The 141,338-nt window shown below is 36.7% G+C and overlaps 14 protein-coding genes, 1 non-coding gene and 1 pseudogene across 21 annotated transcripts; 7 read left to right on the forward strand and 9 right to left on the reverse strand.

Moving 5' to 3' along the window:
* The first annotated feature begins 40,654 nt into the window (after positions 1–40,654).
* LOC130993040 (uncharacterized) lies at positions 40,655–42,076 on the forward strand. The gene has a single exon (XM_057917761.1). It carries the CDS (start codon positions 40,655–40,657, stop codon positions 42,074–42,076), a length of 1,422 nt encoding a protein of 473 aa, XP_057773744.1.
* An 8,509-nt stretch (positions 42,077–50,585) lies between these two features.
* LOC130991591 (probable 1-deoxy-D-xylulose-5-phosphate synthase, chloroplastic) lies at positions 50,586–54,368 on the reverse strand. The gene is made up of 10 exons (XM_057915881.1): positions 53,852–54,368; positions 53,382–53,510; positions 53,103–53,267; positions 52,866–53,016; positions 52,437–52,708; positions 52,069–52,342; positions 51,680–51,987; positions 51,309–51,590; positions 50,934–51,218; positions 50,586–50,796 (listed from the first exon to the last, which is right to left on the reverse strand). Exons 1-10 carry the CDS (start codon positions 53,978–53,980, stop codon positions 50,647–50,649), a joined length of 2,145 nt encoding a protein of 714 aa, XP_057771864.1. The 5' UTR covers positions 53,981–54,368; the 3' UTR covers positions 50,586–50,646.
* A 5,552-nt stretch (positions 54,369–59,920) lies between these two features.
* Positions 59,921–60,927, reverse strand: LOC130991592 (uncharacterized). 3 transcript variants are annotated; one of them, XM_057915882.1, is made up of 2 exons: positions 60,778–60,927; positions 59,921–60,283 (listed from the first exon to the last, which is right to left on the reverse strand). In XM_057915882.1, exon 2 carries the CDS (start codon positions 60,261–60,263, stop codon positions 60,081–60,083), a length of 183 nt encoding a protein of 60 aa, XP_057771865.1. In that variant the 5' UTR covers positions 60,264–60,283; positions 60,778–60,927; the 3' UTR covers positions 59,921–60,080. The 3 variants fall into 3 exon arrangements, with proteins under 3 accessions (XP_057771865.1, XP_057771867.1, XP_057771866.1); XM_057915884.1 differs by having other exon boundaries at positions 60,465–60,795; XM_057915883.1 differs by having other exon boundaries at positions 60,648–60,779.
* Positions 60,928–64,990: 4,063 nt separating this feature from the next.
* On the forward strand, positions 64,991–70,671 carry LOC130991594 (squamosa promoter-binding-like protein 7). Its single transcript, XM_057915887.1, has 10 exons — positions 64,991–65,814; positions 66,715–66,887; positions 67,170–67,384; positions 67,470–67,544; positions 67,652–67,759; positions 68,160–68,277; positions 68,809–68,944; positions 69,128–69,284; positions 69,449–69,976; positions 70,146–70,671. Exons 1-10 carry the CDS (start codon positions 65,303–65,305, stop codon positions 70,446–70,448), a joined length of 2,325 nt encoding a protein of 774 aa, XP_057771870.1. The 5' UTR covers positions 64,991–65,302; the 3' UTR covers positions 70,449–70,671.
* A 1,131-nt stretch (positions 70,672–71,802) lies between these two features.
* On the reverse strand, positions 71,803–72,774 carry LOC130991595 (UDP-rhamnose/UDP-galactose transporter 5-like; annotated as a pseudogene).
* A 1,254-nt stretch (positions 72,775–74,028) lies between these two features.
* On the reverse strand, positions 74,029–79,414 carry LOC130991593 (callose synthase 11-like). The gene has a single exon (XM_057915885.1). It carries the CDS (start codon positions 79,336–79,338, stop codon positions 74,029–74,031), a length of 5,310 nt encoding a protein of 1,769 aa, XP_057771868.1. The 5' UTR covers positions 79,339–79,414.
* LOC130996365 (small nucleolar RNA J33) lies at positions 76,304–76,382 on the reverse strand. The gene has a single exon (XR_009092547.1). It is a non-coding gene; the product is annotated as a small nucleolar RNA J33 (small nucleolar RNA).
* A 6,611-nt stretch (positions 79,415–86,025) lies between the features above and the next one.
* Positions 86,026–89,719, forward strand: LOC130991597 (sugar transporter ERD6-like 16). 2 transcript variants are annotated; one of them, XM_057915891.1, is made up of 17 exons: positions 86,026–86,417; positions 86,656–86,718; positions 86,805–86,894; positions 86,990–87,049; positions 87,136–87,201; positions 87,283–87,348; positions 87,443–87,518; positions 87,602–87,666; positions 87,773–87,865; positions 87,962–88,042; positions 88,119–88,250; positions 88,332–88,394; positions 88,503–88,562; positions 88,651–88,704; positions 88,797–88,856; positions 88,948–89,062; positions 89,172–89,719. In XM_057915891.1, the coding sequence occupies exons 1-17, from the start codon at positions 86,259–86,261 to the stop codon at positions 89,285–89,287; spliced, it is 1,419 nt and encodes a 472-aa protein (XP_057771874.1). In that variant the 5' UTR covers positions 86,026–86,258; the 3' UTR covers positions 89,288–89,719. The 2 variants fall into 2 exon arrangements, with proteins under 2 accessions (XP_057771874.1, XP_057771875.1); XM_057915892.1 differs by having other exon boundaries at positions 86,278–86,417; positions 86,564–86,718.
* A 737-nt stretch (positions 89,720–90,456) lies between these two features.
* On the forward strand, positions 90,457–96,346 carry LOC130991596 (LEC14B homolog). 3 transcript variants are annotated; one of them, XM_057915888.1, is made up of 10 exons: positions 90,457–90,910; positions 91,363–91,885; positions 91,974–92,093; positions 93,129–93,206; positions 93,490–93,672; positions 93,791–93,868; positions 94,338–94,513; positions 94,792–94,950; positions 95,425–95,485; positions 95,962–96,346. In XM_057915888.1, the coding sequence occupies exons 2-10, from the start codon at positions 91,511–91,513 to the stop codon at positions 96,151–96,153; spliced, it is 1,422 nt and encodes a 473-aa protein (XP_057771871.1). In that variant the 5' UTR covers positions 90,457–90,910; positions 91,363–91,510; the 3' UTR covers positions 96,154–96,346. The 3 variants fall into 3 exon arrangements, with proteins under 3 accessions (XP_057771871.1, XP_057771873.1, XP_057771872.1); XM_057915890.1 differs by having other exon boundaries at positions 90,461–90,910; positions 91,483–91,885; XM_057915889.1 differs by having other exon boundaries at positions 90,501–90,910; positions 91,348–91,885.
* A 719-nt stretch (positions 96,347–97,065) lies between these two features.
* On the forward strand, positions 97,066–98,311 carry LOC130991598 (uncharacterized). The gene is made up of 2 exons (XM_057915893.1): positions 97,066–97,364; positions 97,871–98,311. The coding sequence occupies exons 1-2, from the start codon at positions 97,217–97,219 to the stop codon at positions 97,996–97,998; spliced, it is 276 nt and encodes a 91-aa protein (XP_057771876.1). The 5' UTR covers positions 97,066–97,216; the 3' UTR covers positions 97,999–98,311.
* Positions 98,312–113,589: 15,278 nt separating this feature from the next.
* LOC130991599 (nucleoside hydrolase 3-like) lies at positions 113,590–118,323 on the forward strand. Of its 2 annotated transcripts, XM_057915895.1 has the most exons (13): positions 113,598–113,910; positions 114,059–114,253; positions 114,806–114,985; positions 115,063–115,173; positions 115,248–115,583; positions 115,662–115,838; positions 115,932–116,216; positions 116,330–116,452; positions 116,545–116,742; positions 116,836–117,089; positions 117,176–117,380; positions 117,492–117,797; positions 117,881–118,323. In XM_057915895.1, exons 2-13 carry the CDS (start codon positions 114,068–114,070, stop codon positions 118,169–118,171), a joined length of 2,652 nt encoding a protein of 883 aa, XP_057771878.1. In that variant the 5' UTR covers positions 113,598–113,910; positions 114,059–114,067; the 3' UTR covers positions 118,172–118,323. The 2 variants fall into 2 exon arrangements, with proteins under 2 accessions (XP_057771879.1, XP_057771878.1); XM_057915896.1 differs by lacking the exons at positions 116,836–117,089; positions 117,176–117,380; positions 117,492–117,797; positions 117,881–118,323 and having other exon boundaries at positions 113,590–113,910; positions 116,531–116,667.
* An 843-nt stretch (positions 118,324–119,166) lies between these two features.
* Positions 119,167–123,366, forward strand: LOC130991600 (nucleoside hydrolase 3-like). The gene is made up of 12 exons (XM_057915897.1): positions 119,167–119,465; positions 119,551–119,730; positions 119,811–119,921; positions 120,003–120,311; positions 120,409–120,585; positions 120,674–120,958; positions 121,052–121,174; positions 121,274–121,471; positions 121,578–121,831; positions 121,931–122,135; positions 122,236–122,541; positions 122,628–123,366. The coding sequence occupies exons 1-12, from the start codon at positions 119,268–119,270 to the stop codon at positions 122,919–122,921; spliced, it is 2,640 nt and encodes an 879-aa protein (XP_057771880.1). The 5' UTR covers positions 119,167–119,267; the 3' UTR covers positions 122,922–123,366.
* Positions 123,010–124,926, reverse strand: LOC130991601 (histidine-containing phosphotransfer protein 1-like). Its single transcript, XM_057915898.1, has 6 exons — positions 124,467–124,926; positions 124,233–124,363; positions 124,048–124,116; positions 123,667–123,738; positions 123,474–123,546; positions 123,010–123,366 (listed from the first exon to the last, which is right to left on the reverse strand). Exons 1-6 carry the CDS (start codon positions 124,521–124,523, stop codon positions 123,307–123,309), a joined length of 462 nt encoding a protein of 153 aa, XP_057771881.1. The 5' UTR covers positions 124,524–124,926; the 3' UTR covers positions 123,010–123,306.
* A 3,621-nt stretch (positions 124,927–128,547) lies between these two features.
* On the reverse strand, positions 128,548–132,200 carry LOC130991603 (probable prolyl 4-hydroxylase 4). Its single transcript, XM_057915900.1, has 7 exons — positions 131,798–132,200; positions 131,615–131,672; positions 131,421–131,525; positions 130,713–130,770; positions 129,913–130,088; positions 129,151–129,220; positions 128,548–129,068 (listed from the first exon to the last, which is right to left on the reverse strand). Exons 1-7 carry the CDS (start codon positions 131,917–131,919, stop codon positions 128,779–128,781), a joined length of 879 nt encoding a protein of 292 aa, XP_057771883.1. The 5' UTR covers positions 131,920–132,200; the 3' UTR covers positions 128,548–128,778.
* Positions 132,201–133,066: 866 nt separating this feature from the next.
* Positions 133,067–136,360, reverse strand: LOC130991602 (receptor-like cytosolic serine/threonine-protein kinase RBK2). The gene is made up of 9 exons (XM_057915899.1): positions 136,082–136,360; positions 135,652–135,761; positions 135,171–135,554; positions 134,811–135,062; positions 134,579–134,733; positions 134,273–134,352; positions 134,047–134,182; positions 133,817–133,966; positions 133,067–133,631 (listed from the first exon to the last, which is right to left on the reverse strand). The coding sequence occupies exons 1-9, from the start codon at positions 136,117–136,119 to the stop codon at positions 133,443–133,445; spliced, it is 1,494 nt and encodes a 497-aa protein (XP_057771882.1). The 5' UTR covers positions 136,120–136,360; the 3' UTR covers positions 133,067–133,442.
* Positions 136,361–136,937: 577 nt separating this feature from the next.
* On the reverse strand, positions 136,938–140,314 carry LOC130991604 (uncharacterized protein At4g15545). Its single transcript, XM_057915901.1, has 9 exons — positions 139,832–140,314; positions 139,293–139,361; positions 138,713–138,769; positions 138,577–138,622; positions 138,344–138,439; positions 137,997–138,260; positions 137,790–137,832; positions 137,491–137,569; positions 136,938–137,218 (listed from the first exon to the last, which is right to left on the reverse strand). Exons 1-9 carry the CDS (start codon positions 140,102–140,104, stop codon positions 137,126–137,128), a joined length of 1,020 nt encoding a protein of 339 aa, XP_057771884.1. The 5' UTR covers positions 140,105–140,314; the 3' UTR covers positions 136,938–137,125.
* Between the last annotated feature and the right edge of the window lie 1,024 nt (positions 140,315–141,338).

The following is a 141,338-nucleotide window of genomic DNA, read 5'->3' on the forward strand; positions in this document are numbered from 1 at the left end:
TCAAGTCGACACTATAAGAAAGTATCAAAATAAAACAATCCTATTCTTATCAAGTCGACACTATAAGAACACGATCCCGATCGAAAAAATAATAATATTAATACACATCGTTTGCAAACAAAAGTGGCTATATTAAAAAAAAAGATTAAGAAAACATTAATTATTAGAGTCCAAAATAAAGTGACCAAATAATTGTTAAATAAAATAAATAAAAAATACTAACAATTAATACATATAAATTGCCGAAAAAAGTGGTCATATTAAAAGAAAAAAGAAAAAGAAAAAAATTACTAGTTAAAGTCCATAATAAGTGGATCGAATAATATGTTAGATAAAATAAAGAAAAAATTAATAATATTGTTCCATATCATTTCCAAAAAAAAACAGTGGCCATATTTTGGGAAATAAATCAATAACTTTCCAAAATTATTAAAGTTAAAAAAAAGAAAATAATTTTTTTAGAAACTTTACAATATAAAGAAAAAATTAATTATTAAAGTCCAAAATAAAGTGACCAAATAATTGTTAAATAAAATAAATAAAAAATAACAATTAATACATATCAATTGCTGAATCAATATATTTAAAAGATACACTGAATCTAAAAAAAGATACTCCTATGGAAGATAAGTTATTTACCCATGGAGAGGCACAACATAAAAAGTGGTGAAGACGGCACCAACTCAAATCATGCTATCGATAGGGTACCTCTGAATTATATATATATAGCTCTAGTTTTCCTATTTCTCTTCCAACGCCTCTCTCTTCCGGCACTACCCTCTATTTTCCTCTCAACATACATAGCTGTTGCAACATTGCAAGGATGTTATGAAGATTTTGATGCTTGATTAATAAGAGCAAATCTATAGATTGAACGCTTGGTTGGATTCGGATAATTATTCTGTATTCTCGAAAAGGTCAGTTATTTGACCCCAAATATTTATTTTGTTTATTTTTGCATTCTACTTGTAATCAGCTTAAAGGATTTGCTTCTTATAGCACCATTGACTGATTGATTTTTTCATATATATAATTTGCTATTGAATACCATGGTCCTTTCCTGTCTATATATGTTTGAAGTTGATAGATTTATTTCTTGTATTTGTGGTTGATTTTGATCAATACTTGCAGTCCTCTCTTGATATGGAAAAGTGCAAGCGAATCGAAACCCAATTGCCGGAAGCCATAATCCACTTCATACAGTCTTTCTTGAGTGAAGAAGAAGCTGCTCGAACCACTCTTATCTCCAAATCATGGTACAACGCTTGGCTAACTCGTCCGGTGCTCGTGCTCAGATCATCGGCGGCCGAGCTCTCGGAACTTGCAGTGAAGACCATGCGAAGGTATCAAGACTCCAACTTGAAGATCGAGGGTTTGAGGCTAAAAATTGAGGGATGCACAAGTAGCGTTGAACCTGTTGCCCGCAGATTGATCGTGGATGCCATGAAAATGGGAGCTACTGATCTCAATCTCGAATTCATCCCTCCCAAATTCGTTCCTACCCCATTCGTTCTGCCGGCGGAGGTCCTCGGATCCGAAACCCTCCTCCGATTATCTGTAAGTGGGTGTGTAATTGATGGAAACGTCGTCAACTGCTCGATGCTCAAATCACTCAGCTTGGACAATGTTGTTTTGAAAAGTGCTGATATGCTTAAAAGTATAACTTCCTGCTGCAATTCCATCGAGGAGCTGTCACTTTCAAAGTCTTATATTATTTCTATTTATAAAACACAATTGAGGTGGGAGAATATACACGAGCTTCATAAGCTTAAGCGATTGTATCTTGAGATGGTGGCTGTTAGTAACCACTTCTTCTACTACTTGGAATCTCGGTTCCCTTGCTTGGAGGATCTGAGCCTTGTTCGCTGCTACTGTCCCTCCAGATTTGTCGCGAGCTCTTCACTCAAACGGATAAGCATTGTGCAGTGCCATGAATTGAGACTCGTGTTTGAAGTTCCGAATCTTGCTGTATTTAGCTATTCAGACGAGCGCGCACCGTCGTCGTCCATTTCTATCAAGGCAAGGGATGAATGGGAGTCTCATATATCGATGGAGCGCGATCCCTTTGAGACCTCGTCATGGTACCTAGATTTGCACAAGTTTCAGACCTCGCCATGGTACCGAGATTTGCACAAGCTGTTGACTCAGCTGAGTTCATCGAGAATCAATCTCGTTATAAATATTGGGTCACGGTCTCGTGGCGTGAATGATGTTCGTCTTAAAGCCATACCTGTAGCCGTGGAGAATTTGAGGGTTGAGGCAGAATACGATGTAGGCCGTATTCTGCGTTGTCTATTTCGTATATGTCGCCCCAAGTTGGTAACTCTTTGCTGGCTTAATAGTGAGGGTCGGAACTCAGACCACGAGCACTCCCTTCAAAGTCTCTGCGAGAAACTGATGGGTTCGAAGAGGCGTCGGAATATGTTTAAGGTGTTTGATCTCAAGGAAGGGAAAGTGGAAGTATACGAGGAGGATGCAGCAGAATGGCGGCCTCTTCTTCTGCAAGATGCACTAAGAGCTCCACCGTTGGGACGTAAGGTTCGTTTCCACTTGAAGTGGTGATCACCAATGGCGGATCCAGGGGCTAGGGGGCTGAAGCCCTTCCAATTTTTGAGTTTTCTTTTTAATAATTTAGATTAATTTAATTTTAAATAAATAAATATAGTAATAATGAAAATTATAATACAAAGTTTTAATAACTATAGTAATTATTGTTAATTGCTTCATATTTTACATGGATTTGTTATATTTATCCTAGTATTTCTTTTCTTAAGTTAGTTTTTAATGTTGAATCTCAGTCAATCTTCAAGTAAAAGTAAAATTATAAATTATTAATAATGAAAATTAGTTTATTCTTTTTAATAGATAAAACAATGTTTTTAAATTTTTTTATAGTTGTCTTTATAAGTATGTTTTATACTTCCTGTTGAATTAATTGAATTGCAACAAATATTTATTATATTAAGTGACTATTTAAAAATGCATGAAAATGAACTGTACGGAATGTCCAAAAAAATTTGGCCCCAATGTAAATATATTCATACGTCATAATTCGACAAATTTAACCCCTCCTAAACATAATTCTTGGAATGGAAAAGAGAAAGAGCAAACGAATCGATTGCGGGAAGTTATGATTCAGATACAGTCTTTATTGAGTGAAGAAGAAGTTGCTCGAACTACTCTTATCTCCAAGGCTAAGAAATCTCCATTGGAGATTATCGGCCGTCGAGTTCTCGAAATCTGCAGTGAACAGAAATCTCCATTGGAGATCATCGGCCGCCGAGTTCTCGAAATCTGCAGTGAAGACCATGCGAAGCTATCAAAATAAAACTATCATATTCTTATCAAGTCGACACAATAAGAACACGACCTCGATATATCGAACTTGACACTAATCCATTAATTTTATGCAATTTCATATCATGATTTTTGTTTGGATGTGTTTGCTAGCTATATATACAAATAATTGATGGAGGTTGATTAAATAAATGTATTTTATCATTTTCTTTTGTATTATTGATAAAATTTGACAAATAAAAAATTGTTAAGTGTATTAATAATAAAAAGAAATACATAAATATATTATTGAGGTTATTATGAATAATTAATTGTAAATTATTAAAATTAAATAGTCTAAATTATATGTGAAATTCTTTAAAACTAAAAAAATACATATATTTGAAGAGGCGAAACCTTTTACGAGGTTGTTATGAAGATTTTGATGCTTGAAGAGGGGGCACCTAATGCACCCTAATATATTGTTCAGTTACAAAAGTGTAAGTAGCTGTTTTCATAATCGAATCGAGAATTTTCTTATTTGGTTCTTTTAGTACAGTAGTATTCATAAAAACTACTCTATAATTCAAGAATTGTACGTACCTTTAGGTTGCCATCAAGGAGGCCATCCAAGGCCATGATGAGATCCAAAACCACCAAGTTTAAGTAAAAGAATGGAAAGGAAATAGAATCAAATAAAAAGAATGAATAGTAACAATAATTATTATTTTTATTAAATATTTGATTTAACAATGGAAAGAAATCACTGTAGATTAGTTCAAATTTTTATAAATTGATGTGTTTGATAGGATAAGAATAGGAAAAAAAAAAACGTAATAAATAGAAAAAGGGTCCGCGTAGATTGAGTAGTTGTTTGAAACCCTAGCTTGAAACCCTAGCTAGAACAAATCTTCAAATTTGGAGGTGAAGCCATGGAGAAGAATCACGAAATAGTTGCGGCTGTTGGCGGATTAGAATTTCATGAAGAAATTATTCACCAAATTCAATCTTTTATTGCTTTCAAGATCTTATATTGTCGTGTTCTTGTGATTAATTTTTCTCAAGTTGAGTTGGAATTCAAGCTTCTCTGCAAGAAGTTTATGGACCTATAAAGTTGTAATTGCTGCAATTGGAATGAAAATGAAGTTAATGGACCTATAAAGTGACCTAATGATATGTTAAATAAAATGAAGAAAAAATAATAATATTAATACACATCGTTCACAAACAAAAGTGGCTAAATTAACAAAATAATAATAATAAATAAAGAAAAAATTAATTATTAGACTCCAAAATAAAGTGACCAATTGTTAAATAAAATAAATAAAAAATAGTAATAATTAATACATATAAATTGCCGAAAAAGGTGGTCATATTAAAAGAAAAAAGAAAAAGAAAAAAATTACTAGTTAAAGTCCAAAATAAGTGGATATAATATGTTAGATAAAATAAAGAAAAAATTAATAATATTGTTCCATATCATTTCCAAAAAAAACAGTGGCCATATTTTGGGAAATAAATCAATAACTTTAAAAAATTATTAAAGTTAAAAAAAGAAAATAAATTTTTTAGAAACTTTACAATATAAAGAAAAAATTAATTATTAAAGTCCAAAATAAAGTGACCAAATAATTGTTAAATAAAATAAATAAAAAATAACAATTAATACATATCAATTGCTGAATCTATATATTTAAAAGATACACTGAATCTAAAAAAAGATACTCCTATGGAAGATATGTTACTTACCCATGGAGAGCCACAACATAAAAAGTGGTGCAGACGGCACCAACTCCAAATTATATATATATAGCTCTAGTTTTCCTATTTCTCTTCCAACGCCTCTTTCTCTTCTACTACGGCACTACCCTCTATTTCCTCTCAACATATATAGCTGTTGCAAAAACATATATAGCTGTTGCAACTTTGCAAGGATGTTATGAAGATTTTGATGCTTGATTAATAAGAGCAAATCTATAGATTGAACGCTTGGTTGGATTCGGACAATTATTCTGTATTCTCGAAAAGGTCAGTTATTTGACCCCAAATATTTATTTTGTTTATTTATGCATTCTACTTGTAATTCTACTTGTAATCACCTTAAAAGATTTGCTTCTTAGCACCATTGACTGATTGATTTTCTTCATATATATATATATATATATATATATATATATATATATATATATAAATTTTGCTAATTGACTACTATGGTCTTTTCCTGCCTATATATGTTTGAAAGTTGATAGATTTATTTCTTGTATTTGCGCTTGATTTTGGTTATGTTGCTACTGCTTTGTATTTCTTAGTTAAGATCAGTGCTTGCAGTCGCGTCTCTTGATATGGAAAAGTGCAAGCGAATCGAAACCCGATTGCCGGAAGCCATAACCCGATTGCCGGAAGCCATAATTCACCTGATACAGTCTTTCTTGAGTGAAGAAGAAGTTGCTCGAACCACTCTTATCTCCAAATCATGGTACAAAGCTTGGCTAACTCGTCCAGTGCTCGTGCTCAAATCATCGGCGGCCGAGTTCTCCGAACTTGCAGCGAAGACCATGCGAAGGTATCAAGACTCCAACTTGAAGATCGAGGGTTTGAGCCTAAAAATTGAGGGAGCTACAAGTAGCGTCGAACCTGTTGCCCGCAGATTGATCGTGGATGCCATGAAAATGGGAGCTACTGCTCTCAATATCGAATTCATCCTTCCCAAATCCGTTCCTACCACATTCGTTCTGCCGGCGGAGGTGCTCGGATCTGAAACCCTCCTCCGATTATCTGTAACCGGGTGTGTAATTGACGGAAACGTCGTCAACTGCTCGATGCTCAAATCACTCAGCTTGGATAATGTTGTTTTGAGACGTAGTGACATGCTTAGAATTATGACTTCCTACTGCAATTCCATGGAGGAGCTGTCACTTTCAAAGTCTTGTACTACTTCTAATTATCAAATAATATTGAGTGGGTGGGGTATGCACCGGCTTCATAAGCTTAAGCGATTGTATCTTGAGATGGTGACTGTTGGTGACCCCTTCTTCGACAACTTGAAATTTCTGCTCCCTTGCTTGGAGGATATGAGCCTTGTTCGCTGCTGCTGCCCCTCCAAGCTTGTCACAAGCTCTTCACTCAAACGGATAAGCATTGTGCAGTGCCCTGAATTGAGAATCATGTTTGAAGTTCCGAATCTTGCTGTGTTTAGCTATTCAGGCGAGCACGTGCCGTGGTCCATTTCTATCAAAGCAAGGGATGGATGGGAGTCTCATATATCTATGGAGGTCCGTCACTTTCAGACCTCGTCATGGTACCAAGATTTGCACAAGCTCATGACCTCGTTGTGGTACCGAGATTTGCACAAGCTGTTGACTCAGCTGAGTTCATCAAGAATCAATCTCTCTATAAATATAAATATTAGGTCATGGTCTGGTAACGTGAGTGATATAAGCGTGAGTGATATACTTCGTGTTGTGGCCAAACCTGTAGCAGTGGAGAATTTGAGGGTTGAGGCAGAAAATGATGTAGGTCGTATTATGCGTTGTCTATTTCGTATATGTCGCCCCAAGTTGGTAACTCTTTGCTGGCTTGATAGTGAGGTTTGGATCTCAGACGACGAGCACTCTCTTAGAAATCTCTGCGAGAAACTGATGCCTTCGAAGAAGAGGAGTCGGAATATGTTTAAGGTGTTTGATCTCAAGGAAGGGAAAGTGGAAGTATACGAGGAAGATGAAGCAGAATGGCGGCCTCTTCTATTGCAAGATGCACTAACAACTCCTCCAACGGGACGTAAAGTTCGTTTCCACTTGAAGTGGTGATCACTGATCATCAGCTCCTCTTTTTGGTTTGAACTATATATTTTGTTATATGCAGTTAGTTTGATAGTTATATTGGGGATTGGAACTCAATATTTGACACTTTCATATTTAAAAATAAAAATTTCAGTCATTTTTTTGTAATTTTAGGTTGTATTGACTTTAATTTGGCCAATCTCCGTATAAGAGCATGATCCAATGGCTAACAGAAACGAGCTTCGGCTATTGTCAACTGTAAACCGCGGGTTTCTACCAACGCAGCTGCAGCCAAACAGCTCTGAACTGCTAAAGAACATATTCAAACTCACCTTAGCTGGGTTTATTCATATGGTGTGGACTAAAAGAGGAGGAGAAGGGTGATTAGAGAAGTAGCGTTGCCTTCGTTACACTGGTTGTTCGTCTCCACATCAAATAGTTGTTTCGTCCATATCAAATTTTTTAGATGTTATGTCAATTACAATTGGGTATAATTTGAAACGGTCACTCCCATAGTTGCATTCCATATGATGTAGTTCATGATCTCAAGGGTGGTTTCTAAGGTGTTTTGGCTGCAGGATTTGTGTTCTTATATGTTTTAAAGATTTTCCTTTTACCATATTGTCTCATTAGATTTGTGCTCTTTTTCCTTTGCTTTTGGGATGAACAACGATGGCAAACAAGTCTATTTTATGAACTATTATTGATTAGAGAAGTAATTAGGCACTATTGCTTTTGTAAACTACTCAAACAAGTTTAAGTGCCGTTTGGTTCAAGTAAAAGAATGGAAAGGAAATAGAATCAAATAAAAAGAATGTCATGATCCTTCCCACATCGGTTAAGTATGGATTGATTGGTGTGGTTTGTAACACCTTAGACACCCTCTCCTTGATAGCCTGACTTTTGAGGATGAGTTCTACCTAGAATGTCGTAACAAATGGTATCAGAGTCAATCTCATGCTCTGGTCCACCCGGGGCGTTATGGGCCGCCACGGGTCATCTGGTATGGGCCGCCATGGGCGGCAGATCGGAAGCGTGGTGGTTTGTCATGGTCCGTCCCACATCGGTTAAGTATGGGGCTCTGGTCCACCCGGGGCGTTATGGGCCGCCACGGGTCATCTGGTATGGGCCGCCATGGGCGGCAGATCGGAAGCGTGGTGGTTTGTCATGGTCCGTCCCACATCGGTTAAGTATGGGCTGATTGGTTTGGTTTATAACACCTTAAGCACTCTCTCTTTAATAGCCTGACTTTTGAGGATAGGGTGTTGTAACAAAGAATGAATGATAACAATAATTATTATTTTTATTAAATATTTGATTTAACAATGAAAAGAAATCACGTAGATTAGCTCATATATTTTAACTAATAAGATCATATTTTTAACGTAAGTTGTAGATTAGCTCATATAATAATATATAATAATGTAATAATATTTTTGTGACAATTATTTTTATAAATTGATATGTTTGATTAGGACAAGAATAGGAAAAAAAAAAAAACGTAATAAATAGGAAGTAGTTGTTTGAAACCCTAGCTAGAACAAATCTTCAAATTTGGAGGTGAAGCCATGGAGGAGAAGCATCCCCAAACAACTGCGGCTGTGGGCGAATTTGAATTTTCTGAAGAAATTATTCACCAAGTTCAATCTTTTATGGATGAAAGGGAAGCTGCTGGAACGACTCTCGTCTCCAAGTCCTGGTACGGCGCGTGGTCCACGCGCCCCAACCTCAGTTTTGATCAATACGAGTTGGGAGAAAGGTTGCGGGAATACGCGAGGAAGACGTTGCAGAGGTATGAACATCTCAACCTAAACATCCAAACTTTACTTGTACGGATATATGAATACGATTCTGATCTGGCTAGAGAATTGATTTTGAAAGCAATCAAATTGGGGGCTATTGATCTCACAATTTCAGTTCCGATCCCGTGGTTTATACTGCCAGATGAGGTGCTTGAATCCCAAACCCTAGCTAGATTATCTGTTCTACGTGGCACGGTTGATCTGGAGAGAAGGAATAAACCGATAATCTCTTCCAACCTTAAATCACTCACTCTATACTTCACTGTAACTAAGGGTGATTTTAGTTATTTGAGTCGGAGATTCCCATTGCTTGAGGAATTAACAGTGGAAGACCACTTCAATACCTGTCGTCCCTTTTATGGTTGTACGACCAAACTGAATAAGCTCAAGTTTTTGCGATTAGTGGGTTTAAATACCAAAGACTGCTTTTCCAAATCTGAGTTGTGGCTTCAATTTCCTTGCCTCAAGACATTGGTGATTTGGAATTGCCACTTTAAGGGGAAGGATGTTATTAGAATTTGTAGCCCATCACTTGAGTGCTTAACCATTAGCTTTCGCTCGTCTACAAATGCTAACTTGGAGTTTGATGTTCCAAATATTCGGAAATTCAGGTTCGAGGGTATTGATGTGCCGCGCCTTGAGTTGAAAACAAATAGTAGGGAATGGGTGTCGGATATACGCATAATTTGCGTATCTTGCAGTGTATTCTGTCTGCGTTTGTTGAAGCAGTTTGTGGAACAGCTGAGCCCATCCCGAGTCTCTCTGGCTCTACTCATGTTCCAGCCGCGAGGTGGTGATGAAAATGGATATGTTGGAGACGGTTTAGCTATACCTACAGTGGAGAGTTTGACGATAATGGCTTTAGGACTACTGTCACCTGCATTTCTGAATGCTTTATTTTGGAGTTGTCGTCCCAACTTCGTCAACATTAAAAGAACATGTTTGAGAGGTACAGAGAAAGAGAATGTGGAACAGTTTCAATACTTGAGCTCTCTGCCATGGAATACGTTGTTAGATGATTCAACGAATCATTCGGAAGAAGAACTCGTTCGATTCCAACTCACACAGGGACCCAGATCGTTTCCTAGTGTTGAAGATTCGTTTCCTAGTGTTGAAGATTTTTCTGCTTTTTTGAGGATGAGTTGTTTCACCAATGGGACTTAAGGTTTGTTTCCACTTGAAGTGGTGATCACTGATCATAAATGAGTTCCTCTTTGCTTTCAACTATTTTGTAGTCCGTTTGTTGTTTTTCAAGTATTTTGTTATTTTCAAGTATCTTGTTTTTCACTGATCATAATTTACTAGACTTGCACTCTAACCAGCTCAAAGGTGAGTTGCACCTGCCCATTCCACTAGCGTCTCGACTCATGATCTTATCTCTTGCTAATAACAGTTTAAATGGATCGATTCCAGAATCAGAAGAAGGAGAAGAAGAAGACATACAAGAAAAGTAGTGAGGAATCAAGTGAGGAGACATTAGTGTTGGCATTGCTATTTATATATAGACTAATATAGTTCTTTATATAATTATTGCAACCCTTATAATTTTTAAAGTGTGTAGTATAGCTTCGTGGTAAAGTTCTTAATTTTGCTTAATCCGGGTCTGACTCCTTCTAACCTCACTTTATCTTCTCAACTTATCACACAATCCTAAGATCACTGGGTGCCCTGACGGTGCTCGAATCCCTCGACATCTTCGCTAACCAGCTCAGAGGAAGAATACCACACGAGCTCGGACGGCTCACATTCCTTTCATTCTTGAATCTGTCCTACAATGAGCTGGTTGGAACGATCCCAAATGGCAGTCAATTCCTAACATTTTCCGCAGATTCCTTTGAAGGGAATAAAGCGTTAAGCGGCTTCCCACTCAACAGAAGTTGCAGCAACACTACTCATGGAACTGGTACAACAGATGCAAAGCATATAATTAGTTTATACTATTTATGCAATTACACAAGAAATAATGATGCGTGCAATGATATCTAACAAAAAAAAAAAAAAAACACCCATGAAAACACATATGAACGTGATTGAGTTTCAAGACCTGATCAATAGGTGTTCGACGAATAGACTGATTCAACTGCCAAGGGAAAAATTGAACAGAAGATGTTCTATTAATTGTCTGAACCAATACTAGAGGAATTTATCGTATCAATGCAATTCTTCAAGTAATTTTCGAAATTAAGATAAATCTATATTTTGTAAATTCCACAAGTAGGCGTGCATGATTGGGATTGGAAGAAAATGTTAGAACATTATCTTGTACTATTATAGTAGCGAATGTTGCGAATTTGATGATCTATATGATAATTTCAGTTAGAACTTTTCTCGAACACCTGGTGGAGTAGTTATATATTGCAGTGAACTCTACAATTTGCTTTGGTCGTCTACCCAAAAATCAACACGCAGTACATAGATTTTCTAACAATTTGAAAACGAAATTCATGGCCTCGTGGAATCCAATGTCTTCTTCTGATAAGATAAAGCTAGGTAGACTACTTAGAGTGAGCCAAACTCCAACTAAAAGAGGAAGGAGAGAGATAGGGAACAGATATCTTCATTCATTAATTCATTCTTGGTACAATATCTGCTATTTATTCTCTACAAGCCAATAGCATCTTCCTGTTGCTACTGCAAAAAACTCACAGAAAGGTGGGGACCTAGGGTTTTAAGAACCAGGTGCTCAACGTCTACTTCATGACAAAATCCTCAAAGTGGGCTGGCAATTTTCTCATGCGTGTGGGCTTCGGGTCTTTCTTCAGCTGGGCTTCCTCTTCCTCATTTGTGGTATTGGGCTCTTCTAAGTTTAGCCCAACTGATGTATCACTCCCATCTCCATCGAAAATAACCTTGTCCTCAAGGTTAAAGTCAGGAAACCATCGTTGGAGTTGATCTCGGACTTCCCACGTCGAACATTCCGGTGGTTCCCCTTTCCACTGCACCAGTACCTGTTGTTGCGGCCCCTCCGCGGTGATTACGTTCCGTTCGCCGCAGATGACTAGAGGTTGTGGCATAGGCTCGGAGTCTTTGGCTGTCACGGGTAACTTGCAGATCGGTACTGAGCTATCACCTTTGTATGGCCGGAGCTTGGATATGTGAAACACGGGGTGAATGCGACTCTCAGGTGGAAGTGCTAAACGGTAAGCAACACGACCAACTCTCTCCGTGACAGTAAACGGCCCATAGTACCGTTGTGCAATCTTAGGCGAACGGCGGCCTTGAACAGAGGTTTGTCGATACGGTTGGAGGCGAACTAACACCTTGTCCCCCACTTGTAATTCCAAATCACGCCGGTGGCGATTAGCCTGTTGCGCCATGCGGACTTGGGACTGTCGAAGCATCTCTCTCAGTTGGCCAAGTAGTATGTCGCGCTCCTGCAGAAGGTCATCTAAGGCTTCAATCGAAGTGGCGCCAGCAGAGTAATGTGGGATCATCTATGGGCGTCGGTCAAACAGAGCCTCAAAAGGGGTTCTTCGAATGCTGCTGCAATATGAAGTGTTATGGGAAAACTCTGCCCAGCCTAAATAAGAATACCATGTCGCTGGTCGTGCGAGAGAAAATGCGCGCAGGTACTGCTCCAAAGTCCGATTAACGACCTCTGTTTGGCCGTCGGTTTGAGGATGGTAGGCCGTGCTGTGATGAAGAGTAGTGCCACTGAGCTTAAATAGGTGTTGCCAGAATGAGCTGAGAAAAATGGGATCTCTATCAGAAATGATAGAGGCCGGAAATCCATGAAGTTTCACAACCATCTCGGCAAAGAGCGCAGCTGTGGCAGTAGCTGTGAATGCAGTAGGTAGTACGCCGAAATGAGCAAACTTAGTCAGCCGATCCACCACAACTAGGATCACCGTAAAATCGCGACTAGGGGGAAGACCAGTGATGAAATCCATCGTCACGTCCGTCCAAACATGGGCCGGCACCGGCAGCGGCTGTAGTAGGCCCGTGGGTGGCTGTGTGGAATATTTAGTTTGTTGGCAAATGAGACACTTGGCCACAAACTCCTTCACTGCTAGATGCATACTAGGCCAATAAAATGTGGAGGCAAGCCGAACTAAAGTCCTCTTGACTCCTCCATGTCCTGCCATTGGAGTAGCGTGAGCTTCTTGCAATAAACGAGGGATGAGAGGCGATGATCTGCTCATGTAAAATCGATGCTTGAAGGTTAGAATGCCTTTCACCACCGCAAAGTTCGAGTTTTTGCAATTAAAGTATTTAAAGTTTTTGCAATTAAAGTATTATAAATTATTAATAATGAAAATTAGTTTATTCTTTTTAATAGATAAAACAATGTTTTTAAATTTTTTTAGAGCTGTCTTTATATGTTTTATACTTCCTGTTGAATTAATTGGATTGCAACAAATATTTATTATATTAAGTGACTATTAAAAAATGCATGAAAATGAACTGTACGGAATGTCCAAAAAAATTTGGCCCCAATGTAAATATATTCATACGTCATAATTCGACAAATTTAACCCCTCCTAAACATAATTCTTGGAATGGAAAAGAGAAAGAGCAACGAATCAAAACCCGATAAAAACAGTGGCCATATTTTGGGAAATAAATCAATAACTTTTCAAAATTATTAAATTTAAAAAAAGAAGATAAAATTTTTAGAAACTTTACAATATAAATTAAGGATAATTTAGTCATGATAATAATTTAAATTTGGTAATAAAATTTCAAGGACATTATGTATGTACATACTATATGTGCATTTAGCATTATTCTTAATAAAATATTATTAAGTGTACCCATAATAAAAAAAAAGTTTTATATTAAAAATATTATTAAGGGTTATTATGAATAAATAATTGTAAATTATAAAAATTAAATAGTCTAAATATATTTAAAAGATACATTGAATCTAAAAAAGATACTCCTATGGATGATAAAGTGACCTAATGATATGTAAAATAAAATGAAGAAAAAAATAATAATATTAATACATATAGTTTGCCAACAAAAGTGGCTATATTTAAAAAAAATATAAAGAAAAAATTAATTATTAAAGTCCAAAATAAAGTGACCAAATAATTGTTAAATAAAATAAATAAAAATAACAATTAATACATATCAATTGCTGAATCTATATATGTAAAAGATACAATGAATCTAAAAAAAGATACTCCTATATATGGAAGATATGTTACTTACCCATGGAGAGCCACAACATAAAAAGTGGTGAAGACGGCACCAACTCAATTAATCATGCTATCCATAGGGTACCTCTATATATAGCTCTAGTTTTCCTATTTCTCTTCTACTACGGCACTACCCTCTATTTTCCTCTCAACATATATAGCTGTTGCAACTTTGCAAGGATGTTATGAAGATTTTGATGCAAGATTTTGATGCTTGATTAATAAGAGCAAATCTATAGATTGAACGCTTGGTTGGATTCGGACAATTATTCTATATTCTCGAAAAGGTAAGTTATTTGACCCCAAATATTTATTTTGTTTATTTATGCATTCTAGTTGTAATCACCTTAAAGGATTTGCTTCTTAGCACCATTGACTGATTGATTTTCTTCATATATATATAAATTTTGCTAATTGAATACCATGGTCTTTTCCTGCCTATACATGTTTGAAACTTGATAGATTTATTTCTTGTATTTGTGCTTGATTTTGGTTATGTTGCTACTGCTTTGTGTTTCTTAGTTAAGATCAATACTGGCAGTCGTCGTCTCTTGATATGGGAAAGTGCAAGCGAATCGAAACCCGAATATTGCCGGAAGCCATAATTCACCTGATACAGTCTTTCTTGAGTGAAGAAGAAGCTGCTCGAACCACTCTTATCTCCAAATCATGGTACAACGCTTGGCTAACTCGTCCAGTGCTCGTACTCAGATCATCGGCGGCCAAGTTCTCGAAACTTGCAGTGAAGACCATGCGAAGGTATCAAGACTCCAACTTGAAGATCGAGGGCTTGAGCCTAAAAATTGAGGGATGCACAAGTAGCGTTGAACCTGTTGCCCGCAGATTGATCGTGGATGCCATGAAAATGGGAGCTACTGATCTCAATATCGAATTCATCCTTCCCAAATCCGTTCCTACCACATTCGTTCTGCCGGCGGAGGTGCTCGGATCCGAAACCCTCCTCCGATTATCTGTAAGTGGGTGTGTAATTGATGGAAACGTCGTCAACTGCTCGATGCTCAAATCACTCAGCTTGGACAATGTCGTTTTGAAAAGTGCTGCTATGCTTAGAATTATGACTTCCTACTGCAATTCCATCGAGGAGCTGTCACTTTCAAAGTCTTATATTATTTCTTATAATTATAAAACACATTTGAGTGGGGAGAATATACACCGGCTTCATAAGCTTAAGCGATTGTATCTTGAGATGGTGACTGTTGGTAACCCCTTCTTCGACAACTTGGAATCTCTGCTCCCTTGCTTGGAGGATATGAGCCTTGTTCGCTGCTGCTGTCCCCCCAGACTTGTCACGAGCTCTTCACTCAAACGGATAAGCATAGTGCAGTGCCCTGAATTGAGAATCGCGTTTGAAGTTCCGAATCTTGCTGTATTTAGCTATTCAGGCGAGCGAGCACCGTGGTCCATTTCTATCAAAGCAAGGGGTGAATGGGAGTCTCATATATCTATGGAGGTCCATCACTTTCAGACCCCGTCATGGTACCAAGATTTGCAGAAGCTCACCCCGTCGTGGTACGTAGATTTGCACAAGCTGTTGATTCAGCTGAGTTCATCGAGAATCAATCTCGCTATAAATATTGGGCCACGGTCTGGTAGCGTGAGTGATACAAGCGTGAGTGATATACTTCGTGTTGTGGCCAAACCTGTAGCAGTAGAGAATTTGAGGGTTGAGGCAGAATACGATGTAGGTCGTATTATGCGTTGTCTATTTGGTATATGTCGCCCCAAGTTGGTAACTCTTTGCTGGCTTGATAGTGAAGGTTGGATCTCAGACAACGAGCACTCCCTTAAAAATCTCTGCGAGAAACTGATGCGGCCGAAGAGGCGTCGGAATATGTTTAAGCTGTTTGATCTCAAGGAAGGGAAAGTGGAAGTATACGAGGAGGATGCAGCAGAATGGCGGCCTCTTCTTCTGCAAGATGCAGTAAGAGCTCCACCATTGGGACGTAAAGTTCGTTTCCACTTGAAGTGGTGATCACCAATGGCGGATCCAGGGGCTAGGGGGCTGAAGCCCTTCCAATTTTTGAGTTTTCTTTTTAATAATTTAATTTAGGAAAATTGCACCTAAATACACAAAATTTGTCGAAAATCCATATTTAACATGAACTTAGAAAGTTACATTTTAGTACATGGATTTAATAAGTTGTTCAATTTTAATGAAAATTTCATCTCCGGTGACCGGCATTTATGATGTGGCACTTACGTGTCTTACGACTTATCCACGTGGAATAGAAACGACACCGTTTTGGCTGGCGTGTAACAACTGAATAAAAAAAGGGTTAAATTTAAATAAAACGACGCCGTTTAGACTCTTTCGTCCCCCTTCTAAAACTCTGCCTGACTCCCTCTCTCTCTCACCTATCACCAGCCGACGCTGCCTCCTCCACCTTCAAAACGGCGAAGAATCCGCCCAACAAACCACCTGTGTCTCACTCGCATCGCCTCCTCTCCCTCTATCATCGCCTAAACCCTACATCCCCAATCTCAGAACCCATCAGGCGACCACCCCGGCCGGAAAAGACAAGGCTGTCGCTAACAGCGGCGAGCCACTGCCATCACCAACCCCCAATTCTCCCTTTCAGTCTTCGGCGAACTCGCTTCCACGTCGTCTCCAGTCGATGAAAGGCGCCACCTTGACCGCTCCCTCACAACCCCGCCGCCATCTGGCTCCGAAGTCTGGCGGCCGCAGCACCTAGCTGGGCTAACCACCACCGTTTAGACTCATTGGGGATGGAAGTAGGGTTCATAATTTCTATTTGGGGGAGGATGATTTTGAATTAGGTTGGGATTAAATACAATCACCTATGAAACGACGTAGTTTTGCACATGAAAAAACGATGCCGTTCTTTCTTTAGTCCGGAGAACAGAATGGCATGTGCCGGGTACACACGTAGGATCCACGTTGGATATCAAAAATTGGGGGAGGTGAAAATTTCGTCAAAATTGAACAACTTATGGATTTTCGGCAAACTTTGTGTATTTAGGTGCAATTTTTCCTTTAATTTAATATAATTTTAAATAAATAAATATAGTAATAATGTAAATTATAATACAAAGTTTTAATAACTATAGTATTTATTGTTAGTTGCTTCATAATATTTTACATTGATTTGTTATATTTATCCTATTTCTTTTCTTAAGTTAATTTTTAATGTTGAATTTGAGTCAATCTTCAAGTAAAAGTAAAATTATAAATTATTAATAATGAATATTGGTTATTCTTTTTTGAAGATAAAACAATGTTTTTAAATTTTTTTATAGTTGTCTTTATATATATGTTTTATACTTCCTGTTGAATTAATTGAATTGCAACAAATATTTATTATATTAAATGACTATTAAAAAATGCATGAAAATGAACTATAAATATATTCATACGTCATAATTCGACAAATTCCCCCCTAAACATAATTCTTGGAATGGAAAAGAGAAAGAGCAAACGAACCGAAACCCGATTGCCGAAAGTTATGATTCAGCTGATATAGTCTTTATTGAGTGAAGAAGAAGCTGATCGAACTACTCTTATCTCCAAGGCTAACTCGTCATGTGCTCGTGCTCAGAAATCTCCATTGAGATCATCGGCCACCGAGTTCTAGAATTCTTCAGTGAAGACCATGTGAAAGTATCAAAATAAAACGATCGTATTCTTATCAAGTCGACACTATAAGAAAGTATCAAAATAAAACAATCCTATTCTTATCAAGTCGACACTATAAGAACACGATCCCGATCGAAAAAATAATAATATTAATACACATCGTTTGCAAACAAAAGTGGCTATATTAAAAAAAAAGATTAAGAAAACATTAATTATTAGAGTCCAAAATAAAGTGACCAAATAATTGTTAAATAAAATAAATAAAAAATAACAATTAATACATATCAATTGCTGAATCAATATATTTAAAAGATACACTGAATCTAAAAAAAGATACTCCTATGGAAGATAAGTTATTTACCCATGGAGAGGCACAACATAAAAAGTGGTGAAGACGGCACCAACTCAAATCATGCTATCGATAGGGTACCTCTGAATTATATATATAGCTCTAGTTTTCCTATTTCTCTTCCAACGCCTCTCTCTTCCGGCACTACCCTCTATTTTCCTCTCAACATACATAGCTGTTGCAACATTGCAAGGATGTTATGAAGATTTTGATGCTTGATTAATAAGAGGAAATCTATAGATTGAACGCTTGGTTGGATTCGGATAGTTATTCTGTATTCTCGAAAAGGTCAGTTATTTGACCCCAAATATTTATTTTGTTTATTTATGCATTCTACTTGTAATCACCTTAAAGAATTTGCTTCTTAGCACCATTGACTGATTGATAGATTTATTTCTTGTATTTGTGCTTGATTTTGGTTATGTTGCTACTGCTTTGTATTTCTTAGTTAAGATCAATACTTGCAGTCGTCTCTTGATATGGAAAAGTGCAAGCGAATCGAAACCCAATTGCCGGAAGCCATAATCCACTTCATACAGTCTTTCTTGAGTGAAGAAGAAGCTGCTCGAACGACTCTTATCTCCAAATCATGGTACAACGCTTGGCTAACTCGTCCGGTGCTCGTGCTCAGATCATCGGCGGCCGAGCTCTCGGAACTTGCAGTGAAGACCATGCGAAGGTATCAAGACTCCAACTTGAAGATCGAGGGTTTGAGGCTAAAAATTGAGGGATGCACAAGTAGCGTTGAACCTGTTGCCCGCAGATTGATCGTGGATGCCATGAAAATGGGAGCTACTGATCTCAATCTCGAATTCATCCCTCCCAAATTCGTTCCTACCCCATTCGTTCTGCCGGCGGAGGTCCTCGGATCCGAAACCCTCCTCCGATTATCTGTAAGTGGGTGTGTAATTGATGGAAACGTCGTCAACTGCTCGATGCTCAAATCACTCAGCTTGGACAATGTTGTTTTGAAAAGTGCTGATATGCTTAAAAGTATAACTTCCTGCTGCAATTCCATCGAGGAGCTGTCACTTTCAAAGTCTTATATTATTTCTATTTATAAAACACAATTGAGGTGGGAGAATATACACGAGCTTCATAAGCTTAAGCGATTGTATCTTGAGATGGTGGCTGTTAGTAACCACTTCTTCTACTACTTGGAATCTCGGTTCCCTTGCTTGGAGGATCTGAGCCTTGTTCGCTGCTACTGTCCCTCCAGATTTGTCGCGAGCTCTTCACTCAAACGGATAAGCATTGTGCAGTGCCATGAATTGAGACTCGTGTTTGAAGTTCCGAATCTTGCTGTATTTAGCTATTCAGACGAGCGCGCACCGTCGTCGTCCATTTCTATCAAGGCAAGGGATGAATGGGAGTCTCATATATCGATGGAGCGCGATCCCTTTGAGACCTCGTCATGGTACCTAGATTTGCACAAGTTTCAGACCTCGCCATGGTACCGAGATTTGCACAAGCTGTTGACTCAGCTGAGTTCATCGAGAATCAATCTCGTTATAAATATTGGGTCACGGTCTCGTGGCGTGAATGATGTTCGTCTTAAAGCCATACCTGTAGCCGTGGAGAATTTGAGGGTTGAGGCAGAATACGATGTAGGCCGTATTCTGCGTTGTCTATTTCGTATATGTCGCCCCAAGTTGGTAACTCTTTGCTGGCTTAATAGTGAGGGTCGGAACTCAGACCACGAGCACTCCCTTCAAAGTCTCTGCGAGAAACTGATGGGTTCGAAGAGGCGTCGGAATATGTTTAAGGTGTTTGATCTCAAGGAAGGGAAAGTGGAAGTATACGAGGAGGATGCAGCAGAATGGCGGCCTCTTCTTCTGCAAGATGCACTAAGAGCTCCACCGTTGGGACGTAAGGTTCGTTTCCACTTGAAGTGGTGATCACCAATGGCGGATCCAGGGGCTAGGGGGCTGAAGCCCTTCCAATTTTTGAGTTTTCTTTTTAATAATTTAGATTAATTTAATTTTAAATAAATAAATATAGTAATAATGAAAATTATAATACAAAGTTTTAATAACTATAGTAATTATTGTTAATTGCTTCATATTTTACATGGATTTGTTATATTTATCCTAGTATTTCTTTTCTTAAGTTAGTTTTTAATGTTGAATCTCAGTCAATCTTCAAGTAAAAGTAAAATTATAAATTATTAATAATGAAAATTAGTTTATTCTTTTTAATAGATAAAACAATGTTTTTAAATTTTTTTATAGTTGTCTTTATAAGTATGTTTTATACTTCCTGTTGAATTAATTGAATTGCAACAAATATTTATTATATTAAGTGACTATTTAAAAATGCATGAAAATGAACTGTACGGAATGTCCAAAAAAATTTGGCCCCAATGTAAATATATTCATACGTCATAATTCGACAAATTTAACCCCTCCTAAACATAATTCTTGGAATGGAAAAGAGAAAGAGCAAACGAATCGATTGCGGGAAGTTATGATTCAGATACAGTCTTTATTGAGTGAAGAAGAAGTTGCTCGAACTACTCTTATCTCCAAGGCTAAGAAATCTCCATTGGAGATTATCGGCCGTCGAGTTCTCGAAATCTGCAGTGAACAGAAATCTCCATTGGAGATCATCGGCCGCCGAGTTCTCGAAATCTGCAGTGAAGACCATGCGAAGCTATCAAAATAAAACTATCATATTCTTATCAAGTCGACACAATAAGAACACGACCTCGATATATCGAACTTGACACTAATCCATTAATTTTATGCAATTTCATATCATGATTTTTGTTTGGATGTGTTTGCTAGCTATATATACAAATAATTGATGGAGGTTGATTAAATAAATGTATTTTATCATTTTCTTTTGTATTATTGATAAAATTTGACAAATAAAAAATTGTTAAGTGTATTAATAATAAAAAGAAATACATAAATATATTATTGAGGTTATTATGAATAATTAATTGTAAATTATTAAAATTAAATAGTCTAAATTATATGTGAAATTCTTTAAAACTAAAAAAATACATATATTTGAAGAGGCGAAACCTTTTACGAGGTTGTTATGAAGATTTTGATGCTTGAAGAGGGGGCACCTAATGCACCCTAATATATTGTTCAGTTACAAAAGTGTAAGTAGCTGTTTTCATAATCGAATCGAGAATTTTCTTATTTGGTTCTTTTAGTACAGTAGTATTCATAAAAACTACTCTATAATTCAAGAATTGTACGTACCTTTAGGTTGCCATCAAGGAGGCCATCCAAGGCCATGATGAGATCCAAAACCACCAAGTTTAAGTAAAAGAATGGAAAGGAAATAGAATCAAATAAAAAGAATGAATAGTAACAATAATTATTATTTTTATTAAATATTTGATTTAACAATGGAAAGAAATCACTGTAGATTAGTTCAAATTTTTATAAATTGATGTGTTTGATAGGATAAGAATAGGAAAAAAAAAAACGTAATAAATAGAAAAAGGGTCCGCGTAGATTGAGTAGTTGTTTGAAACCCTAGCTTGAAACCCTAGCTAGAACAAATCTTCAAATTTGGAGGTGAAGCCATGGAGAAGAATCACGAAATAGTTGCGGCTGTTGGCGGATTAGAATTTCATGAAGAAATTATTCACCAAATTCAATCTTTTATTGCTTTCAAGATCTTATATTGTCGTGTTCTTGTGATTAATTTTTCTCAAGTTGAGTTGGAATTCAAGCTTCTCTGCAAGAAGTTTATGGACCTATAAAGTTGTAATTGCTGCAATTGGAATGAAAATGAAGTTAATGGACCTATAAAGTGACCTAATGATATGTTAAATAAAATGAAGAAAAAATAATAATATTAATACACATCGTTCACAAACAAAAGTGGCTAAATTAACAAAATAATAATAATAAATAAAGAAAAAATTAATTATTAGACTCCAAAATAAAGTGACCAATTGTTAAATAAAATAAATAAAAAATAGTAATAATTAATACATATAAATTGCCGAAAAAGGTGGTCATATTAAAAGAAAAAAGAAAAAGAAAAAAATTACTAGTTAAAGTCCAAAATAAGTGGATATAATATGTTAGATAAAATAAAGAAAAAATTAATAATATTGTTCCATATCATTTCCAAAAAAAACAGTGGCCATATTTTGGGAAATAAATCAATAACTTTAAAAAATTATTAAAGTTAAAAAAAGAAAATAAATTTTTTAGAAACTTTACAATATAAAGAAAAAATTAATTATTAAAGTCCAAAATAAAGTGACCAAATAATTGTTAAATAAAATAAATAAAAAATAACAATTAATACATATCAATTGCTGAATCTATATATTTAAAAGATACACTGAATCTAAAAAAAGATACTCCTATGGAAGATATGTTACTTACCCATGGAGAGCCACAACATAAAAAGTGGTGCAGACGGCACCAACTCCAAATTATATATATATAGCTCTAGTTTTCCTATTTCTCTTCCAACGCCTCTTTCTCTTCTACTACGGCACTACCCTCTATTTCCTCTCAACATATATAGCTGTTGCAAAAACATATATAGCTGTTGCAACTTTGCAAGGATGTTATGAAGATTTTGATGCTTGATTAATAAGAGCAAATCTATAGATTGAACGCTTGGTTGGATTCGGACAATTATTCTGTATTCTCGAAAAGGTCAGTTATTTGACCCCAAATATTTATTTTGTTTATTTATGCATTCTACTTGTTATTCTACTTGTAATCACCTTAAAAGATTTGCTTCTTAGCACCATTGACTGATTGATTTTCTTCATATATATATATATATATATATATATATATATATATATATAAATTTTGCTAATTGACTACTATGGTCTTTTCCTGCCTATATATGTTTGAAAGTTGATAGATTTATTTCTTGTATTTGCGCTTGATTTTGGTTATGTTGCTACTGCTTTGTATTTCTTAGTTAAGATCAGTGCTTGCAGTCGCGTCTCTTGATATGGAAAAGTGCAAGCGAATCGAAACCCGATTGCCGGAAGCCATAACCCGATTGCCGGAAGCCATAATTCACCTGATACAGTCTTTCTTGAGTGAAGAAGAAGTTGCTCGAACCACTCTTATCTCCAAATCATGGTACAAAGCTTGGCTAACTCGTCCAGTGCTCGTGCTCAAATCATCGGCGGCCGAGTTCTCCGAACTTGCAGCGAAGACCATGCGAAGGTATCAAGACTCCAACTTGAAGATCGAGGGTTTGAGCCTAAAAATTGAGGGAGCTACAAGTAGCGTCGAACCTGTTGCCCGCAGATTGATCGTGGATGCCATGAAAATGGGAGCTACTGCTCTCAATATCGAATTCATCCTTCCCAAATCCGTTCCTACCACATTCGTTCTGCCGGCGGAGGTGCTCGGATCTGAAACCCTCCTCCGATTATCTGTAACCGGGTGTGTAATTGACGGAAACGTCGTCAACTGCTCGATGCTCAAATCACTCAGCTTGGATAATGTTGTTTTGAGACGTAGTGACATGCTTAGAATTATGACTTCCTACTGCAATTCCATGGAGGAGCTGTCACTTTCAAAGTCTTGTACTACTTCTAATTATCAAATAATATTGAGTGGGTGGGGTATGCACCGGCTTCATAAGCTTAAGCGATTGTATCTTGAGATGGTGACTGTTGGTGACCCCTTCTTCGACAACTTGAAATTTCTGCTCCCTTGCTTGGAGGATATGAGCCTTGTTCGCTGCTGCTGCCCCTCCAAGCTTGTCACAAGCTCTTCACTCAAACGGATAAGCATTGTGCAGTGCCCTGAATTGAGAATCATGTTTGAAGTTCCGAATCTTGCTGTGTTTAGCTATTCAGGCGAGCACGTGCCGTGGTCCATTTCTATCAAAGCAAGGGATGGATGGGAGTCTCATATATCTATGGAGGTCCGTCACTTTCAGACCTCGTCATGGTACCAAGATTTGCACAAGCTCATGACCTCGTTGTGGTACCGAGATTTGCACAAGCTGTTGACTCAGCTGAGTTCATCAAGAATCAATCTCTCTATAAATATAAATATTAGGTCATGGTCTGGTAACGTGAGTGATATAAGCGTGAGTGATATACTTCGTGTTGTGGCCAAACCTGTAGCAGTGGAGAATTTGAGGGTTGAGGCAGAAAATGATGTAGGTCGTATTATGCGTTGTCTATTTCGTATATGTCGCCCCAAGTTGGTAACTCTTTGCTGGCTTGATAGTGAGGTTTGGATCTCAGACGACGAGCACTCTCTTAGAAATCTCTGCGAGAAACTGATGCCTTCGAAGAAGAGGAGTCGGAATATGTTTAAGGTGTTTGATCTCAAGGAAGGGAAAGTGGAAGTATACGAGGAAGATGAAGCAGAATGGCGGCCTCTTCTATTGCAAGATGCACTAACAACTCCTCCAACGGGACGTAAAGTTCGTTTCCACTTGAAGTGGTGATCACTGATCATCAGCTCCTCTTTTTGGTTTGAACTATATATTTTGTTATATGCAGTTAGTTTGATAGTTATATTGGGGATTGGAACTCAATATTTGACACTTTCATATTTAAAAATAAAAATTTCAGTCATTTTTTTGTAATTTTAGGTTGTATTGACTTTAATTTGGCCAATCTCCGTATAAGAGCATGATCCAATGGCTAACAGAAACGAGCTTCGGCTATTGTCAACTGTAAACCGCGGGTTTCTACCAACGCAGCTGCAGCCAAACAGCTCTGAACTGCTAAAGAACATATTCAAACTCACCTTAGCTGGGTTTATTCATATGGTGTGGACTAAAAGAGGAGGAGAAGGGTGATTAGAGAAGTAGCGTTGCCTTCGTTACACTGGTTGTTCGTCTCCACATCAAATAGTTGTTTCGTCCATATCAAATTTTTTAGATGTTATGTCAATTACAATTGGGTATAATTTGAAACGGTCACTCCCATAGTTGCATTCCATATGATGTAGTTCATGATCTCAAGGGTGGTTTCTAAGGTGTTTTGGCTGCAGGATTTGTGTTCTTATATGTTTTAAAGATTTTCCTTTTACCATATTGTCTCATTAGATTTGTGCTCTTTTTCCTTTGCTTTTGGGATGAACAACGATGGCAAACAAGTCTATTTTATGAACTATTATTGATTAGAGAAGTAATTAGGCACTATTGCTTTTGTAAACTACTCAAACAAGTTTAAGTGCCGTTTGGTTCAAGTAAAAGAATGGAAAGGAAATAGAATCAAATAAAAAGAATGTCATGATCCTTCCCACATCGGTTAAGTATGGATTGATTGGTGTGGTTTGTAACACCTTAGACACCCTCTCCTTGATAGCCTGACTTTTGAGGATGAGTTCTACCTAGAATGTCGTAACAAATGGTATCAGAGTCAATCTCATGCTCTGGTCCACCCGGGGCGTTATGGGCCGCCACGGGTCATCTGGTATGGGCCGCCATGGGCGGCAGATCGGAAGCGTGGTGGTTTGTCATGGTCCGTCCCACATCGGTTAAGTATGGGGCTCTGGTCCACCCGGGGCGTTATGGGCCGCCACGGGTCATCTGGTATGGGCCGCCATGGGCGGCAGATTGGAAGCGTGGTGGTTTGTCATGGTCCGTCCCACATCGGTTAAGTATGGGCTGATTGGTTTGGTTTATAACACCTTAAGCACTCTCTCTTTAATAGCCTGACTTTTGAGGATAGGGTGTTGTAACAAAGAATGAATGATAACAATAATTATTATTTTTATTAAATATTTGATTTAACAATGAAAAGAAATCACGTAGATTAGCTCATATATTTTAACTAATAAGATCATATTTTTAACGTAAGTTGTAGATTAGCTCATATAATAATATATAATAATGTAATAATATTTTTGTGACAATTATTTTTATAAATTGATATGTTTGATTAGGACAAGAATAGGAAAAAAAAAAAAACGTAATAAATAGGAAGTAGTTGTTTGAAACCCTAGCTAGAACAAATCTTCAAATTTGGAGGTGAAGCCATGGAGGAGAAGCATCCCCAAACAACTGCGGCTGTGGGCGAATTTGAATTTTCTGAAGAAATTATTCACCAAGTTCAATCTTTTATGGATGAAAGGGAAGCTGCTGGAACGACTCTCGTCTCCAAGTCCTGGTACGGCGCGTGGTCCACGCGCCCCAACCTCAGTTTTGATCAATACGAGTTGGGAGAAAGGTTGCGGGAATACGCGAGGAAGACGTTGCAGAGGTATGAACATCTCAACCTAAACATCCAAACTTTACTTGTACGGATATATGAATACGATTCTGATCTGGCTAGAGAATTGATTTTGAAAGCAATCAAATTGGGGGCTATTGATCTCACAATTTCAGTTCCGATCCCGTGGTTTATACTGCCAGATGAGGTGCTTGAATCCCAAACCCTAGCTAGATTATCTGTTCTACGTGGCACGGTTGATCTGGAGAGAAGGAATAAACCGATAATCTCTTCCAACCTTAAATCACTCACTCTATACTTCACTGTAACTAAGGGTGATTTTAGTTATTTGAGTCGGAGATTCCCATTGCTTGAGGAATTAACAGTGGAAGACCACTTCAATACCTGTCGTCCCTTTTATGGTTGTACGACCAAACTGAATAAGCTCAAGTTTTTGCGATTAGTGGGTTTAAATACCAAAGACTTGCTTTTCCAAATCTGAGTTGTGGCTTCAATTTCCTTGCCTCAAGACATTGGTGATTTGGAATTGCCACTTTAAGGGGAAGGATGTTATTAGAATTTGTAGCCCATCACTTGAGTGCTTAACCATTAGCTTTCGCTCGTCTACAAATGCTAACTTGGAGTTTGATGTTCCAAATATTCGGAAATTCAGGTTCGAGGGTATTGATGTGCCGCGCCTTGAGTTGAAAACAAATAGTAGGGAATGGGTGTCGGATATACGCATAATTTGCGTATCTTGCAGTGTATTCTGTCTGCGTTTGTTGAAGCAGTTTGTGGAACAGCTGAGCCCATCCCGAGTCTCTCTGGCTCTACTCATGTTCCAGCCGCGAGGTGGTGATGAAAATGGATATGTTGGAGACGGTTTAGCTATACCTACAGTGGAGAGTTTGACGATAATGGCTTTAGGACTACTGTCACCTGCATTTCTGAATGCTTTATTTTGGAGTTGTCGTCCCAACTTCGTCAACATTAAAAGAACATGTTTGAGAGGTACAGAGAAAGAGAATGTGGAACAGTTTCAATACTTGAGCTCTCTGCCATGGAATACGTTGTTAGATGATTCAACGAATCATTCGGAAGAAGAACTCGTTCGATTCCAACTCACACAGGGACCCAGATCGTTTCCTAGTGTTGAAGATTCGTTTCCTAGTGTTGAAGATTTTTCTGCTTTTTTGAGGATGAGTTGTTTCACCAATGGGACTTAAGGTTTGTTTCCACTTGAAGTGGTGATCACTGATCATAAATGAGTTCCTCTTTGCTTTCAACTATTTTGTAGTCCGTTTGTTGTTTTTCAAGTATTTTGTTATTTTCAAGTATCTTGTTTTTCACTGATCATAATTTACTAGACTTGCACTCTAACCAGCTCAAAGGTGAGTTGCACCTGCCCATTCCACTAGCGTCTCGACTCATGATCTTATCTCTTGCTAATAACAGTTTAAATGGATCGATTCCAGAATCAGAAGAAGGAGAAGAAGAAGACATACAAGAAAAGTAGTGAGGAATCAAGTGAGGAGACATTAGTGTTGGCATTGCTATTTATATATAGACTAATATAGTTCTTTATATAATTATTGCAACCCTTATAATTTTTAAAGTGTGTAGTATAGCTTCGTGGTAAAGTTCTTAATTTTGCTTAATCCGGGTCTGACTCCTTCTAACCTCACTTTATCTTCTCAACTTATCACACAATCCTAAGATCACTGGGTGCCCTGACGGTGCTCGAATCCCTCGACATCTTCGCTAACCAGCTCAGAGGAAGAATACCACACGAGCTCGGACGGCTCACATTCCTTTCATTCTTGAATCTGTCCTACAATGAGCTGGTTGGAACGATCCCAAATGGCAGTCAATTCCTAACATTTTCCGCAGATTCCTTTGAAGGGAATAAAGCGTTAAGCGGCTTCCCACTCAACAGAAGTTGCAGCAACACTACTCATGGAACTGGTACAACAGATGCAAAGCATATAATTAGTTTATACTATTTATGCAATTACACAAGAAATAATGATGCGTGCAATGATATCTAACAAAAAAAAAAAAAAACACCCATGAAAACACATATGAACGTGATTGAGTTTCAAGACCTGATCAATAGGTGTTCGACGAATAGACTGATTCAACTGCCAAGGGAAAAATTGAACAGAAGATGTTCTATTAATTGTCTGAACCAATACTAGAGGAATTTATCGTATCAATGCAATTCTTCAAGTAATTTTCGAAATTAAGATAAATCTATATTTTGTAAATTCCACAAGTAGGCGTGCATGATTGGGATTGGAAGAAAATGTTAGAACATTATCTTGTACTATTATAGTAGCGAATGTTGCGAATTTGATGATCTATATGATAATTTCAGTTAGAACTTTTCTCGAACACCTGGTGGAGTAGTTATATATTGCAGTGAACTCTACAATTTGCTTTGGTCGTCTACCCAAAAATCAACACGCAGTACATAGATTTTCTAACAATTTGAAAACGAAATTCATGGCCTCGTGGAATCCAATGTCTTCTTCTGATAAGATAAAGCTAGGTAGACTACTTAGAGTGAGCCAAACTCCAACTAAAAGAGGAAGGAGAGAGATAGGGAACAGATATCTTCATTCATTAATTCATTCTTGGTACAATATCTGCTATTTATTCTCTACAAGCCAATAGCATCTTCCTGTTGCTACTGCAAAAAACTCACAGAAAGGTGGGGACCTAGGGTTTTAAGAACCAGGTGCTCAACGTCTACTTCATGACAAAATCCTCAAAGTGGGCTGGCAATTTTCTCATGCGTGTGGGCTTCGGGTCTTTCTTCAGCTGGGCTTCCTCTTCCTCATTTGTGGTATTGGGCTCTTCTAAGTTTAGCCCAACTGATGTATCACTCCCATCTCCATCGAAAATAACCTTGTCCTCAAGGTTAAAGTCAGGAAACCATCGTTGGAGTTGATCTCGGACTTCCCACGTCGAACATTCCGGTGGTTCCCCTTTCCACTGCACCAGTACCTGTTGTTGCGGCCCCTCCGCGGTGATTACGTTCCGTTCGCCGCAGATGACTAGAGGTTGTGGCATAGGCTCGGAGTCTTTGGCTGTCACGGGTAACTTGCAGATCGGTACTGAGCTATCACCTTTGTATGGCCGGAGCTTGGATATGTGAAACACGGGGTGAATGCGACTCTCAGGTGGAAGTGCTAAACGGTAAGCAACACGACCAACTCTCTCCGTGACAGTAAACGGCCCATAGTACCGTTGTGCAATCTTAGGCGAACGGCGGCCTTGAACAGAGGTTTGTCGATACGGTTGGAGGCGAACTAACACCTTGTCCCCCACTTGTAATTCCAAATCACGCCGGTGGCGATTAGCCTGTTGCGCCATGCGGACTTGGGACTGTCGAAGCATCTCTCTCAGTTGGCCAAGTAGTATGTCGCGCTCCTGCAGAAGGTCATCTAAGGCTTCAATCGAAGTGGCGCCAGCAGAGTAATGTGGGATCATCTATGGGCGTCGGTCAAACAGAGCCTCAAAAGGGGTTCTTCGAATGCTGCTGCAATATGAAGTGTTATGGGAAAACTCTGCCCAGCCTAAATAAGAATACCATGTCGCTGGTCGTGCGAGAGAAAATGCGCGCAGGTACTGCTCCAAAGTCCGATTAACGACCTCTGTTTGGCCGTCGGTTTGAGGATGGTAGGCCGTGCTGTGATGAAGAGTAGTGCCACTGAGCTTAAATAGGTGTTGCCAGAATGAGCTGAGAAAAATGGGATCTCTATCAGAAATGATAGAGGCCGGAAATCCATGAAGTTTCACAACCATCTCGGCAAAGAGCGCAGCTGTGGCAGTAGCTGTGAATGCAGTAGGTAGTACGCCGAAATGAGCAAACTTAGTCAGCCGATCCACCACAACTAGGATCACCGTAAAATCGCGACTAGGGGGAAGACCAGTGATGAAATCCATCGTCACGTCCGTCCAAACATGGGCCGGCACCGGCAGCGGCTGTAGTAGGCCCGTGGGTGGCTGTGTGGAATATTTAGTTTGTTGGCAAATGAGACACTTGGCCACAAACTCCTTCACTGCTAGATGCATACTAGGCCAATAAAATGTGGAGGCAAGCCGAACTAAAGTCCTCTTGACTCCTCCATGTCCTGCCATTGGAGTAGCGTGAGCTTCTTGCAATAAACGAGGGATGAGAGGCGATGATCTGCTCATGTAAAATCGATGCTTGAAGGTTAGAATGCCTTTCACCACCGCAAAGTTCGAGTTTTTGCAATTAAAGTATTTAAAGTTTTTGCAATTAAAGTATTATAAATTATTAATAATGAAAATTAGTTTATTCTTTTTAATAGATAAAACAATGTTTTTAAATTTTTTTAGAGCTGTCTTTATATGTTTTATACTTCCTGTTGAATTAATTGGATTGCAACAAATATTTATTATATTAAGTGACTATTAAAAAATGCATGAAAATGAACTGTACGGAATGTCCAAAAAAATTTGGCCCCAATGTAAATATATTCATACGTCATAATTCGACAAATTTAACCCCTCCTAAACATAATTCTTGGAATGGAAAAGAGAAAGAGCAAACGAATCAAAACCCGATAAAAACAGTGGCCATATTTTGGGAAATAAATCAATAACTTTTCAAAATTATTAAATTTAAAAAAAGAAGATAAAATTTTTAGAAACTTTACAATATAAATTAAGGATAATTTAGTCATGATAATAATTTAAATTTGGTAATAAAATTTCAAGGACATTATGTATGTACATACTATATGTGCATTTAGCATTATTCTTAATAAAATATTATTAAGTGTACCCATAATAAAAAAAAAGTTTTATATTAAAAATATTATTAAGGGTTATTATGAATAAATAATTGTAAATTATAAAAATTAAATAGTCTAAATATATTTAAAAGATACATTGAATCTAAAAAAAGATACTCCTATGGATGATAAAGTGACCTAATGATATGTAAAATAAAATGAAGAAAAAAATAATAATATTAATACATATAGTTTGCCAACAAAAGTGGCTATATTTAAAAAAAATATAAAGAAAAAATTAATTATTAAAGTCCAAAATAAAGTGACCAAATAATTGTTAAATAAAATAAATAAAAAATAACAATTAATACATATCAATTGCTGAATCTATATATGTAAAAGATACAATGAATCTAAAAAAAGATACTCCTATATATGGAAGATATGTTACTTACCCATGGAGAGCCACAACATAAAAAGTGGTGAAGACGGCACCAACTCAATTAATCATGCTATCCATAGGGTACCTCTATATATAGCTCTAGTTTTCCTATTTCTCTTCTACTACGGCACTACCCTCTATTTTCCTCTCAACATATATAGCTGTTGCAACTTTGCAAGGATGTTATGAAGATTTTGATGCAAGATTTTGATGCTTGATTAATAAGAGCAAATCTATAGATTGAACGCTTGGTTGGATTCGGACAATTATTCTATATTCTCGAAAAGGTAAGTTATTTGACCCCAAATATTTATTTTGTTTATTTATGCATTCTAGTTGTAATCACCTTAAAGGATTTGCTTCTTAGCACCATTGACTGATTGATTTTCTTCATATATATATAAATTTTGCTAATTGAATACCATGGTCTTTTCCTGCCTATACATGTTTGAAACTTGATAGATTTATTTCTTGTATTTGTGCTTGATTTTGGTTATGTTGCTACTGCTTTGTGTTTCTTAGTTAAGATCAATACTGGCAGTCGTCGTCTCTTGATATGGGAAAGTGCAAGCGAATCGAAACCCGAATATTGCCGGAAGCCATAATTCACCTGATACAGTCTTTCTTGAGTGAAGAAGAAGCTGCTCGAACCACTCTTATCTCCAAATCATGGTACAACGCTTGGCTAACTCGTCCAGTGCTCGTACTCAGATCATCGGCGGCCAAGTTCTCGAAACTTGCAGTGAAGACCATGCGAAGGTATCAAGACTCCAACTTGAAGATCGAGGGCTTGAGCCTAAAAATTGAGGGATGCACAAGTAGCGTTGAACCTGTTGCCCGCAGATTGATCGTGGATGCCATGAAAATGGGAGCTACTGATCTCAATATCGAATTCATCCTTCCCAAATCCGTTCCTACCACATTCGTTCTGCCGGCGGAGGTGCTCGGATCCGAAACCCTCCTCCGATTATCTGTAAGTGGGTGTGTAATTGATGGAAACGTCGTCAACTGCTCGATGCTCAAATCACTCAGCTTGGACAATGTCGTTTTGAAAAGTGCTGCTATGCTTAGAATTATGACTTCCTACTGCAATTCCATCGAGGAGCTGTCACTTTCAAAGTCTTATATTATTTCTTATAATTATAAAACACATTTGAGTGGGGAGAATATACACCGGCTTCATAAGCTTAAGCGATTGTATCTTGAGATGGTGACTGTTGGTAACCCCTTCTTCGACAACTTGGAATCTCTGCTCCCTTGCTTGGAGGATATGAGCCTTGTTCGCTGCTGCTGTCCCCCCAGACTTGTCACGAGCTCTTCACTCAAACGGATAAGCATAGTGCAGTGCCCTGAATTGAGAATCGCGTTTGAAGTTCCGAATCTTGCTGTATTTAGCTATTCAGGCGAGCGAGCACCGTGGTCCATTTCTATCAAAGCAAGGGGTGAATGGGAGTCTCATATATCTATGGAGGTCCATCACTTTCAGACCCCGTCATGGTACCAAGATTTGCAGAAGCTCACCCCGTCGTGGTACGTAGATTTGCACAAGCTGTTGATTCAGCTGAGTTCATCGAGAATCAATCTCGCTATAAATATTGGGCCACGGTCTGGTAGCGTGAGTGATACAAGCGTGAGTGATATACTTCGTGTTGTGGCCAAACCTGTAGCAGTAGAGAATTTGAGGGTTGAGGCAGAATACGATGTAGGTCGTATTATGCGTTGTCTATTTGGTATATGTCGCCCCAAGTTGGTAACTCTTTGCTGGCTTGATAGTGAAGGTTGGATCTCAGACAACGAGCACTCCCTTAAAAATCTCTGCGAGAAACTGATGCGGCCGAAGAGGCGTCGGAATATGTTTAAGCTGTTTGATCTCAAGGAAGGGAAAGTGGAAGTATACGAGGAGGATGCAGCAGAATGGCGGCCTCTTCTTCTGCAAGATGCAGTAAGAGCTCCACCATTGGGACGTAAAGTTCGTTTCCACTTGAAGTGGTGATCACCAATGGCGGATCCAGGGGCTAGGGGGCTGAAGCCCTTCCAATTTTTGAGTTTTCTTTTTAATAATTTAATTTAGGAAAATTGCACCTAAATACACAAAATTTGTCGAAAATCCATATTTAACATGAACTTAGAAAGTTACATTTTAGTACATGGATTTAATAAGTTGTTCAATTTTAATGAAAATTTCATCTCCGGTGACCGGCATTTATGATGTGGCACTTACGTGTCTTACGACTTATCCACGTGGAATAGAAACGACACCGTTTTGGCTGGCGTGTAACAACTGAATAAAAAAAGGGTTAAATTTAAATAAAACGACGCCGTTTAGACTCTTTCGTCCCCCTTCTAAAACTCTGCCTGACTCCCTCTCTCTCTCACCTATCACCAGCCGACGCTGCCTCCTCCACCTTCAAACGGCGAAGAATCCGCCCAACAAACCACCTGTGTCTCACTCGCATCGCCTCCTCTCCCTCTATCATCGCCTAAACCCTACATCCCCAATCTCAGAACCCATCAGGCGACCACCCCGGCCGGAAAAGACAAGGCTGTCGCTAACAGCGGCGAGCCACTGCCATCACCAACCCCCAATTCTCCCTTTCAGTCTTCGGCGAACTCGCTTCCACGTCGTCTCCAGTCGATGAAAGGCGCCACCTTGACCGCTCCCTCACAACCCCGCCGCCATCTGGCTCCGAAGTCTGGCGGCCGCAGCACCTAGCTGGGCTAACCACCACCGTTTAGACTCATTGGGGATGGAAGTAGGGTTCATAATTTCTATTTGGGGGAGGATGATTTTGAATTAGGTTGGGATTAAATACAATCACCTATGAAACGACGTAGTTTTGCACATGAAAAAACGATGCCGTTCTTTCTTTAGTCCGGAGAACAGAATGGCATGTGCCGGGTACACACGTAGGATCCACGTTGGATATCAAAAATTGGGGGAGGTGAAAATTTCGTCAAAATTGAACAACTTATGGATTTTCGGCAAACTTTGTGTATTTAGGTGCAATTTTTCCTTTAATTTAATATAATTTTAAATAAATAAATATAGTAATAATGTAAATTATAATACAAAGTTTTAATAACTATAGTATTTATTGTTAGTTGCTTCATAATATTTTACATTGATTTGTTATATTTATCCTATTTCTTTTCTTAAGTTAATTTTTAATGTTGAATTTGAGTCAATCTTCAAGTAAAAGTAAAATTATAAATTATTAATAATGAATATTGGTTATTCTTTTTTGAAGATAAAACAATGTTTTTAAATTTTTTTATAGTTGTCTTTATATATATGTTTTATACTTCCTGTTGAATTAATTGAATTGCAACAAATATTTATTATATTAAATGACTATTAAAAAATGCATGAAAATGAACTATAAATATATTCATACGTCATAATTCGACAAATTCCCCCCTAAACATAATTCTTGGAATGGAAAAGAGAAAGAGCAAATGAACCGAAACCCGATTGCCGAAAGTTATGATTCAGCTGATATAGTCTTTATTGAGTGAAGAAGAAGCTGATCGAACTACTCTTATCTCCAAGGCTAACTCGTCATGTGCTCGTGCTCAGAAATCTCCATTGAGATCATCGGCCACCGAGTTCTAGAATTCTTCAGTGAAGACCATGTGAAAGTATCAAAATAAAACGATCGTATTCTTATCAAGTCGACACTATAAGAAAGTATCAAAATAAAACAATCCTATTCTTATCAAGTCGACACTATAAGAACACGATCCCGATCGAAAAAATAATAATATTAATACACATCGTTTGCAAACAAAAGTGGCTATATTAAAAAAAAAGATTAAGAAAACATTAATTATTAGAGTCCAAAATAAAGTGACCAAATAATTGTTAAATAAAATAAATAAAAAATACTAACAATTAATACATATAAATTGCCGAAAAAAGTGGTCATATTAAAAGAAAAAAGAAAAAGAAAAAAATTACTAGTTAAAGTCCATAATAAGTGGATCGAATAATATGTTAGATAAAATAAAGAAAAAATTAATAATATTGTTCCATATCATTTCCAAAAAAAAACAGTGGCCATATTTTGGGAAATAAATCAATAACTTTCCAAAATTATTAAAGTTAAAAAAAAGAAAATAATTTTTTTAGAAACTTTACAATATAAAGAAAAAATTAATTATTAAAGTCCAAAATAAAGTGACCAAATAATTGTTAAATAAAATAAATAAAAAATAACAATTAATACATATCAATTGCTGAATCAATATATTTAAAAGATACACTGAATCTAAAAAAAGATACTCCTATGGAAGATAAGTTATTTACCCATGGAGAGGCACAACATAAAAAGTGGTGAAGACGGCACCAACTCAAATCATGCTATCGATAGGGTACCTCTGAATTATATATATATAGCTCTAGTTTTCCTATTTCTCTTCCACTACGGCACTACCCTCTATTTTCCTCTCAACATACATAGCTGTTGCAACATTGCAAGGATGTTATGAAGATTTTGATGCTTGATTAATAAGAGCAAATCTATAGATTGAACGCTTGGTTGGATTCGGATAATTATTCTGTATTCTCGAAAAGGTCAGTTATTTGACCCCAAATATTTATTTTGTTTATTTTTGCATTCTACTTGTAATCAGCTTAAAGGATTTGCTTCTTATAGCACCATTGACTGATTGATTTTTTTCATATATATAAATTTTGCTAATTGAATACCATGGTCCTTTCCTGTCTATATATGTTTGAAAGTTGATAGATTTATTTCTTGTATTTGTGGTTGATTTTGATCAATACTTGCAGTCCTCTCTTGATATGGAAAAGTGCAAGCGAATCGAAACCCAATTGCCGGAAGCCATAATCCACTTCATACAGTCTTTCTTGAGTGAAGAAGAAGCTGCTCGAACCACTCTTATCTCCAAATCATGGTACAACGCTTGGCTAACTCGTCCGGTGCTCGTGCTCAGATCATCGGCGGCCGAGCTCTCGGAACTTGCAGTGAAGACCATGCGAAGGTATCAAGACTCCAACTTGAAGATCGAGGGTTTGAGGCTAAAAATTGAGGGATGCACAAGTAGCGTTGAACCTGTTGCCCGCAGATTGATCGTGGATGCCATGAAAATGGGAGCTACTGATCTCAATCTCGAATTCATCCCTCCCAAATTCGTTCCTACCCCATTCGTTCTGCCGGCGGAGGTCCTCGGATCCGAAACCCTCCTCCGATTATCTGTAAGTGGGTGTGTAATTGATGGAAACGTCGTCAACTGCTCGATGCTCAAATCACTCAGCTTGGACAATGTTGTTTTGAAAAGTGCTGATATGCTTAAAAGTATAACTTCCTGCTGCAATTCCATCGAGGAGCTGTCACTTTCAAAGTCTTATATTATTTCTATTTATAAAACACAATTGAGGTGGGAGAATATACACGAGCTTCATAAGCTTAAGCGATTGTATCTTGAGATGGTGGCTGTTAGTAACCACTTCTTCTACTACTTGGAATCTCGGTTCCCTTGCTTGGAGGATCTGAGCCTTGTTCGCTGCTACTGTCCCTCCAGATTTGTCGCGAGCTCTTCACTCAAACGGATAAGCATTGTGCAGTGCCATGAATTGAGACTCGTGTTTGAAGTTCCGAATCTTGCTGTATTTAGCTATTCAGACGAGCGCGCACCGTCGTCGTCCATTTCTATCAAGGCAAGGGATGAATGGGAGTCTCATATATCGATGGAGCGCGATCCCTTTGAGACCTCGTCATGGTACCTAGATTTGCACAAGTTTCAGACCTCGCCATGGTACCGAGATTTGCACAAGCTGTTGACTCAGCTGAGTTCATCGAGAATCAATCTCGTTATAAATATTGGGTCACGGTCTCGTGGCGTGAATGATGTTCGTCTTAAAGCCATACCTGTAGCCGTGGAGAATTTGAGGGTTGAGGCAGAATACGATGTAGGCCGTATTCTGCGTTGTCTATTTCGTATATGTCGCCCCAAGTTGGTAACTCTTTGCTGGCTTAATAGTGAGGGTCGGAACTCAGACCACGAGCACTCCCTTCAAAGTCTCTGCGAGAAACTGATGGGTTCGAAGAGGCGTCGGAATATGTTTAAGGTGTTTGATCTCAAGGAAGGGAAAGTGGAAGTATACGAGGAGGATGCAGCAGAATGGCGGCCTCTTCTTCTGCAAGATGCACTAAGAGCTCCACCGTTGGGACGTAAGGTTCGTTTCCACTTGAAGTGGTGATCACCAATGGCGGATCCAGGGGCTAGGGGGCTGAAGCCCTTCCAATTTTTGAGTTTTCTTTTTAATAATTTAGATTAATTTAATTTTAAATAAATAAATATAGTAATAATGAAAATTATAATACAAAGTTTTAATAACTATAGTAATTATTGTTAATTGCTTCATATTTTACATGGATTTGTTATATTTATCCTAGTATTTCTTTTCTTAAGTTAGTTTTTAATGTTGAATCTCAGTCAATCTTCAAGTAAAAGTAAAATTATAAATTATTAATAATGAAAATTAGTTTATTCTTTTTAATAGATAAAACAATGTTTTTAAATTTTTTTATAGTTGTCTTTATAAGTATGTTTTATACTTCCTGTTGAATTAATTGAATTGCAACAAATATTTATTATATTAAGTGACTATTTAAAAATGCATGAAAATGAACTGTACGGAATGTACAAAAAAATTTGGCCCCAATGTAAATATATTCATACGTCATAATTCGACAAATTTAACCCCTCCTAAACATAATTCTTGGAATGGAAAAGAGAAAGAGCAAACGAATCGATTGCGGGAAGTTATGATTCAGATACAGTCTTTATTGAGTGAAGAAGAAGTTGCTCGAACTACTCTTATCTCCAAGGCTAAGAAATCTCCATTGGAGATTATCGGCCGTCGAGTTCTCGAAATCTGCAGTGAACAGAAATCTCCATTGGAGATCATCGGCCGCCGAGTTCTCGAAATCTGCAGTGAAGACCATGCGAAGCTATCAAAATAAAACTATCATATTCTTATCAAGTCGACACAATAAGAACACGACCTCGATATATCGAACTTGACACTAATCCATTAATTTTATGCAATTTCATATCATGATTTTTGTTTGGATGTGTTTGCTAGCTATATATACAAATAATTGATGGAGGTTGATTAAATAAATGTATTTTATCATTTTCTTTTGTATTATTGATAAAATTTGACAAATAAAAAATTGTTTAGTGTATTAATAATAAAAAGAAATACATAAATATATTATTGAGGTTATTATGAATAATTAATTGTAAATTATTAAAATTAAATAGTCTAAATTATATGTGAAATTCTTTAAAACTAAAAAAATACATATATTTGAAGAGGCGACACCCTAATGTAGCCAAAACCTTTTACGAGGTTGTTATGAAGATTTTGATGCTTGAAGAGGGGGCACCTAATGCACCCAAATATATTGTTCAGTTACAAAAGTGTAAGTAGCTGTTTTCATAATCGAATCGAGAATTTTCTTATTTGGTTCTTTTAGTACAGTAGTATTCATAAAAACTACTCTATAATTCAAGAATTGTACGTACCTTTAGGTTGCCATCAAGGAGGCCATCCAAGGCCATGATGAGATCCAAAACCACCAAGTTTAAGTAAAAGTATGGAAAGGAAATAGAATCAAATAAAAAGAATGAATAGTAACAATAATTATTATTTTTATTAAATATTTGATTTAACAATGGAAAGAAATCACTGTAGATTAGTTCAAATTTTTATAAATTGATGTGTTTGATTAGGATAAGAATAGGAAAAAAAAAATGTAATAAATAGAAAAAGGGACCGCGTAGATTGAGTAGTTGTTTGAAACCCTAGCTAGAACAAATCTTCAAATTTGGAGGTGAAGCCATGGAGAAGAATCACGAAATAGTTGCGGCTGTTGGCGGATTAGAATTTCATGAAGAAATTATTCACCAAATTCAATCTTTTATTGCTTTCAAGATCTTATATTGTCGTGTTCTTGTGATTAATTTTTCTCAAGTTGAGTTGGAATTCAAGCTTCTCTGCAAGAAGTTTATGGACCTATAAAGTTGTAATTGCTGCAATTGGAATGAAAATGAAGTTAATGGACCTATAAAGTGACCTAATGATATGTTAAATAAAATGAAGAAAAAATAATAATATTAATACACATCGTTCACAAACAAAAGTGGCTAAATTAACAAAATAATAATAATAAATAAAGAAAAAATTAATTATTAGAGTCCAAAATAAAGTGACCAATTGTTAAATAAAATAAATAAAAAATAGTAATAATTAATACATATAAATTGCCGAAAAAGGTGGTCATATTAAAAGAAAAAAGAAAAAGAAAAAAATTACTAGTTAAAGTCCAAAATAAGTGGATATAATATGTTAGATAAAATAAAGAAAAAATTAATAATATTGTTCCAAATCATTTCCAAAAAAACAGTGGCCATATTTTGGGAAATAAATCAATAACTTTAAAAAATTATTAAAGTTAAAAAAGAAAATAAATTTTTTAGAAACTTTACAATATAAAGAAAAAATTAATTATTAAAGTCCAAAATAAAGTGACCAAATAATTGTTAAATAAAATAAATAAAAAATAACAATTAATACATATCAATTGCTGAATCTATATATTTAAAAGATACACTGAATCTAAAAAAAGATACTCCTATGGAAGATATGTTATGGAGAGCCACAACATAAAAAGTGGTGAAGACGGCACCAACTCTAAATTATATATATATATATAGCTCTAGTTTTCCTATTTCTCTTCCAACGCCTCTTTCTCTTCTACTACGGCACTACCCTCTATTTCCTCTCAACATATATAGCTGTTGCAAAAACATATATAGCTGTTGCAACTTTGCAAGGATGTTATGAAGATTTTGATGCTTGATTAATAAGAGCAAATCTATAGATTGAACGCTTGGTTGGATTCGGATAATTATTCTGTATTCTCGAAAAGGTCACTTATTTGACCCCAAATATTTATTTTGTTTATTTATGCATTCTACTTGGAAGTTGGAATCACCTTAAAGGATTTGCTTCTTAGCACCATTGACTGATTGAGTTTCTTCATATATATATATATATATATATATATATATATATATATATATATATAAATTTTGCTAATTGACTACCATGGTCTTTTCCTGCCTATATATGTTTGAAAGTTGATAGATTTATTTCTTGTATTTGTGCTTGATTTTGGTTATGTTGCTACTGATTTGTATTTCTTTGTTAAGATCAATACTTGCAGTCGCGTCTCTTGATTTGTTAAGATCAATACTTGCAGTCGCGTCTCTTGATATGGAAAAGTGCAAGCGAATCGAAACCCGATTGCCGGAAGCCATGACCCGATTGCCGGAAGCCATAATTCACCTGATACAGTCTTTCTTGAGTGAAGAAGAAGTTGCTCGAACAACTCTTATCTCCAAATCATGGTACAAAGCTTGGCTAACTCGTCCAGTGCTCGTGCTCAGATCATCGGCGGCCGAGTTCTCGAAACTTGCAGTGAAGACCATGCGAAGGTATCAAGACTCCAACTTGAAGATCGAGGGTTTGAGCCTAAAAATTGAGGGAGCTACAAGTAGCGTCGAACCTGTTGCCCGCAGATTGATCGTGGATGCCATGAAAATGGGAGCTACTGATCTCAATATCGAATTCATCCTTCCCAAATCCGTTCCTACCACATTCGTTCTGCCGGCGGAGGTGCTCGGATCTGAAACCCTCCTCCGATTATCTGTAATCGGGTGTGTAATTGATGGAAACGTCGTCAACTGCTCGATGCTCAAATCACTCAGCTTGGACAATGTTGTTTTGAAACGTGCTGATATGCTTAGAATTATGACTTCCTACTGCAATTCCATCGAGGAGCTGTCACTTTCAAACACTCATCTTATTTCTAATTATAAATTAATATTGAGTGGGTGGGATATGCACTGGCTTCGTAAGCTTAAGCGATTGTATCTTGAGATGGTGACTGTTGGTAGCCTCTTCTTCGACAACTTGGAATCTCGGTTCCCTTGCTTGGAGGATATGAGCCTTGTTCGCTGCTGCTGTCACCCCAGACTTGTCAAGAGCTCTTCACTCAAACGGATAAGCATTGTGCAGTGCCCTGAATTGAGAATCATGTTTGAAGTTCCGAATCTTGCTGTATTTAGCTATTCAGGCGAGCACGTGCCGTGGTCCATTTCTATCAAAGCAAGGGATGGATGGGAGTCTCATATATCTATGGAGGTCCATCACTTTCAGACCTCGTCATGGTACCGAGATTTGCACAAGCTCATGACCTCATCATGGTACCGAGAATTGCACATGCTGTTGACTCAGCTGAGTTCATCAAGAATCAATCTCTCTATAAATATTAATATTGGGTCACGGTCTGGTTACGTGAGTGATATAAGCATGAGTGATATACTTCGTGTTGTGGCGAAACCTGTAGCAGTAGAGAATTTGAGGGTTGAGGCAGAAAATGATGTAGGTCGTATTATGCGTTGTCTATTTCGTATATGTCGCCCCAAGTTGGTAACTCTTTGCTGGCTTGATAGTGAGGTTTGGATTTCAGACGACGAGCACTCCCTTAAAAATCTGTGCGAGAAACTGATGCCTTCGAAGAAGAGGCGTCGGAATATGTTTAAGGTGTTTGATCTCAAGGAAGGGAAAGTGGAAGTATACGAGGAGGATGTAGCAGAATGGCGGCCTCTTCTATTGCAAGATGCACTAACAACTCCTCCAACGGGACGTAAAGTTCGTTTCCACTTGAAGTGGTGATCACTGATCATCAGCTCCTCTTTTTGGTTTGAACTATATATATATATATATATATATATATATATATATATATATATGCAGTTAGTTTGATTGGAACTCAATATTTGACACTTTCATATTTAAAAATAAAAATTTCAGTCGTTTTTTTTTGTAATTTTAGGTTGTATTGACTTTAATTTGGGCGGATCGTGTGCACGAGTTTGGTTGGTGTTTTAAATGTTAGTGTGATTTATGTCAAAAGTATTAAATTAGTTAGAACAAAAAATACTAAGTAATTTGATACTTTCGACATTAATATTGTCATTTGTGTTAAAAGTACCAAATTATAAGGCTTTTTTTGTGTTAATAGTAAAAAATGTCCACTTCCTTAATTTTTTTTGTAAAAATGCCCTAAGTTATCATACAAAGCATTCTATGCCCTAATTATGTGTAAGACTTTCAACATCAAAGGGTATTTAAAGAATATGGCATAGAATGCTTATGTTTATAAAAGAGGGCATTTTTGTATTTAAAGAATAGGGCATAGAATGCTTATGTTTATAAAAGAGGGCATTTTTACTATAAAACTTAAGGAATATGGTATTTTAAATTTTCACTTCTTTTTTTTGTACTTTTGATATAAATTTTTCATTTGTGCCACATTATGCCAATGTTACTTCCTCTCACGAGAGAAGAAAATGGAGCCACATTATATCATCATATTTACCCAACCTCACCACCTTGAGCTTGCATTATTGTGGTTTATTTGGCCCTTTTCAACACAAGTTCCGGACTCGTTCGCCAATTTTTCAAGTCTGACCACCTTGAGCCTTCGTGACTGCGGTTTGAAGGGTTCGATTCCATCCACCTTTGCTAACCTAACCAAGCTGATTCGTGTTGATTTGTCAAGAAACTCCTTCACAGGCTCACTTTCTTCTACGATGTTTGAAGGTCTTTCCACTCTTGTTTATTAAGCTTTGTCAAGTAATTCATTCTCTGGTAATATTCCCCACTCTCTCACTGCTCTCCCTTCATTGTTGGAACTTCGTCTTAGCAACAATCAGTTTAATGGCACTTTTCAACTGGACAACTTTCCAAGTTTTGCCAATCTAACCCTACTTGATCTATCTCACAATAGATTGTCAATAGATGTTGGCAACGTTAATTCAACTTCATATGGCAGTCTCCAACTAAAAGAGTTGAGAGTCTTGAGACCTAGCTAGCTTCATGTCCCATTTTCCTAATTTCATCAAACATTTGGATGTGGAACAAGTAAACCTCTCAGACAATCGGATTGGTGGGGAGATACCTAGTTGGATTTGGGGAACACAGCTTCAGAATTTGGACCTCTCTTTCAATCTTCTAACAGATTTGCAAAAGCCTTACCATATCCCTACTTCTCTTCGATCCCTATTCTTGGACTCTGATCAGCTTCAAAGGCGAGGTGCACCTGCACACTCCACTAGGGGGCGGATCCAGGATTGAATGTTAGAGGGGACTGAATTTGTTGAACTCCGAAGTACGAAAACATTTACACGGGAGTTCGGGGGCGGGAGACCCCGAAGCAAATTTTTTTGAGCATTTCGTACACTTCATTTTCATGCATAATCAATTATTAATTCAAATATATATAAAAAACAATTATAAACCCTAATTGGATGAGTGAACCCTTATTAATTATCTTTTTATAATATTAAAGCATAATAAATTAAAATTAAAAAAATATAATTAAAAATTATAATAAATTAAGAGTAGTACACACAAAATAGAGGACAGAGGATTCCATCTGGAAATTGGGTAACATGAATTTGTTCCAACTTTGATCGAAAGTTGGTAGATTGGCTCATATTATAACTAACGTAATATTTTTAATGTAAGTTGTAGATTAGCTCATATTTTAATTAGGGATGTCAATCGGGTTAGCCCACTCGGTTTCGGGTTATGTTTGATTCGGGCTAGTCGGTTTTCTTATTTTTCGGGCTAAAATTCTTCGACCCTAACTATTACCCACTCGGTTTCGAGCTAGCCCGTTCAGGCCAGCAAGTTTATGATTTTTTTTATATGTTTAATTTTTTTTTATAGATAATCATATTCTTGTAATAAAAACATATCGTATTTTTTTAAATCAAAACATTTTGCCTTGTTTTGAATACAAAAATTAATGTTATTCTACTGTAAATTTACATAATATCTAATTTTAACTTTATTTCCGATAAAAATTGTATATAAATTTAATATAAATAAAAATCTTTAATATCATAAAGGTTTGTTATTAACCGTTGGAAAAAATCAAAATATATTCTACAAGCATCAAAATGTTATTATCAAATTAAAAAGTAAAGTATTAAAGTTTTAAAATCAATTATCAAGAAAGTGTTCGGTTAATCGAACCAACTCACTCGATTTTTGGGACAACCCTATCAGGCCCGGGCTATTTTTCGGTTCGGACCATTCGGGCTAAATTTTTTTAGGGCTAAAAATTTTCAGTCCTAACCCTCATTTTTTATCGGTTTATTCGGGTTGATCCGTCCGTTTCAGGCTTTTTTGGCATCCCTAATTTTAATTTTTAATGCAAGTAATATTTTTGTGACAATTATTTTTATAAATTGGTATTTGATTAGGATAAGAATAGGAAGAAAAAAAAAACGTAACAAATAGAAGAAGGGACCGCGTATCTAGAGTAGTTATAATTGAAACCCTAGAACAAACTAAATCTTCAAATTAATTTGGAGGTGAAGCCATGGAGGAGAAGCATCCAAAAAAAATTGCGGCTGTTGGCGAATTTCAACTTCCTGAAGAAGTTATACAGCACATTCAATCTTTGATGTATGATCAAAGGGAAGCTGCTCAAACGACTCTCATCTCCAAGTCCTGGTACGGCGCGTGGTCTACGCGCCCCAACCTCAGTTTTAATCCATACGAGTTGGGAGAAAAGTTGCCGGAATACGCGAGGAAGACGTTGCAGAGGTATGAACATCTCAACCTAAACATCCAAACTCTCCGTCTACGAATGAATGGACACGATTCTCTGCTGGCTAGAGAATTGATTTTGAAAGCGATCAAATTGAGGCTTGTTGATCTCACCATTGACATTGAGTTTTCGGAAACTTTATCGGCTTTTGTTTTACCAGATGAGGTGCTTGAATCCGAAACCCTAGCTAGATTATCTGTTTGTCGTGTCGCAGTTGATCTCGAGAGAAGCAATAAACCGCTAACCTCTTCCAACCTTAAATCACTCACTCTATACTTCACTGTAATTAAGGGTGATTGTAGTTATAACTTGAGTCGGAGATTTCCATTGCTTGAGGAATTAACAGTGGAAGGCTGCTTCAATCCCTGTCCCTTTCATAGTTGTACGACCAAACTGAATAAGCTCAAGTTTTTGCAATTAAAGAATTTGAATACCACAGACAGCCTTTCCAAATCTGAGTTGTGGCTTCAATTTCCTTGCCTCAAGACATTGGTGATTTGGGAATGCCACTTTAAGGATAATGGGGAGGATGTAATTAGAATTCGTAGCCCGTCACTAGAGTGCTTAACCATTGGCTTTCGCTTTACAGAAGCTAAATTGGAGTTTGATGTTCCAATTATTCGGAAATTCATGTTCAAGGGATTTCATGTGCCGCCGCGCCTTGAGTTGAAAACAAGTAGTAGGGAATGGGAGTCGGATATACGCATAACTTGCCGGGCTTTTATAGATAGCGCGTCGTGGCTGCATTCGTTGAAGCGGTTTGTGAAACAGCTGAGCCCATCCCGAGTCTCTCTGGCTCTACACATGTTCCAGCTGCGAGGTGGTGATCAAAATGGATATGTTGGAGATGGTTTAGGTATACCTGCAGTGGAGAATTTGACGATAAGAGGTTGGGAAGTGTCGCCGGCATTTCTGAATGCTTTATTTTGGAGCTGTCGCCCCAATTTCGTTAACATTCAAAGAAGATGTGTGAGAGGTATAGAGCACGAGAATGTGGAACAGTTTCAACACTTGAGCTCTCTGCCATGGAACACATTGTTAGATGATTCAACGAATCATTTGGAAGAAGAATTCGTTCGATTCCAACTCATACAGGGACCCAGATCGTTTCCTACTGTTGAAGATTTTTCTGCTTTTTGAGGATTAGTTGTTTTTTTTAGTTTTGGGTAATATGCATTGATTACTATAGATATAGACAATTTTCTGTTTTTAATTATGTTGAGTAGTTAGTCTCTACCTCTTAATTTTTTAGTAGGTCAACACACAGTTGTGAACATAATTAGAGACTCAATCAGACAAAATACATTGGATAGCATACTATTGATCGATTAAAAGTGGCATCTATCCCAATCGATCTTCAAGTATTGATCGATTAAAAGTGGCATCTATCCCAATCGATATTCGAGTATTCATAATTACTATGTACTACCTCATATTCTGCAATGTCTATTTATAGCAATAAAGTCCACAAACTTCAAGGATGATTAATATTTTTTTAATATTTTTTCTTAAGAGATTCTATATATCTCATGTTAAGAGGATGTTTGCCAATGCCTTATAATACTAATATATTTGAATTTTGAATTTTTTTATGTACATGTATTTGAGGGAAAATATGATTATCACTTATAATAATAATAATAATAATTTAATTATTAAGGGAAGATTATATGTAATATTTTCCTTAATAATCATCATGGGTACTTGTGTAAATTATAAATTCAACTAAAATAAAATTAATTTCTTAATTTATGAAAATATGTAAAATGACAAAAAAAAAATTCAATTATGTGTGTATATAGTATGTGCGTTTAACATTATTTTTAATTTTAATTATTGAATATTTGATTTCACAATGGAAAGCAATCATGGTAGATTAGCTCATATTTTAACTAATAAGATAATATTTTTAACGTAAGTTGTAGATTAGCTCATATAATAATGTAGTAATAAATATTTTTGTGACAATTATTTTTATAAATTGGTGCTTGATTAGTATAAGAATATATAGGGAGAAAAAAAATACGTGATAAATAGAAGGGACCGCGTATATAGAGTAGTTGTTTGAAACCCTAGCTAGAACAAATCTTCAAAATTGGAGGTGAAGCCATGAAGAGGCATCACAAAACAATTGCAGCTGTGGGCGAATTTGAATTTCCTGAAGAAATTATTCACCAAATTCAATCTTTTATGAGTGAAAGGAAAGCTACTCGAACGACTCTCGTCTCCAAGTCCTGGTACGGCGCGTGGTCGACGCGCCCCAACCTCAGCTTTAGCCAATACGAGTTGAGAAAAAGGTTTCGGCAATACGCGACGAAGACATTGCAAAGGTATGAAGATCTCAACCTAAACATCCAAACTTTCAGTCTACGGATGCGTGAAGACGATTCTGATCTGGCGAGAGAATTGATTTTGAAGGCGATCAAATTGGGGGCTGTGGATCTCACGATTGAAGTTGTGACCTGGCCGGCGTTTGTCTTACCAGATGAGGTGCTTGAATCCCAAACCCTAGCTACATTATCTGTTGAATCCATCACAGTTGATCTGGAGAGGATGATTAATAAACCGCTAATTACCTCTTCCAACCTTAAATCACTCACTCTATCCAGCACTGTAACGAAGGGTGATTTTAGTTATTTGCTTGGGAGACTCCCATTGCTTGAGGAATTAGCAGTGCAAGGCTTCTCCTGCAGTCTTCCCTTTCATAGCTGTACGACCAAACTGAATAAGCTCAAGTTTTTGCAATTAAAGCAGTTGAATATCAAAGACAGCTTAACCCAATCTGAGTTGTGGCTGCAGTTTCCTTGCCTCAAGACATTGGTGATTTGGAACTGCGACTTTGAGGACAATGGGGAGGATGTGATTAGAATTCGCAGCCCATCACTTGAGTGCTTAACCATTAGCTTTTGCATGTTGACAAAAGCTAAATTGGAGTTTGATGTTCCAAATATTCGGAAATTCATGTTCACGGGATATGATGTGCCGCCGTGCCTTGAGTTGAAAGCAAGTGGTAGGGAATGGGAGTCGGATATAAGCATAATTTGCTCGGCTTGTGTGGGTAGTGCGTCGTGGCTGCTTTCGTTGAAGCAGTTTGTGAAACTGCTGAGCCCATCCCGAGTCTCTCTGGCTCTATATCCGGGCGACCCGCAATCAGATGTGGAAGTTGGAGCAGTCGAGAATTTGGCGGGAATGTGGAACAGTATCGACACTTGAACTATTTGCCATGGAACGCATTAATGTTAGATGATTCAAGGGATGATTGGGAAGAAGAATTCGTTCGATTCCAACTCAAATAGGGACCCAAATATCGTTTCCTAGTGTTCAAGATTTTTCTCTTTTCTTAGGATGAGTTGTTTTCTAGTTATTGTTAGGTGCTCCCATGAACAAATGAAGATGTTTAATTTTAATGTTTATGGCATGTTGATTTCCATTGTTCTTCAATACTCCCTCCGTCCCGGCTTTTGGTATCCAGTTGAGAACGGCACGAGTTTTAATAAAGTGATTGGTGTGTTGTGAGTGGAATAAGGGTCCCATATTTTATGTGAGAGTTAAAATAATTAAAGTTGAGTAAGGGCCCCACATACTTTTACTAAAAATAGAAATGGATACCAAAATATGGAACGGCTAAAAAAGGAAAATTGGATACTAAAAGCTGGGAGGGAGTACTATTTTATCAAGTTGAACTAGTTAAAACTCTGTTTCTTTTGTAAGCTAAATGAAAGATGGTATGCTATCAATGCCTCTACTAGTGCACAGAAAATATATTTAATTCAACATGTAGAAGTTAGCACGGCAATTTCCAAAAACTTTGAATCGCCTACTACTTGCATGATCCTCCTCTTTAGGGGACCCAAATACTTTCTTCGTCCCAACTAATTAGATCAATAATTATTTTTGGACCGTACCGTTTCAATTAAATTGATCTATTTTCTTATATAGAATAAATAAAAATAAGGAAACATTTATTCACTTATTCATTTAATTATTACCAAACACACTTAAAACACGAATTTATTAAATTTCGTGACAAAAAAAGTTGATCAACTTAGCTAGGACGAAGAGAATAATAATCATACTATTATGAATTCATAAAAAGACTCCAAATAAATAGCAATTTCAATAAAATCACAATCCTGCATTAGTTGCATCATAGTATTACAAAAATAAAAATAAATACCCTACCATCATAACATTTTCCTTCTATTTTTCTCATGATTTTTAAAATTTAAAAAAAAAAATACACAATCTTTCGATTTTTTCTAATTTTTCCCGCAGATATGAAATACTCTTAAATAAAAACTGATTTTAAGACTTTTGACTTAAATTTTTTGATACCTAAGCGCGAGGGATAATAAAGGTGGCATAATAAAGCCCATGTACACGCTTAGATATCCAAAAATATAAGTCAAAACCCTAAAATCAGAAGAAGAAAAAAAAAATTGAAAGGTTGTATATTTTTTTCAAATTTACGGATTGCAATTACGTGTCACTAGCTTTTCACTCCAAAGCATAAGCATTGTGCAGGCAGCTGCATTGGAACTCGAGTTTGAAGTTCCGAATCTTGTTCAGTTTAGCTATTCAGGTTTGGGCATACCGACCATTTCTATAGAAGCAAGGGATGAATGGGAGTCTCATATATCCATTGAGAGCCATCACATTGAGACCTCCTCTTGGTACCTAGAATTGCAGAAGTTGTTGTGTCAGCTGAGCCAATCAAGAATCAATCTCACTATAAGCCCACGTTTGGTTGGATGTTTTTAGAGGTTGGAAAGGGAATCAAGTAATTGAATCAATTACTTGTTGTTTGGTTTGGATAATGAGATAATTATTACCCTTACTTGAGGGTAACCCAATCACCCAATTTGTTACCCCTCAAAATAGAGGGGAAACAAAAGAAAGGGAATCCCTTACTAATGTTTCCTTTCCATTGTTAAACCAAACACTCAATAAAAGTAATAGTTATTATTACAATTCCACTCCTTTATTTGATTCCATTCCCTTTCCATTCCTCTACTTGAACCAAACGACCACTAAATATTGTTGGGTCACGGCCGCCGTGTAGTATTGCTGACGTGGACGATTTTCAAGCTATAGCCAAACCTATATCAGTGGAGAAGTTGAGGCTCGAGGCCAAGTATGATGCGCGTTGCATTCTGATTGGTCTTCTTGGTTTATGTCGCCCCAAGTTCGTGACTCATTGCTGGCTTGGTCGCAGTTGGTCTCAGTCCATTGAAAATCTTTGTTGGACAAGCAGTATGTGTTTGGGCGCTTTGATCTCAAGGAAGTAAACGTGGAAGTATACGACAACGATGCAGCAGAGTGGCGGCCTCTTCTACTACAAGATGCCATACCAAACCAGCGGAGGAGTCGTTTCCATTTGAAGTGGTGAACTGATGACAGATGAAATAACTCCTCTCTGTTTTGAACTATTTTGTTATCCTATATATGTATATATTCCTGAATCTACATAATTATGGAGTTTTTGTTGTTTCGATTATGTCTTTAGTAAGTGAAGCTGTTAAGTTCAGTTATTAGAGCAGCAATGTGATTAAAGGAAACTAGACAAGCTGAAGCTAACACTATATTTCAGAGTTTGTTGTTTTTTGTACAGCTCTTCGATCTATGACATAATTTCCAGAGCCTCCCTAGCTTTTCCTAGAATATTAAAGACAGTCGCCGCGATGTGTGAAGGCGTGAGTCCTGCTTCCATCAGTTGATCCACCGGGGCTCCATGGTCGATGTATCGATCAGGAAGAACCAATGGTCTCCACTGCAGCAAAAAATTCAGTTACAAAAGTGTAAGTAGCTCATGTTTTCATAATCGTTTGCCTCGATGAGAATTTTCTTATTTGATTCTTCTAGTACAGTAGTATTCATAAAAACTACTCTATAATTCAAGAATCGTACCTTTAGGTTGCCATCAAGGAGCCCATCCAAGGCCATGAAGTGAGCTACATGAGATCCAAAACCACCAATTGACCCTTCTTCCACAGTGATCAAGACCTCGTGTGATTTGGCCAAGCTCCGTATAAGAGCATGATCCAATGGCTTACAGAAACGAGCATCGGCTACTGTCAACTGTAAGCCGCGGGTTTCTACCAAGGCAGCTGCAGCCAAACAGCTCTGAACTGCTGATCCATAACCCAAGAGAGCCACCCTCTCCCCTTCAATTAGTATACGGCCCTTTCCAATCTAAAGAACATATGCAAACTCACCTTAGCTGGGTTTATTCATATGGTGTGGACTAAAATAGGAGGAGGAGAAGGGTGAATAGAGAAGTACCTCGAGGGATTTGCCTTTGTTTCCGGGCGGCAACTCCACACCTATACCGTTGCCTCTTGGATAACGGAAGCAGCTTGGTCTGTCGTCTATAGCTGCAGCAGTTGCAACCATGTTAAACAATTCAGCCTCATCCGAAGGAGCCATCACCACCATGTTGGGAAGGCATGCCATGAAAGTAACATCAAAAGCTCCACAATGTGTCGGGCCATCCGCTCCCACCAAGCCGGCTCTATCCATAGCAAACCTAACCGGCAGCTTCTGCAAATCCACGTCGTGCACTACCTGGATAACAGAATCAAGAAAGGAACAATTTGGTAAGACTTCTAGCATTGTGTTGAAATCCAAAACATGGAAAAGAGGCGTTGGCTTGCCTGGTCGTAGCCTCGTTGCAAGAAGGATGAGTAGATTGCACAGAAGGGCTTGATCCCTTCACAGGCCAAACCTGCAGCAAAAGTCACAGCATGCTGTTCTGCTATCCCAACATCGAAACACCTTGTTGGGAAACGGCGTTGGAAGAGGTTCAAACCCGTCCCACCTCCCATTGCTGCATGGATTGCTACGATATCCTTGTCTACTTCAGCTTCTGCAATCAGAGCCTCAGCAAAGTAGGTTGTGTAAGACTGAGTTGGAGCACTCGATTTAAACTGCTTCCCCGTTGCTGGATCGAACTTGGTCACTCCTACAAAAGGTGAGCTCATGAATTCCAGCTTTATTATTTACATGGAGCCTTACTAGGTCTTCTTATCAAAGAATCATTTACCATGGTATTTATCTGCAGCTTTCTCTGCATAAGGATATCCTCTGCCTTTCTCAGTCACAACATGGATCAACACCGGACCCGTCGTTTTAGTACTCTTGACCTCTCTGAGAATCGCTGTCAGGTCATCAAGATTGTGACCATCAACTGGACCGATGTAGTAAAGCCCGAGCTCTTCAAAGAGTGTTGATCCAGAGCCACTGATCAGCCCACGAGCATACTCATCGACTTTTGCAGCAAGCTCGTGCATAGGCCCCCCGATCTGCTTGGTGACTCCCTGAAGCAACCCCAACCTCAACAAATGTCAACACAATCTACAGATAGAAGAAGCTAGGTTCGCCTGTGGTAACATTCTCATTCGTGATACTAACCTTAGCGACTTCCCTTAGCTCTCTGAGAGGCCGGTTCGACTGCAACCTACTCAAAGCACTGCTCAAGGCTCCCACGGGAGCAGTTGGCCCATCCAGATTGGCAGTAGGCAAGGAAACTTGCTTATTGTCATTGAGAATAACAATCATGTCCGAGTCCAAGTAGCCAGCATTGTTCATTGCCTCATAGGCCTGACCGGCTGTCATAGCCCCGTCGCCTATCACAGCCACGACGTTGTTCTTTCTTCCTTTCAGATCCCTCCCCACAGCCATTCCTGGTAAGCCAAGTAAACTCCAATCCTAAATCAGTTATTTATTTCAGACCAACATGAGATTTACATCATTTTTTCTGCTTATCTCATATAAACAGCTCAATTTCAAAGGACTCTGCGATTCAACTCAACTCAACTCTGTAACACTTTAGGATCATACCTAGTCCTGCAGAGATAGTTGTGGAACTGTGACCGGCACCAAAGCAGTCATAGTCGCTCTCAGACCGCTTCGTGAAACCAGAGAGGCCACCGGTCTGTCTTAAACTCGGCATCCTGTCTCTTCTTCCTGTCAGAATCTTGTGTGGATAAGCCTACATCATGCAGAATCAGATCATCAGCACTAAAAACAAGAGCACAACTTCCAAAGATACAATGTGAAGAAGAAGAAGATCATCACCTGGTGGCCAACATCCCACAGAATTCGATCTTGAGGAGCATTGAACACATAATGAAGAGCCACAGTTAGCTCAATCACACCAAGGCTTGATCCCAGGTGACCCCCAGTCTTGGACACGTTGAAGATGACGTCGGACCGCAGTTCGTCGGCGAGTTGTTGCAGTTCCTGAGTTCAAGATTCAGTTTTTAGAAAGAGGGACTCCCTCAAATTTTAGAATTTGTAATATTTTGGAAAGAAAGAAAAAAAATGTATTTATATATATAAATATATAGTAAGTACCTTAGTGGAGAGGTTTTTCATGTGAATTGGATAGTTGATTGTGTCTAAAAGGGGAGTTGGAGGCTTTTGTGAGAAGTATTCCCCTCTTTCAGACAGTGTTGCACAAATTCCTGTATAGCTTTTCCTAATCTTCATTCATTTATAAAAACAGTAGAAAACAAACATTTCAATCAATTGTTGCAATCATAAACTTCCAGCTGAAGATAAATGCAGCCTATTCCTAGTATACACCCAAAAAGATCTCAATTAAATAATTAATGTAAGCAATGATAGCACACAAACTCTATTCCCAATCAAGAAATTTAGAATTCTACATATTATAACACCTAATGATAACATTGGCAACTTTGCTTTCCCAAGACTAATGCACATTGATTCATCAAGTGTAGCATCGCCTCGAAAGTTGAAACCACTAGCAATTTATTTATATATTATTCAAGAATGACAAGATAAAAGAAAATTTTTGGGACCTGGCTGTTCTTGCAGAAGGGGTGAAATGGTAGATCTGCACCATGTAGCCACTGAGAGCAGAAATTGGTGTGCTTTTGAGCATCTGCAGCTACTAAACTCCCAGAAAATGCAAATGGGCATAAAGCCATCTTGTATGTGTGTATAGACAGCTCAAAATTTCACTCCAAACAATCAAAGATTGCAGATTTCCCAGAAAAAAAGATACTCTCTGTTCATGCACCAGCTCTTGAGGTGGGCTCTGTTTTTGAACTTCTCTCAAGAACACTAGCCACTGTGTGTGTGTGTGTGTGTGAAAATGATGGGAATGATGAGGGCTTGGATTAAATGCAGGGATTGTTAAGGAACAAAATGTTGGTGGGATTGGTTTGTGCATATGGCTTTATGGGTGGCGCATTTACAGAGGACAGATCAGTAACACTCTGTTTGAGTTTGTGTGTAATATATATGAAGAGAGAGAGAGAGAGAGAGAGAGAGAGAGAGTGGATTTTGGTGATGTGTGAGAGAGAGATATAGTGAAGAGCGCGATCCCATTGGGCCACGTCACGAGAAATCACGAATGGATAGAGATATGATAATAAATCTATCTTCCCATTGGGGAAGAAAGTAAGAGATGAGGTGTCTATTTACCCATCATATATGTTTCTAAGTAGTTGATGCACTAATTCAAACATTATATTGTGAATTTCATCTTTTTATTTCAATTTTATTCATGTGCATCACATAATATGTATGCATCAACTATATATCATACGTATGTTGTTTTAAACCATGAATGAAAATGGATATTACTACTTGTTAGAGTAAAGGTCTCATGGGTTAAGTGGTGCAGAATTAGAAAAAAAATTGTGTGTTTTATAATAATCCACAAGTGTTACAAGAAGGGAATTGCCTTCTTTCTTTGTGGGTTTCTCTCATAGTGCTTCTAGCACACTCATTAGTTAGTTTTTTCAAAATATTAAGATAAAAGTGTTATATTCGTTGTATATTGGAGTGTTATTTTAAATATAAAATTTATATTTTTTTCATTTTCTATAAATAGACAACAGCGTTATCATAATTATATACATAACACAACTCTTTCATCTTTTCTTAATTTAACATCAATTTTACTTTCAAAAATTACATCTTTTTTTGTTTCTATGCATCTCAATTAAAAACAAATTCAAACTCTTGAAATTTCTTACCCACGCAAGAGTATTGTCAAAGCCTTGAAAATATTCCAAACTCCGAAGAATTCATACAGTTTGAAAACTGTTATGAACTTCCAAATTGGCAAATTTCAACAAATATCACTCAATTTTCCATCCTGAATATAACCAGATCTTTGAAAATACTCCATTTGTCCCACTATACGTGAGACTCTTTCTATTTTGGGTGTCCCACCATAAGTGAGACTATTTCCTTTTTGGGTAGAAATTTTATCCTTTAAACATTTTTTCACCTACACACAAAATACATTTTTCTTAATTCTCGTGCAAAAAAAAAAGGTCTCACTTGTAGTGGGACAGAGGGAGTATCTTTTAAAGCTCATGACAAAAGGTCCAAAACACGCACTAATACTTTCACCGGTTCACAAGGTTAAATAAATTAAGAAGATATAACACTAGTGTATTCTTAGTGGTTGTTTGGTTCGAATAGAGGAATGGAAAGGGAATGGAATCAAATAAAGGAATTGAATTGTAACAATAAGCATTATTTTTATTAAGTGTTTGATTTAACAATGAAAATCAATCATTAGTAAGAGATTCCTTTTCTTTTGATTCCCCTCTATTTTGAGGGGTAACAAATTGGGTGATTGAATTACCCTTAAGTAAGAGTAATGGTTACCTTATTATCCAAACCAAACAACAAGTAATTGATTCAATTAATTGAATCCATTTTCAATCTCCAAAAACACCCAACCAAACATGGGCTTAATGTATAATCAATGAGAATCTAATTGTAAACGCCAACCAAAAAGATGACATATTATGACGGTATATTTTAAGATTTGTATCAACAAGTTCGAGCAACTAATCTATAAAAAAAAAAAAGGATCAACAAAATCATGGAAAAATCGTTATCAACGACTCACTACATAGTTCTAAAAGACCGGTGGTGGAGTCATTTCAGTTGGTTAGGTGATTGGAATTAATCGGTGCTAAGGGACAAGGTTAGTCTCACCCTTTGCATTTTGATGGGACTGATTTTATTTTTTATTTTCCATTATCTTTTACTTATTTTTATTATCATCATAATCATAATACTAAATTTTGTTTTGATATATTTGAAAAATCTGTCGATTTAGTAACTATCATTATTGATTTTCAATATGGTACTCGTAATTTGGACTTAATTCGATTTTCAATACATTGAACTATATGGAGATTAAGTTTTGATTTATGTAACAATATAATTGCCATGTGTATTGTATTTTTTTCATATTTATTAATTTAAATCATAAATAATTTGCAATTCCAACCTGACTTTTTGAAAGTAGTAAACAAATACCTAGACTTTTTAATTTTTTGCAGTTATAGCTCCCTCATTTTTTTTGACTATCCAAATTTCCAAAAGAAAATTATAAATTTTGTCAAAATCCGTTATTTAGATGACAATTATTTAAAAATATCTATTTTTTAAAAACTTATTTCAACATAAATTTTGTTTGGCGGGGGGGGGGTGTGCATTTTCTTTAAGGAGAGGGAAAATACAATTTTTTTTTCTTTTAATTACAAGAGGTTTGCGAAACTACTACCCACACAAAAGTGGAAAGACTACACCGCATGCAGGCGGAATTGAACCCAAAGACCTCTTACAAAAAAAAGTCTTCGAGTGCCTCAACTTTGCCACTTGAATTAAACCTCATCGACGGGAGGAAAAATACAATTAATAAAATAAAATAACGACAATTTTTACAAACGATTATGACCGAACCACCATCGACCAATTCAACCCAATAGTTCATATTAGAAAAAGTGAGCACATTGTGATTGATATCATCAAAAAATTAGCCTAAATTTGAGTTGACCTGAATAGAAAAATAGCATAATAAAAAAGGCTAAAAAAGTTGGAAGTCCATATTTTTGAAACGCAACCTGTCACAAATTGTGTGGCAATCGGCATTGGAAATTCATGAAACCCCACTACTCTTTATTGCATAGTGCTACTCATATAAATCATGAACCAATTAACGTAGGATAAGTCGAGATTGTTAGTGGTGATATCAAACTCAAACATATTGTCCAAATTTGATTGCATATTTGTCAAATTCACAACGAATGTAAATTGTTATCACGCGCACTTATTTCTTTTTGCCTATTGCTTTATTAATCATCTAGTGCTACCACTCAATGAAATTTGGAATATAGTAGTAATAATTTACAAAACTTCCATAAAACCAAACATAATTTAAGTTACTAATTTTCGATATATAATCTCTTCGTTTTTTTTTTCTTTCCAATTTGAGCTTCTCAAGCTTCTAATCTCTGTCAAACAGAATTGTATATATATTTAAATTAATGAGTCATGTTTATTATGTTCGAACAAACTTCAAAATTTAAACTAGACCCATCATTAACGAGTTTCATTTTAAATTTCGATTGTAAACAAAGACTAAAAATTTTCCGGTAATCGTAGCTTTCAAATAACTTTACGCCCACTAATTTTTGAGGCCTATAATAAGTATATATTTAATGATGAAAATCGTAGAACAAGCAAAGGTGATATAGACATATAGTTAGGCACCACAGTGTAGATTTTTATATAGTCTATAAATAGATGCTAGCCCTAGACTCCTAGCAACACAAAATTGCTTGAGTTGTAGCATTGTAAATTTAAAGTAACAAGTTAGTTAAGATATCTCAACTGTTTCTGAAAATTACTCCCTCCGTCCCACTGTACCTGAGACTCTTTCTATTTTGAGCGTCCCACTGTAAGTGAGACTCTTTCCTTTTTGGGTAAAAGTTTTCCCTTCAAACACCTTTTTACTTTTTCACCTACACACAAAATACATTTTTCTTAATTCTCGTGCCCAAAAAAAAGGTCTCACTTATAGTGGAACGGAGGGAGTATTAGATTATGACATCATAATTTACCATAGGGTTGTGATCTGAAAATGTGAAACTCACACTTCAAATATCTAAATGATTATATGCATATACATCGTCTCAATTTCCAAATATTTTTGGACGTGGTAAATAGTTACATTAAAACTATTCTTTATTAGCCATTTAAAACTATTCTTTAAAACAAATATTATCAATCGTACCAATCTCAGCTTGCTCGACCAAAGTGGTGATATGATGTAAGAAAAAACTTGCCAAAAAGGCAATTATATTTCACGAAGTCAAGCAATTAATCTATGCCTATGTGCACCACTTAGTTGGAAATTAATTAATAACATTTAAATACATGTGGCTGCAAGCCTGCAATAGAGCAGCTCTAGTTTAAAAACAAAAAATAAAAACAAAAGCATAGTACCCCTTCGTCTCACGAATCTTGACACGTATTTCTTTATAGGCCGTCCCACGAATCTTGACACATTTCCAAATAAGGTAAAAATTATTATCTTCTCTCTCCTACTTTATCACTTTTATTATCTTCTCGCTCCTACTTTATTACTTTTATTACCTTCTCTATCCTAATTTATCACTTTTATACTTTATTAACTACACACGTAAAACACTAATCTACAACTCCTTAATTCCTGTGCTGAAACCAAACGTGTCAAGATTCGTGGGACGAAGGGAGTATTATGTTGTAGGCTTATAGCTGAGGTTTGGTAGAAAATTGAGGGTTCTAAGTTGGTTGTCTATTCCAAGAATTGATATTTTACTTAGAAAGATACCCTATAATTTGAGAATGTGAAGAACATGAAAGTCGGAAGTCAAGTTCCCTCATCATATAAAAAAACAAAAACAAAATCAAAATCAAAGCATTCAAACTTCTATTGTAAACTAATTCAGTTCACTTCGCACAAGGGAGCTGTGGGAGTCAAAAGGGAACTTAGATTTATCTACAAGAAATTTGGTTTACAAAATCATGCTAGAGGAAAAGGAAGTATGATGGCTCATAGCTTTCATTTAGTCAAAAGATTCTACATAACTAACTACATTCATGACTATGACAAATGGAGATAACAAAATCATGAGATCTAGCATCATCAACAAGTGATATCAAGATGTTATATATGTTAGGTAGAAATCACCTTGCAATAATTGAGAAGCAATTCCACAAAGGAGCTAATAGTACAAATGGGATTGAAAGGCCTAATAAGCATCTAAGAATTGATGGTGGACATGGTACCAAACAAACTGAAAATCAGCGTAATGGCTTGCAGTTTGGCTATCCTCTCGAGTTCTTATTAACTCACAAAGGCCGAGTTTTTACTTTGAAACCTATATTCATATGTCAGAGAAAAGAAAACTTGGGCTAGATGAATGTAAAAGGCATAGTTTTCAGGTTCGATCCGCCAGCATGAACAAGAGAAAATATGAACAATCAGTGCAGCCTCTATTGCATAGCAATGAGTGTTTTTGGATTACCATGTAAACAAAGCATAAAAATGGCATCAAACAAGGAAAAGGGAAATACCTATAGATTGGATATATTGTTGGTTTTAACTTCTACGCTCTAACACAAGTTATTTGAAGCAAGCTTTTCTTGGTTGATCAAGCAGGTTCTCTCCTAAAGCAACTAGGAACCAACTAGTGTATTGAGTCGAACAAAATATTTTCAGCTGATCATAGAGATTGAGATTATTAATAGCCTCAATTTACAAACTAATAATGTGACAGTTCAAGTATCTTCCATCTGCAAGCCTATAATCTCAATGTGCGTCTGTTTTGTGTACAATATCAGATTACGGCCTCTATCATTATGAGTAAAAGGCCGAAACCAAGACATAAACAGCCACAATATCCCCACAATCAAACTCTCAAGATCAAGAAATCAACTACAACAAGAACTAAATGCCAACAGAAAAACTTTGAAGACCAACAACAAAGCCGCAATTGCTACCACATTAGATTGCAGATGCATAAATTCCAGATAGTAATCAAAATGGAAACCCTAAACAGCATAGCACGTTCAAATTTAAACTTCAAACGCTATATAAGATACGCGATTCCAAGACTTTCTATCCAAACAAACAGCATTATCAAATCCAACAAAACTTCTATTATCCAAAACTAACAGAATTATCAATCCAAAGCAAAAGGCGAGCAGAAACAACAGAGTTACATATACTCACTTCATCTTTGCCTCCGTGAACAAAACATGGCGATTGACGCGAGGATCATACTTGCGGAACTCCAGCTTGATATTGTTGGTGTGGAGCCTCTTCGTCTTCTTCACGACATAGAAGAATCCGGTTCCAGCTGCCGACACAAGCCGAACCAACATAGCACCTCCCTTCTTCTTCTCGCCCATTTTCACAACTCAAAACCAGACTGTTCAAATTTTAGGGCAACCAGAAATTAGGAAATTAACTTCAGCAGCCAAATTTTGCAACATCTCAAAAGGAGCAAAACACAGACTCAAAATAACGATTAAGTTGCATATTTGCCTTCTAATTTCTCTGTAGTCACTAACACTTCTCAAATAGGAAATTGCATTGATCGTAGAATATACCTCTTCGAATTTATCATTTGCGTATCAACAAAAGAATATTAATCCATAGCTATCATATTGAATAACAAACAAGGTGTAGCATTTAATTTCGATGTAAAGGAACTTGGAAAAATTGAAGGCGAAATTAACAAACAAATTTGAAGCGAGGGTTAGCAGGCTCCAAAATCTCGCTTTCGACATTACTTCCTGTCTCAATTCTGATTGATTCGTTGGAAGTTATCTCTTCAATAGTTGCGCTATTGAGCTGAAAAAGCTTCTCCTTGTTCAAAAGAGTTCCTGCTCTGAATCAATCGGAAAACTAAAGGAAGATTACCGTATTTAGCAACAGAGACGGCGGCGCCGGCTTCGACACTGATCAGCAAGAGAAGCTGAAACGTGGACTCATAAATCAAGGGCCAAGGGGATCTTTACTGGGCTGGGCTGGGCAGCTGGCCCACTCCCAAGCCCATTATGAACTAGTAATCCTATTTTATTTTAAGGTAATTGTGATCAAATACACGAATTTTCACATAATTTTAATTTTATTCATTAATTAAAAACTATGCGAAGTTCATGTATTTAGAGGTAAATTTTCTAATTTATATGCAAAATTATAATTTAAAGAAAGTTCGTATATTTAAAGGGACATTTACTTTGAGTAATATGATAAATTGATACAAGTATACAACTCATAATTGGATATTTGGTGGATAAGATAATCAAATAAGTTTTAAAATTAGTCAATCCATCAAAATAAATACTCCTATATTAGTTAGAATTATTTTTTATTAATCTATCCTATCACTCAAATTAAATTCTCCTAAAAGTTTTGCAATTCAAAGCTCGAAAGATTGATTAGTAGTATATCCAGAATTGTATAGGTCCCGTCTACGTGCGACATAATATATTTTTTACTTTTGCGGTGTAGATGTCTCGCATGCATGTGATATAGTGACTTATTCGATGATATATATTACATGTAATTAAAAAGAAAAAAGAAAAAGAATATCAGTCTAAGGTTACAAAATTGTACAACTAGATGCTTACTTCTTTTAGTTTTTGTTTATTTTATAATCAGTATTTTATTAATTTGAATGGTTTATTCATCGAATGATTCCATTGAAAGTTAACTAAAATTAAAAAGGACAAGAAGAAATCTAAATAATTCATCTTTTCAAATTTGAATCAACAGTTTCAGTCAAAAGTTATTACTTTAAACTAAACAAATTAAATTATGTGGAATCTCATGACATTCTAGAATTGGGAGTCCTGGTTTTAACTTTGATGTTCATAATCATATCACACAATAATAAAAATCGTCGACAAAAAATATTGAAGGGGTAGAAATTATTCTTTCTAATTAATTTAAACTTTGATTGGGGGAAAACTAAACCAAAAATAAGTATATTAGTTTTTTTTTAATTAAAATATAAATATATTATTGATCACTTAAAGTGTACGCAATATGATCATTTAACTAATTTGAATGCAACGACTCTCCAAAAATTTGGTGTAACTGTCCAACGACCATATATGTGCCCTTAAGTTTTAATAAAGTAAATTTTTTTTTGAGAGACCATTTTGATATTAATTAACAAAACCATGGTTTAATTTGCAATTATATAATGATTTTGAGAGGTTTTGACCCTTTTGGGTTTTGCTTGAGTTTGACGTAAAGAGATGGATGTGGTTGACATGTCAATATAATTTTAAAAAATGTTGAAGTCTTGTGATTTTTTATGATAAATAAAAGGACTTTGACAAGTAAAACTTGAAATGCAAAAACATCTTTTAGTATTAATTAAAAGTTAATTTTGATAATTGATTTTTATAGTGTTTAATATTGTCATGAAATATTAATCATATATTAATATATATGTATAAAATATTTACATAAAAGAATATTAACATAATAAAAATTATGTACATTAAGCTAGAATAAATTAAAGTTACCAAACGGATCTTAACATATATAGCTTGATAAAACATGCAAACTTTTGTATGAGATTTCAACTTAAAATCTCATCCACATATAGAAAATAAATAAGTAAAGGGAATCAGTTAATTTAATTAAATGTGTTTGATTTCCTCCAAGTCTAACATGTGAAAATCATGATTCTTAAAATAAAATAAATGAAATGAGAAAAGGAGATGACTATAGTCTATAGATGCCCCCTACATATAAACAAAAAGTACAGTATTCTTTTTTGAAATGAAGCATGTGCAGTTTACTGCAACCAGTGGTTCATATTTTATTTTAATAATCTTTTTGCAGTGGTTCATATTTTATTTTAATTATCCAAAAAAGATTATTCTTTCATTATTAATACAATTATCTTATTCATATTGCGTTCACCAATAGATATAAAATTAATATATGAAACATTCATTGGGATAAATATCCATGATTCTTCAATTCTAATGGGTATAATAATAATTAACAATGAAAAGTCTGAGGATAATAATTAACATGTATTCAAAATAATAGAAAACTACTAAGACAAAATATCGTCCAAGCATAGTGGCAATTGATAAATGTTAGAGTATTCCTATACTCTATGTTTAGTTGTCATTTTGTAGTTCAAAGAGTGTTTTCGGGAGTTTCACAGTTTGTTTTTTGTTGAGTTGCTTATGCAATTGTAAGTTCCTGAAGACTTTATTATAGCCTTTTCTTGCGGGTTTTTGGAGAAGTTTCTCTTGGTTCTATTTATGGACATATATCTACCGAATCTTTTGTTGGTTTGGGAGTCCGATTTGTTAGGGTCTCTTTGAACCCTAGTAAACGCCGCCTTATGTAAACCCTACTTGTGCCCTTGCTTATCTTCCCTGCAGGCCCTGGGCTTAACCCATCTCTTTAAGGGTTTACGTATTTATTATGATTATGGTGATCAGAGGCGGCTGCGGCGATCGTGATTATTCTACTTCTTTGAGAGAGTATTTTCGTGCATGGTGTGAGCATACGTTCTGTGAGAGTGTGCTTTTGTCTTTTGCTTTATTTCATTGTAAGCGTGAGGTTGTTCTTTGCTAGTAATCTGTACTCCCTGTTGGAGTTTTTCTTGGTGTTGATTTTGAACGTGGATTGAGTTGCAATCACGTTCTTGAGAGGAAGTTAATTCCATCTTACTCTCGTTTGTTCACGTAAGTGACTATTTGGGAAGATATAGGAAGATCGAGTCTTTGCGTGTAAGTCCTTTGTATATTTTATCATCAATAGTGAACGTTTATACTGAGCGTGGCCCCCCAAACATAGATGTTTTATCACTGAATTGGGTAACCATTGTTGGTGTTCCCGTGTTCTTTATTTTCTGCATTTGAAGTTCTTTTAAGTGTTCTAACTTTCTATCGAGTGAGGCACATGAACTGTGGATAGGTATTTTTTCAATAAACATAATTATAATTAGGTTGTACTAGCAACAATATTTATTTCTTTACAACGTTAGTTTATAAATCACTGTCAACACTCAAATCAAGATTCCTCATTACCAGCTGCCTTTAGAGTAAATCATTGTAGTAGTTGAACTTGATAAAAGCATATAGTGATTTTTATTTGAGGTTGATGATTAAATTTTCGTAAATAATTATTATAGTAAAAAAGTACTAATATTAAATGCAATGAAATAAAAGGAAAATGTTGTTCAAATCTTTCGCTCGATGTGGTCTAGAAGGTCGGATAGAAAGAAGATTAATTTAAAAATAAAAATATATATAACAAAACACCAATACATTTATTTGCATTTTACAATTTAGATCAATGTTACCCAAATAAATAAATAAATAAAAGTTAAATCACTTATTTGGAATGTAATAAAAATACGACTAAATAAAAACCCTTATTTAATTGAGAATAGTTCAGAAAAAAATGATCTTTAATATTGTATCAAAATCAAGTTAAATTAAATTAAACAATGTATACAGACATACAGCTGGAGAGAGGCAATTCAAACAAAATCATTTGGTGCTCTAGAAAATAAAAACTTATTTGTATTATTATATTATTTTTTATACAATTTATTTATGATTATTATCAACAGTTAATTATTATACATATATAAAAAAAATTGATGTGAACAAATATTATGCTCAATTAACCTTGGAGTTCAACTCCATCAATATTAGCTTTCAACCAGTTAATCATCAACTTTAACTTATTTGATTATACATATATAAAAAAATTTATCTTCTCTATATATTCAATGCATTTTCAAGTTTAAATTCTCAATTGTTCTTGTTCGATTTCTCCTAATTCTATAAATTTGCTTTTAAAATTTAAACCTGACTCAATAATATCATTACTTCAAATAATACTATCATAAAAAAGTACAGAATGAATCATTATCACACAAAGATACATTATTTTACATTGTGACTCATCCATGTACATGTTGAAGACTATAAAACACTATAATTAAGACATTTAATATATATAGATAGATAGATAGATAACTTGTTGCATCCTATATTCAAGACTATAAAACACATACTCTCAATCATTTACAAAAGAGTAGAACCCATTTATTTGTAGAGGCAAATACCAATAAAGACAAATGCCATGATTTAGTATCTTTTAATTAATGCCCCTTCTTGTAAACACACAACAATGTCAAATACACCAGAAAAATATGCTATGGAAAATCTCTCAAATAATGAGTGTAGAGAGATTGTATTTTGCAGCTACAGTTTTCTTTTCTCAGACAATAAAGGTCTTCAGTTAACCACCTACATACCTACCGCCACCACCTGCAAACTCTCTCTCTCTCTCCCCAACCAAGTCCACCCTTAAATCATAGATAAGTCATCAAGATCCAGTTTTTCGTCATCCCTCTTCCACTCCGCCAATTTCCCGCATTCCGCTACACGAAATGGAGCACAATTCGCCGCCGCCGATCCCTAGCCCAGTCTACCTGCCATCGGCCGCCGCCGACCCGGCCGAATCGGCCCTCTTCGACTGGTCCGACTTCCTCGATTTCGACATCGACGAAGCCCTCAACACCCCCTTCGCCATCTCCGAGCCCGGGTCGGGGCCGGAGCAGGAGCTCGGATCCGACCAGTCGGAGAATCTGGGCCGGGTCAGGAAGCGGGACCCGAGACTGCTGTGCCCCAATTTCGTGGCGGGTGTGGTCCCGTGCGCGTGCCCCGAGCTGGACAAGAAGTTGGAGGAGGAGGAGGAGTCCGCTCTCCCCGGGAAGAAGCGGACCCGCGCGCTGCGGGCCCCCGCCGCCGGCCCGCTCCTGTGCCAGGTGCCCGGCTGCGAGGCCGACATCAGCGAGCTCAAAGGGTATCACAAGCGCCACCGCGTCTGCCTCAAGTGCGCGCACGCCGCCGTCGTCGTGCTTGATGGGGAGAGCAAGAGGTACTGCCAGCAGTGTGGAAAGTAAGTCTTTTTTCCTAGTTATTTTGATTCTGTCATGATTGGTCAATGGAAAATTTACTGCTTTTTATGTTGTTTTTTTTACCTTCAAGTCATGTTTTTTTATCAGTTGTGAAGTGAGATGATTGGAAAAGAAAATGGATTGGGCGGGAGTGGTTTGCTTCATTGAGTTTGATGATGGTTGTTGAGAAAGTTGGTTCTATTTTTAGTAAATGGGTGCATTTATTATTTGTAAGATGTTTTGTTGTTAGATTTGAATGAGTTAAATGGGTATTTATTGCCTGTATCCTATGTCAACTAGATCCCCTCTCCTTCTCACTTTGGACTATTATGTTTTTCTTTGAGGAAATAGGTTTGTTAAATGAGAGATGGTATTTCATTTTCTGCATTCAAGTATGGAATGATAAAATTAGGTGTGTTAAATGATCATAGTTCACCGTAATGCTCCTCTGAATGCCAGGATGCAGGTGCAGATATATAGAAATATTTTTATGTCAGTTCGATAAGCGAGTTGAATTGAGACTCATATACGCCTGAGTAAGAGTAAAGGACTGGTGAGGAAAGGAATCACTTGTTTCATTGAGCATATGACTTGACATTTGCTCTATTTGATTTGAAGTAAAAGTGTTAATTCATAAGTCAAATTATATAAAAAAAATCTTATGTTTTGGTACATATGAGAGATTTTGAATATTTTGCGAACAATGAGGAGTCTGAAGCAAATGATAATCCAACTCAAATGTAATGGAGTTAGCAGATTTTTTTTTAAAAAAATTAGTTTGCAGCCTCGACCTTTTATACGCACTGCAGATGTTGTTTTGGGGAAAGATTATTGATTATTATTTGTCTTTCTCAATAAAGTTACCCTGGACAGTTTTTGCTTACATGTCATGATGCTGGCAGGTTTCATCTCTTGTCTAATTTTGATGAGGGTAAACGTAGTTGCCGGAGAAAATTAGAAAAACACAATGACAGACGTCGAAGAAAATCTAATGGGTCTAAAGGAGGCACAGATAAGGAACCTCATCAGGTTGTCTTGGTTGATGATGTCAAGGAAGATGATGATGGAGGAAAAGGTACGACATTAGTATATAATGTAGACAATAATTTTTAATTTTACCTGATTTGAACCACCTCATTTCTCACAATCTGTACAATTTGGGGGAATGCCCCTAAGTTTTTCTGTACTTATATCTTAGAAGGAACCTAAGATCGCATGTTTCTAGTCTTGAACATTGAACAATTACGAGGATATATTGTTCCACTATATGATTTTGCTTTTTTTGAAACGGTTGTGGGCACATTAGCTAGCATTTTGTAGGTTCTTGACCACCCTTAATGAATTGTTGATGCTGCAGATGGCACGAGTCCGAGCAGTCAGATTGAAGAAAAGGAAATGTTATTGAAATCGGATGGACATGTCTCGGCAGTATCTTCAGGCCCAGACTCCCAAGGTTTTCTGGGCGAGAAGGTTGCACCATTTCTTGTGCCTGGTGAAATCCATACTAACGGGCATAAACACAGTCCAAACTCTAAACGCTCTGCATCTTACAGTGACAATTTTTCCTCTGTGGTAACCACTTATCTTATGCATCTGTCTTTTATTTCTTTTTTCACTCTACCTGAGTTAATCTTTTTTGCTTCTGAACTCCTCTCAGTGTCCCACTGGTCGAATCTCCTTCAAGCTGTATGACTGGAATCCTGCTGAATTTCCTCGACGGTTGAGACTGCAAGTATTCAAAAGATTCTTATTGCAGTTTAGTATATAAGGGAGATGAATCAATATTATCTCTATCAATGATGTGATGGGTTTAACATTTTGCTGACTGTTTTGTGATAGATATTTGAATGGTTGGCTAGCATGCCCGTTGAGTTGGAGGGGTATATCCGTCCCGGTTGTACAATTTTGACAGCTTTCATAGCAATGCCGAAGCCAATGTGGCTTAAGGTAACCCGGATTTATATTCTTCATATCTTTGGTGTAAATTTGGATACTCGTACAATTGCAGTCATGTCATCATCCATCCAGCATAAGTTGAGCTTAAGATAAATGATAGATATAGGGAGCTTGTGCTCTAAATGTAGCGTAAGAGAAAAGTATAATGATAGTTAAATAATTTTATGTTGTTGCTTGCAGATATGTTGATTATATCGATTGGATATAAGTCCTTTAAATAATCAGGATTCATACACGTCTTCTTGCATGATATGACAGTTCATTAAATAGTCACAATCCATGCACGCCTTCTTGAATTATGTATCTTATGCATGGTACGGACATTTTATCGGTAAGTACAGGCCTTACAGATATCTTATATCTATCTATTCTGTATCCTTGCCTCGAGCAGTTATTGGATAAACCAGCTTCATGCATAAAAGATCTCATTGGTTCGCCTGGGAGCATGCTATCTGGAAAAGGGACAATGCTCGTTTATGTAAATGACATGATTTTCCGTGTCACAAAAGGTAGGTTGAAATTCTTTTGTATGATTAATGGTCTTGGTTAGTTGATATCTTTGATCACCCGTTAATTTATTTGTTCATTTTGTCAGTTGCAAAAGATTTAGTTTCCTAAATCACCTTCACAGTCTGCTGTAGTTTAGTTCTGTTGATTGACGAACATTACCTTCACAGATTTTGTAAAATGCCCAGGAATCGATTACTCTGTTTCTGGATTGAGCTTGAAGTTCTTAAAATTGTGTTTGGATATGTTTTGAGAATTCATTTTGCAGTAACCACATAATTGAAAACTTTTCATATCCTGAAATTGTGTTTGCATTTTCAGTAAACAATGCATACTAACAGTTAGAGTTAAGATTCTTTGAGAATATTTATGAAAATTTTAGCACAAGATTATGATTTTCTGAGTGGATGGGAATAAATGAAACAGTTTTCCATTTCCCCCCAGAGCTATGGGCTATTTGATTGATGTGCAGTGAAGAAAATTTTTTCAAGCTAATTTGCTTCTAACACTTTCCTGGATTCTTGTGAAAACAGACGCACATTCGGTAGTACAAGTCAGCATAAAGGATAGATCTCCTAAGCTTCATTACATCTACCCGACTTGCTTTGAGGCCGGCAGGCCGATGGAGTTCGTAGCTTGTGGAAGTGACCTACTCCAACCTAAGTTTCGGTATATATGGATTCCACTCTTGATAAGATATTGCTTGACTTTCTTTCTTAAGGTTTCTTCTTTTTCGATAATGCCTATTTTTCAGATGCCTTCACCATTTTTGATCTTCCTGTGATATTTTTTGTTCGTATTGATTTGGATTTGTTCCAGGTGCCAAATAGTTTCTTTGATTGCCTTTGACAGGTTTCTAGTTTCTTGTGATGGACGGTACTTGGCGTACAAAATTTGCGTCTCATCTCTGTGCTGTAAGAAAGGAGAGAGCAACTCTTTTAACCATCAACTGGTAAAGATATCTGTTCCTCAAACCGACATGAATCTCTCTGGGCCGGCATTCATCGAGGCGAGAACTGCGTTTGACTCACTTTTGCTCTTTGGTTATTCTCGCATAAACTAATCTGCCGTTGTTTCTCATTGCGCATCTAGAAAAATACGAATAGGAATGATGAAACACTGCTGGCATGGTTGCATTTCCTTATTTGTTGATTGGGCTGCTTGCTTGTACAGGTCGAGAACCAATCTGGTTTATCGAACTTCGTTCCGATTTTTTTTGGTGATAAAGAAACTTGCGAAGAAATGGAGATCTTGCAACGAACGTTTGATACCTCAATATCCTCCCAAGAACAACCCGCATCACCTCCAAGGCCTGCATGCGGAGTCCTGGCCTCAAGACAAACACGTTTCTCGGGGTTTCTTTTAGACTTAGGATGGTCGTTGAAGAAACACGTGTCGAAGAAATTGTTGACATCTGCAGATGTACACAGATTCGACTATTTATTGGACTTTCTGATAGAGAAAGGGTCTTCTGTCATTTTGGAGAGAGTATCTCGCTCGTTGGGATCTTCAATAGATAAAAATGACGTTGCTGGTGTATCTGATTCCGATATGAGGTCATTACGGACAAAAATGGGGATCGTACGATGTATGCTTGATCACAGAACACAGGATAGAGGCTCTGCAGCGACACCTGCATCGGATGGAAATGTTCACCGTCAAAGCAAAGACGCCTGTTTCGTCGTTCAAGATACTAAAACGGTATGGCCACCAAATGTGTACACAATTATATTTGTAATCTATTCTTTGGTTTCCTAGGTTTGCTGCATATTCAATTTATGAAATTGAGCATTTCTGGATATCACTTAATAACAGAAAATCTAAATGCTACAAGCATTTGATGTTGTGGTGCCGATTTAATTTTGTGCAGGGCGTTCAAGAAACACCAGACGACATTCCATGGGGCAGAGAGGCGTCATCACTAGATGCCGTTGCTGCAACAGCTCCTCTCGTCAACACAGAGGTGATCATGAATGTCAACATTCGGACCCCCCGGCCACATAGATCACCCGGCCTCATCATGTCATCACGAACATTTCTAACTTCACGGTCCCTCATGACGGCTGTTGCTGCCGTTTGCATCTGTTTCGGAGTCTGTGTCGCCCTCTTCCACCCTCAAAGGGTCAATCAGGTCGCCACTACCATCCGGAGGTGCTTAGTTCGACAGCCCTAAATAGGTGCGCCCGTCTCTCCTCCCTCCTCTTTAGTCGAATGTACAGCACGTTGCACGTGGATCTCGATTGTGCATTACTTGCCCCATAGGCTTGAAGAAGTTGGGGGAGATAGTTGTAATCTTAGGTTTTAATGTGACTCGCAGGTCATGATCATTGTGAACTTTCTTCAAGTGTGTGTTGTAGTAATGTTTTTGCTAGCTAATTCAATTTTCTTTTGTGGTATGATTTTCTGCATTTGCTAGTGACTAGTTTTATGTTGCAGTAGATATACGACATTTTGTGGGGTAGTGGCTTATTTAGTTGAAAAAATTATATTGGTTGTTTTGGTTTTTAGATTAAGGGGGTGTTTGGGTCAGTTTTATAGAGTTTATAAGTTTTTGGAGCTTATGAGATGTTTCAAGAGTATAAGATGTAATTTCTTAAGAGCATATAAGTTGTAAAAAATGTTTAGATAATTTTTAGTTAGAGTGAGAAAATTTTTGTTAGAGATAGTTTCTTAAGAGCATATAAGTTGTAAAAATGTTTGGATAATTTTTAGTTAGAGTGAGAAAATTTTTATTAGAGAGTGAAAATCGAAGAGAGATGAACTTGAGAGGATATATGCTGAAAATAAAAAATTATAGTTGAATAATATTTATAAAATAATTGTTATAGTTAGAGAATTTATTATTTTTTTTATTTTTGATAAATTAACAGTATTATAGTTAGAGCTTATAAGTTGTTTAAGAATTTATTTTGTTAAACACTTTGAAAGAACTTATATACTCCCTCCGTTCCTGAAATAAGTTCCTCTTTTTCCTTATTTGGGTCGTCCCCCAAATAAATTTCTCTTTCTTTTTTTCCATTTTTGGACAACTACCCCACCATTAATAATACTTTATTTATTCTTACTTTTCACTTTTTCATCACTCCCAATATTAATTATAACACTTTTTCACCTTTTCACCACTCCCAATACTAATTATAACATATTTTTTTCCACTATCAATACACTTTACCACTTTTCCTTAAAATCCGTAGCGTCCCCAAAGAAGAACTTATTTTGGGGACGGAGGGAGTATAAGCTTTTAAACAATTTATAAGTTCAGCCAAACACTATATATTGTGGTCGATTATTGTGGTTTTTCTTCCTTTTTCTTGCAATCACTAGTCTTGCAACACCTAACTATATAATTAATGGATGTAATTTTTTTTTTTCAATTTTTGTTTTATATTAGCGTTCCTTAGCAACATGTTTATCAATAGATGTAATTTTTTCAACAATCTAACAATAATTACTTCATTTCATAATCAAATGCACACGTGAATCAAAAAATTGGTCCACACTCTATACCCAATAATACACAAGTGAACTAGAAACAAAGTGAATGATCTGACATTTGCGATAGAGGCACAACAAAACCATGGAAATCAATTTAAATAAAATTCAAGTGAATCTTAATCAAGAATGACAAATTCTATTGTATATATATAACAAGATAGATTGTATAATTCTATACCTCTACAGACTAGTGCCAAAATTAAGGTCACAGAAGCTTCTCTGCCACGGCTAGACCTCCTCCCCCTCCGGCTCGTTGGTCTTTACCACTACGACCTCTTCCTCGTCTAGTTTGCTGCTAGACGAGGGAGAGGAGATGCGCACCTTCCCACCCGGTTGAGACGAGGCATGACGGTACCAGACCATCCCGACCAGCAGCAACAATGCAGCTTGAGGTGGTGCCGTGTGGCCTATAAGTTGAACGAGCCGATGAGTGCTTCCGTTGAAGATAATGAACAAACTGCAATGCTCAACGGAAATATCAGAAATTAACCACACATCCTATCCTATTAGATGGATTTGATTTCAAAGATTTTTTCATAATTAAATTGAATGGCAACAAACATGACTTACACACTGCTGCAGAGAAGTGCTCCAAAGGGCTATCAGAGAAGCAACGAACCCCTTAGCATTGACACTCACGTCGTTGATTGTGAAGATCGCCACGCCTAACAGAACGACTAAGATGCTCAGCTTGGTGTCCCTCGAGTATCTCACTCCGTCCAGCACCATTTCGAGGAGGCAAGACACCGGGCCCATGCTCAACTTCGTGATCTGATAGAGCAAATAATGGAAGCCAAAATACGAGATAAGGGATACATATCAATATACTATCGAAATGGCAAGTAAAAAATCTACGAGACCTGATAGAATCCCACTGAGTTCCACATCAAGCTCACATTCATCCCAATAATAGAAAAATTCGCAAACAAAATGAACTTCACAAGATTCAACACTGGCAGAGTCGAGCTCTGGATGTATCCATGCCGTTTGAGGATGAGAGTCATCACGGTCGTGGCAGCAAAATGCAGGCCAGTCAAAGTTGCAGCTGCGAAAGCATAAAACATAATAAGCAGAGTTTCTCAGCAAATGTTACAAGATTTCGACAGAAGCAAAACTTTGCTTAAAAATGAGGAACAAACAAGATATTGAGGTGACAATGTTGAACAACCATGCTGCCAAATCAAGAGTCACCTTGTTTTCCTCTTTGCTTTTCGGAGACATTTGGTTAATTTGGTGGATGAAATAGATAAGATTGACAGGATTGGAGGATGATTAAATACTCCACACAACTTTGGATTATCACTCAGACCAAACACCTCCTAAAGGTACATATCTTCCTAAAGAATGTCAAAAAATTCAAGCTGTAGAGAAAGAAGATACAATTGGTAAGCATCAACCCTAGTCACCAACTTTGAATGTGGTTTACTTGTTGCCCATGTATTTTGAGAGAGAGAAAAGCACCACATTCAAATGGCTAATGTGAATTATTGAGTTAAAATTAAGCTACTGTGATAATATAAGGTTACTTCTATAAATTTTTTACAGCAAACAATAACATGAAATGTCTTCATGTCCAGATCAACAAAAACCATATTTTTTTGGTATATACAACATACAAAAAAGCATATAAGTTATATAAAACCATAAACAAAGCACTAATAAGGTAGTTTTCAATTTTTCCATAAATGTTATGTATGAAATTCTTGAAATCTTGCCAGGAGGGTAGACGATTCAGCAATTTCCCAATGTAAGTTAAAGAAAGTTGAAATCTGTTGAGAGGAGAAGCAAAGCCTGAGTCTATTATAAGCAACAAAGCTATTTACCAGAATATTAAAAAAGAAAGAAGTTTTATGCAATAGATTCAGAATACATAGGTTACCAAGATACTCAGGAAGGTTAGGAATTTTCTAGGGTGACAATTTTCCGGTCTTCAACCCTAAACTTAGTAAGGAAGAAGCACAAGTCACAAAATCACCGAAAATTCTTCATTCTGTAGATGACAGAGAAGAACTAACCTGACACCAACGCAGCGGGCCTTGGACACAATCATACTTTTCCCATATAATCAGAGCCCTGCAAAACACATGGAAAATTAATTAGTTTCCCATCAAAACGGAGAGCTTCAATCTTTATTATTGCTTTTTTTTTTTCAGGTTTTGTCTTTTAAAGCATTGAGATGTTATCTACCTAGACAATATGACTGCATGGAAATAACCAATATGAGGTAACAACAGCAGGAGTAAATTATTACCTCAAAATCATGTCTCAGAGTTAGACTTTCCGGTGAGAATACGAGAAATTTGAAGTCCCCGGCTAAAAGCTTCATTAAAGAGTATCCTCGTTTGCATCTGTTGAAATCCAGGCATCCATGAGAGAAGGGCCAATGGAGCCATGACTATTATTCCAAACATCATATCATATATACGAGCCAGGGACACGACGGTCTCCCAAACTACACTGGACTGCAGGAAAGGCCTGAGCACTTGCGCAATAAGTATGATGCCCCATCCAGTTGGGACAAATGCCATAAAACTTTTGATAAAATCACTAACTGTGACGTCGGTGAAGTGTAGAAGTAGAACAACCACAAGCACTATAACGACAATAACAAGAAATTGAACCACTCTATAATAGATGTGCTCCGTTGCAGCATATTTATCCCGGGCATAAGCTACGACTATATATATACCCACAGCCACAATTAGATAGATCCATGATAACAAGTATACAATAATACTTGTCTTACCATTTGAAATATCCAAATGGTACACAATACCATACTGGAAAAAGAAGAATCGAAGATCCAAAATTATCTCCAACAATTTTCCCCAGAGACCAGTTGTTCTAAAGTGGTCCTGTTCCTCATACCACCACGTCTCCCAGCTGTGATCAGCTTTCACTAAAATCCCTCTGTACCATATCCAGTTTACAAAATCATCAAAATCATACACAGTTTTCAGCCAGTCGAAACCAGAAGGATTAAAGATAAAAGGAGCCATGATCCATGATACTACAAGGAACCAACTAGATATTGTCATGGCGATGTAAACAAAGGCATCTATTTTGGCCCGGCTAGTGGAGGCATAAACTATCAAAATAACTCCAAGTTCAATGCCCTTCACAAAGTGGCTCCGGGCATATAGCCTGTAATTTTCTGCGAAGCTCTTGTGCTGCACAACAAAACCGCGCCCAGTTGCACGGTATTTGGCACCTCCATGCAGAATGGTCCGACCAAAGAAATGTGCACGTGTTCCCATTGAAAAAGTATAGAAAAATGAAGCAAGCTCCAACTGCATCGTGAGAAAATCCCAAATTGCTGAAAGAAACCCATGTTCAAGTGAGTTCTCTACAATCATTGGAAGGGCTGTGAAAATTCCAATCTGGATAATGAATTGCTGATTTATAATTGCACCTAAGGCCTTATTGTTCTCAGAAGCATATTCCTCAACACCGCTGAGAGCAAGGTACAAGCGTCCCCACAGAAATGTGTAAACCATGATCACCACCATCATGTTGTTGAAGAAAAAACCCACTGTTGTATAGAAGACAGAAAGCATACGAAAGAAGTCAAGTCTATGACCCAATCTGTATATATCTCTGCTCAAAATCTGCTCCCCATTTCCACTAGCAACCTTGGCCTCAAACATGGAGATCTGATTCAATCCTACATCCCTTCCCTTACCCACTTGCATGTATTCATGATGAGTCACATTGCCACCCCTTAATGTGCAATTGAATCCAGCATATATGTCTTCACTAATATTGATAACTCTTGAAGCTTTGCTTATACCGCCTCGAGTCAAAAACCAGAACCTGTCGAAGACATCAGGATGTCCATAGTGCATCCTCACTTTCAGAGGATTGGCGAGTACACGCTGCCCTAGTGTGACAAAACTCATCTCCTGAGCAGACATGAACCAAGCTAATGATGAAACAGAACCCGTGAATATATTTTCACGAAGCCCCAGAATTGTCGGCTTCCTGATGCCATAATTGACTTTGAATTCCTCCAACAGATTCCGCATCTTGAGTGCCTCCTCAAAGTAGCTATCCTGATTCATGTCAATTGTCTGCAAAGCATCACCACGGGTGAATATTATCGCATGATTTTGATTTTCAGGTTTACCCTCCCCAAGTTTCAGTGGGCCAGGTAATTTGATGCGATAGATTTCCACTTCTTTTTTTAGCTGTTGATCATACTTCACCAAGACCGAATAGTATTCCACCTCTTCTCTTCCCAAGTGAACCTCATCAACATAAGCAACTCGAAGGGCCTCATTATTTTTCATCAAGTATAAGATCTCATCAGCACGGGAATCACCTTTCCCCTTATGCACTCCATACATTTGGCAGGCAACCACATAAGTGAACTTCATAAGAGCAACACCAAACTCGGTGCCTTTGTAAAGCAGGCTGACACTACTTCCTGCCCTCCTGAGGTTTCGAGCATTGGGTGTGCCTAAGCCTTGAATATTGATGCTGCTGCTGTTATTTCTCAATGTACCAGCTGAAGAAATATCTTGTGATCCTTGTCTTATGTCCATCTCCGAGGCGGCGTCTAGAAAGGAAAGCATCTTAAGAGCCCTATAGTAATACATCATTCCTCTGACAGTTCGAGACAGTGTCTGACCCCTGCAGGATGCCCATAGCCTGAGATCCCTTGATTTGGAAGTCCATATTTCACCATCATCTTGCAGTCCTTCCCTGCGCATACGTTCCATAAAATTTGCCCACTCATCATCATAAATTTTTTGCAGATAAAACAAGGTTGAGATACCATCTTCATTGGGACTTCTCAGACTTTCCTTTCCGTACAAGACTTCCTCATCATAGTAAGGAGTCAAGACACTGAAGGCCATCATTTTCTCAACCTGGGGCGCACGAGGCATGTTCATAAATAGGGAATTACTAAAGAAAGCAATCCGTCGTCTTGCCTCCAGATTTTTAGGGACATTCAGCATCCAGTCCCGTGAACTAAGAATCGTGTGCAAACGACGCAACTGCCTGTAGAAGAACGCATCATCATCATCTGGCACCTGAACTGCATTCTCAAATAGTAAGACTGCAGCGTTTGGATTGGAAGGTGCCAAACCTTCCTGCCTTAACTGACCAACACTCTTCTTCACTCGTGGAAGTTCCCGTACTGCAAGCTCATACAAGGCTTGAAGTACATTCACCAATTTATCCATATCCTTCTCAGGCTTGAGGAGAAGCTCAATAAGAGATATCAACCGGTCATGAATTTTGGGAAGAATTGCTGTTCTATAGACCCCTGTGAACTTTTCGAAGCTAATGTGATCATCAACCTCCTTGAAAAATCTTGTAGCTATTGAGTGTTCATCTGATTCATATTTTATGATCTCAAAAAGCAAGTACTTGAGACTATCATAAGCTTCAGTGACTGCACACCTTCGGTACTCATTCTGGCTTATACGAGACCACAACCACCTGTCAGACGCATCTGCAAGTTCTCTAGCTTGGCTCAGAGCAATTAACAGCTCATTGCACAATAGATAACACGGCCACCGTATTACTTTGATATCCCAACAGTTGGGTGGCAATTCCAGTAGCTCCAGTTCACGATCGCTGAGGAGGTCTTCCTCTCTTAAAGTGATGATTATCTCATTCCATATTAGTGCAAATCTAGTAGCTTCAACCTGACTTGATTCCATCTTCTTGTACGACTGACCAAGGCCATACCGGAGCTTAAGACGGTGAATTGCATCACGCAGTTTGTGAACTACGTTTGCCTCCGAACTAAGAGTCTGATCCTCTGGCATCAGATTAAACTGCAACGCACTTGCAAAGAACTGGAATCTAAGCCTGAGCTGGCCAATGTTTCGAATCTCGCCTATATGTAAGAACAACCCTATTGCCGACCCCCACAGAGAGGCGAATATTGTGTACCAAATCTGCATATCCACTAAATATATCAACACAACCGGCGCCCACAACACCACCACTGCCATTCTATTGGTGCTAGTGAAGAATTCATGCCAAGTATATTTCACCCCTGTGAGATTGAGGAGTATTCTTGTTGGTTCTACAAGAGGTTTGATTTGAAGGAAGTAACTGAAAGCAAATTTGGAAGCCAACACTCCCACCCAGAACACGGTGTACCTTACATTATCAACTAGCCCCTCTCTAACACCTCTCCCCACAAATGTTCGGGTGTTGAACCACCATGTTAAAACATACAGAATGCGCCAATTCGCCTCTTCAATCACATTGCGGACCCAAGGAACAATGAACAGGATCAAGGCAAGTAGTTCAGGAATGACAAAAACTAAAGCAGCTTTAAGGAATGTAAAAATCCTTTGGTTCGACTCATCCGACCACATCCCATCCGAATTCTTCTGGCTCCAAATCTGTCCATAGAAAACACCAAACACAATTGCCCAAGTCATAGCAACCAAACTCTTCAAAACCATTCTGATACCAAGCAACTTTGTATCCTTAGTAACCAGAGTATACTGTGTGCCAGCATCAAGAATCGATTGCACAAACCTCAAACCAGCCCACGTTATGAATATCGTAAGCAACTCCACTTGCACGTCCCTGCTCTCCAATGCCTGCCATGGATACTCCGTCCTCTCCCAAGCAACAATTGCAGCAGCCTGAAAAAAGAGTATTAGTAACACCCACAACCTATCAAAGCTCCGAAACACATTCCAAAAGGTCCGCTGCTCCACAAACCCTGTCTTCCCCACCCTCTTCTCGCCTGCAGTCAAAAAGAAGTTACTTGACAAATCAAGGGGCCATTTGACTCTCTTGAAGCATTTCCTTCTCCAAAAGTACTCGTTAATATCATCATAGTTTCTCCACGCGGAATGTGGAGCAGTCCCATTCCTGCTCCTGGCGGCCTCGCCCTTTATCGTAGTATAAATCGGCTTAACAACATAATCCAAGAAACCAAATTGCTTGCAAGTAGACGGAACAAAAAGCTGCGCAGTAGTCTCATCAACGTGATCATCGAGAATGAAATTAAGTTCCAACGCCATGTGATGATATATGTAACACAAACACTCGGGGAGAAACCGCAGGTTTGCGGCCTCGCCCCAAATCAGTAGATAAAGGCACACATACAAGAGCTCACGGCGTTCGAGATCCGGGTTGTGGCGGCTGGGGAGACGGACTTGAGACCTTTTCCCCAAATACGAGCACCAGGAGTCGTAATTCTTCAGGAGCTTCACGCGGAAGCGGCGGAGCACGCCGCCATCGAGGCGGTCGGGGGCGGAGGGTAGGCGCATTTGGGAGTTGGCCAAGTGGAGCACCAAATGCTCCCTCTGATTCCTCACGTTGTCCATTTGGAAGCCGAAGAACGAGCCGAGCCAGTCTAGGAGGTCCATGGAGTCGTGCCATGGGTTGAACGGCGGTTTGCGGAGGTCGCCGGCTGAGCGCAAGGCGGCGGCGGCGGCGCGTACCTCTGGGAAGCGGAGGGAGGGGTGGTCCAGGAGAAGGTTGTGTATTGGAATGATGTTGAAGGGCTCCGACAACAGCTGCGGTGGAGGTGGTGGAGGCTGAGGCCCACGGCCGCGCGTGGGAGGCTGTCGCTGCCTCAGATTCATGGCATCCAACTGTTTCAACACTCAAAAAGAAAAGGTGAATCAATTATTGTTTTTGTGGATAAATATGTATTCGAATTCGAACATGCCACAACATTCCACATCACAATCACGTGTGCATTTAAATATATAAAGGAGTGGGCTTGAACTTGGTTTTGGGCTTCTTTCTATATAACAAAATTTACTAACCCATATAGTAAGCCTTGGGCCTCACAACTTGGCTGAGTGTTAAAAAAGGGTGATTCTATTCATAGCCCCCAATTTACTCCGTATAGCCCCCAATTTAATATAATAATAATAAATAATTATAAATTTACTATTCTACCCCATAACTCATAGCCCCCAAATTAAACACCCATCTATAACCCGCGATAACGTAATTTTGTATTGCATCGTATCTTCAGAACTTATTCTATTTCATCTGAATTTTCCACGCAATAAAATACATTTCAACATTGGTGGAATTGAACTGAATTCACAACTCAATTTCACATAAAAGAATCGCTCAACGCATCTTTGTAGAAGTTGGGGCCGCTGCCATGGACAACTACCAGAAGAAGTCTTACACGCCACCACTAGCGGCGGCGGCGTCTTCGGAATGTGGGAACCCAGTAATCCTATAAAGTTCAGTCGCACAGTCGAATCGAGGTTAGAACGTCGCCAACGGATAGATAGATGAGAAAGTTTGACAGAGAGTGAGAGAGAGACTTGATTAATTGTATTCTTCATTTGCTTTAGTTTTGTCTCGTGCTACGTTAGTCAAACTCATTAATTTTATTAATGATTTATGATTAATATAATGACTATGGCCTTAGCTCACAAGTGTCGAATTGATTTCAAATATTTGGGGTAGGTTGGTTTGAGAGTTTCTTCAACTCATTGCAGGGTGATTCGTTTAAATAAGGTACATGTTTGTGAAAAGTATTGGCTGAATTGGTCTCCCTCTGAAAGGCAAGCTTGCTCACCTTTCACCATGCTTTCTTCATTTTCTAATGATGGAAGTAATTTGATTCTAATTTGTAGGGGATTGCAGATGGTAAATATTCATACATAATTGGGAAATTGTGTGATGTTGCAGAGGAATACCCAGATGATGCTAGGACATATTTAAGTTCAATCACTAAGCTTGGAGTAACAATAGGACTTATTGAAGTTGTAGTAATGTCTCAATTGTAGTAATGCCTCAGATGTGCGAAGAAGTTCAAGGAGAAGCTTCCCGACGGCAAGACGGACAAGCAGAGCTACAACACCACCACGCCCGACGGCTTCGGATATGGAGAAGTCAGAAGAGCATCATGAGAAGAAGGGAGTGATGGAGAATATCAATGAGAAGATGTACAGCCACCATTTAAATTCTTATATGTATATATAGATACAGTTACAATTGAATTATATAATAAGCTAGCTGCACCACTGTATGTGTAGTCAGTAGTCCAATGAAGCCACTTATTTTCTTAGTTTTGTTTGAATGAGTTTGTACTGTATTTACTTTTTCTTGGTTATTCTATTTGTATTTGGACATGTCTTCCTTTATGTGGACTGTGGAGATGAGTATAATATTGTGTTTTCACTTTCCATATTCTCTGCTATTTATATCCCAAACTGATCAGTTCTTAGTTTATATTATAATAATAATCATATAACATCATGAAAACATAAGCAATGATGCAAAGAGAACATTAAACGATCACCTCGTAGCTCCAGTAGAGCTGTTGATGATATAGGCACTTTGCCGTAAGTTTAAAAAAAATGCAGGATGACTAGTATTTAAATTTATCATAAACTCCACAATAGTCAGTATATTACTACACCCTTGTATGACTCCAGTCAGCAAGGGCACTTCAGATTCACCTTTTATCTCTATATTCAACTTAAACACTTTCACTCTCTTAGAAATCCAACAATCAATCTGAGCTAAGCAAACACCCAATTGAGAGAAAAACAATACATGTTATGGATCATTTAAGTAAACAATTTCTCCTCAAACCATGTATTCTGTTTAGTCACATGAGGCCCAGTAAATCAAACACCAATACAGTAACATAAAAACATAGAATCATCAAGACAAATTATTTTTACAACTTTATAAAACATATGTGAGTCGGTGTGTTCCATTTAGGTAGAGAAACAAACAAGTTAGAGAGCAACACATTAGTTCCAGAATAACTCATACTGTCAAGTTGCCCAAGATAAATATGATTACAAGTTGAGCACATTGATAAGCATATTGAGCTTTCCTATAAGATTACGCATTGATAAGCATATTGTATCACATTGATAAGCATTCTGGAGATTACACCTCTCTACAATCAAGTTGCTCTCTCATTTATAGTACATACTAGCTGATTAATTATCAACATCTTCATTTTTGACCTACCCAGATAGTTGGTTTTCGGATATACAGTTTCTAATTTGCGGAGTATGTTGAATGGGATCTGTGGTTTTTGGTTCACTTTCCCGAATAGTGATTATATAAAACAGGGGCTATACAGTTTGGGGGTTCCCTTTCGCATATACAGTTTGTATGAGGTACGGGAAATTTAATTTGGGGTTAGGATATTTAATTTGGAGGCTATGATTTATAGGGTGAAATAGTAAATTCATAATTATTTATTATTATTATTTTAGATGGGGGCTATACTGAGTAAAACGGGGGCTATGAATAGAATTACCCGTTAAAAAAATATAATAACTGGGCTCATAGTGTAAATTAAAACCTTAGCCCATCTCTTATATTTAAAACAAACATTGGGCCTCGAAGAAAAAAATAAAATAATGGTTCAACTTTAAAAAATAATTAATGAAGTATTTGAATGCTATAGTTTATAGTAAGTCTTAATATAGCTCAACTCTTTACATCCAAATATTTCATGTAACTATCTTGATATAATTAATCAAATATATCTAATTTATTACGAATGTATATATATGTTTAACTGTAGGGGAAGGCTAAAATAAGAACGCTTCTTAAAATATAAATTAGGAACCATTTTCAGCCCTTAGATCATCAAGATCTACGGTTGATTCATCACCTTATTGGATAAATTCATGGTCCCGAGTTCGAATCCCAAAGGTAGCAAAAAATTATTTTTCGCAATTCATGCCTTTATACAGTTTATTCATGCGTGTTATACATAAAATTCATACATTTTTGCTGGTTCGTAATTCTTAAAATAAGGGTGGTTTATTGAATAACCGCCCCCTTAACTGTATATTAACAAATACTAACATAGTTAAGGTGGAGCTATTACAGGAAATCCCTTATATCAAAAATAAAATAAATAAGTTAATGAGGCATTGCTTTAGTTGCAAAACTGAGGCATCCAAAGACTCCTTTGCGAGAGGTCTTGGGTTCAATCCAGTCTGCGTGCATGTAGTTTTTCCATTCTTGTGTGGATAGTGGAGAGGTCTTGAGTTCAATTCCGCCTGAGTGCATGTAGTTTTTTCATTCTTGTATGGATAGTGGTTCCGTCTGTATGCAATTGTTTTTTCACCTTTGTGTGATATAAAAGTCTCGCCTGCGTGCGAATTGCTTATTTGATTATATTATTAGATACATTTTGTAATTCTAAATAAATAAAGGAAAAGGCGTGGACGTGTTTATTTGCGTTCCAAGAGGAAGAATGTGAGCATAGACGAAATAAACGCGAACGTTCCCAATTTTATAATTCTTGGAAACCAGCAACCAATAAACAACTTGTAAACAATTTCACTATTTTTATGCAACTTGTAGATTATGTAAATCAATACTCCTATATAGTTATAATTAGGAATCCAGCCAAGAAAATCATTATAATTAAGTTTGGGTAAATAGCGACGAATGATCTTGTTGGTTGCAGCAATCATTATCATCATCGTCGATATTATAACAAATTCATTTCCTTTTTTAAAATATTCAAGATAGTTTCTCTACCATACAGATCAGTTTAAAATACTCCCTCCATTTTATTTATATAGTATTATTTCCTTTTTTTTAAATGTATCAAATATATAGATTAATTCTTAAAAAAAAAATTAACATATTTAAGATGACCGAGTATATGATAGAGGCCTTAACCTTGATGTCGATGGTGTTTGACTGAGCTTATAAGCTCTGAAAATAAATTTCAAGAGCTTACAAACTTTTCAAAAAATAAGTTCATTTATTCTAACTTATTTTTTCACAGTCTTATATGCAACAATCATATTACAAATATTATTTAACTATAATTTATTGTTTTTATTGGTGAATCGTGATTGAGTGGGTAGTGCTTTAATCGGTGAGTTATGATCAGATTGTAGACTTTACCTAGTATTGAACGTGAGAATCGAGAGAGTAGAGTTGAATTGCTGAGAAAAATGATTTGTTGTTGTATTGAGAGAAAGCACATGAAAATACATTATACAAGTGCATGAGTATTTATAGAATACATTTGAGGGGTAAAATAGTAATTTCAGCCTTGAAGTCATGTTCCCCGCGTGGTCAGGGGTACTGTGGTAATTTCGCATGCCTTCGCTCATTCCTCTGCTTAGAGACAGGGAACGAATGTATCGAGGAGCTTTGGATTCCTCTGCGAACGGATGATTCCTCTGCTCTGGCGCTTCCCGGGTGAAGTGGTCATTTCTACCGTTGACTATCTTGTGGGTAGAGCATTCCTCTGACTTCAGCGATTCCTCTGGTTCAAATGGTTCCTCTGACCCGAATGGTTCCTTTATCCAAGGTCCATTCCTCTGCTCTGCATATATTACTCCTCATCATTTATTATATATCATTTGAAGTTTATCTCTATTTGATTTTTCCTCTCTAGTAAAAAATTATCTCTCTAGAAGCTCTTTAAAATAAATTTAGCTAAACATCCTCTTAAGATATCCCCAATAAAAAAATTGATGTATATGTTTAATTAAGATAACTTGTGCATGTGTTGGTCTAGTGATAAGGTGGTTAAGAGCACTACCAACAAATCACCTAAATGAATCACTAACTCTAAATTTAGGCTAAAACAATTGAAAATGAGATAAAAAAATGCATCCAGCAGATCCCCTAAATTGGATGGGGCCCACAAAAAAATTTACACCTACCTAAATTCAATCTTAAATTTACACCCACCCTAAATTTATTTTAAGCTTATAATTAGTAGGGTCCACACATAATTATTATTTTTATGTAAAAAATAGGAGATCCGGTGTATTCATTTATAAAATCGAGATCCTAAAACTAAATAGGAAAACTTTAGGGAGGAATATAGGAGCATAATTTTGAGATTTCTGCTGGGAGTGTACTTAAGACCTAAAGTCTTAGATTCAAATTTCAGTATGGTGTGATCTTTAAATTTCTTTATCTACTTAAGTAATTTATCAAAAAAAAATGCATAAAAGACTCTTATAAGAATTGAAATAAAAATTGAAATATGATAAATTTATGTAATCTTTTTGGAGAGCTACAAACTCACACACGCTAACGCAATAACTCGAATCCACGATCTATAAATTTCAAAAAAAATATCTTATTAGTATCTTATCAACTAAAGTGCAATTCAAATCATTTACTTTGTCTTCTTGAGAGAGTGTGCAGTTTCCCATAAAAAAATAATAATAAAAAAAAATGAAATTGATTTTGATGTTGCGTTTCCAACTTGAATTTGGTAACTTTGTACCGTGATTAGCATCACTAAATTTAGGTGGATTGGCTGTTCATTTCTGGTATATTAATCAAAATTGGTTCGACTCGCAAGTCACACCAGCTGTATGTAGAAAAACTTATATATTTATTAGCACAAAAAAAAAAAAACTTATATATTTTGAATTGATACGTGGCACATCATTTATGAGCACCTTTTTAAAATATTATTAATGTATCATGTATGTGTAGTTTAAATTAACATTGTTTTCGTTAATATATTTAGATATTATGATCATAATTAACAAAGTTACAAATCATAAAAGATTGAATAATCAATCTTTTGAGCACAACAAGGCTATGTGTATGAGAGAAAGAGAGAGAGAGAAGTTAATTTGTGTTAATTTGTTTTCTTGGATTGAATAATCAATTATCATCAGGAGATGGATCCGGTTTAAAAAAAAAATTGATCCAGGAGCATGGTAGAAAGCATTTTAACCCCCAAAAATAAACAAAAATAAAAAAATTGTACTACTATAGATTCTTGATATCCCCCCTACCTTATTGAAGATTTTATTCAAAATTTGTATAAATCAAAAAGAGACAGTCTCCAGCACTGAGCTGTGTTGGAATTATTTAATTATTTTCATCTAAGTTTTAATGTTGAATTATTTAGGTCATAGAAATTGAATGAATTGAAATTGAAAAAAATCATCACAGTCACTTGTGACAAGTTCAAAAACTTATTTCTAAACACAAAAAATATAATTTTGCTACTCATTTTAAAATTCGACCAATCCCTCTATGTAAGTACGTATATAGAGTCACATGTTTCTTGCAGAATAGATTTTTTTTTTTACAAATTGCAGAAGCAACAAAATCTGCTAAATGAAGAGGCATATTCAATTTATTCCCCATATGAAATAGCATCCGCTGACAAGATCCCACGTCAGTGACAGCTTCGAATTCACATGAATTCTAATCCTCACCCTTAAAATTGTATCTCATTATTATTTTATTACCTAATCATTAAGATTGTACAAACCTTGTTCCATTTAATTTTTAGATTTTTTTTTAGGTATGCTGCTCCATTTAATTTTTTATTGTATCTTATACTAATCCCTAGCTGCACTGCATCAGCAAGTACACACACAACACACACGTATCCGTGCGTGTGTGTGTAGAGCATATATAAATGAAGGGCTCAAATCCATTATTTCCATGCAGTGTTCCAAGCTAGTCACACTTCTTCTTAGTTCTTAGTCCTTGCACTTTTTTTTTTCTTCAATTTTTTTTTATTAATTAGATTTCATCAGTTTAGATACATATGGCTATTGATCAGCACAAAGATGTTGAAGATGGCCTTGCTCAGCCCTTCATTGAGCAAGCGAAACGCGTCGATTCAGACGAGGAAAATGGATCGATTTGGATGGTGTTGCTGAGTACTTGTGTTGCTGTTTGTGGATCATTTGAGTTTGGATCATGTGTAAGTGATGAATATGTTTTGTTTTTGCTTAAAAATCTGTGTTAAATCATTAATCAATCACATGTGTTTGAGGAAAAGAATACTTGTATTAACAAGTTTCTTTCTTTCTTCTTTTTTTGTGTTTGCCTTCTTGTTTTGTTGCTCAGGACTATCAAATATGTAACACAAAAGGGATCAAACCCAAAAATTCAAAGGCAAAAAAAAAAAAAATGTTTAGCACAAGTTAATTTTTTTGCAGGTGGGATATTCTTCACCTACTCAATCAGCTATAAGAGAGGACTTAAATCTATCTCTATCTGAGGTATTCTTTTTTTATTTCTTGTTTTCTAATTTTTGGGATATAGAAAATGTTGGAAAGTTGAGGTTTTTAACCAGATATTCATGCAGTTCTCTATGTTTGGATCCATAATCACCATTGGAGCTATGATTGGAGCTGTCACAAGCGGTAGACTCGCAGATTACATTGGTCGAAAAGGGGTACTAACAAAATGAATTTTCAAGATTTGAGATGTTACACACTATAGACTTCAACTTTTGATCTGTTTACATAATTTTGGGATTTTTTTTTTCAGGCAATGAGAATGTCAGCTGTTTTCTGCATCACAGGATGGCTGGCTGTCTATTTCGCCGTGGTTAGCGCGTTTTTCAGCAGTAATTTCTAGTGATTTCTTAAAATTATGATGCTAAATCTTTTCCTGAAATGTTTATTTCAATGCAGGAAGCTCTGTTTCTTGATGTTGGGAGGTTCTGCACTGGCTATGGCATAGGAATATTCTCCTATGTGGTAAAGCTTTTTTTCACAAACATGTCTTAATTCAAATGAATCAGTCTTTCTTAAACACATGACATGAATGCATCCAAACAGGTTCCTGTCTTCATTGCTGAAATCGCGCCCAAGAATCTCCGCGGAGGGCTTGCAACGTTGAATCAGGTGAGTGAAAGGCCTCCATTTGTGCATGATGAGAGAGAAGATCACATTCACATGATAAAGAAATGTTTATTTTTTCTCTCACATTTTTTCTCAGCTTATGATTGTCTGTGGAGCATCAACTGCATACATTGTTGGATCAGTTGTAACATGGAGAACATTAGCCTTAACTGGTTAGTTAGTTTATTTCATAAACTAAAAAAAAAATCAAGAATTTATCATAAATTTCTGCTAACTGATGTTCTGATATATGCAGGGCTCATCCCTTGTCTTTTACTTCTTGTTGGCCTATTCTTCATCCCGGAATCGCCTAGATGGCTGGTAAGGTTCAGTTCACCACCAAAGTCACAAATTCCCAATAGTTTTTTTTTTATCAAGAAAGCAAATTTAAACTAAACATTTGATCCAAAAACCGTGTTTCTTGCAGGCGAAAGTTGGCCGGAAGAAAGAGTTTGAGTCAGCATTGCGCAGGCTTCGTGGCAGGAATGCTGATATAATGCAAGAAGCAAATGAAATTCAAGTACTAAACTACATCTCCTTTCTGCCTCAAATTTTTGGTTCACTAATACTGGTTTAACGCGTTTATCTTGACTAACTATGGAGATTGTCTGTTCAGGCCAGCATCGACGTTCTACTAGATCAACCTAGAGTCAGAATACTGGACTTGTTCGACCCCAAATACATACGTCCAGTCACTGTAAGGATCAGCATTTATGCAGATTTTGTGTCTGAATACGACACTTTGATCTAACCCGAGATTTGTGTCTGTTTAGGTTGGTGTAGGATTGATGGTCTTTCAGCAGTTTGGAGGGATAAATGGGATTGGTTTCTATTCTAGTGAAACATTTGTAGCTGCAGGTTTCTCTTCAGGAAAAGCTGGGACAATTGCATATGCCATAATTCAGGTTTATTTTTTAGATTTTACTATAGTTTTTATGATAGTTATGATTATTAAAGTTCAAGAATATGAGAAATTTTTGTGACAGGTCCCTATAACTATGCTTGGAGCAGTACTAATGGATAAATCAGGAAGAAGGCCTCTTCTCATTGTGAGTGATTTTCATGCAATTCTTGCAGATTCAAACCTCACCAAAAAGAGAGAAAACAATAAAAAAAAAAAATTACGCGGTTAATAATTTAATTTTTTTTTTTTTCAGATATCAGCAGCAGGAACATGCCTTGGATGCATCATGACAGGGGCTTCATTTTTCCTTAAGGTTGTTGTTTGCAATGCTCAAACATAGTATATAGCTAAAAATGAACGAATTTTATTATTTTTAACAAATGTTTTCATTTCTAAATCAGGATCAATCTCTCCTGCCTCAATGTGTCCCATTTCTTGCTGTCTCTGGAGTACTGGTAAAATAAAAATGAGCTGAACTTTTAGGCAAAGCCAATATTAGTAATGTGACATTGATTTTTAAATTTTACCCTCGAATAAATGTGATCAGGTGTACATATCCGCGTTCTCTATAGGGACGGGGCCAGTTCCCTGGGTCGTCATGTCAGAGGTAGTCGAGATTTTTCAATAACAACAACAACAACAATAACAACGTACATGTTTGAGACATTACATTTGATGTTTCTTTTTTTGTTTTTTAGATTTTTCCAATTCATATAAAAGGTGTAGCAGGGAGCCTAGTAGTTTTGGTGAACTGGTTAGGTGCATGGTTAGTTTCCTACACCTTCAACTACATGATGAGCTGGAGTTCAGCTGGTAAGAAACATTAATTCCCAAATCAATTTTAACACTATTCTTCATCACACACCTTCAAATTTCACCAAGCTCTAATGTTTTGGATTTTTTTATTTTTTGAAATTTTTAGGTACATTTTCGATCTATGCTGCATTTTGCGCGCTGACAATACTGTTTGTGGCCAAGATCATGCCTGAGACAAAGGGGAAGACACTGGAAGAAATTCAGGCCTCTCTCAGGTCATGAAAATGAAGCCAAAAAAGTCGAAAAACACAAGGAAAATAGCTACAAATATTAGTTCAGACAAGTCTCTTGTGGTTTTGAAACAAAGCCAACTGCATGTCATGACTCCTCAAGGATAATTTGATCTGTTTCTGAGTTGGCTGAGTGTGTTGGCTTTGTTGCTGGCTTCAAAAATGGAGAAATTTATGCTCGAAAACGCGGTGTGGACAGAGATGAGATGCAAGCTCCAAGATTATTTTCTAGTGTTTGATGCAGGCAGAATTTCTCCATATGGCAGATAATTTAGTTTTATTTTATGTAATAGTCTCTGATTTTTCTTTCTTCTTCTTCTACCCATTATTCATTTTTGTAAGCAAGAAATGAGATCATGTAATAAATGGTATTGGATTATAATGTGTATGATGATTTAATAGATGTGGTAAGATTGCCATGTGATTTGTTGAGTAGAAGATTCATTTTATTCAAAATAAGTCGGTGAATGCTAAATTTCATGATTTTTCTGTTTCTTAGCTCTGATATGCAAAGACTCCATATATTCAGAGACATACATAATGCATCATATTCATATGTAGAATAATAAATTCTAATATTTTAATTTTTCCCACAATTTTTCATTTTGTTTTATAAGACATATTAATTTTTTTTTTTGGAATTTCTCATAACGTGACTTTCCAATGAATATTTAAATGATGTGGCGCCGGACTTGGATGATGTCGCATACTTGACGGAGATAGATTTAGTTTAAAACCATAATAACGGATTTCGGTCAAAATGTAAATGACGTGGCAATTAATTCTGACTATATAAAAATATTACCAAGGGAAATTCCAAAACATGATTTATGAAACATGAACAAAAGATTATAGAAAAGACTACACTATGGTTCAAGAAATTTAGAAGTATGATTTTAGACCAAATTTATTCCAATTAAAAATATTCAACCAATTTATGGTTCAGATGCATCATGATGCGGTCTTTAAATTTCTTTATTTACATATTAATTTATCAAAAAAAAAATTATTCTTAAAAAAATATACTATATATTCAACCATGCACAGTCACAGATGCACTCACACAATAAATGCGCATTCAGATGGGCCTTGTTGGAGCGAAAGTTACGGGCCTTGAGATGGGCCTTATATAAATCAAAGCCCCTTTAACGCGCGTGAGCACACTCATCTTCTTGGTCCAGATTTTTGCCACGCGACCTCACGCGAGTGAGCTAAACTCGAGCTCGCAGCAACTGTGAAAAGCCGAGTATCCAACCGTCTTTGATTACGCTCATCGTCATCACAATTCACACACACACACACACACACACACACAATCTCGATGGAATACGTTCCCATTCATTGCTAAGAAAATCTGAAAATCAATCAAGCGAAAAATCGGATTCTCTTTTGTTAGTCAGAGAATTTTGACTCAGCCTTTTCAGGTAGTAAAAATGTCGTAGCTAGCACTTTCATTCCCACCAAAATTCGTGATGCTCCGTCGTTTGCGTGGGCAATTTTTTGGGCGCTGACGTCACTGATTACGATTGCCGACCGTTTTGCTCTAGCACTCTTGCTATCATTTCTTGGAAGTCAGGAATTTTAGTGATAGCAGTGATTGAAGCTGGAGTATTTGGTGAGAGCTCATTGCTTTTTTCTTTTCTTTTTTTTTTCTTTCTAATTTAGTTGTTTGATTCTTGGTGATCACTGTAGGTTGTGATGACTCTCTTTTAGTATATGTTTCCGATTTCGATATAGAATTTGTATGACTAATCACTCTATTTAATTTTCGTTTATGGCTTTTGAGTTTTGAGCTTTTGTTTTCTCTCTGTAATTAGGCGCATTTATATTTTTATTAAAATATACATGAGTTTATTATAGTTTCGAAGTTTGAGTTTAGTGTAGTGTTTCTTTTCGATATAGAATTTGTATGTGTAATCTCTCAGCTAGTGTTTGAGGCCGTTGTCCGCATTTTTCTATTAAATTTTCGTTTAAAGTTTCTGAGTTTTTATTTTCTGTGTGTAATCAGGTGCATTTATATGTTTGTTTCAAGAATTATTGAGTTTATTATAGTTTTGATGTTTGAAGGTTTTTGGATTCTGCCTGATGAAGTGGAGATCAAGGGTCTTTTTTGAAAAGGATTAATTGAAGTTTGAGCTTTGTATTGTAGAGCAGTTTACTCCTTTTTTTCCTTTTCTTGGTGGGTAGGAAGACAAAAACAAACAAATTTTGGAAAATGAGTAGGCCGAGAAGATATATTACTCCTGGAGATTGCTTTGACGAGCCTGTAGAATTATCGTGTGGCCGTGTGCGACTAGGTTGTGCCGATGATGAATTTGCTCAGCTGACAAAGTTAAGGTCCGCACCACACAAGCGTCTGAGGCAGGTGTTGCCCGGAGAGGCAACATCACTCGTTTCGCCAGTGCAAATGATGTTGGGTAGGGAGTGCAACTACAGTGGGAGAGGCAGGTTTTCTTTATCGGATTCTTGTCATGTTTTGAGCCGATATTTGCCTGTCCGTACTACTCCCTCTGTGGTCGATAAGATGACGAGCTGTGCATATGTGTCCCAATTTTCTGATGATGGTTCTCTTTTCGTTGCTGGATTTCAGGTATCACGGATGATTTGGTTATACATTTGAAAGTTGTGCATGTAGAAATTCTGGTTTAGTGATGAGCATTTCCTCGTTTCTTCAACAGGAAAGCCATATCAAAATATATGATGTTGATCGTGGATGGAAAATTCATAAAGACATTCGTGCCAGGAGCTTGAGGTGGACTATCACTGATACTGCTCTGTCACCAGATCGTCGTTTTCTTGTAAGATTACTATATTTCTGCACAAGATTTCCATATGTGGCCAAATAATATTTTTGTGAGAAAGATGCAACTTTCAACTCTTAACTACTGCTTTCATCATCTGTGTGAAACTGGACTAATGCACTACTTTCACACTAGTTTGAGCCTGCATTGCACCAAATCTACAGTGGTGGCTGGTCTATGAAGCGGCTGCCTCAGCCCACTCGTTCGATATATATCTCATCTTTATATAGACATATAATGTTTATTTTTTTTTAATGATAATACGTGTCATATAGGCTACTGCTATTATTTTTATATGCTTTTGCATCTGAGAAGTACATGGTTAAAATTATTTTTCTCACATTTTGAACAATTTAAGGAATATGAGTGTGTTTTATTCTTTTGATTTGGTTCAAACATTTTAAAAAGTCATGAGAAAAAGAGGGATAAGAAAATTTTATTACACCAATTTTTTTATTTCATGTTCTCTAGGGTGGAAAACATGGAAAAATATTACCACATCAATATCCCATATGATAATATTATCATGAATTGGAGAGAAAATGAGCTGCCCAAATTTTTTTTCCATGCTTCTAGGGGAAATTTATCCACTCTACAGAACATGTGAACAGAGTGGAATAAGAGAGAACATGTATGTTTTCCATCAAAAAGAACGCACCCTTAGAGTAATCAGTTGGAAAATCTTGATAATCATTTAATAAGTAATTTGCGGCCGAAAAACAAGAAATATGAAATGAATTTTCAGAAAATTTATTTTATATACCTCTTTTTTTCTTACATGCAAGGTTCTTTAAAACTTCGCCTCAGACTCCCAATTTTCTTAATCCAACTTTGTAAATATATGAAGGTGAAGACTGTGGAACTAATGTTCACTCATGTCTTAATAATGATATGATGGAATATTAAGATCGCTCTAGTGTTGCCAGTCACCGGTTGTGGACTGTGATCATTGTATGTGAAATGTTGCCTTTCCTTTTTCCATGCAGCTGGTGATATTCCTAATTTAGCTTGGTTTTGATGTAATCATCACAGGTTTATTCCAGCATCTCTCCAGTTGTGCATATCGTAGATGTTGGATCTGCTACAAAACAGTCTCATGCAAACGTGACGGTCTGTGTTTTGAGTTCCTTAGCGTGTTTTTTAAAGACATTACAAAAAACTTTGTTATTGTCTGATTCTTACAATAAGTGACACAGTCCAAGACTTGTGACAAGTTAAAAAAAATTATGGGAAGTACATATCGTTAGACCCTAGTAGACCATTTGCTGATTAAATTTAAACATTTCATTGATGACATTTATTGCATCTAAACATGTAAATTTATCATGTTATAAGAAAAAATTAGATCCCAATTTATCAATACACTTCTGTAACAATTGGTTTCTTTGTTCAGGAGATTCATGAAGGTCTGGAATTTTCATCTAACAGTGATGATTATGAGGACTATTCTTTTGGCATCTTCTCCGTTAAGTTTTCTACTGATGGGCGAGAAATTGTTGCTGCTAGCAGCGACGATGCAATATATGTTTATGATCTTGAAGCAAGAAAACTAAGCCTCCGAATTGCAGCTCATCGGGTATTTATGTGATGTTTTCAAATCAAAACTCTTAGCATTGTTTTCAGAAAAGCTACATAGCACTATCCACCTTTTGAGATCTTAGAGTTGCTGATTGGACTTTGTTGTTTTGTTGCAGGCTGATGTCAATTCTGTATGCTTTGCTGATGAAAGTGGTAACGTCATATATTCAGGAAGCGATGATTGCCTGTGCAAAGTAATGTTTATTCATTTTAGAATAAGTCAAACTTGAAGTTCTGAGCTGTCATTTTCCGACATAAGATGGAGTTTTTTTCAAAAAAAAAAAAAAAGACAACTGATACGATATGCTCAATGTTGCAAAATTTATCTTATCTTCAAAGCATGTTCATAGTTGTCTCCTTCCTGTGAAATTTATATTGTAGAGCATCCTAGATAGCTCATTCCATGGTTTGTGTGTTGTATTCATCTGTGATATCAACACCTTTTCGACTGGTTCTCGCTCTAGACCTTGAATAGCTAAAATGTTTGATATGCACACCACATGTGTCAAGCTGTCAGCTGAATCTAGCAACGGTAGTGCAGCTCCTCATATGTTTTCTACATTTAGATTTTCTCTGCTGTTCAGCATACACAATACAATATCTTCTATTTGAACGAGTATACCCCAAATGTTAAATATTTCAACTTTGTTCTGTTCCTTTCAGGTTTGGGACAGGCGTTGCCTTGCAACCAAGGGGCAAGCTGCTGGAGTCCTGATGGGACATTTAGAAGGCATCACATTCATCGATACTCGTGGAGATGGTCGTTACTTCATCTCAAATGGAAAAGATCAATCAATCAAACTTTGGGATATAAGGAAGATGTCATCTAATGTTAATTAGTACGTCTGTATTTGATATTTCAGCTGCTTTTTCACATGCTTCATGAGGATATGGTAATGCTATCTCAATATATATGCAGGGAATACTTTCCTTCTGGTAGATCTGTGCACTCAAATGACATTTTTTCTGCTTAACATCTAAAGTGATACCTTTCCTCAAAAAAAAAAAAAAAAATCTAAAGTGATATACCTTTTTTGAGTTTAAATGGAGTTATCAAACTGGGTTAGACTCTAGCCTTTTTATTATAGTGACCAGCGTTTGTGTTTTCTTGTTTCAGTGTGCCAAGACGTCGATATTCTGAATGGGATTATAGATGGATGGAATATCCAGAACAGGCTAGAAATCTGAGGCTTCCCGATGATCTGTCAATAGCAACATATAAAGGACATACTGTCTTGCGCACTCTGATACGCTGTTATTTCTCGCCAGCATATAGGTAATGAGCTCGTAGGTTATAATTCTGCAGTTCTGTTTTACCTTAGGTTCCTCTTAAAAAAGTGCAGTTGGTAATATTTAGGTCAACGGAGCATATAAACTCTCACTGCATATTGGCTTTTGAATGTGATGGTTGGGCTGTAATGCTAACAATTGACTCTTAAATACATTGTTTCTTACTTTGATGGGTAATGTCTAACACCATACTGGAGGCTGATGTGGATAAAATGCATTGGATTTATTCGCTTCGAGTTTCTGTGCTAATGATGCTTGTCAAAAAACAAATATTGACCATAGTTCTATCAATCTAGCTACTGAATAGTGCATTAAATTTATCGTTTTCTTGCTGTGGAAGTGGAACTAATCATACTCACTGCTACTCTGTTGCTTGTCCATATCTTGTTAAAATTTGGACTTATAATGGCTGTATTCCAACTTTCTACTTATTTTGTCATTTTGTTTTTAAAATCTGCAGCACAGGGCAAAGGTATATATATACAGGATCAACTGATTCCTGCGTCTACGTTTATGATGTGGTAAGTATTGTATCCTTTCTATACATTGCTTTCTTGCATGCTGAGCTGAACTCCATTTTTACTTTCTGGTTAGTTTCCAAAAAGAGGCATTGAACAATGCTGGTTGATAACAATAAATGCGTATGAAGTTTGATATATCACACTTGTTTTAGACAAGCTGCATATCTTGAGATACTAATGACATCTTTATAATGATTTTGATCTGATCATGAGGACTATATTGTTTGGGGAAGTCTCGTGTGAGACGGTGTGATGGGTCAGGATCCGTCAGACGAGTCACTGACCCAAATCCGGCTACTATAAAACACTAGCATAAGTTACAAATATACAAATATATATGCTTGAATCCAGATACTTGACCCATCTAATGGATCTTGACTAGTCTGATGGTTTCACACAAGTTTTTGTGGTATTCTTTAATATCCATCTATTCTTGCATTAGCCTTGGATCTTTATATTTGATTTCCGCTCCACAGTTGAGTGGCGATCAAGTTGCAAAACTCGATTTCCACGAGGATCCTGTACGCGACTGCAACTGGCACCCGTTCTACCCTATGCTGGTGAGCTCATCCTGGGACGGCATGATTGCGCGTTGGGTGTTCCCCGATAACGGGGAAAACACGGCACCGGCTAGACCAGTCAGAAGAAGAAGACGGTTTTTCTACTAATTTTGGTAACTCAAGAATGGCATGTAAAAATATCGTTAGTCATCACTTTTTGAGCCGTCTTGTTGTATGCTTACTGTTTTCAACTTCTTTATTAATTAGGATTTTAGTTGCAGACTACATTACATGTTGATGTTACATACACGCAGATCCCTTTTTCTCAACTTCTTGTGTATAGAAATGTTTGGCATCTGCAGCTTGAGCTTCACTTTTAATGAGTCTAGTTATAGAAATTTCACAAATTAATTATTTAAATGAGGGTTTGAAACCCCTCATTTAATGTGTAATGAAATGATAAAATATGAATAGAAGAATATCGACGTATATACGATTGTTGCGTTACGTTTGAATTCCAACCATTTGATTGAGACATTTAATTGAATTCTTGCAAAGTTTCTTCACGTAGCTTTCTCAACATAAATAATTTAAATGACATTTACTCTTAAGAATTAGTCGTAATATGTAATATCTTGTTTATTGAAATTGATGAGAAGTAATTTACATGCTATAGTTATAGGGTGTGGTCGAAACTTCAGTATTATCTAATCTCAAAGAAAAATAATTTATTTGTAAATTGATGACTAACACTTAATTCTAGATCTAGAATGGTTTGCATAGTAATGTCTCAAATTTATTTCTTATTTTGCATTTTGTATAGTACAATGTGATCTCAATTTCTGATAATATTCTTTTACTGAACACATTTATTATTGTATTCTAAATTATGCACATGAAAAACATTTACAACGATACAATAGTAATAATCATGTAATGAAACACTATATTAGTAAGGTGAAGTTCAAATTTTGGAATTAAAAAAAAATTATGAAAATAGAAAATCAATGAATATCCACATTCTCATAGTATTTATTAATGACATAAAAATAATGTATTGAGCGTTTTTAAATTTCACAGAATATATACAACGCCTTAAATACCGACTTAACGATTAAAATCTCTCTCTCTCTCTCTCTCTCTCACACACACACACACACAAGCACACACTCTCTCTCTCTCTCTCCCCGACTCTCACGCACACACACATTGGGAGCTGAGCGTGATCACAATGGCGTCTCCTACAGCGAAGCTCGCATTTCGCTTTCTGTTGGTGGCAGTGGTGGCTTTGATTCTGTTCTATGTCGGACGGCCGCTCTACTGGAAAATTTCCGCCACCGTTCACGACATCCGCCACAATAAACAAACCGTTTCTGGAGGTAATCTTTCTTTTTTTTAATTCTAATTCTTAAATTTTTTTCTGGAGGTTAATTTTTTTTTATCTAATTCTTAAATTATTTTCACGTTTTTGATAATCAAGTTTCAGTTCTGCTGAAATGATGATTATTTCCTGACGAAACTATGCCTTTTTTTTGCTATTCGGTTGCTTCTCGAGTGTTATCAGATTAGAAAATTAATTACAAAATTGTTTTGTTTGTTGAAAAGGTTTATGCATATGCTTACATAAAGTAGGGTTTTACCAATGCTACACCTACTGAATAATACAAGCATTGGATCTAATGTAGAATCCCCTTCTTTCTTTCTCTGTCCCGAATTTAGGTGTTTGTGATTGTGTGCATATAGATAAGTGATAATATGGTTGGTTAGTTCAGCATCAAGGAACCATTAAAGTAGATTTTCCATTATTGTTGACTTGGATTTATGTGTTTTGCATATGTTAATGCATTTTCTTGTGTAAATTTCTTATCTTATTATGCTTTACTAGGTATTTCAAAAATTGTGCAAGATGCTCAGAGATCAGTGGGGTGGTATCATGATGAGTCGGATTCAGGATATAATGAGAATAAGAAATCTACTTCAGCTAGGAGGTTTCTTCTCGGTCAGGTTTTGTGAAATATGAAACTTGAAAAATGTTCTTTTTGATGAAAATTTTCCCATTTTACATTTACATCCATGGAAATATTGTAAGGAACGTTTTGTATTGATAGAGTAGATGTTCAACACTGTAGATTTAGATCTGGTTGAATAAACTTGATGTACCCCTTAAGTTGGAGTCGGGAACGATGAGTAACTCAGGCACGTTTTGCTTTTACCATGATACTAATTTCTCGGATACTGTTAAACTAAAGGAGAGGATGGTTACATAACTTATATTACACCTTGTGTTTGTTGAAATAAATATTGATTTTGAAATGTCTCTCAAAAATTGAAATATGAGTCTCTTCTTGAGTTTTTTTAAGAAACGGTTATGCCCCTTTCTGAGATCAAATCCTACATTATTATGTGTGCTGATGGGTTGGATTGAGTTATTTCTTTGTTTTAATTTATGGATTGTTCTTTAGTCATCTAGTGGAATAATCTTTCAATAAGATTCCAAAATAGTACAGACGTTTGGCAATGAGTTCTGGACAATTAGAGCAAAGAGAGTGCTTGGGTGTATACTTATGTATAGTGTTTCCTTAGTACCTTAAACGTTAATTTCCTCATAATTATTTGTAGTTTGTATTTTGTAACTTTGTTCACAGTTTCACACAGGTCTAAGTGCACAAGGCAGATTACACTGTATAGATTGCATTGAGCTTTTTACACTGTGTTTGGCGTTCAAAATTAACCAATCATTGTACCAAATAAAACCAATCTAATCTTAACTGTAACTATGATTAGATTGTTCTTACCTGTTTTTTAAATTGTGAACTCTCTAGTTGCCTATCTTAGTGGAATGGAGGGAGTATTATTTTTAAATAGATCTTTTGTTGTTAGAGGCGTTAGCATTAACTTGCATTATATTAAATACTAAATTCATTAGCTACAATTAGAAGTTGTCTCATATACAAATTTAATAAATTATAGTAATAATAAATACTATAAAAAATGGAGGTGGGCTTAGCCTGTATGTGACTAGGTAATGTAGGTGTCTCAAAGTTGTTTGCATATGAATGATTATATGACAGCAGCTATTAAATTAGTAATGATGGAAAGATAGAGATCTTATATATGCATTTTGTTGAGCAAATGGATTCAGGACATTGGCATCATGCGTGGTTCATTCATGGTGATATACCCTACAACCCTAGAATGTTTGCAAACTCATCATTTGAACTTTACTTTTTGGTTGTTCTGTTGAATTAAGTTCTCGTTTTCTGTCATGAGTCATCAGCTTGTATCCTACTTGCCTTTAAATAGGCTTAGCGACATCTAAGTGATTCCAACTTTTTCAGTTTACTTGGAAACTAGTATGTGATATAATATTCTTGTTCGTTTTGAACTCAATTTAGCGCCCATAGTTTGCCGTATAAGAAATATGTCACTGTGAAGGACTCGTGGAAATATAATATTTCGTCCTAATATTGTAGGACAACTTCTTGCTTATCTTTAACAACCTGGAAAATGTTTGTTAGAGCATTTTAATCTTCGGATTTTACCAACTTTGGTGTGATGGGGGTATCCTTTCATATTTAGGCCATGCTTCTCTTCATTATGTTATGATTATGTTCAGAGTATATGTAGTCGTGCTGATTTTGAAAGATAAGAATTTAGGATTTTGTACTCTGTAAATAATGGATGGGAAAATCCTGCGATACCCCATGAAACTCAAAAGAGACTTGAGATCAGCTATCAACCGGAACGTGCCTCTTAACTGTTGAAACGGGCGACCCTCATCCCTTATATCATGCGCTGTCGAACAAATGAAAATGAGGCCGAAGAGGTTTGACAGAAATTCTATATGCAGCTTCATGTTGATGGCGGTCTGGTATGAAGTTTCTCTTTACAATTATAGTAACATTTGTGCAGGCATCAGATGAGTTAGTTTTATTCCCTAATTTATAATTCATGTGACTTATCTTGAAGTTTTGTCCATGGTTTTAGCAATTGCATGAATGAATCTCTATGTGTGTGTGTATGAATTGTTAGGTGTTGTAGCATTATAATGAGCCATTTCCTAGTAAACATTAGAGAGAGAGAGAGAAAGCCTATGCATCTCTTATTCTTTTTCTGGTTTTTGTTTTTTGGAATTGAGAATTAATTCCATCATTAGTTCACACTTCTTCTGTTTTGTAAAAATACTAAAATAACTCCTAAATATAACCCACCGCTGTAAAAATAGTTCTAAAAGTATTATCCTTAATATATCGACTTATTTACCTATTTTATCACGTATGGTTTACCACTTTGATTTAATTTAAACTCTATTATCCACTAAGGTGGATTTCTTATCCATTTTAACATTACCCCCCCCCCCCCCTTAGGAGGAAAGAACGCATTTATATTAAATCACGATGAACAATATTTGAAAGTTAGAACAGAAAATCATTTTAACATTACTTTTTTTCTCCATTTAAAATTCGTTCAATTACAATTATTAAAATTGGTGTCACTCTCTTTTAGGACTATTTTCATACATAGAGAGAGTGCTCTTTAAGTGACTATTAAGCTACATTTTGTGGTTTTTTAAAATTGGTCTTGCTTTCCTCAATTGCTTGAATTGTGGTCCAATCACTAACTAATTTTCTATGGGCTAGAATTTTAGATTCTATTTCATTTTGGGCAGAGATTGCTACATGTTTAATTTATCAAAAGTTTGTAATTGTAAAAGGACTTTCTGTACTTCCATACCGAATGATAAAAGTATAATTTTTGCAGGAAGATAACAATAATAATAATCATAAATAAATAAAAATTGCACGTCTATCATTGTTTGATTCTGAATATTCTATAGTATTAATTATTTATCTTTTTCTAGCTTTTTTTATTTTATTTTATGAATTCCATGTTTAAATTCAGTGCACTAATAATTAAGTCGGTCTGCAACTAATTCATAACATAACATATGAAACTATACTTTGATTTTAGAACTGTCGGTTAAAACCCACTCTAAAAGTTTGGAATCTGCAATGAATTATTTTTAGAAAAGTAGCTATAAATTTCATTCAAGTTATCATTACACTCAACTAAAATATACAATTACATAATTAAACGGTTGGAATTTGACCTGCTAATGCTTTTAGTTAACTAAAAGTAATAATGTCTAATTAACTTTTGAAACGCCAATTAGACATCATCCCCTTATAGCAATATCAAATACGATATAGAGAATATGATAAAATAGCTATCTTATTTTTATTTTAAAAAATAAGTTAAATAAATTAAATTATTTTCTATTTAATTAAATTGTGGGTGGTCACAATGTGGCTGTTTAGCATCACTCTATCAAATAATGGGTCAGGTAGTGTGCATGTGTTGATTTAGTGGTAGAAGATTAATGCTCAAGACCTGAGGTCATGAGTTTGAATATTCCGTCGCGCGGTCTTCGAATTTATTTATTTACTTATGTAATTTATCAAAAATAAAATAAAATAATGGGTCTCGGTCCAATGGACTTAACAATGAGGGTACTTAATTTTACTATTGCCCAATATTCATACATATGAAATTTTGACTTATATTAAATTGCTTTCCAAAATAATTTAAAGAAGAAAAATTATTTTCATTAGGACATGAAATGAGTGGAAAAAGAGTTGACATGTATGACCATGTTGAACTTAAATGTGTTAATTGTGGGAAAAACGCAAGACGTTATTCAAATTTATAAATTTTACATGGTTTTTGAAAGTTGTACAATTATACCATTTTTTTTGTTTCTTTTGCAATTACAATATTCTCAAAATATTTAAATGAACTCTCGAAAAGAAGATGCACTCTCTTTTTTAGATTTATAGTTATAATTATAAGTCTAATACACTAACAAATTATAATGATTCATTACATATGGATTTTTTTTTTTTTGAATTAATTCATTACATGGATTTAGAAAATAAGATGCACCTCGTTAATTTTTAAACTTTTCTTGAGAATGTAGTCATCCTTGTGTTTCAGTTTATTCATGTGTCTTTCTATTTACAAACATTGAAAGGAGCCAATCTGTTTTCGCCCTTCATCGACGGACACTTCTTACTTCTCCGCCGAACGTCATAATTATATTAATAAATGCAATTAGGAGCTAGCTTTAATTATGACCTTACACAGTACCCTAACATAACTATAGAAGTTATTATATCAAAATATGAATAAGTTTAAACATTGATAATAGTCAAATTGTATCTATCTATATATTCATTCCCCTAGCTAGTAGGATGACCTTTCGGTTGAGTTCCCTAATTTTAATCAAATAGAAATCAGCCACAATTTTTTTTTCAACATTCTATTTAGTTGCGTAACTTTATTTCAAAAGCGAGTAAAACAATGATAAATAATTCTTGACACTTGTCTCTTCCAAAGCAATAGGAAGCAATACAAATTCCTTTTATAGAAAAGGAATATTATATTATATATATATTAACAATAATGTATAGTACACCATCAAATTAATTTGGACACCAATACATATCGTGAAACAACCGTTTATTAAAGGGGTTATTGCCCCTAAATACATGAACTATGACTAAATTCTAGTTTATAACACCACCTTTAGATTTTGCCTCAAAATACATCACCTTTCATTTCTTTCTCAAATCTCCCATGACCAAAGTATGGATATTCAAAGAATTACCCCATTATAAAATTTATTGCATTTTGACCCCTAAAACTTTTTGTTTTGACTAAAGACAATTTATACCCAAAATATGAATAAAATTTGGCTTGAATGGTATATCGGCTGGAAACTTTCCTCGTGCCCGATAGATTACCTGGTAATCTGGGTCTGGACTGTGAGACAACGCCACGTACTATCAAGTAAAAACAGAGAAAAAACAGTTTAAAAGATCCTTGTTTAAAATGGTATCAGAGCGGGTTTTTATAGAGGAATTATATAATTTTTAGTTTATTTTCTAATTAACCCATTGTGGGAGGAGACTCCATTTAAAGTTTATGGATCCGGACGAGTGTCCGAGATGTGTACACTACAGGAACTCTCTCCAGAATTTGGAGATAGAAACCGGTCGCTTCATAAGCGATCTCAGATGGAACAATCGAGTCCTCGTTACCAACTTACGACGAGGAGGAGAAATCGAGTTAATTCGCGATATTATCGCGAGTATTCAATTCTATCATGAGCACCTCATGAGAATGGCGGAAGCCAGATCAAGGATTGAACAACGCATGTACGAGGCCCATCAGTCACACGATTGATGGAACAAAAAGACAAGGCGGGAGTAGCTTATCCGAGCTACCACAAGATCGAGCCAGACTCTTCTGACAACGTCAACTTGCGGGAGATTCAGAAAACGGTGGAATATTACGGCAACAAGCTGTATGAACTACCGATGGAGCTGAGCAGAATATCACTCAAACAAGAGGAAATATTAACCCTCTTGTGTGATATCCAGAAAAGACTGAAGGAGATCGAAAGGCGAAAACCATGTTCCGGGAAAATTCGGAAGCAATGGTCCAACGACCCGACGAATTCCCCTATTTTTGATGCAGCACCCAAGGAGTTGCAGCCGAAGGATATAATCCGAATCATGAAAGGCAAATATCATGAATAGCCTTGATAGAATCGGATTAGAAGATCTACAGGAGTTAGCAGAATCTTTTGCTAACCTCAACATGGTTGATCTAAAGATGAACCAAGGAGATGAGGTGCCCAAAACCGAGCACCAAGAAGAAAGTTCGTCAAAAAGGGGTGGAGCTTCAGATGATGCCAGCCACTACCAACGAACCAAAAGACGCAGGCCACAAATGCGGGATACTCCTGTAGGAAAGGCCACACTCGAACCAATCCATCCCTATGGATTGATTCTCAACATCGACGAAGCCAGCTTCAAAGATTGGGAGGATCTGATCGACGAATGGGCTTCATCATTGAATATCGTAGTCACCACAATTGAATACGATAAAAAGGAGTTTGCCAAAATCTTCGAAGCTAGCTTGGCAGGAATGGCAAAACAATACTGGGATAAAATCGATATCTCAGCAAGGGAAGAATTGTTTAATAGCACAAAACCTTATGACATCATTAAGGAGGCTACTAAACAAATTAAGATCCATTTCTTGGGAATGGGTTTTTTCGAAGGATCTGCAGAGGAGAAACGCAAGAAATATCATCAGGCACTCTACAATCTAAGATTAATGGTGCTAGAGCCAAAAGCTCTGGATGAGTTTCTACGTCTTTATACCCTATATGTTCATATGGGGGTAGTTGATGATACAACCGCCAAGGACCTCTTTTTCACAAAATTTCCGAGTCCATGGAGGGAGATGCTCATTAACGAATACGTGTCACCCGGAGAATATCCACTTGATAGTGCTTCAAGAAGGATGTCTTATGTTCACAAGAAGCTGTCCGAATGGTGCCAGAAGGCGGCGGACCTGAGGAATCTCAAGAAATTGAGGAGGCTCAACAAGAAATCCCCATTGATGTGCGACAACATTGATCTTCCAACAGAGATTGGTGCTGAGTTGCTGTATCAAAGGAGGAGCCGAAAGAAACATAGGTACCAACCCTATGAAAGAAAGTCCAGAAGAAGTTCTTGGAAGCCAAGGACCATGTGGACCAGACAGAAGGCACGCTCCTACAAGTCAGGCCAACGGAGCGGACCATCCAGAAACCGATTCTCAAATCAAAAGAGAATCCCGGCGAGAAAAACTTTCAGGCGCACTCAAGCCAAAGCAAATGAAAGTTTCAAGGATTGCAACTGCTGGACGTGCGGTGCAAAGGGGCATATTTCAACCAATTGCCCAGACAACGAGAAAAGGGAGATGAGAAGATTCGAATCCACCCCGGATATCGAAGACGCAATCTTCTACCAGAAATTGATACCCGTGTATCAATTCGAAGATATATCCTCTGATGAGAGTATATATGAACAAGAAGAGATCTTTAGTTCTGAAGAATCAGAGATGACCGATGGATCAACCGGAGCCGAGTCATACTAAAGAAGAACACGAGGTCCACCACACTCAAAAGGAGGATCAGAGTGGATTTACCAGCCATTTCCTGATTCCACAGAAAGAAGTGGTGAAGCAGCTCGTGAAAAAACTCAAGAAGGAAACCGAGGAGGTTCAAACCTACCAAGGGTTTTCCAATGGAAGATTGAATCGAGTTTTAAATAGCTTGATTCCAACCAAAAGGAAGCATCATGTCTATTTTGGCGTCACAAGCCAAGAAACGGCGCTTCCAATTGAGATCACAAGCAACCAGGTGGAAATCCAGCTGGTTCCAGCCGAAGATATTAGGAAGGATCTCAAGAAAATGAAGCCAGAAGTCGCAAGTACGATGAAATGGATTCATATTGGAGCAATTCAGTTGGTACTCAAATCTTCCCTTTTTCCAGGGACAGACCAACCAATTGACGTCGCACTATGCGATAAAAGAGTCAGAGATGCCAGAGAATCAGTTATTGGAGCTTTTTCGGGCAATCTCTATGCCAAGAAGATTATAACCGAGTTCTACCCACAGATCGCTTATAATCTACAAGATTCATCCTTCAGCCGAGCCCTGACTCTCTATCAGGACTACAAAAAGAAGGAGTACATGACAAATGGAAATAGGCCATACTCACTGACTTATCAAGTCTCGTATGCCCTATCAAATTCCCATCATACGGAGTTATTTCTGGGAAAAGAATTTATTGAAATTCCAGAAATATTCAAAGAAGTAGCCAAGGCAGCCCCTCCAAACCAAGTGGAAATTCCCCAAGTCAGGGAAATTGACATCGATGTGGGAGACAAACCAGTGCTGAGCCATACCCAGAGTCTTAGACTGGGAGCACCCAGGCTATCATTCCAAGGTAATAGGCTAACTTCAGGGCCTATATCAAGAAGTTTCTCTCATTCTTATGAGAGAAGGGCGATCCAGGAAACACCAGTTCCAGACATAAGGGTCAAATTCAAATGCCCCGAAGGATGGAGACAGGTTTCCACAAGAATTGATACAACAAGCATGGAAAACAAGTTTCCCTGCAGTATGCTGTATTATCTGGCGAATCCAGGCGACAACCGATACATCGGAACTCTGGAGGTTGGAGGTTTTGAAATTCAGACCGAAGGCCAAGCCGGACAAGAAGCAGACGTCCTGATCTTAGGACGCAATTTCCTTGACAAATATAAACCATGGTCATGGAAATCAGAAGGAATGGAGATTACCATTGGACGCCAAAGAGTGATGATCCAATGACAAGTCCATTCTCGATATACATCTCCGTTGGGATGTTATACGAGAAATACAAAGCAGAATATTTTGCTGCTTATGTGGATTCAGGAGCAGGAATCTGTACAGCAAAACGAGGAGTCTTTCCAACAGAAGTGGAAGAAGATCTACCTCGAATTGCAGGAAGGGATTTCTCCAAGAAGGTTTTACTCTTATCAAAGGGAGTAAAACAGACGGAAATATTGATCGGAGGAGCAGGGCAGACACCTTGGTACAAGGTTAAAACTCCACCAATTTATTTCCATGATACCGGAGCAGATATATTATTGGGAAATAATTTTCTGCAAAGCTTCAAGAGATTTATACAAGACAATGAGGCCAGGAGGCTTGTGTTCACAACCAATTGTGACCACAAAATCATTGTGCAAAGGCTCCAAGGAGCTTTTCATCGTTCAATGCCAATCAAGTTCCGCAGCAAGCGTGGTGATGATGGCAGACTCCGGCGTCCCCAAATGAAGGATCAACGGAGATTCGGCGAGGTTTTGCTCAAATGCAGAACTGAGGGATTTCCAGATCTCTCTGAGGAGGAAATTCAAATCCTCAAAGTATCCCTGATATCACACAAGGATATCAAGGAAGACGAACAGGTGTCTATAGCCGACGTCAAAAGGAGAATCCAGAAGTGTTACCACGAGGATCCTTTGGCATGGTGGGACAAGAACCAACTCAGAGCAACCTTGAAAGTTAAGGCTGGAAAGGAGTACGAGTTCGTCAGGTTCAAACCTATCCTGATGAATCCTCAAGATCAACAGGATATGATGAGTATAATCAAGGAACACCTTGATTTAAAGCTAATCGAAGGAGGAAGATCACCCTACAGCAGTCCGGGATTTCTGGTGAGAAATCATGGGGAGATCAAGCGAGGAAAACCAAGATTGGTCATTAATTACAAAGGGATTAATGACATTCTTGAATTTGATGGATACTTCATCCCAAGCAGAGAACACCTCATCAACTGTATTAGAAGTGCAAGGGTATTCTCAAAGTTCGATTGCAAATCAGGCTTCTACCAGATTCGCATGGAAGAAGGGAGTAAGAAGTTCACAGCCTTCTCAACTCCACAAGGACATTATGTCTGGAATGTCATGCCAATGGGGTTAGCCAACGCGCCTCAGATATTCCAAAGGAAGATGGATAATCTCTTCAAAGATTATTCTTCGTTTATGTTTGTTTATATTGATGACATCCTTATTGCATCAAAAAACATTCATGAACATGTCAGGCATCTGGAGATCTTTGCGGATGTTTGTCAACAAGAAGGACTAGTGCTGTCAGAAAAGAAGGCAGTCATAGCCACCCAGAAGATGGAGTTTCTGGGGATCGAGATCGATGAATCTGGGATAATTCTACAAGATCATATTGTGGAAAAAGTCCAGGGATTTCCAGAGGATCTCAAGGAGAAAAAACAGCTCCAAAGTTTTCTCGGAGTTGTTAACTTTGCAGGAATGTTTATTAAAAATCTTGCAGAGTACCGGAAAGTCTTCAGTCCACTACTGAAGAAAGATGTTCCGTTCATTTGGAAGGAGGAACATCGGGAGGGTATGAAGAAGTTAAAAGAGATTTGCAAAAATCTTCCGAAGCTTTCAATACCACAAGATGAGGATGACTTGGTCCTCTACACCGATGCGAGTGATTTCTGGTGGGCAGCCGTGCTTACAAAGATCACCCCTTATGGAGAAGAACCTTGCAGATACTGTAGCGGTCTTTTCTCCGAAGACGAAGCTGTGCGATGGCACATCAACGAGAAGGAATTCTTTGCAGTGCGAAAGGCGTTTAAAAAATGGCCGCTTTTCTTACTTGCTAAGAAATTTGTTTTGAAAGTAGATAACACTAACGTTAAAGCTTTCTTAACAAAAAAGATTGAATCTAAGCCTGAAAAATCTAGATTGCTTAGATGGCAAGCCGAATGTCAATATTATGATTATGATATTGTCGTTTTGAAATCTGATCAGAATGTTCTTGCAGATTTCCTTACAAGGGATGGAGCTCCCTGAAGTGGAGGCCATCGAGGCAATACAGGGGCAGCTCTTTGCAAGCTTAGAGCTGCTACAACAAGAATGGCAGAAGTGTGTACTACACACTAAACAAGCTGGAAAGATACAGGCGGCTGACGAAGCCCAAGTATCCAACCAAATAGATGATTGCTTCATGAAGATGTTCAATCTTCAGGAAGTACTCAACAAGCCGCTCTTGCGCGTTGTCCGTGAAAACCGGGCTAAAGCAATGCTTTCCGTACAGGGCGGATTACCTGTAGCAGGGGATTCAAGTACCCCTAGCACAAGTCCTGAGAGAATGGCTTTACAGCCGGACGCTCGAGGAAAAGATGTTGTTAAGGGGTCACTCCCTGAATCAACATGTCAACCCACCTCCTCTGGGGTAAAAGAGGGAGAGATCAATCTTAGGCCGATGACTGGCCAACTTAAGATTGATACTAATTTTGTTGATATTTCTCCTTCTTGGCAGATTTATCAAGACAGATGGGAGAAACTCATCACGAGAAAGGGCATTAATCCGGGAAATTGCCGGGTTGATGTTGCAGGGAGATACCCTAGGATCTGGACAACTCCGGGAGCTAATCCAGACCACATCAAGGAATGGTATGAGTTTGGGGCTTTGGCCTCAGTTTATACCACTGCTCCAGCCTTCAACGAAATTAAGGGTCTACCCAAGTGGATCCAGAGAACAGTGTTTGAAGCCTGGGAGAACAACGAGTCCCTTAAACGGGGAGACGTTCTGGAACTGTACTTCTTCAGCGCAGCACCAGAACCTGTCGGAAAAGGAGTCTATGAAGCTTTTCATTTTATCAAGCTTCGGAGACCAGATACAGGAGCCTTGAACCGAATCAAAGTTCCTGATTTTCAAGTCCCAATCGCCTCAACATTTACGGAGGATCAAATCTCCACGAGACGAGCATGGGGTCTTTGGGTCTGTCTCACAGAGATGGACAAAATGAAGTCCAGGTTTAAATTCTTTCAGAGTTCAGATCTGGGAACGTTCCTGGTTAACACGATGACGGGAACAACAACCGAGTTTGCCGAAAAATCTTTCGAGAAAAAGAGGCAAACAATATGGGATAACAAGATTGCGGGGAGCAAAGAGACTCGTCGCAAATTCTGCAACATGGCTCATTCGGGCCAATGGATCGAGAAAATCTGCGATCAATGTTCGTCGCAGAAGGAGCCAGAATTCGGAAAAGGTTTCTTCCCGAAACCTGACAGAAGGAGGTTCCGATCTGATGAACACGACAAGCATCAGACTCCAAAGGGGAGGACCCCTCGGGCACCAAAAAAGTAAGGTGGCCGACAGAGCAGAGTGAATCATGTGATTCACAGCAAGGATCGCACCCACAAAAGAAACGACAAAAGTGGGTGGAATGACAGGAAGACCACTCAGCGCTCCAGGACAAATGTGAGTGGAAAGAAAGCAGCCGGCCCCTACCAGCATTATCACAAAGCGATAAAGCAAGGGCCCAGCACATGTGACAACACCAACAAGTGTCGGCAATAATGGCCAACAAAAGAAGGTGGCTGTCAATTTCAAGCAAGCTGGCCACGAAGATAGCATCCGGGGCCAACCACCAAGCAATAATGGAGGGTATCAGACCTCTATAAAATCACGAGAGCTGGAGAGAAGAAGATCATCAGAAAATTCACAACATTTTCACACACACAACTTCCTCTCTCTAGAAATTATCTTTTGTAATTTTAATTTTGTTTTCAAAGTTTTTCGTTTTTTAGTTGAGTTTTTATTTTTATGTACACAAGTATTAGCTACTATGAGTAGCTAAAACAAGTTGTCTCCTCCCTTGGGGGATATTTTATGAAATAAAATTAATTATTATATAATTCCTCTATAAACGCTTTGTTTTTGTCCAACTATTCCGGGTTGAGTAAAAATATTTTCTTTATTTTTCCAACAAAGTATTTAGTCGGCACTTAGTGAAGGAGAAGGGTTGCAACCATCTCTTGCGAGTGTGTGGTTGGTGCGTGCCGGGTGGGCAGACGAGCCGTAAAAAGCAACAAGACCGACTCCTGAAGAAGACCAGTCGACAAAGGTATAATGTTGGTTAAATTTAAGATTTATTTCGAAGTGTTACGGAAGCATGTTGGGCCTGATTAATTGTTAAACTGTTTTAAATCATAATATGGGTTTTCTGTCTTGTTTTAATTGTTAGGGGGTTATTCTGTAATTTTGATTATGTTTGGGGTAGTTTTAGAATTTTTCAGAAATTCTTATGGGAGAAATCAGAAAAATAATAAAAGTGGTGTATTATGGAGCAAAAACTAAGGGTGATGTTATATTCTAGAAAATTGGGAAAGTTGATGTATTTATTTGCCAATACCCCTTTATTAAATATGCATATACTACTTTTTTACGTGTCTAAACACTTAATTAATGAAGGAAAAGTTAATAGTATTTGACTAAAATAAAATATTCGTACTTGTGGTTGAAAAAGGGTATCTCCTTTTTCTAGCATCTACTGCTAAGCAAATTATGTTATTATTTAATTATTTGGATTCCATTATCTTATCCCCAATATCTCTATCCATTTGCTTGAACCACTGCATTTTTGTGGAATTTGAAAATTCTCTTTTTGTTTTTAATGTAAAAAAGGTGGACCTTAATAAAGCCAGTGCTGCACATACATTGGCTACAAATAAGATTCTAAGAATGAGAATAATCAAGTTTTTCAACCATAATCACAACTTAAATATGTAGATTTATTGTCAAGTAAAATTAGTCCCATCGAAATGCGGAGTCGGGAATTCTCGTGAAGAATTGAACTTGTTGAAGTATGGAGTCTGACTTTTAAGCCATATTTTGTTTTGGACTGTTCATACAATTCGTTTTTTAAGGCTCAAGTCGAATCCTAATAGTAATAATCGCTCTATTTTCATTGATTAAATAACAGGTACATTAAAAGCATAGAAAAAGCCATCATTAAATCCCCAATTTTTATCACTTCATATATATATATATATATCCAAATAAAGTAATGAAGTATCGATGATTTATCAATATAATATTATGGAATTCATTTTTCCACTCTAATAAATCCACATTCGGGCAATATCATTTTTAATAAATTTTAACTATAATTTTATCGTGACATCCGATGAATCATATCAGTATTCTGGAGATGGAAAATGAACCTGTCCCGGAATATTTTTGATAAGTTATGCATAATTCACGATTTTAATTAATATGTTCAATAGTTCAGGTTATTTTTAATAAGACTAAAATAGCTTGAAATTTAAATAATATTTTTTTTTCTTTTTTCTAGTTATAAATAAAAGAACACAGTGAAAGTAAAATATAGGAAAAAGTAACGACAATCCGAGTGAGGAAAAGAGTTATTTGAGGTCATATGGTTTTCAAATAAGAGGACAAGAATCACATGAAAGTTCCATCATTGGATTGCATCAAATTATTTTATCTCATATTATAATATTATTTTATTTTTCTAAAAAGGTAAATCAAATAAAAGTTTCTGTTATAGTCAAACAAGATTTTATTAACTTTTGTGAATTTTTGGGACAAAAAATCTAATGCCAAAACAATACAATCAGAGTTTTTGTCAAGTCAGAAGAATTAAATTTACACTAGGCCCCAATGTCGGGGGAAGTCTTCACGTTCAATTTAAATAATTCATATTTGATATTTGTTTCATTAATCAATAAATGATATTATTCTACATGTTTATTTTGAGTTCACAAGAAACGCTATTTTCTAGTTTTAAAAGATAATGTGATATATAATGTATAATAATTCACTCGTCCCAATTAGGAATGGCCCACAAGAAACCATAATATAAATGGTTGTTTGCGTGAAAAAAATAAATAAATTGTACTATTTAATTAATTGAATAAAGAGAGTGTAAAACAAGTTACAATAATACATCAAGAAATGAAAATACCTTTAACCACTAAGAATATAATAGACATGGAATATGCAAATTCATATACATGCATTTTCACATATGAAAAGATGTTTAGTATTTGTTCACGATAACGAATTCGACATATAATTTGCAAACAATCGTTGGATAATGCTATGAAGAATTTTGAATGTATGTGAAATAAGTATTTATTTGTACTTACTTTTCTTTTTTGTCTGTAGTAATAATATTATTACTGATTCAGTTCGAAAAAGCAATCGTTTTCTCTCATAAAAGAATTATGAACTCTATTACTTTCTATCAATTTTATCCTTTAATGACTTTTTTACAATAAATGTGCCAAACATTAACAAGCCGTGCTTCGTGAAACGAAATAAGTTTTAGTAAGCCTATTTATATAAGTGATGCAGGTAGAAGCGTGAATCAACGAATTAATCCTTATTATACATATTCCAGTATACAATGATTGTTAACAGAGCTCATATATTTATCAGTATCAAATATATATCGCGCCACCAAATAAGTGTCTTACTTTCTGAATTTTGACCCATACATCTACTTGTGTTGTGTGCAGGCTTGAGAGTGGGGCGTGACATTTAATTTGAAATTAATATTTTAGTCGATTATGTAGTGTTTGGATGAGTGAAGTTGACTACAATAACTATTGTAATTTTTTTTTTTGGTTTTTCTGGCATGGTTTTGGCCAATAGTTTTCAATATAAACATAGGTATGATTTGTAGCAATCAAGCTAGAGAGAATAAATTTGGCATCCAATCAAGCAAGAACGTGAAATAAATTTGTTTTTTTTTTGCCAAAATATCCTCACACGTCTATACAACACGTGCAAAACTAATGAATATATGTGTACATGTATATAAAATTACTAAATTAGTATCATACTATGTCGGTATGATACAGAAAAAAAAATCTTGATGAAGGCTATGTCTAAGTTTCTAATTCAAAATTTTGCGAAGCTAAATTCATGCTATTTAATTTGTTGATTGACTATTTTTTACGCCAATAAATACTGATGATTGGACTATTTTATAGTATAAGAAAAAGAGGCGGTCTCATGTGAAATCGATTTTATGGTGAAACCGGCTTCACAACACTACTTCAACATACAAATGATACTTTAAAATGTTAAAGTATCATTTGTATGTTGAAATAGTGTCATTGCGAAGTCGATTTCACCATAGAACCGGTTTCATAGGAGTTTTTGTGTGAAAAAAATGGCCTTTTAGTGAATCCACCGCTCAAAAGCGTTGAGATTAAAATCTTATAGTGTGACATATTTATTTACCAATAAAAGTGAAACATTTTCTTCTTAAGGAGAGAAAATTTTAAACAGAAATGAAAAATACCATAGATTTGTTCTCCTATAAATAGAAAATCTGTTAGTGTTTCAGCTTTGACTTGTGATTGCTAGCAACAAATCCTTCATCTCCTTCCTAACTACCAAAATTTATCTACAAAATACTCCTAATAACATTCGTTTTTTTCCTTTTAATGGATGAAATAACAATAAAATAATCTGGGTCTTTCAATTTGCTTGCTTTCTCTTTAAATAGTAGTAAAATTTTGTCAGTGTTAAAGAATCAATCTGCTATTGCCTACTGCTGCATATATAGCCAGTCTCCTTTCTTTCCTACTTTTCCACACAGAAACACACATACAGAAAAAAAAAACACAATCTATCACATACATATAAACACAGGAATCATCATTTCAGTTAACTATCTTCAACTGGACAAAAAATAGGTACAAGCACATATTCTGTTGTCTTTGTGTGTGTGAATCCACATTTATGTTATCAAGTTTTGATTTTTATGGATCTTCAAGTTCTTTCATGAAATGGGATTGATGCAACAGTTCTGAATCTGATAAATTTGGTGTCTTTTTTTATCAGAAGGTGAAGATGAAGATACAGAGATGTGTGTGTGTGTATCTATGTATTGTTGTGATGGTTGGATTGATTGGTAGCAGCAAAGACTGTGTGGAGGGGCTGCCTCGCCGGATTATCTTGGATACAGATGTCGACACCGATGATTTATTTGCTCTGTTATACATTTTGAAGCTTAATACTTCAGAGTTTCATTTGGAGGTAAGCTCCCTCCATATATACATGTATGCACGTATTCATGTATATATATATATATGTGTGTGTGTGTGTGTGTGTATAGTTGCTTTCATGTTTAGGCATTTATGCTAATAATTAATAACAGTCAAAGTTGCTAAAGTATTGAGTCCTAATCCCAACACTTCAATAGTTTTTTTTTCTATATTGTGACAATTTTTTTATCTTGACAAGATATGGACCCTCTTTTGTGATTAATTCTATTGATGAATAAAGCTGCATTGGCATTTGTGAAGTTTGGATTAGATTTGTTGTTGCTATAAATCTATGAGGATACTGGTTTAGTCAAAATCCACTGCATCTTTATGCTAAAGTGATGGCATCATTAAATCCATCTTTCTTGAATCAGTTTCACTATTGTTGATCTTGTGATTTGATCTACATTACCATAACTGGACTATGCTTTCACCCTTTTGTTTCTTAATTGTGATTAAAGATGAGCATAAAAGAAATCATAGTAACTTCATTGCATTAAACAACTTTGTTAGCAACAAAACATGGTGGACTTGCTTGCTGCAGGCAGTTACTGTAAGCGCCAACGCTTGGACCAACGCGGGGCACGCTGTGAATCAGGTGTACGACATCCTTTACATGATGGGAAGAGATGATGTTGCAGTCGGAGTTGGAGGCGAAGGTGGGATACTAGAAGATGGCACAATATTGCCCAATGTTGGTGGATATCACCCCATCATTGAACAGGTTTTACGTCGTTTCACCCTTCTATAACGTCTCCCTTTCCGTGTTCATGATATCAACGAGGACTCGTGTGTAAGCAGGGGAACACCACAGCTGCATATTGCAGATATAGACAAGCTATCCCGGTAGGCCTTGGAGGAAGATTGGATATTGACACAAATTTTGGCTTTCGAAAGAGCTTCCTTCCACAGGTATGTATATATAATGTTTGTGTTTTTCTTTTTCTGCATCAGTTGAAGAAGAGTTTTTTTTCTTTATAATGTAGGGAAGAAGGAGATATGCACCTCTGCATCAGCCCACATCTCAGCAAGTGCTGATTGACAAGATTTCTGCAGGGCCAATCACTGTATTCATAATAGGAGCACACACTAATTTTGGTATTTTCCTAATGTCTAATCCACATTTGAAGAAGAACATTGAGCACATATACATCATGGGTGGAGGTGTGAGGTCTAGTAACCCGACCGGCTGCTGCCCCAAGAACTCGAGCTCAACGTGCCAGCCTCGACAGTGCGGTGATAGGGGGAATGTGTTCACTGACTACACCTCCAATCCCTATGCAGAGTTCAACATGTTTGGGGATCCTTTTGCTGCATATCAGGTGGAGTGATATATTTCAAGAACGCGTGTTCTAGAAGCTTCTAGATGTTACTTAACCCGGGGCCGTCTGTGCGAGCAGGTGATACATTCTGGGATCCCAATCACTCTTGTGCCACTAGATGCCACCAACACCATCCCCATAACTGCAGACTTCTTCGAGGAGTTTGAGAAGAATCAGCACACCTACGAGGCGCAGTACTGCTTCAAGGCCTTGAAAATGGCTCGTGACACGTGGTTTGATGATCAGTTCTTCACGGTACGTGGATGAGAAAACAGATGGTTTTAGTTGGACATGGAAGAGATAGTAGGAAGGATAACTAACTGTGTGGAAAAACATGACTCAGTGCAGAGTTACTTCATGTGGGATTCGTTCCTATCCGGTGTGGCTGCTTCCATCATGCTCAGGGGAAACAACGTTAACGGGGAGAATGAGTTTGCTGAGATGGAGTACATAAACATCACGGTGATCACCTCAAACGAGCCATATCGTGCATCGGATGGCTCAAACCCGTTGTTCAATGGAGTCAAGATGCCAAAATTTGGCTTAGAGAGAGGCGGTGTTCACAGCGGCCATGTTCAAACTGGATTACACGATCCATTTTGCATTGTGAAGAATGGGAAGGGCAGGTGCAAGGTTATTCATCTTTCTCCAACTCTTACCTAATTTGTAGCTAGCTAGATGAGTGTCGTTTCGTCCAAGCCTATAGCAAAGTTCTGATGCATTCTATCTGCTGCTGTGTTATTCAGGATGGATATACTGCAGAAGTGACCGGTGAAGGAGGCGTACGTGTTCTTGTAGCCGTGAGAGCTAAGCCTAACCGCGACAGAAACAGCAAATTGGACAGAGAGTTTTTTGGGAACTTTCTAAATGTGAGTTTGTTTCATGCCTCTCACATTTCTTCCTTCAATGCTAGCACAGAATCAAATCAGAAATGAAGAAGTATGAAGTGATGATTTTTCAGGTTTTGAACAAGAAAGAACAAACTGGAAAGTTCAATTTCACAAAGCAGTTTCCTCACTACAAAGAAGTCCTCTACAAGCCAGATTTCAAAGGAAGGCAGCTTGGGAAGAACGTCGTTTTTGACATGGATTTGAGTGCTGGAGATTTTCTAGCACTCTTCTATCTCCTAAAACTACCTGTTGAAGTTGTGAATCTCAAGGTGAATCCATTCTTTGCATCTTTCCATTTTTCTCCATTAGTATTTTCTTGCATTCTTGAAGCAAGCACACAATTTGCTGCTCTTTCTGCGCAGGGAATCATAGTGAGTCCTACAGGATGGGCGAATGCAGCAACGATTGATGTTGTCTATGATCTCTTACACATGATGGGACGAGACGACATCCCAGTTGGTCTAGGAGATGTGTTTGCAGTCAACCAGTCTGATCCCACTCTCTCAGCTGTTGGAGACTGCAAGTACAACAAGGCCATCCCACATGGTAGTGGCGGCTATCTTGACTCGGACACCCTCTATGGACTCGCTCGTGATCTACCACGTAGCCCTAGGAGGTTTTCTGCAATTAGGCCATTGTAAAGAAGCAGAGGATTTGACAGAAAAAACATCATAGAGTTTGATATTGTGTTTATCTTTGTAGGTACACAGCAGAAAACTCAGTGAAATTTGGAGCTCCTAGAGATACTGATCACCCTGAACTAAGACAGCCTCTAGCTCTTGAGATATGGCAATCACTAATACAATCACTCCAACCCGGATCGAAAGTTACTGTTTTGACAAACGGGCCGTTGACAAACGTTGCAAATATTATTCTTTCGGGCAAGAACTCGAGTTCTGCCATTGAGGTAAGTGGACAAAAGCAAGAAAAAGATAAGACTAATGTTAGGCACATAGATAATAGATTGACTCATATGTTTATGTAATAACTTTTGTTGGTTGTTTCACTAAATCTGCAGGATATAGTTATAGTTGGAGGACACATCAGCACAAGCAAAACAGATAAAGGAAATGTCATCAACACTCCTTCAAATCACTTTGCAGAGCTCAACATGTTTCTTGATCCTTTAGCTGCAAAGACAGTTTTCAGCTCAGGACACAACATCACACTAGTCCCACTCAACGTGCAGCGTGGAGTTAGCCGTTTCAACGGGGTTCTAGGCAGCCTCCACCTCACAAAGAAGACGCCTGAATCAGTATTCGCAAGGCGTCTGCTTTCAAGATTGCACTTGTTGAAAAGGACTCATCCCAGATATCAACATGTGGTATAGTGGAAACATCTTAAAAATGCAAACTTTACCTATGCTTCTACTTGTAACTTTTTTTTTTTTTTTTAAACCTTTTGCAGGATATCTTTTTGGGAGAAGTTCTTGGTGCAGTGATCCTAGCAGGCAACGAGACGCTCCTGAAGACGACGTATGCAGAGAGGAAACTTCGCGTGCTGGCAACGGGCGTGCTGTCCGAAGATGGGCAGATAAGTATAGATGAGAGCAGAGGAAGTTTGGTGAGAGTGTTGGAAGGAGTTGATTCTTTTGCTTGTTATAACACTTTTGCAGCTCAACTTGGTGATGAGAAGCAATCTGCTGTGATTGGAAGCTTTGAGATGCAGAGAAGAATGTGGAATTCTCCTCTGAAATGATATGAAAATGCATCCAATTAGGCCATGCTTTATTTTATTTTTTTTATTTTTCTGTAGGAAGGTCATGTATTCAGTTGATCAACAGCTTTCTTGATTCTTTTTTTCCACTATTTAATTTATCAATATAATCAGCAGATCAAAGGTGAATATCACTAAGATGCATAAAAACATATACATATGCATCTATGAAGATGATCTTCTTCTCCTTGGAATAAAAATCAGAAGAAGAAAAGAAAAGACAATTTTATCATATGCTGCAAAAACTTAAGGATCCATAAAAACTATTTTATGATAATAGTTTTGCACATTACTGAATTTTGATCAAGGGATAATAATTCTGTACATTACTGAATTTTGATCAAATTTTGATTTTGCTCGCCAACTTAAAAATCTCACTGATACTTACTTAACTTTTTCAAAATTTGAAAATTTGCTCATATTCAAATTGATTGCAATTAATTATATGCAATTTCAGTTAAAAACGATGACATTTTGATAAATAAATTGGGTTGGTATTTGACTTCGTTACCAAAATCAGATTGAAATAAAAAGTTTAGTAATTGTATTAAATTAGTTTGCATAACATTAATTTCTCCCTCTATCTATGTATATCAAGCTTATGATATCACGCAATTAATTTACTGTTTTTCACCTATTCTTATACTTTCAAAAGAATTGAACAAAATTTGATAAAGTAATTTTGATTGAATATACATCACTGAGTGCGTGAATTTTCAGTTAATAAGTCAATTTACTATAAATCAAAATGTTGAGATATTATTGAAATATTTAAAAATTACATCTAATTCTCTCCAAGATCCAAAAAATAGTGTTTAAATAGCAATGATCTAGTATTTATATAATAGTAGTCAATGCTTTAGTCAAATCAACATAATCAGCTAGGCTCTAGTCAATGCTTGCATAATATATGAATGCAATCTATATAAAATCAAGTGCAGCCACTTGCTAGTATTTATATAATAAGTGGCATTCCATTTAATTACTCACATTTGTCTAAGTAGCCATTGTTGAAGTGATTTGAAGGTGACACAAAGTTTGATTTTGGGCTGAAGAGAGAGAAGAAATAGGTAACAAGATGATGATGAGAGAGAGAGATGCTTGCATATGCATATGTATACTAATTGTGATCACTGCACTGATAAGATCAAACACAAACAATGTGGAGGAGCTGCGGCGGCGCCGCCGCATTCTCTTGGATACGGATATGGATACCGATGACTTATTTGCTCTCTTGTATATTTTGAAGCTCAACACATCACACTTTGATTTGCAGGTAATAGTTTAATCTCTCCTTCACTATAAATGAAGGCTCAAAAATGTAACATATATATCATATATATATGGCCTTAAAAATGCAGGCTGTTACCATAAACACAAATGGATGGAGTAATGCAGGGCATGCCGTAAACCACGTCTACGACTTGCTTCACATGATGGGAAGAGACGACGTCGTTGTAGGCCTCGGAGGCGAAGGTGGGATACTTGAAGATGGCACAATGCAGCCTGATATTGGTGGATATCACCCCATTATTGAACAGGTAATTTCTTCCCAAATTTCTTGTTTTTTTTTTGGTTTTGAATGTGTAGTTTGTTCAAGAATGTTGATTTCTTCAAGTAGGGGAATAGCACAGCAGGATATTGTAGATATAGGCAAGCAATTCCATTAGGCCATGGAGGGAGGCTAGATGTTGATACAAATTTTGGGCTTAGAAGGAGCTTCCTCCCACAGGTGTGTACGCGTTTTTTTATAAGTTCGTCTCCACTTCATCAATGCACGTCGTGTGAAATTGTTGCAACGCTCGTCTCTCAGGGAAGCCGGAGATATTTGCCTCTGCAGCAGCCCACCGTGCAGCAAGTGATGGTTGATAAGATTTTAGCTGGTCCAATGACTGTTTTTGTGATTGGGGCAAGCACAAATTTGGCTGTTTTCCTCATGTCTAATCCACATTTGAAGAAAAACATCCAGCACATATACATCATGGGTGGTGGCGTGGGGACGAGCAGCCCGGCCCGTTCCCCCGAGCAGCCCGGCCCGGCTGATGGGAATCTGTTCACTGGCTTTAGCTCCAATCCTTATGCAGAGTTCAACATGTTTGCAGACCCTTTTGCTGCATATCAGGTAGCTAGAGTAACATTTCAAGAAAGCCAGGGTGTTTTTGTAGAAGTTTCTAGAACATAACAGGGCCCGGCCCGGCCCGGCCGTTGTGTTTGAGCAGGTGATACATTCTGGCATCCCAGTCACTCTTGTCCCTCTTGATGCCACAAACACCATCCCAATGTCTGTGAATTTCTATGAGGAATTTGAGAAGAATCAGCATACCTTTGAAGCACAGTACTGCTTCAAATCCTTGCAAATGAATCGGTATATGAGGCAAGATGATTATTTCTTCAAGGTAGAAACAATGAAAAAAACGAAAAAGAAAAAAAATAGTTCCTTTTATCAGAAAAAATAAGCCTAAAACTACATGAAAAAATACACAGGATTACTCAATGTGGGATTCATTTCTAGCTGGTGTAGCCACTTCAATCATGCTCAAGGAAAACAATACTAATGGGGAGAATGACTTTGCTGAAATGGAATACAAGAACATAACTGTGATCACTTCAAACGCGCCTTATGGGAAGCCGGATGCCTCAAATCCACTCTTTCGCGGCCTAGAGAAGCCAAGGTTCGACTTGGACATGGATGGGGTTCACAGTGGCCATGTTCAGACTGGACTGCGCGATCCATTCTGCATTGTCAAGAATGGGAAGGGCAGGTGCAAGGTGATGACCCTTTTTCGCGTCCCATAATCCATGATTTACTTGCATTGATTTTCTTTATATAGTCATGCTATACAATGTGTTTCAAATATGCAGGATGGATACACAGCAGAAGTAGCTGGCAAGGAAGGGGTTCGAGTTCTTGTTGCTGTGAGAGCAAAGCCTAGCAATGACAGCAACAGCAAATTGGAGAAAGAATACTTCAGAAGCTTTCTAGATGTGAGTTTGTGTCGTCTGCATACAAAAAAGCGCGTTAAACTAACTATGAGATGATGAAAAACACAAGTATTTAGCATACATGGTTTGTGATTGCTGCAGGTTTTGAACAGAAAAGAGCAGACTGCAAAGTTCAACTTCACAAAGCAGTTTCTTCATCACAGAGAGGTCTTTTACAAGCCGGATCTCGAGGGGAGGCAGCTCGGGAAGAACGTTGTCTTTGACATGGACATGAGTGCTGGAGATTTCCTAGCACTCTTCTATCTCCTCAAATTGCCTGTTGAAGTTATAAATCTCAAAGTAATAATGTGCAAAAATTTTCGAGTTTTACGAGGTTGTATGAACCTTATAATATTGTCTGCCAAGATTCTCAAAATTGGCAATGGCTCTGCTCATTTTGATGCAGGGGATACTAGTAACGCCTACTGGATGGGCGAATGCAGCAACGATTGATGTAGTCTACGACGTGCTGCATATGATGGGACGAGACGACATCCCAGTGGGCCTAGGAGATTTCTTTGCACTCAACCAGTCTGATCCCAGCTTCTCAGATGCTGGTGACTGCAAGTACAGCAAAGCCATCCCACAAGGCAGCGGTGGCTTGCTTGACTCAGACACCTTATACGGCCTTGCTCGTGATCTCCCTAGAAGCCCTCGGAGGTTATTAGTTTACACCTCTCAAGCTGTCTTTTTTTTCTGATTTTGCAACAGAATTTGATCTCTATAACTAGAAAAGATCGGTATACGTTGTGATTATAGGTATACAGCAGAGAATTCAATGAGATTTGGAGCTCCAAGAGACACTGCTCATCCTGAGCTGAGACAGCCTCTAGCTCTTGAGATATGGCAGTCAGTGATAAAATCACTCAAACCCGGATCGAAAGTTACTGTTTTGACAAACGGGCCGTTGACAAATGTTGCAAATATCATTCTTTCAGACAAGAATTTGAGCTCTCACATTGAGGTGTGTGCAGACAAAAGCCAGAAACAAGAAGGCTAACTTTTCATGTATGTTAGTATCATGTTCTTGTTCAAGATTTTGGTGCTTCTTTGTTTATTTGCAGGAGATTTTCGTAGTCGGAGGGCGTATCAGAGGCCGGGAAATAGAGAAAAGAAATGTCATCAACATCCACTCAAACGAAGATGCAGAGCTCAACATGTTTCTTGACCCTTTGGCTGCAAAGACAGTTTTCGAGTCAAGACACAACATCACGCTCATCCCACTCCACGTTCAACGCAGAGTCAGCCGACTGGATGAGGCTCTAGAGAGGCTCCACGCAACAGGGAAGACACCGGAAGCATTATTCACAACGCGTCTTCTCTCAAGAATGGTTCGGCTGAGAAGGACTCATGACAGATATCAGCATGTGGTACAGAGAAAACCACAGCCTTCTTGGGATATTGTTCTACTCTTTACTTGCGAACATTATTTCTCACATTTGTTGCATTGATGCAGGAAATGTTTTTGGGGGAAATTCTCGGTGCAGTAGTCGTGGCAGGCAACGATTCGTATCTAAAGACAACCTATGGAATGAGGAAGGTTAAGGTGCTGGAAAATGGTGCTTTGTCTGAAGATGGAGAGATGAGTTCAGTGAGAGTGGTGGATGATGTGGATTCTTCGGCTTGCTATGATTCGTTCGCGGCTCGACTAGGTGGCAAGGAGCAATCTGCTGTAATTGGAAGCTTTGGAGAGCAGAGAAGGCTATGGAGTTCTCCACAGAAGTCCTCAAAGAGGCCATGTTTAACATAGCAAGAAAATGTTCATTTAATGCATAAGGTAAATATGGAGGCTTTTTACAGTAATGTAAACAAACAAAGACAGAAAATTCACAGAGACATCAACAAAGAGGCCATCTTCTTACAGAAATATCAAGAGTTGTTTACTATGAAAATGCTGTGAGAAATTGTCTATTGCATTATGTGAGCAACATTTTTGATGGCCTGAAAATGCATTATTTAAGACAGGAGTTTCCACTTTGAAAAAAAAAACAGCCAATTTTCATACAAGTGGAAACCTCAAAAGCTTGCACAACCTTAATCTCAGCCAAACTTAACTGATGCCACCAAAAAACTCACACAAAGTTTCTCCACCAACACATCATCACTACTAACACCCGATGCCCGGCCCGTTCGCCTCAGGAGCAGTCGTTCAACGTGGGGACCACACCGCCGGCCGCCACAATCTGCTGCTCCAACTGAGACCAAGAGCCACAAATTTATGTCATGTCACAACTACCAAAAATTCAATCAAATGAGTGAGATTCTAATCATTCAATGCTTAAAGATAGGTTCTTTTACGCACCCTTAGCAGAGCTTCGAGCTTGTTCTTGACTAGCAAGTACTCTTGCTTAACTTGCTGCAAGCATCTAAGGCACCTACAAAATTTTGAAAAGCCAAAAATTTAGACCTCAAATCACCATCCAAATTGGCCTAAACTCGAAGATGGTTTCGACCACGATGGATCTGGAAACAAGACGAAGATGCAGAAGGCGTACGATTCAACATTCTGCGCGTCGCAGAAGGTGCGGAAGGCAATGCAAGCATTTCTCACTCTCTGAGCCCCAATACTGTGACAGAGAAGAGTAAAAAACCATCAAATGGAATATTCATTTGTTAAGACTTACTTCATCAATGTTATGTGTAAGTTGGAATTGAGATCAAGAAACCCAATCTAGCACTACATTTTAGTATATACATCAAAGTTGGACTAAAACTACAAAATCTCAGCCAAGTTGCCTTAAAAAAGTAATCTTTTGTCTGATATGCAACCCAAGAAAACATAGATCCCCACACAATTTGCTTTTTTCTTTGATGAAAAGATACAAAACACACACACAACACACACAAACAAACAAACACAGATACAATGTTATTACCTTGAGCTGCTACCTTTCAGTTGGTGAACATTAGCATCAATCTTCTTAAAGTCAACATTCTGTTCATCCCTGCACACATGCAACAACTACTATGATAACTACAAAACACACACACACACATATTATATATTTGTATATATATAGAGAGAGAGAGGGAGGGAGGGAGGGAGGGAGGGAGTCCTGACAAGGTCTTGGAGAGTTCATTGAGAATTCTTTGAGAATCCTCAAAGAAAAGGGTCACCACTTCCACCACAAAATCAGGATTGCTCTCATCTCGAAGCATCTGCAGCTGAACAAACTGACTGTCCAAGAATCCCTTCAAACAAAAACACACACACACACAGACAAACATCAAAACCAACAACAGGGAAACAAATTTATGACAACATGTGCAGCAGTTTTCCCCACGTTGTTGTTACCTCACGAAACAAGGCATTAGTATATTCAAGATAGCTCCTTTGCAACTGAACCTCCATTTGATCAAAGGTGCAGCAGGAAATGAATGCAAGATAACTGTTTTTAGTTGGGATTTTTGGCAGATCTTGAGGAATAATTTGTAGTACAATAATAGAAGAGATATAAATGCTTCAAAGAGGATTTGGTGAATTTAATGTTGTAGTAAAGATCCAAATATTTGCCTGCTTTAGGGTGATTGCTAGCTAGTATAGTTTTGGACTCTCTCTCTCTCTCTTTCTCTCTCTCTCTTTGTGTATTTCACACACACCACACAAAATTTACAGCTCCCAACATATTTTTATCTACTCTGGCATCAAAATTGAGCCTCCCTAAATCTCCAAATACGGCCCCCCTATCTGCATCTCTTTTCCAACTCTTCTTTTTATCCATTATATTTTATTATTGCAGATTCTACATATGTTGTCACCTCCAATTATATTACTTTGTCTCCTTTTATTCAATGGAGTATTAAATTTTGAGGGGGCAAAATCTGCACCCGTCAGCTTATGGGCTGTGTTAAGACATGTACAGCTCCTTATCTCATAATCATACATTAGTAAAATATTCATCTACAAATCATACAAGATTGAATTTTTAATATTCTAAGGGCATGAAAGATTCAATTTTTTTTTTGGAAATACAAGGGTTGTATTGCTAAAATCCTTTTTTTTCTTAAATACAAAATCATAATTTTCTTAAATACAAGACAATGATATGCTTCAACATGGAACTTTTTCTAATTGTTTCATTAGTATGATTTGTAGAACAACTATAATAGAAGAATGTTAGATTTCATCAAAATTCACCAAGCCAATAAATTTCTCATCTCTTGGATTTAATAAAGTAAAGTTTGAAAATTAGACTTCAAATAAAACACACATGCACCAATGCTTAAAGAAAATGAAGGGCATGTGGTGGAATAGTTGCATTGGAGGATGGGGATTGACTTTCACTATTGAATTCACCATTTGCTAAATAGGCGTAGCTTAATTCATTGGTTGAGTAAATTCTTGCACCTATCTTGATGAAAAGACTGCACTTCTTCTTCAATTCCCTTTAATTAAACAAGCACCAATAATTGTTCCTTGTTCTTGTTAAATAATTGCACAATACAAAACGGGTAATTGAATTTGCCATCAAGATTATGTTGATATTGCTTTTTGACCTAACTAACTACTTAATCTTATTATGCTTTCTATCTGAGTTCGAATCTTAGAGGGCCGGCCGAAACTTTCACTATATTAAATAGATACGTTTGTTCATTAACTATATTAATTTATTCGTAGATTTTATTGATTTGTTCGTTAATTCTCAAGTAATTAAATTTTCTTTCATATTCTCATTCCACTTTACAACAAAAGTTGACAAGAAATTATTTACAAAAAGAGGATGACATGCATATTCTAGATGCCCTATCTTTGTGTTGCAGCATCTCATTGTCTCCCTTTCTTTCATATCGAGAATTAAATTTCTATAACACAATAAAAGAATTAAAAATGGTAAGTAGAAGAAGTGAATTGAAAATTGAAAAATTTAAAATGAAAGTGAAAAGGGCAGCACCTTAATTTATTTATATTATCTTGCGTGATGCATCCATTGAGTTGTAAGGTTAATGGAGCTTAACTTAAATAAATTAATTAATCGTAACAATCAAGATTGCAGAATCCTTTTTTCAGAGAATACAGATGAGATGATTGAGGTTTGTTGAAAATAGATGCCTTTGCACATTTTCAGTGCCTCTATCAAACGTGCATTAGGTTTGTTGGAGGCCCCATTTAATAATAATCAATAATTAATTTGGAATCTTGGATTTTAAGTTAATTTGCTATAATTTTGGCATATTAGACAGTCTCATATAAGTCTTCGTTACAATGGTTTATTATCTTTGAACAAATCGTTGTATATATATTAAGTTAAAGAAAAAAAAATAGAGTTAATAGTGTTTTATATCCCGAACTTTCAGCATTTTCCATAAAATGTTCCGCTATATAAAATTCAATGACGAAAAGATGACTTAATTATCTTGTCGAATGAAATATTTTGGGACCATTATTGCTGGAAAATCATATTAAAAACTACCATTGTTGAAAAATATTGAAGTCCGTGACTTACTTTTCAGCGGCATTTTGTGGATTACCGACGGCATTTTGCCCCGATAATTTTTTTGTTTTTATAGGGTGTAATTTAGTAGGGTATAGGATGAATTAATTTGCTAGGACAAAGGTAGTACAGTTGATGTAAGTGAGTGGTGTGGTGTGTTTTTGATGAATACTAATAAGGAGAAGCAATAATTGACAAGTGACAACACAGTTTGTTAGGATTCTTATATCTTACTCCCTCCGTCCACGAAAGAACTTCCTATTTTTCTATTTTCGGACGTCCACGAAAGAACTTCCTACTTTTTTATATTTTGGGACAATACCCCACCACTTAAAAAATACTCTCATTTTAAGACAATTCCCACCACTCAAATAATATTAATTAAAACAACACAATAAATTATTAATACTTTTTCACAATTCCCAATACACTTTACAACTTTTTCTCCACTCTCAATACACTATACAACATTTTATTAAAACACGTGCCACTCCCTCTTAGGAAGTTCTTTCATGGACGGAGGGAGTATAAATTAATCTAAACTTACCATTTCTCGACACCTAACTCGACATGGACCAAAAAAACAGACACTACAGTATTTGCTGTCTCTTCTTCTTCATTATGTTCCTCTCTCTCTCTCTCCAAATTAATACCATATTTGATACTAGAATGCATTATACCAAATTTGTAAGTGGTATACAGAATCATTTAAATTAATATAATAATATTTTTGAATTTTTAATTTATAAATTAAATGGCCATGCGTTCCATACTATTTCTTATCAAACAAGATATTAGGGTGTCATATCTATATTATACACCCTAATCACTCATGCCAAAATTATAAGTAAAAAACAATAATAATCCACCAAACTAATATATTGATTTACATGCATAATATATTGCTTTACATATATAGCGAATTAAGAGGCACATCATTGCACATGCATGATGCATTCGTTCTAATTAATTCGATCTTGATTGTGATTACAAAATTTTAATTAGAGATTAATGAACTTTAATTGAGAATTGATAAATCTTAATTGTATTTAATTAAGGAGGATGCATAGAATCGAATGCATATAAATTTTTCCATAAAGTAATTGATCGTGTTTGCTTAGATATAAATTCATAATTGCAAACGCAACAAATGTGGTTGTTAACCTTTGTGGCTGAGAGATCGATAGAGTTCTTGCTCTTTTATTTGGATCAGTCACATCACGATAACCATGCACCTTGGAATAAATAATTTTATGCATGATTAGTTCAATTTTTTGTTAAATATATATTGTGATGTGAATATTTTTTTACTTCTCCCCTTTAACGTGAATAATGTGTCCTTTCTACAATTTCAGTAATGAAAATAAAAGTTTTCATCAAATAGGCAGAAAATTAAAAATAATGTCATGCAATAAAATTTCAACGTCTCCGTAGGATAAAATGTTGCCGTAATTTTAATTTCGGGCCAAATTACAAAATGTTCAAAGCTTATGTATTAATTCAAATGATGTAATAAAAAATCTAAAGTATGTAAAAATACAAAATTAGAACAATTATATAATATTTCCAATACCAAACAATAATATTATGTATTTTTTGCAAGTTTATTTATTTTATTATTATTATTGTAGTAGTATTTATTTTGCATTAATTGCAATAAATTTCACCTATTAATTTAATCAATAATAGACTAATTAAATTTGGATTAAAAAATCTAGTTAATAAGGCATAAAGCTGGAAATGAAACTAAAACTCTAGATTGTTTTAGTGCTAAAGTTGTTGTATAACGTCACCACAATAGAATTCCAAATGAAATTTTAAGAAATATGGCAGCTTTTCCATTGATATCTCTTTGCCAGAAATGCTAAAAAGGAAATAAACTGCAAAAATATGGTGGGGAAATTTGGCTCCAAAAAGAAACGCAAGCATTATAAAGACGAGAACTTTATCAACTAAAAAATCTCTATTTTGGCTTTAATAATTCCCCCAGATTATGCATATAGTAACATGATTAAAGAGACATTCATTTACCAAGACTACAAAACTCAGTGATCAACCGCAAGCAAGAATGATACAACAAGAGAATGACGTTTTGAAGATACAGAAAAGTGTAATGAACGAGAATTCATCCATGTATATTGTTGTTTTAGTGAGAGAGAGAGAGAGGTCAAAGATTTAACATACTTTGCAACTCTTCCGACAGTAACCCGGGAGATCCGAGGAGCCGATCATGTATTCCGGGTTCTTGTTGCATTCTCCAAGGGAAGCCCATCTTTGGCAATTCTCATTCGAGTCGGCGCAGTCTCCTCCCACGACTCTATCGAAGGAATCAACATGAATCCACTTCGTTGCGGACCACTTCTCGCCTTCATCCACGGGGCAGCCAGCATGCAGACTCGCAGTATCTGGAGTTGCATCTGGATAGAGACTATAGAACAGGAGCGCATCCCCTTTGCGTGGCTTCACTGGAAAATGTCGGGGAAGGAACAAAGAGGTCAAGTTTCTGCTTACATAATTAATCGATTACGACTTGACTTATTGTCTCACCTGCAGGACCTTGTCTTCCACACTCGGAGAAGTCTTTGTCCGTTGAAACAGACCTACGACGAGGTGATTCCTGCATGATTGCATCAAGGACTAGGCAATGAATAGGACAGGCCAGTTATGAAAGACATAGTGGAATTTCAGTATAGGGTGTAAGACATTGATTCCACATGGCAAAACAGAAAACAAAATGGTGCAGGATTAAAATAACAGTGTTTGGCTGAGCTTATACTCTTTGAAACAGCTTTCTAAGAGTTTGGTATTTTCTGCTAAAATAAGATGCTTGAAGCTTGTAACAAGAGATCCCAACTCTTCTTTTGAAAAAATATCTTATTTTCAAAAGTCCCTTTAATTCCATTATTTTGATCTTAAAAGCTTAATCATCAAAACCAAAATCATTTGAATCTTGATAAGCATTAGAACCCATTATTTTGATGACCTAGTTTTAACATCTTGTAATTGTAACCTCTAGAAACACCTTATGATATAGGAGTTATAACTTATAAGCTCTTCTAAAAATAGAGACCCCTCATAGTTCTTTGCTTCATAACCACCATATCCTATTATATGAATGATCCCTGCCCTGTGACAGTTAAAGGATGCTAAAAATATTAGCAAAGAGTTCTAGTTGATAATTAGAGATATTTAACAGGGCATATAATTCATAGTTACAGCATGCAACATATAGCACAGGATGATTGAGCAACCAAGAGCTTGTGAAACCCAATTATCTTGAACAATAGAAAGAGAAGATACGACTCTCACCTCAGCAGAGGGGAAGACAGTTTCACCTCCTTTTTCAACATCAGAGAGATACATTAGAACAGTTGCTATCCGGTGTCCACCACGAGCTATATTTTCCTTATCCGCAAAATAGTCATAGTGAGGATCATATTTCTGTCCAGGTTCATAACGCAATACTTGTATGTCTTCTCCATTTTCTATAAAAAGAACAAGATCAGGCCTTGCAAGCAGCAGCAGTATAAATCATGGTTCTCAATGCCCGCTCATAGTTCATAATTTTAAAATATACTACCATACATAAATCACCAATGTACAAGACCTCTAATAAAACCTAGAGGCTTCCATTTATGAGTAAATAATTACAGAAATCACTGAAAAGCTCAATGATTTACTCAGTAGACAAAATCAGATAGAAACGAAGTGAAAGCAACCAAGGGATAAATAGAATTATAGAAAGCAATGCGAGAAAGGCAAAAGTAAAATTTATGGCTATGAAGTATATGGTATTAATAATGTGTTCTATCCATGCAAATTTCTAATTTCCTAGTAAGGTATAGTTCAATTAATTTGAATATGACTACAATTAAAAGATCTAATAAACACACCTTTCGAAATTGTATGGTCATAAAAGATGGTGATTCTATTCTTTTATTCCAAAATAACACGGAACCAAAGATATCAAAGAACTCTTGTTTCATTAATAAGAATAAAAACCAAAATAGATACAAAACAGATATTACTGAACAAGTGAACACTAGGAGCTATGATCAACTGGTGACACTGGTGATGACTCTATTGCATATCCTCTTAAAAAATGTTACCTTTTGGTAAAAATGTCCATGTTGCAATCTTGTCTTCTATGCCGGCAACAATAGGATCCTATAGCAAGACATGGCAGGGAAAAGAGTCAAGATCATGCGTGGAACTCAGAAAGTTCTCAAAGGTGATGCCATAAGTGTGTTGGAAAAACATGAAAGAAGGCAAGCAATCTGATCATGATTTGATTGATTCAGCACAATAAGTTTTATGAAGCCTACTTTTTTTAACACCTTAATTTTTAACATGGTGTCTATAGTTATACATTTTCAAACATCCGATTCAGATATTCAGCAATTCACAAACCAAAAACTATGAGAATCTTTCAAATGCATAAACACTTGAAATGTCACGAAATGGATTTAAATAAGTCTCCCAAGAGGCAAGACCATTTGAACCAGTATATCAGTTAAAGTTAGATGTTAATGCAATCAGTAAATCATTGACCAAAAGATCATATGCATAATGCATTTCGTCTGATCTAATTCTTATAAGCATTCATAAACTTTAGCAGAAATTCCAGCTAAATCAAAATAAATCTGCTTCTAATTGAAAGTAAGAATAATGATTAAATTATCTATAAGATCAAACAGTTGCACCAATTGAAACACGGATTCGGTAAACACAATGTCCAACACTCCTAAGCATCATCTTATATAGCAAATTAGAATCAATTGTATAAATCTATCTTAGGAAAAACATAAAATTCGAACCTTCGCTTTCCCAATGAACATTCCAGAGCTAGTCCGAACCTCACTCAGCTTACTTTTGCCAGACTCATTGTCTGCCACCTGTGACCTCTTCAGCTCCGATTTCGCCTAATTCAATCACACAGATCAACAGAATCGCCTTAAGATACTTTCAAAGAGAAAGAGAGGCAATGACACTAATCAATTTACAAACTCACCAGAGAAATTAAATGATTGCATTCACCATCCGTGAGAAAACCTTCGTACACAAAAGCTCTACATCGCAACGCAAAAAAAGCAGCTCAATCACACACAAGCAGTCAACTAAGAGCAAAAAAAAGGAAGAAAAAGAGCTGCGAGTGGAATATTACAAACATTTCCACTAAGAAGAAGATCAGTACCTAGGTCTCCATGATATAGTTCTGACTTTGGACGGATTGACTATCGAATTGCACGAAGATTTCCGCGCTATTGATGCGATCAACAGCAGTAGAAACAAGGAGATATAACATAATCTATGCATCACAAAAAAAATTATACCGATTTTCGTCGGAAATTTTTGAACAGGAGCGAGTAAGATGTTTGAATCTGATATATTTTTCTGCGTATAGTGAGATTTCGGATTTGGTAGATCATTCAGTGCGAGTTGACGAAAAATATATATTTGGGGCTGAAATACCTTCACGGTTTACCCACTCAACTATCACAAATGTCAAATACTTCATTTATTAATAAATAAATAAAAATGTTGGATACTTTGGCTCACTTAATTAAAAAGTTTCTAAAACAAGATTTACTGGTCATGAATTCATCTACTCATTTGTAAAAATTACTTAAACTTTAAAAAGTATAAAAATATAGTTTGAATTTTAGAATCATTTATAAAATAGTTCAGATTTTAAAAAATACAAAAGTTATACTAAATAATATGAGCTTATACTTTAGTACTCGAACTATGACGTGAGAGACCCGTAATTGATATGAAAAACGTCCAACAAAATATAAGAATTTTATTCTAAGATCCAACACATTTATATATTGCTATATCTCAAACAACATGAAAATTGAGGAGGTAAGGTGGGCAGCGACAATGGAATCATTTATAATGAGATCCTTACTTCATTAACAAAAAAAAATTGTCACTTTCATTTATAATAATAGGTTCACATAACTTTATTCGTATTTGAAAATGAGACTCTTACTCCATTAATAACTTCACTCATATTTTATTAAAACTCGGACCATTTGCAATGCGTAAAATATTTTATGAGAAGTCTCATAGCGAGAGTTGCATAGTTTGGACTTTGAATCCCTAGCTAGCCTTTCTCAATTCCATACCCAATTAAAAAGTGATTTTGATTGAGAGAAAAAGGAAGATCAAATTCCCATGATGAGTGAAACATCAATAAGATATTATCTAAAATATGAATAGTGATGTAACATCAATTAATAATCATTAAGTGAAAAACCCAAACGTGAAACAAACTAAAGAAATAAGAAATTAAAGCTCGGCATACTAAAATGAACATTGAAAAGGAAAAATGAAAGGCTAGTCCTAATCAAAGAGACTTCTCATAAACTTGGCTATAAAATTGGCATCCATCATGAAACAAAATATTAGATGAAGCATAATTAAAAAAACAAAAAAACAAAAAAAAAAAACAAAAGAAGAAGAAGAAGAAGAAGACATAATATGTGGAAACAGTATATTACATAATCACCTGTAGATTTGGCATGCATCATCAATTAAAAGACGAGATTACAACATAGAAGTATAAAAAAATTTAAAAAACCAAAATGCAACAACCTTTGTATGTTTTCATCTCTTTCCCTATATATGCGAATGCTGCTAACTCAATAGAACAGTATATAAACACACAAGCTGTTCCACTGCCACAACTCTCGAATTGAAACTACCAGCCACCACCTACTTCCCCATAACCAACAACACGAGCATACTCAAGGGGGAAATACGCCAAGAAAAGCATGAGTCGAGCAACTGGGAGTAGGGCTGTACATTCCCAGCTCTCGTCTCTACACCGTATTTTACAAGCTCTCCTCAACTCCTTCCAAAGATGGCTCGGTTTTGTGGCCTCTATGGCTTGATGGTTTGGATGAGTTGCTTTCTTCTTCCGTAATCATCTCCAATGGCCATGTCCTCTTGAGTGCAGGCCTTTTTTGGAACTTTTTCTTGCTCTGCAATATGCCTTCGTCTCCTTGCAACATCCTCACGACCTGGTGAAAAGAAGAATTAGCAGCAAGTTTTTGCTCCTATATGTGTAGTCAATGTGAAAGTGTAGTTCATTTACATGCTAATACAAAGCCTAGAAAAAGATTGAGCTCAGTTACAAAAGTGCTCAAACAATTGATTATTGAATGTAATCACTAGGTGATGTGAGTAAAAACTAAAAGATGCATACCTGGCTCATTTGAGGCCTATCTGTAGAATTTTGATGAATGCATATTGAAGCAACCATAACCATACGATTCAGCTGTTCCCAGTCGTAATCACTATCTAGAGATGGATCAGCTAGCTCTTCAATGCCCTTGTTCAGTAGCAGAGGTTTGGCCTGCAAAGTTTTTGTGTTCAAGGTTTAGACGGAGTTACTACAGCAAACAAATGTAGCTGTAGCTGTATCTGCCAACTTACCCACATCACAACACTTTTATGGTGGTCGTCTATAGCTGGGCGACCACTTATGAGTTCTAGTAATAGCACGCCGTATGCATAAACATCAGTTTTCTCATCAACTGTACCGTGCAGGAAAAACTCAGGAGGGAGATAGCTGCCATTGAAAGAAACAATAATGTTCAGAAATGAAAGTTGATTGGACTACATTTTCCATTCTAGAAATAGTAAGTTTCCATTGTCATACCCAAATGTGCCCTCGACATTTGAAACACTAAGGTGAGTCCACTGATCAGGAAGCCATTTTGCTAACCCAAAATCTGAAATCTGCACAGACGAACGTTACTTCAAGTAAATTAAAACGTGTTATCTGTTGTAGGTTGCGACTTACAGGTCCCCTGGTGTCAAAAATGTAAATCAGAATAAACTGATCTACTTATTCATAATCCATTGGAACTCAACAGAAACCTTAATTATCGTTTTTAAGTCATATCCGACTATCAAACATGATATGCGGCTGCAGACAGAATTTTTTAGCATTTTCTGAACTCACCTGAGGTTGAAGATCTTCAGTTAGCAAAATATTGGCAGACTTGATATCTCTGTGGATAATTCGCCGTTGGCAACTCTCATGAAGGTAATAAAGACCAGAAGCAATGCCTATGGCAATATTATATCTTACATTCCATGTCAAATTCTCCTTTGCACCTGAGGAGCATATGAATCAAGAATGATAAAAAAATTAGAATCTTGAAGTCTTGGAAAGCAAAAAAAGAAAGACAAACCTTTTAGCATAGACGACAAGCTCCCATTAACGGATAATGGAAGAACAAGGTGCATCCCTCCTTCAACTCCATAACCGATAACTCTTGAAATGTTCGGATGGTTGACATGGACTAAAATGCCGAGCTCAGATAAGTAGTCCGCTGTCATCTCCTCTTGTGATCCCCTAATCAACCTCTTAACTGCTACTAGTTGTCCATCTTCCAAGTGTCCCTTGTAAACTTCAGAATAGCCGCCTTCTCCAATCAAGTTTCCTAATACAGAACAAGAACACGAAAACCCGCCTTAGTCTTAATCATAACCTCAACATTCTCAAGATTCTGATTTCATTCAGAAATGCAACAGACAAGAATATCAATCACCTGGGCTAAAATTGTTTGTTGCCTCTTTGAGGTCTGCGAGAGTGAAGCATTTCCAAGAGGTTTCGAAGCAATAATACAAGTCCCCGTCTATCTGAGTAGTGAGTTCGGGCAAACTCTGAGTGCCGCGGGATGCTCTTCTTCTCGAAGAAAGCTTCTTTATTGAAAGAATGTGAGGTATGGAAGGATGAAAGGTCTGAAAATGCACATTGGGGCCCTTTTTCAGCTTGCGGAGGAACCCTTTCCATTGGGAGTCGGATTTCGCAGCTGCCTTAGCTGCTTCCGCCTCTGAAACGAGCGTTGTGATGACACTCACTTCTTCCTGATCATCTCCGCTGGACGAGCACCCTTCTAATGAGGCCACATCCATGTCTAAAACTCTCAAATCTAAGGCATAATTCAAGATTTGCAAATCTCAGAGAGTCGGGAACGTGATCATCTGAAACTGGAGGAAAACAGTTGAAACATGTAGAGATGGATCTACCTTCAGCAGAGAGAGTGATGGAAGAAGTGGAATACAGCAATCTATGTCCAACCACGAGGAACTGCCCATCGGTACTTTCATCAGCAACCTCGCATGCATTCTCATTTTCCCTATAATTCAACAATCTCCAAAAAAAATTATACAATAATCCAAAAATCCTACGCCAAAACTAGACAATTGACATAATACAATAATAGTAATAACCTAAAATCGAATTGAAATCCATAACATGTTTTGCATATTGAGTAATGATCCTATGAAATTCCCCAAATTCCTTTTGCCAACAATACATACAGATTGATCGTTGCATGGAACAACATTTTAAAACACGAGATCTAAAATCAAACCAGAATTTCTTCAGAATCAAGCAACATGCAGCTAAAAATTCATGTTATATTAAATCATAGGATTAATTAGGGAATGAGATCACCTTGGAGGGGAAGACGAAGGCTGAGCATTATTTTCCATGGTTCCTCAGCGACAGCAAAAAGAGGTGCCTCAGGAACCAAGATTATTCACGTCTGCAAATTTCAATTCAGAATTTCAGATAGAGAGAGACAGAGAGAGAGAGGATACAAGATGGTAAGAGAGAGAATGAGAAATGTAAAATTGTGGTTTGCATGAATTCTCCACAATACATGCAATACATTCATGCTAAAAATTCGGTTCTCCCATCTTATATCCCTATCCAAAATGTTACGTAACACTAATTTGTGAAATATTAACGTTCGAAAATTTTGATATAAAATATTATAAATTCACCGAAAAAATAATTATGAATTCAAAAAAAAAATGAATCTTTCGCCGCCAATGGAATTCTAACCATAGACAGGGACGGATCTAGGAATTTAATGATGATCAGATGATTCTAATGAATTTTTAGTAATTAAAGAAAATAGGCCGAGTCTTGAAATAATTATTTGAAATTACACAATCATAATTGGACGAGATTAATATATATAAATAATTTTTTTAATCATATATATATATATATAGGTAATAAAAAAATTTGATCGGGCGGCGACCGAGGGTGCCTCGCGTCTAAATCCGTTCCTGACTATAGACCATGAATTTATGAGTTCCTTATTTTTATTTATTTTATATCGTACGTCCATTTATGTAAATTTGATCATGAGATACAAGATAAAAGCACTACATTCGAAGAAGAGATATAAACTTATATATCAAAAATTTACATATTTCTTCATATATATGCATACCAATGCAATTATCTGTAATAAACGATAAGAGTATAGCATCATATACTCATCAATATACAATTCAACTACCAAAACCAGAAGCCAATTATTTATTGAATATTGAGGAACATTTGTGGTTAGATACAAAACATACATTTACAATGGCTATGTATGCGGCATAAACTTACTTTACAACATAAACTTTCAAAATCTACAATCTTGAGAGAGAAGCTAAGATCTCGAAGGTGTTACACGAAATTAAAAGCTCGTTGTATTCACTGCACGTTACGAGTGATTAGCCCCTCAAAGATGGCGTAGAGGTCCTTATTATCGGGGCCAAAGATTTCGTCCGCCTTCCTTAAGGTTTCCTAACATAACCATAGTTAAGTAAAATGAGTCGAGATGGTCTCTTCATGAGTTTCTATCAAAGAAGAAGACATGTTGCCTAAATATAGCACTTCCCAACTTCTTGCATGCTTATACATAGAGTCAAATAAATGACCAACTTACCCTTATACATGCCAAGTTTGTCTTCCTACAACTTAGGATGATATCATGCATAGATTCATAAAACAGTTTACTTTCTTCATAAGTTAGCTTGAATGAGGTTGTGGAATGATATAAAAATCTGGTCACATACCTCTTTTGTTTGCTTGTGGGAGTTGAGTTCCTTCACGTTTGCAAGAAACGCGCTGAACTGCTCGTACGACAGGCGGGACCTGGTGAGAAACAATCGACATGGTCATAACTTTGTATGTTGCTAGAACTCAAGTCTAAAAATGTAGCAAACATTAAGATCTAAAGCCTCGAGTCATGCTTATGAACTGGATTTCATTGTTTGCATTGGCAAGAGGATTGCGTTGGTGAACTTCTTCATGCAAATATGTATAAGTGGTCTCTCTGGTTCGTTGTTTTGTTGCGATTTAGTTTCGTACGTACCTGACTTGGCGAAAGAATTCTTTTCCATCAACACGCGTTTTCCCTGATACATGAAAAAAACATGTACTATATATTACAAGAAGCCTCCTTGTACTAACAAATGCAGCAAATTCTACCTAATATCAATTCTTAGTTTGCTCGATCCTATAAACGTAGGTAACTGAGATCACGTTGACATACAGATGAGATCGAGTTAAGATAACTAACCTGTTTGTGATCCCGACTCCATGCTTGACATTGAACTGAACTGGCTTGGAGGCAAAGAAGAGAACACAGAAGACCTATCCTCGTAAAGGCCTCTTGTTGATGTAATAGCAATTGAGTGTCTCTGTCTCCTCGGAGACACTGGTTTGGGCGTCCTAGACGGAGATACAGAGGCAGACAGACTCGGAGGGGAACCTGGAGGTGTGAGACGAGGCGTGCTATTCTGTGATGCTAGTAAGTAGCTATATGGTGCACGAGCCCTCGCGGCTGTTGTGACAAGAAAAGAATTATCAGAACAACAAACTGCTTCAGTGAAACAGCATATGCAAGAAACGGAAAACAATGCAAACCTTCAGCATCAGCATCGACAGAATTTGAAATTCCAGCATCGGAGAATTGGCTTTGGATGGATGTAGTTGGGTTAGGCTGTAAATCAGAATCATCCTCTGAAAGAAATATGTAAAACTGCTCATATACTCAACACTCGGGCATCACGAAAGTATTTAAAGACTTGTATCTCCTAATTCTGGTACGAGGAAAACAATGAGTCGAATAAGCATCATAGAGGATCAGAATTGCAAACCGGGATTGCTTGGCGGATTTGTCACATTAGCCTTAGGACCACTTGCCTATCAAACAAGAAACCGAAAAATGAATCCAATACAGAATATGGAGATTCTGTGGAATTATGCTGCAAGAAACGGAAGCCATTCTCTTACGGGGTTGTCTTCATCATCTTGAAGAGACCGCATCAACGTCTTTCTGAAGGCTTCCAACTGCAAAAACTCACTCTGTTAGAGATTCTATTTAAACACAGAGTCTGATCACTCAGCTCAGATATTTGAAAAGTGGAAGACTTTTCACTTCACATGTTGAGTGATTACAAGAAAACTTGAACTTGCCAAAATGGACATTCGACATTGAGAATCCTATTAACTAGGTTTGCCTGCATAACATAATCTCGAATAACCTAAAATCAAGACAAGCTTACATCCGGCATGAAATCTGGTGCTTTCTATCGAATTGATGTGTGGTAACACGAAAACAACTAGCTACAAATGCATACATGGCAACCATATATCCTTATTCTTTGGAACTTCAAATACTGTCCTAATAAACAAGATGCAGTTCAGTTTAACTCAAGCATTGCTACGGAAACGAATGAAACTGAACGACACACGAGATCCTCTATTCTAAAAGGTATTAAGCTCAGCAACATTCAAGAAACTTGAACACAATGCAACTCACACCAACATCATAAATACTCGAAAGCAACACCATTGATCAACCAAACCATACCTTGGTTACATCCCTGTTCAGCTTCTTCACAGTGTTGCTCAGCTGCGCATTCTCCTTTAACAAGCTTTCCTGCCATATATTCACAAAAGCTCAAAATCAGCATCTCATCACATATTTGAATTGATATTCCCCTCCATCCTACACAAATAGCCAGTTTTGTTACTTCCAAGTATCACGCTCACACTCTTCACTTAAACAAATACTATTACAAAATACTAACTTTAAAAATGGGCTAAAGTCAGTTTCAAGTTTTAATCTATTAACAATTCAAATGATTAAAAAATCTTGAAATTCAGCAGATTAAGTGCGTTCGGTGCAACTTTAATTTCACTTCTTTAGAAAATTGCCTACCACCCCATTAATTCAAATTTAATATTTTAAATTATTCTCAACTTTCCCAATCACAGCTCATCTACTTCCAAAACTATATTCTAGAACAAAAATCTACACTAATAACAATAAGTTACAACTCCACGCAACCCAAACCCGGGAAAAACGGGTTCGGGTCGGGATAAAAAAACGGGTCTTGGAAGGCGGACCTTCTCCTGCTGAGCAGCGGCGAGCTTATCGGAAGCGTCGGCGAAGGAGGCGTCGAGCGACTGGAGCTGCGACTCCAAGCCGGCGATGATGTTGTCGCGGTCGGCGAGGTGGTGGCGGAGCTCCGACACCTCCGATTCGAGGGAGTCGACGCGCGTGGAGAGGGCAATGGAGGTGATTTTGCGGGCCACATCGAGCTGCTCGAATGGATCGAGGGGCAAAACCTCCAGCAATTCCTCGGGAAGATCGAACCTCGACGATTCCTTCGCGAGCATGTTTTTCTGCTGCCGTCTTTTCTTTTCTTTTTTTATTTATTTAATTTTAATTTATTCTTTTTCGTTTTTATGTTTCTTCTATTTTTTTGGTTTTGGGGTTTAATAGTGTGTGTATGGATATACGGTAGCCACAAGTGTATTTTAGAGGTCCTCAAATATCAGGATAAGGAATTGTCTTATTTGAAATTTTTTTTAAGAATAAAGAAATAAATAAATATAGAAAAGTTTTTATCTTGATTTATTATAAATATTATTGAGATGAAGTGGAATGAGTGGTTGCTTTCGATTTGTTTTCCTAGTGAAGGAATTATGGGTGGCTAGCAACTAGCAAAGGGATGATGAGAAGTGGGAACACGCCCTAACCATTTTTATTTTCATTTTTGGAGTAATTGTATATAATAATATATATTTTATTCATTTTTTATTTATAAAATGATTATTAAATCTTAGCATAAAAGGTATGATCTGTACAATTTGTCTGATTAATATATAACATCGACTTAAATTCGGCAAATAAAAATCAGTATGATTATCAAGAAAGTACACGTGGACAATTGTGTGATTTGCAATTCTGCAGAACCGGCATTTAAGTCGTCGATGGGGTAGTTTACATGTGTTTTTCTTATAAACTCATAACCTTTAATTTCACCTAATTTAGATTGATAGTGAAAATCATAGAAAATGTAAAAGATCTTGTTTTGTGTTAGGATTTAAAAATCGTGTCATAAATCAACAAATGAGTAAAAGAGGTGTTAACTTTAATGTATTGTGATTTTGGGGACTTTTTTTTCATACTATTTTACTATAGTAGCACGCGTGTGATACATTATTTAGGACGACAATGATACTCTTATATTATATTGTTATATTTTGTTTAAGGGATTACTCACATTTTATGGCTTTACTTTTCTATTGGCTTGCAAAGAATGGTTCTACTTTAAAAATATGCAGATTCCTACATTTCAAAAAAGTTTAAATGAACTTAGACCATTTTATCTCGGATTATATTTTAAAGATTATATCATTTTTGCAACAAGTTGACCTAAAGGTTGGGCCATTAAGCGTAATTAATAAAGTATTGTTTAATTTTAAATATTCAATTGTAAGTTGGTATTTACCAAAGAAAATAAAATAAATATGTTGCATACTTGCATTCTTCATTAGTATGTAAACCAAAAAATAATCAAATTTATAGAATTTTTATTTATTTTTTATTTATGTTAACATTTGAGCT

This window comes from Salvia miltiorrhiza, chromosome 7 (assembly GCF_028751815.1).
Source record: "Salvia miltiorrhiza cultivar Shanhuang (shh) chromosome 7, IMPLAD_Smil_shh, whole genome shotgun sequence".
NCBI classification, from domain to species: domain Eukaryota; kingdom Viridiplantae; phylum Streptophyta; class Magnoliopsida; order Lamiales; family Lamiaceae; genus Salvia; species Salvia miltiorrhiza.

What these genes read in the sequence shown, in the direction of transcription:
- LOC130993040 (XM_057917761.1), top strand. Translation starts at nt 40,655, where the DNA reads ATGACCCGATTGCCGGAAGCCATAATTCACCTGATACAGTCTTTCTTG.
- LOC130991591 (XM_057915881.1), bottom strand. Translation starts at nt 53,980, where the DNA reads ATGGCTTTATGCCCATTTGCATTTTCTGGGAGTTTAGTAGCTGCAGAT. An exon ending in CCTTCTGCAAGAACAGCCAG is followed by an intron (nt 53,511 to 53,851) that starts GTCCCAAAAATT and finishes AAATGAATGAAG; the next exon opens with ATTAGGAAAAGCTATACAGG. An exon ending in ACAAAGGCAAATCCCTCGAG is followed by an intron (nt 51,219 to 51,308) that starts GTACTTCTCTAT and finishes TATGTTCTTTAG; the next exon opens with ATTGGAAAGGGCCGTATACT.
- LOC130991592 (XM_057915882.1), bottom strand. Translation starts at nt 60,263, where the DNA reads ATGGGCGAGAAGAAGAAGGGAGGTGCTATGTTGGTTCGGCTTGTGTCG.
- LOC130991594 (XM_057915887.1), top strand. Translation starts at nt 65,303, where the DNA reads ATGGAGCACAATTCGCCGCCGCCGATCCCTAGCCCAGTCTACCTGCCA. An exon ending in TACTGCCAGCAGTGTGGAAA is followed by an intron (nt 65,815 to 66,714) that starts GTAAGTCTTTTT and finishes TGATGCTGGCAG; the next exon opens with GTTTCATCTCTTGTCTAATT. An exon ending in TCGTTCAAGATACTAAAACG is followed by an intron (nt 69,977 to 70,145) that starts GTATGGCCACCA and finishes AATTTTGTGCAG; the next exon opens with GGCGTTCAAGAAACACCAGA.
- LOC130991593 (XM_057915885.1), bottom strand. Translation starts at nt 79,338, where the DNA reads ATGAATCTGAGGCAGCGACAGCCTCCCACGCGCGGCCGTGGGCCTCAG.
- LOC130991597 (XM_057915891.1), top strand. Translation starts at nt 86,259, where the DNA reads ATGGCTATTGATCAGCACAAAGATGTTGAAGATGGCCTTGCTCAGCCC. An exon ending in GGCTTGCAACGTTGAATCAG is followed by an intron (nt 87,349 to 87,442) that starts GTGAGTGAAAGG and finishes ATTTTTTCTCAG; the next exon opens with CTTATGATTGTCTGTGGAGC. An exon ending in AAGAAGCAAATGAAATTCAA is followed by an intron (nt 87,866 to 87,961) that starts GTACTAAACTAC and finishes TTGTCTGTTCAG; the next exon opens with GCCAGCATCGACGTTCTACT.
- LOC130991596 (XM_057915888.1), top strand. Translation starts at nt 91,511, where the DNA reads ATGAGTAGGCCGAGAAGATATATTACTCCTGGAGATTGCTTTGACGAG. An exon ending in TCCGAATTGCAGCTCATCGG is followed by an intron (nt 93,673 to 93,790) that starts GTATTTATGTGA and finishes GTTTTGTTGCAG; the next exon opens with GCTGATGTCAATTCTGTATG. An exon ending in GCGATGATTGCCTGTGCAAA is followed by an intron (nt 93,869 to 94,337) that starts GTAATGTTTATT and finishes TGTTCCTTTCAG; the next exon opens with GTTTGGGACAGGCGTTGCCT.
- LOC130991598 (XM_057915893.1), top strand. Translation starts at nt 97,217, where the DNA reads ATGGCGTCTCCTACAGCGAAGCTCGCATTTCGCTTTCTGTTGGTGGCA. An exon ending in TAAACAAACCGTTTCTGGAG is followed by an intron (nt 97,365 to 97,870) that starts GTAATCTTTCTT and finishes ATGCTTTACTAG; the next exon opens with GTATTTCAAAAATTGTGCAA.
- LOC130991599 (XM_057915895.1), top strand. Translation starts at nt 114,068, where the DNA reads ATGAAGATACAGAGATGTGTGTGTGTGTATCTATGTATTGTTGTGATG. An exon ending in CTTCAGAGTTTCATTTGGAG is followed by an intron (nt 114,254 to 114,805) that starts GTAAGCTCCCTC and finishes TGCTTGCTGCAG; the next exon opens with GCAGTTACTGTAAGCGCCAA. An exon ending in TTGATGATCAGTTCTTCACG is followed by an intron (nt 115,839 to 115,931) that starts GTACGTGGATGA and finishes GACTCAGTGCAG; the next exon opens with AGTTACTTCATGTGGGATTC.
- LOC130991600 (XM_057915897.1), top strand. Translation starts at nt 119,268, where the DNA reads ATGATGATGAGAGAGAGAGATGCTTGCATATGCATATGTATACTAATT. An exon ending in GAAGGAGCTTCCTCCCACAG is followed by an intron (nt 119,922 to 120,002) that starts GTGTGTACGCGT and finishes CTCGTCTCTCAG; the next exon opens with GGAAGCCGGAGATATTTGCC. An exon ending in ATTTGAGCTCTCACATTGAG is followed by an intron (nt 122,136 to 122,235) that starts GTGTGTGCAGAC and finishes GTTTATTTGCAG; the next exon opens with GAGATTTTCGTAGTCGGAGG.
- LOC130991601 (XM_057915898.1), bottom strand. Translation starts at nt 124,523, where the DNA reads ATGGAGGTTCAGTTGCAAAGGAGCTATCTTGAATATACTAATGCCTTG. An exon ending in AATGAACTCTCCAAGACCTT is followed by an intron (nt 124,117 to 124,232) that starts GTCAGGACTCCC and finishes GCATGTGTGCAG; the next exon opens with GGATGAACAGAATGTTGACT. An exon ending in AGCTCGAAGCTCTGCTAAGG is followed by an intron (nt 123,367 to 123,473) that starts GTGCGTAAAAGA and finishes TCTTGGTCTCAG; the next exon opens with TTGGAGCAGCAGATTGTGGC.
- LOC130991603 (XM_057915900.1), bottom strand. Translation starts at nt 131,919, where the DNA reads ATGCATAGATTATGTTATATCTCCTTGTTTCTACTGCTGTTGATCGCA. An exon ending in TGTTCATTGGGAAAGCGAAG is followed by an intron (nt 130,771 to 131,420) that starts GTTCGAATTTTA and finishes GTCTTGCTATAG; the next exon opens with GATCCTATTGTTGCCGGCAT. An exon ending in ATGGACATTTTTACCAAAAG is followed by an intron (nt 130,089 to 130,712) that starts GTAACATTTTTT and finishes TTCTTTTTATAG; the next exon opens with AAAATGGAGAAGACATACAA.
- LOC130991602 (XM_057915899.1), bottom strand. Translation starts at nt 136,119, where the DNA reads ATGGAAAATAATGCTCAGCCTTCGTCTTCCCCTCCAAG. An exon ending in CCTTCGTCTTCCCCTCCAAG is followed by an intron (nt 135,762 to 136,081) that starts GTGATCTCATTC and finishes GTTGAATTATAG; the next exon opens with GGAAAATGAGAATGCATGCG. An exon ending in CTGAAGATCTTCAACCTCAG is followed by an intron (nt 134,353 to 134,578) that starts GTGAGTTCAGAA and finishes TCGTCTGTGCAG; the next exon opens with ATTTCAGATTTTGGGTTAGC.
- LOC130991604 (XM_057915901.1), bottom strand. Translation starts at nt 140,104, where the DNA reads ATGCTCGCGAAGGAATCGTCGAGGTTCGATCTTCCCGAGGAATTGCTG. An exon ending in TGAACAGGGATGTAACCAAG is followed by an intron (nt 138,770 to 139,292) that starts GTATGGTTTGGT and finishes GAGTTTTTGCAG; the next exon opens with TTGGAAGCCTTCAGAAAGAC. An exon ending in AAATCCGCCAAGCAATCCCG is followed by an intron (nt 138,440 to 138,576) that starts GTTTGCAATTCT and finishes TATTTCTTTCAG; the next exon opens with AGGATGATTCTGATTTACAG.